Source organism: Equus asinus, chromosome 2 (assembly GCF_041296235.1).
Source record: "Equus asinus isolate D_3611 breed Donkey chromosome 2, EquAss-T2T_v2, whole genome shotgun sequence".
Classification (NCBI taxonomy): Eukaryota; Metazoa; Chordata; class Mammalia; order Perissodactyla; family Equidae; genus Equus; species Equus asinus.
This window is the reverse complement of record NC_091791.1, coordinates 95,605,592-95,749,770: the sequence shown is the minus strand read 5'-3', so window position 1 is coordinate 95,749,770 and position 144,179 is coordinate 95,605,592. Positions and strand designations below refer to the sequence as shown.

Genomic DNA, 144,179 nt, shown 5'->3' with positions numbered 1-144,179 from the left:
AGAATCATAAAGAAATAGATCTTAGACCAATAATGAGTAAGGAGATAGAAGTTGTGCTCTGTTCAGTAACAGAAGTACCTAGTGAGCGGCTACATGCCCTAGAAAACCCAGGTAACAAAGTGCTTCTGAAATACCCTCGTAGTCCCCAGGAGTGCAGGGGAAAGAGGTTGGGACTGAGAGCTGCATACCTCACCAGGGGACACCACCAAACCAAACGTGGTGTGGGGTCATGGCATTTGGTTTATTCTAAAATGAGAAAAAAGAGTATAGAACTTAAATGAAATCCTGAGCTTTTTAATTTTTTTTAAATTTCTGTATCCAGTTTAGTTGAATTATTCTTAAAAGCATACAACTCTTAAATGAATAATAACATTTATTTATTTTGAAAAGGAAACCCCATTCTATGTCTCCAAAATGTAAGATTCTGGTGATAAATATTTTCATAATTTTAGGGGGAAATATCCATGAAAAATTAAAAGAAAAACATTTTCATATAAATGTAGTAGGATATGGATTTTTTCAGCCTTGATATGTTGTGAGATATCTTTTGTTAATAAATCAAGAGTCAACATGGGAAAGATTTTATTTTTCCAAAAAAAATCATCCAAATTGTATGTAATTACACTCAAAATCCAAAATTTTTTTGGTGAAAATTTTGCAAGCAAATTCTAATAATATATGAAAATGTAATGGGCTAAGAATAAGCAAGACATGCTTTGAGGTGCAAATATTTGGAAGGTAGAACAAACACTCAGTAAGGAAGATCTGGGCATGTGAAGAAAATAGCAAGCCATTGATGGTGAACAGTTAATGACCCATGCATTTATCAAATCACCATGTGTACATCTTAAATATATCCAATTTTTATCTGTCAATTAAACCTCAATAAAGCTGGGGGAAAAGATAAATCTAAGTATGACCAACGACCTAGAACTTACGCTCCTGGGTCACTTTCAACTGAAATTCTTCCATATAGTCTTCAAAAGACACGTTCAAAAACATTCACAGCAACAGCATTTGTAACGATTAAACCCTCCAATATTCACATATGCCCATTAACAAAAATGCATAAGTAATTAGAGGATAGTTACCAAATGGAATACTCAGTAGCAAAGTGAATTAATGAACCTCAAAAGCACACATAACTGGAATGAATTTAACAGACATAAGGTGAAGGAAAAGAAGCCAGACACAAAAATTTAAATGACAAAATGAATGTTATCAGAAGTTGTAAAAGGGGTACTTTGGGGGTGATAGATAATGAAAGGGAACACATGGGTAGCTTGTGAGGTACTAGGCATGTCTACTTCCCAATTCAGTTGCCAGCTGCAGCAGTTTCAATCTGTGAAAATCTATCAAGTGTTTGTATATCATATTTCAATAATAGATTTTTTAAGAAGAGAAAAAAAACCAGTTAATGGTCTGTGAAGTGATAGTAAAAATGATGATGACAATCTCATGGTTACTTGTTTCATTAGTAGGAATATTGACATCTATGAAAGCAGAGAGGAAAGATACAACTGTCTTATGTAAATGATCCCTGATCTCAAACTTTAAGAACAGTGAGAAATATTAATTATCCCATCAAAGAACTTTCCATGAAGAAGGTGGATTATATACTGAAGGTACCGCCAAGTGTATGCCTGCTACAGATGTGACTTTTCAAGAACTGCAGCCAATTTATCATGAGGAGCAAATAAGGTTTTAGGTAGGGAGTTGTGCTCTATGATCCTGCAGATGTAGGAATGAGCCAGCTGAAGGAGATAATTTCTTACAATACTAGAAAAAAGTAACATCACCAATATGTATTTTAGTTAGGTAACTCCAAGAGCAGTTTCAAGCCAGTCTGGATTTAAAGAGAGAGAGAAGAAAAACCAAGATTTGTGTTGGAAGAGTATAGGCAGAGTAACACAGTCGTCTCCAGATTCTCCTAGCTTCATAAAATGAATGAGAATAGCTGGAATGAGGAAGACGCCATTCCAGAACATGTGAAAGACGCAGGACCTTGAGATGCCAAAGAGAGTGAGAAACATTTCTGCATTGTTGCCACTACTTTAAGTCCATTAATGAATTGTAGAGATGACTTTTCTACACAGCTCAGGGTCACATTAAATCACGAAGCCGTGGAGGCACCAGTGCTTGTGCAATACTTTCACAAACCTCATGGTAGGCTCTCTCTCTCTGCTTCCTCTCACTTGTGTCTGTCCAAATAGGGTCATAGGAAGTCTTTGTGGCCTAATTGGGGAATGAAAGCCAAATGGTTTCTACTTTTTCCATCTCTTATGTCTATTTCCCCAGATACTGTACCTAAAACAAACTTTTCAGATATTCTTATATATATCTCACTCACAATGACCCATGTAAATAGATAAATGAGGTGCTGTAGAATTCCTGGTTAGGTGTAAAGTATAGAATTCATTTATTATTATTTTTTTATCTGAACTCTCTTTTGACATGGATAATGGACGAACACTTCAATATCTGTGATAGAACCAAAATGTTCAATTCCCTGCCTGACTTACAGCTGTGGCCAAGACATACTGCCCACAATTTGCATTAGGTCCTCTATTTGCAGGCTTTAATTTGGGAGTGAGTCACTCAAAGAAGCAGGGCAAGTGCACAACCTCTAAGGGAACATGGCTGCAGGAGGAACAAATTCACGAGGATTCTGGAGGAGCCCAGCACGTGGTTCTGAGGCTGGAAATGGCATCCAGAAGGGGAAACAGTGGTATCATCACAGGGTCCATTCTCAGGCTGATATAGAACATTCCTTATGTTTGCACAGTCTTCAGACATGACTCACCTCCATTTCTGCAGATTCTATAGTTCTTTCGATCATTTTTAGTATGTTATCAGCTTAAACTGGATAGAATTTATTATTTATTTCCAGTTAAGAACCTTAGCTGATAGTAATATATTCCAAATCTCATTTAATTCAATTGGAAAATCTTGCTGGAAAATACTCTAGTAAAGAGAAGATAAGGACCTGAAGTAAGAAAGTGATTACAGGGATTGAAGAAGAGAGATCCTAAAAATGTTCAATTAGAAAACACTGTGAAAATGTTGATTGATTGATTGATTGCAACGAAAGAATAAAACATTCATGTCAGCTTGCAACTGTCATATTGGCTCACCATTTTGTGTGAAACGTGTCTTTGTGTCCCCTACAATGTATGAAATGCTTAGTAAGTATTTGGTCACTGATCTTAAGCAGTAATTGTCTTTTATGTCATATTTTTGTCCTTAATAATAATTTTCAAATTTCTCCAAACTTTAGTGTCATATAGTTAAGCGAGATGAAGTAAATCTTTCATCAGCAAGCAACTATTATCTTTTCCCACATTATTACAATTTTATAATTCAGTTCCCTGTGATGAGAAAAATCCACTTAATTTAAATTTGGAGAGTAGCAACTTATAAGCAATTGCCATTCTATAAGTCAAGCTGTTGATAAGTTAGTACTCTAGTAAACACTAAATGCTTAATTAACATGAGTATAAAAATATCCAAATTCATATAACCTCTTCAAATCTCTCCCACTGTTGATGGAACATAAATTGTTGTAATCATTATGTAAAACAGCATGGAGTTTCCTCTAAAAATTAAAAATAGAACTACCATACGATACAGCAATCTCACTTCTGGGTATATGTGCAAAGAAAATAAAATCACTATTTCACAGAGGTATCTGCACTCCCACATTCATTGCAGCATTTTATATAGCAGCCAAGTAGTCAAGGCATGAAAACAACCTAAGTTTCCATCGATGGATGACTGTAGAAGAAAACGTGGTAAATATACACACAATGGAATGTTATCCAGCCTTAGAAAAGAAGGAAATCGTGTCACTGACAACATGGATAAACCTGGAGGACGTTATGCTAAGTGATATTAGCCAGACACAGAAAGACAATTACTGCATGATCTCATTTATATGTGGAATACAAAAAAGTCAGACTCTTAGAAGCAGAGTGTAGAACGGCGTTTTCCAGGAGCTGGGGGAGGGGGAAAATGGGAAAATTTTAGTAAAAAGTTACAAAATTTTGCATATGCAGGAGGTCTAATGTAGAATAGAGAGGCTATAGTTAAGAGAATTGTATTATATACTTGAACTTTGCTAAGAAAGTTGGTCTTACCTGTTCTTACCAAAAAAAAGTAACCATGTGAGATGATGGATATGTTAATTAGCTTAATTGTGGTGATGATTTCAAAATGCATTATTATATCAAATCATCACACCATGCATCTTAAAAATATACAAATTTATTTGTCAATTATGCCTCAATAAAGCTTGAAAAGAGTGTAAATTATTATACAAATGAAAAGTTATTATTTTGTTTCCAATTAGATTAGGTCCATCCTAACCACTTATTGGGAGATAAAAAAGTATTATAGAACTGGTATGTTGAATGGTATAATCAGTTTATGCATTTTTCATTTTCATTTATATGTGTTAATAAAAACTTTTTGCCCCTGAGTTAGTGGAAACTACATTCCCTTTATACTGATGGAAAAAAGGATCACGAAGAAAAAAAACATATTGCCATACGATATACAATTATTATGTGAACCCTCCACTTTTTAAATCTACTAGATTAATTTTAGTTCCTTCACTCTAATCATGGAATATTTTTTTTTCATGAAGGGACATAGATGAATTGATGTGTAACTGAGGCTTGGGGACTGAGTTAGATAGTTGGTTACATTTTCACAGAAAGGATTCTATGATTCATTCTTCTCAGAGCCCCCATCACCTCCTTGTTTCTCAGGCTGTAGATAATAGGGTTGAGCATCGGGGTCAGGATGGTGTAGAAGACAGCCAGAAATTTGTCCTCTGTTGGAGATCGGAGTGACCTCGGGCATAGATAAGTGTAAGCAAAAGGTGCAGAGTAGAAAGTCACCACAGTGAGGTGGGTGCTACAGGTCGAATAAGCCTTCTTCCTCCCTTCTGCTGAGTGCATGCGGTGGACAGCAAGGAGAACCCGGCCATAGGAGTATGCAATGCCAATGAAAGGCAACATGAGGAAGAGGGTGGTGCTCACAAACACTGTGTACTCATAGACCCGGGTGTCTATGCAGGCCAGAATCAGCATGGCTGGGACATCACAGAAGTGATCGATGGCCCTGGAATGGCAGTAAGGGATATGGAGGGCATACGCAGTGTGGGCACAGGAGTTGATAGAACCCATTACCCAAGATCCTGCTATCATGAGCACGCACGCTCTTTTGCTCATATGGATGGGATAGTGGAGAGGAAAGCAGATAGCTACGTAACGGTCATAGGCCATAGAGGCCAATAGTAAGTCTTCTGCCCCTGCTAACGTCAAGAAGAAGAAGCCCACACCCAATGAAGGAGATTTGTTTCCGAGCAAAAAGTTGGAAGCCATTTTGGGGGCAATGGTGGAGATGTAGTTCAGGTCCATGAGGGAGAGCTGACTGAGTAGGAAATACATGGGAGTGTGGAGATGGGTGTCCAGGAGGATGAGGAGGATCATGGACAGGTTGCCAAAGAGAGCCATTAGGAAAATGAGAACAATGAGAATGAAGAGGAGCAGGCCAACTCTTGATGATGGAAACAACCCCAATAAGATGAAATCAGTGGACGTCTGATTGGAATTTTCCATGGGGCACTCATTTAGTTTTTCCTAAAGACAGACACAACATCGTTAGTATAGCACAATAAGCGATTTTTAATCCATTATTTTAGTCACACTGTGATTATTCATTAGACATTACAACTCTTAAATGAAGAATAAAGTTACCTGTTCTGAAAAAAATCCCAGTTTTTGCCTCATAGATAAAATTTTGATGAGGCAACGTCTATGGCCAAAATATGTTCTAGAAATCTGTGAATTTGTAAGAATAATATACATCTCTAATGACTTTGTTAGGATATAAATATTTTATTTCCGTACATAATTTCAGGTATCATCAAAGTCAGTCCTTACACCTGAAATGTATGCACAGAAAGTCAACATAAATGCATAAATTATAGACTCACGTTTGAACACATTTTCATGACTCTTTTGGGATGATTTGTTCTTCTATATTTAAGCCCTAATACCTCTGAAACTGCAGAAGCCCATCAGCTCATATTATAGATCTATATCCCCTTTCTGAGGTGTCCTCAAAAAACTTGCCAAATCAAGCTTTTTAGATGTCAAGTATAATTACGTCCTTCCTCTTTTAAACAATCTGCGATGAATTCTTATTGCCAAGTCCCATTTATGCAAAGTCACTCTCCAGTGCCTCCTCATCCAACTTCCCAATGCTTTAGTTAAAGGTAATCCTTTTCCTGAGAATGTATACAGTGATTTCATTGTGGTTTCCATGACTGCCCAGAGAAGCTCTCCCGAAAGAAGACATTTATTCTGTGCATCTGCTTGTCAGTTTCAAGAAACAACATTATCCGTTGCTTCATGGCACACTTTCTTACTCATTCTTTTTTTTCTTTTTGTTTTCATTTGTTTAAAACTCTTTCCATTTCTAGCTAATTGTGGGTGTATAAGCACGTAAATTTATCACCTCTCTGTTGTAAACCACAACTAACATGGTAACAAAAAATTAATGTTATAATTTAAAGAAAGTGGGGAAGAGATCAAAGAGGGGAATCAGGGATAAAAGAGGAATTTTGAGAAGCAGTGAGTCACTTAAATGGAGAAGGGAAACGACATCCTGAGAACCTCCTTAGTGGGGCTGAGTAGGGGAATCTCCCGAAGAGGGAGCACTGTCAGCGAGCAAGCTTAGCGTGTTATGCCCAAAGAGGCTTGAAGTATTTCAGTCTTGTAATATTGCTCTAAGACGAATGGTCATCAGACTTTTGGAGAAGTCTCAAATGAAAGAGGGACGTACATACACACACATACATACACCACACACACTGAGTTAAAAATGATTGGGAAAAGTACAAGAAAACTTTATTAAAAAATTATATCCAAGGGCCGGCCCAGTGGCACAGCAGTTAAGTTTGCATTTTCCACTTCTCCGTGGCCCGGGGTTTGCCGGTTCAGATCCTGGGTCCGGACATAGCACCATTTGGCATGCCATGCTGTGATAGGCGTCCCACGTATAAAGTAGAGAAAGATGGGCATGGATGTTAGCTCAGGGCCAGTCTTCCCCAGCAAAAAGAGGAGGATTGACAGCAGTTAGCTCAGGGCTAATCTTTGTCACAAAAAAAAAAATATTCAGAGAAATATGAGAAGTTGTTAAAACCTCAGTACAAATACCATGTGTAATATAAAAGAAACCACCACATTCCGCTTTGGTGGCCTGGGGTTCACCAGTTTGGATCCCTATTGTGGACCTGCTCATTGCTTGTCAGGCCATGCTGTGGCAGGCATCCCACATATAAAGTAGAGATGGGCACTGATGTTAGCTCAGGGCCAGTCTTCCTCAGCAAAAAGAAGGCAGATGTTAGTTCAAGGCTAATCTTCCTCAAAAAAATAAGTAAATAAAAAGAAAGTGCCAGATAAGAATAAAGGACTTCTGGAAATTAGGAATATAGTAATTAATATAATAGATTAAATGAAAGCTTAAAAAGATAAATTGGAGAAAATGGACCAGAAAGAAAACAACAATCAAACAAAAGTTTGAGATTCAGAAAAGATAGAATTAGATAACTGATGCAAGTTGACCCAACATATAGGCATTTCTAAAAGTGCATATGAGACAATTACAGAGTAAATATCGTGAAAAAACGTTTTCTTAGAACTATTCTATATAAGCTACAATATTCAAATAGCTGACAAAGAACACAGAAATGTAGATGAGAAATAACGTATTAAAGGATCTTTTGGTAAATTCTAAATATTTTCTTGAAAACAATTTCCTGACAGTTCTCAATATCACCTATAAAGATAAAATCCTAAACTGTTCTTGAGAGACATAATAGTAATGTAATCAGAAGAAACATGCAGTAACAGCCAAGAACATAGTATCAGGATTTGTAATAATGGTAGATTTTTTTTTTAAGATTTTATTTTTTACTTTTTCTCCCCAAAGCCCCCCAGTACATAGTTGTATATTCTTTGTTGTGGGTCCTTCTAGTTGTGGCATGTGGGACGCTGCCTCAACGTGGTTTAATGAGCAGTGCCATGTCCGTGCCCAGGATTCGAACCAACGAAACACTGGGCCGCCTGCAGCGGAGCGTGCGAACTTAACCACTCGGCCACGGGGCCAGCCCCAATAATGGTAGATTTTTTTATGTTCAATCAATAAGTTCTAGAAAATGCCAGCAAGCCACGTCCCCAGACATAGAGTGGGAGGTAACTATGTTGAGAGCTTGGGAAGAGGGGAACAGGATGAAGACGGTGATGTAGGAGGGGGCAGCCCCTCTTCTATGGTGGCCTGAGTCACAAATCGTGGTCTAGTAATTGGGATTTGGGAATCAAGCTTTAGAAGGTAAGCGTATTGTTTAAAATATCAGGGAAACATAGGGAAAAATTGTAAAATAATTTGAAGTATTTGCCTGTGTCAGGAGGAGTGGATTATGAGACCAACATTTTACCCTGTGGGTTGTTAATGCCATTATTTAAATAAAATATTAAAGTGATGTAAAATTATTTCACAGTTAACAATTTGCATGCACTCAAATTATTGCATATATGAATCTCCAAATAAATTGTAAGAAACTTACAGCCGGGTCTTGGGGACACTTGTGGAACAATTGATTTTTAATTGTTGTCTGGCTGTTGACAACTTGCTGAGGAAAAATGAGGACAGCAATTTTTTTAAAATAAATTGGCATTTGGATTCAACATGAGACCAGCATACTAGACTAATACAGGATATAATTTACATTGTTTCAATTATTTGCAAGATTTAAAATGTAATTATTTGTAATTACCAGTGAAATTAACATTGAGAGTACTCCCATCACTTATATTTTATATAGGGCCGAGTCAGACGAAGATTCCATGAGGTAGTTAACATTATCCATTTAATCTTGAGGATAAAGCGCACAGAACAGAAATAATGAATGGCAAATCAGATGTGTTCTTCGATGCCATGCCACGTGACTGTCAACACAGCATCATTTTGACCTTCTATGTTCCTCTGTCCTTATGAGCTAATAACCTGTCCTATAACATCATTTAAAGAAGTATTCGGTCTGAAAGGGAAGCAGCCTCAGCTACTGAATATGTTTCAAGGTCTAAAGTAAAGAGATCATTTTTCCTTCTGTAAAAATAAATTAGATTATTTTCCCTTTTATTTTGCTTTTGTCTAATGAAATAGCAATAACTAATTCATTTACAGATCATTTATAAAGATTTTTCACCTGTCTTGATTTTTTTAAATTCCACTAAAACTTATGCATTCCTTGTGAATTGGAGAAACAAGCATTGAGCCCAGACGAGGTCCATATGTGGAAGAGAGACAGAAATATCAACTCTTATTGAACACCTCTACTGGGTGAAAGCTGACATGTCACAATTCTTGAGACTACTAGCTCTTGAGGTTCGTATAATCACTGACACTTTATAGACGATGATAAAAGATTCAGAGATTTTAAGTTACTTCCCCTGGTTCTCCTGCTAGTTTAAATGCTAGTTGGACAGATGTAGATATTTGCATATTAACATTTTATTTAAAGAGATATCCTGTCTACCCTTCAAAAATGTTGAGGCAATTCTAAAATGAGTGGTTATCTTTTTAACTGCTCAAAACTAAATAATTAAAATAAGAAAAATTAATGCTATTAAAATGGAAATTCACTGTAGATGAAGGAGGATTGAGAATGTGTATGAAAAATTCCTTTATGCCCAAATAAATTGGTTTAGTGTTTAAATTTTGCTCATTTCAAGAACTTCCTCTGTTCTCTCTTTTTGCTGTGGTCACCGTATTCTCCTTGTTACCTACAACAATCCAATTCTAGCGAGAAGGCACATGTCATTCTCAGAGCTTCTAAATGAACTCACACTCATGTCCAGCTTCCAATCCCAAAGGATCTCTCCCTGGAAGACTTTGATTACAAAGAAACGCCCATATCATCTCCTCTGTAAATCAGGTTGAAAATGTATATATTCAGGATACATTCGGTTCACTCCCGCATCATGAGGAAGACCCTCCAACTGCTGCCAGAGTTTCAAAGTGAATTGCAAATTCCGATCACGTAAATTCAATAGACATTATTTTCCTTGCATAGATGTCTTTTTCCTATGCGTCTATTCAGTTGAAAATAAAAACTGAAAAAAAATGCCTCACTTTAGTGATCACATATTTACAGAAGAAATAGATTGTTCAAATATAGTCTCATTATTATAAGGATGAAAAACTGATTCCTATAGATTTGGACTGAATTATTTAAGACTATACTATAAGTGATATGGAGTGATATAGCATACATAAGACCATATCATAAGATCACTACAAGAGAGCTGGTGGTGGATCTGATGGTGTGACCTCTAGAAACTAGACAATGCAGAGTTTTTCTCTGAAGTGGAGATCTTTTTCTATACCATCTTGCTTTTGATCAGAATTAATTTCAAAGAAAGATCTTTCTGGTCATTAAAAAGTCTGGTCACATTTGTTCTGATTATTTGGATAATGAGGCAAAAATGTGGATTTACCAAAGAAGGCTTAAGTTGGCTTTGCTGGGACTTTTATAAGGAATCACTGACTGGACTTTCAAAAGCATTTAATTGTGAGAAAAACCTCTCCATCAGGTTTTACACATATTTGAGTCACTTCCTCTCTTCTCAAGATCTCTGAAATAGTCTAAAGTGTGGAACTTTCCCCAAAGGGAACTTCCTTATTCACCTGTAAGTGAGGAATTCTATAAAATAGGTACCACATCAGTTTCTGAGGAGAACTTTGAACCCATTGGCTCCACAAAATCTACCTTCATTCTTTAAAAGTTTTGGTCATATTTGTATCTGCATATCCATAGATAATACTCATTTTGCATTGTCATCAGTTATCTAGAATTTACAGCATTGCAAAATGACTTTCGGAGATTCTGAATCAGATAACCCAGAAGAATGTCCTCTGGGGTCTAGACAAGCTTAGTTCTCCACAGTATCATTTTCTGGAATCCTATATGAGATTCCACAACCCTTCAAGGGTTTCCACAATAGATTCTACTAAGAAGGGACAGAAATTATATAATTTATATTACTTTAGTTACTTGGGAATTAATATTCTTATTGATTATTTAAGCAATGTGTATTTTAATTGTTTAGAAGGATATAGAGCTTGAGAACCATAATTATTTTAGTTATAAAGAGATCTGGAAAGCAGTATTTGTACACGCACATGTAGGGGAGGAAGACATTTCCTCTTCCCAAATGGGGGTTCGTCTGGCCGGAGAACGAATTAAATTCACATGAGACAGAATAGCAAGAGAAAATTAAACAAAGCTTTATGAGGAACCATGGCCCGGGGCCTTTCTTCCCGAAGGAAGAAAGGGCACCGAAGAAGTGGGGTGCACAGAGTGGTTATATACCCCCAAACAGGGTGTTTCACATGTGATTGAAATGTCCCTCCCACAATAGTCACGAGGCCGCTCTGTCAGCACAGAACTTGATGGAAACGACAGATAGGTCTGCTGTCCCAGTGAACGCTGCGGGGTGGCAGGTGTGTTGCCTCGGGCTGGGGGGGGGGGGGTCACAGATGAGCACCGCAATTGGTTCCCAGCCTAAAGAAAGATGCTTAATCTTTAAGGAGATGCCAACGTTGGGAGAGGGAGGGAAGTCAGTCACAGGAGGTTACCAGAGAAGCACAATAAAATGCAGATTTTATGTCCTTGCCTTTGGTATTGATTAAGAGTTTTTAGAGAGAGAAAGTCATCTCCTTTCTTCTTCCTGGTACAGAGAGGGAGGCACCTTTTACAGATAGAGATTTACCTTACAAATGTAAATGTGTCCTAAGGAAGGGCAAGTTCCATTCCTCAGAGCCTCCTTCCCTGTCCCAGTTTATCAAAAGCAATCAGCCTCAAATAATCCTGATGCCAAAGAGACATATCTTGGGGTGGCCAATTCCAGGTCCCCACAGTCCCGCCTTTGAAACTTTTTAAAGTTTCACAGTCCAGAAGCTGAGTGGTAGATTGTTTCATCTCACTGAACACATTTCTTAGTCCTGTTAATAGATCAGTCCAGTTAAAGTCATTTTAGAAGGCAGCGATGCAGGTGTGCTCCCAAAGTAAGGCCTATATTTTGGAAGCAAGCAATCAGGTATTTAATAAGTATTTCTATGGAAATAAAAGAAAAACAAGGTTAATGGTTGGAGCAAATTATAAACTAGTTCCTGAGTCCGGGAGACAGCCAGTCAAGATGACTTCTAGGTGTCAGAGTGAAGCATCTTTAGCAGCTTGAAACGTCTCTGATGATGTCATCGGGCATTCAGGTATCTTTCTGAGTGGCTTACAGCTTACGAAGCAACAGACAGGAATGTCTCTAGTTTCTATCAAGTTGTCCAGCTTTAGTTTGCAAGGCTTCAGGAAAAAGAGCAGGTTCAATTTTCAATGATTCCAAATGAAAATGAGGTAAAAAAAAATTGAAAACATTAGTTTGGAGATTTGTAACCAGATATTTCAGCAGAAGAATTCAGGATCAAGTCCAGTTCACAGGTAGAAAAAGCCTCAAAGACAATTAACAGAACTAGGATCTAATATCCACAAATGCGTATTATAGTTTTTCACTGAAACATAGTTCTTCTCTCTAAAATCACCCTCATTTTTACCAAAGATAGACAAATTAAGACTAATTGGTTTGCAAAATAAGTTTAGTTTCAATAAAACTTGGTCCAATTATTTACATAAGTGCAGCAAGAATAGCAATTGATCATATAGGCTCTTAAATCTGCTTTGCTGGAATTTTTTTATGAGGAATCTCAGATTGAACCTTAAAGACTTCTTGAGGCCAGGAAAGCCAAGCCAAGGATTTGTCATCAGATTTTGCCTGCAGTACCTACAGATTTGGGTGGATTCCTCTCTTCTCGAGGTCCCCCAAAATATTATGAGGTTCCATGCACCTGCCAGATAAGCAAGCTTCCTTACTTACCAGGTAAGATTGCCAGAATCTCTATACACAAGGTACCAGGCCCATATTTCCAAGTGGCTTATTTCACAAAGTCAACCTTATTCCTCAAAGGCAGTATTGTCATATCCAAGTCTGTATGTTCCTCTCAAATATGACATTCCAGTCAAAGCTTTGGCAAGATAACCAATGTTTCCAATTGTGTCCTGCTATAAGGAGAACAGATTCCTATTGAACTTATGCAAATAACTGTATTGCCATGAAATAACCATACTCACAAAGAGTTTCCAAATTCTGGAGTGATCAGGTAGGGAGAAAAAGATAAATGTTTCAGTTTTGCTCACAAAGGTATAATTTCACCAAATTGCTAAGTCATATTTAGCACAAGAGAAAAGAGAAAAAGATTTTCTTGAATCTGAGAAAACAAAACAACACATCAAAAAGAATATTTCAAACAAAAGTCGTAAAAAAAAAAAATTTATCATCATCCCCAGTTCATTCAGTCCTGTATAACCGGTTCTTGATCTTAATCTTCTGTTAGCAGTTTTATGGGGTCATCAGTTTCTCCATTAGATTTCTGTAATTTCTTACCCAGAGTTCAGTTCTATGATCTGAAAGTTTGTCAGAAACCTGTGTTCCAGAGTAAGTGTCAGAGTCCTTTCCATGAATCCCTCTGAAGATGAGACATATTTGCAAAAGCAAAAAGCATCAGAGTAAAACACCTGACCGTAAACAACAAAAGACTTAAAAATGACAATTGACAGAGAAACTTGGTTATTTCTGCGATATACAACACCTTAAAATAATATTTAGAATTATGGCTGATAGCCAGGACAGATCAGAATTTTAGGAATGTTATATAATTTCAGAACATTTATATCAGTAACATTTACCCACATAATACCAACTAAGAAAGATTATCATCACTTATCTGACAATGCTTCCAATGTAATTTAACAGACCAATAAGCCTAATAAGTTTAGAATCTTCCATCTTATAGGAAGAGAGAGCAAATTTCTCTGTGAAGTCCCAGTGGCCCTCTGAAAATCCCCAGAGAAATCCTCTTCCTTCATCCAGGTCAAAAGAAAGCCTTTATTCAGGACTTGAATATTTTTGAGGGAGAAGTTTGTCAAATATATCAAAAGGTTTTTAAAATACTTGTTCAAATAGGAAACAAAACTCACTGTGAAACAATGCTTAGGTATCTATTCAAAATGACAACAAATAGTCAAGGGTAAATAGCTGAAATAGTCAAAATCTTAAGAGACCTCTTTCTGAAGATGTGAAATCAGTTTAACAAAACAGATTTTCTGTCTTTTAGGTAGACTTAGAGCAGGCCGAAAAGTTCAAGAAAATTATCCTTTTGAGAGAGAAAGCCAAATTCTAATTTCTGCACCAGTTTACTTTTTCATATTAAAACCCATTTACTTAGATTCGTTTCAATCTTAACCAACTTGACCAGGTACAAAACTCTTTTCAGAATTTCTATAACTTTCTTTTACATTCAGAATTCGTTCCATGCTTTCTTTCTTTTTCTAGTACTTTAGCACAAGTTTATCTTTCTTAACCAATCAAACAAAATATTTCCATTCTTTCTACCGTCTTTACTGAAAACATATATTTTACTTTCCTTGAATACAGAAACATTTTCCGTATTAATTTCCAGTAGCTTTAATTACATGTTAATTAGAACTTTTAACCCTTAACAGACCCTAGTGAAAAACTAAAAACTAAGCAATTATGAACTGTCTTTTATATCAACATTCTAAACACTTTTCATAATTTCTAGAAACATGCCACTTTACAATAAAACACAAGGCATACTTTCCAATAGACCCAAACACTTTTAGCCTCTTTGCAATAAGAAGCCAAAAGTAGATAAACTTACATTTAATAATTAATGTCTAATATCTTATTTGGAAATGATCTAGTTACTCACTGAATTTTATCATTCATTTAAATTAACCTAGCAAAACTTCAAAGTTTCAAGTTACCAAAAAGATTTTGAAAGTTATTTTAAATACACACACCATAAACTATAATTATTGCTAAAAAATGTTATCTATAAACTCTTATTTCATTTATATCTAAATCACTTGTTCCCAATAATGATGTTTAGATTACCCACAAAAACTTTGAGACATTAGACAATTTTAGCTAGCATTTAAAGTTATTATGGTGACAAATTTCTAACAGACAACATGAACTTATTTGACTAGTAAACCCAGACTGCATGTTTGCATCATATGCAGTGTTAACTCTGGAGGACAAGTCCAAACATTTTAATCAAACCAACAAACTTAAACTTTCATTAACCAAAGATTAATCTATGTCATGTTAACTTGAAAGACATTGGGTTAATTTCTATTGCATTTAGAATTTATGTAAGCTCTTACTTTAATCCAATTAAACAGAGCTCTTAGTTTTGGCCATATCACCCGGGGGTAAAAATATCACACACATATAGACACACAGACACAGAGCCTTCACACCTATTGTTTTAAAAATCATTCCATGAATCAGGTACAATACAAAGCTCCCTAGTTATGAATCCGAATTTTGTTCTGAGCCTTTTTACTAATATTTGTGGAGAAGACACTCAAGATGCTAGATTTTTTTCTCAGCAAGGGCACGCTATGACCTTTCCCCTCTTTTTTTTTTTTTTTCCTTCAGTCTTAGGAATTAGTGATGGGCTAGATGGTAGTTCCTGGAAGGGGGAGATGATAATCCTTTTTGAGATAAAGGAACTGGGTGGAATCTGAACTGCCTCTAGAGCTGTATTTCCAGTCTTGCAAGGATTTTCCAAGGACAGTTGGAAGTTACTGGGTTTAACTTAATGACATTCTAGATTGACCTACCTGTCCAACTACATCACAAAGGCACAGAGAAACTCCTCAAGTTTTCTCCAAGCTGGAATTTCTGGGGCATAACCCATCCAACTGAAAGCGTTTCCAACTAGTTAAAAAGCACACAGGGGGTGAGTCTCTAGGTTGAGGCATTCCTCATGGCCATAAAGCTGGTGTCTGACTGACAGCGGCCAGAGAAAGGGTGCCAAGGCACCTGAGTGCAGACATCAACATAGTTATAAGATCTAGTCAAATCCCACTTAGCCCAGGGCACTTAGTCCCTGAGCCAGCACAGGTGAGCCAGGCAGGGAAGCAGGAGGCAAAGGCCTGGAGAGCAAAGGAAAAGAGATCAGGCCTCACCCTCATGGCCTCTTTCCCAAAGGTTATCTAGATAAAGGTCACACAGCAGTTCCCATGCTGGGGCACACAACACCATCAGGACAGTTCACAGAATAAATCACAGGTCTCCTATCTTCATAACCAACTCAGTAGGCCACCTAAAATGCTTAATGAGTCAATCGCCAAGAGAGGGCTCCCCACGTGGTTGCCGGGGTGATCAGGCCTGGAAACCAGAGTGGGGGCTCCCAGAGGTGGAGCCTTTGACACTTTAAAGATTTCCTTGTTTCTCTATTGCAAAGCTCAAAAGGAGCCCAAAAATGGTCACTGTCACTTTAAGAGAGAGGAAAGAAAAGGTTCCATTACCTTCAAAATCTCCTAAACCTAGGGCAGCGTCCTACTTGTTCTGCCTGTGGGGTTCCTATAGCAAGGGGCAATGAGGGGGTCCCTCTGCCTTGCATACCTGTACACCTTCCCTATTATGCCTGGCAGTCCTAAGTGCCAGGTGAATTGTCCCAAAGATAAAAGAACAGAGAAAGAACAGTGAAGAATTTTTCCCCCGGTCTGGGGGACATTCTACCCAATTGCGTCCTGGAGCCATTCTCCCAAGAAGGGGTTCCCATACTCAACCAAAGGTTAGAGTTTGGTACTTGCCTTGAACTGGAGTCCCGATTGGGACTTTCCCGCAGTTCAGAGAGTGGTCAGGTGCCAGAGGAAGGGATCCCAATCCAGCCTTAGGAAAAGAAATCTTCCACGGGAGTCTTGGAGATTGGCGGCCGTCCTAATGACTTAAGTGGCCGACCCGTGCCCATGGAAAATTTGTCTATTAGAGATAGAGTCAGGAAGGAATGGATTAATTCATTTTCCATCACCCTCAGGCTTAAGGTACTGATTCTCTTCAGGCTGAATGCCACAATTTGCCCCATAGAGTAGCCATGGGCAGCAAACGTGGATTCATACAGCTGTCCGAGAAAGTTCCCAATGGAGCAGTGAATTTAGATCCATCCTTGAAAAAGAGAAAGGCACAAGGAAAACTACAACTTCAGCTGATAAGCTGGTGAAGCAAGCGGGCTCAGCAAGCCAAGGAGTCAAAAGAAAGACTTCCTGGACTCAAGGTCTGGAAGTAGCGCTCCTCTATTCAGAGAACAGTGTGGGGATAGGGCCCATGGGCAGTGAAGAGCTGCAGCATGGGGACAGGACCCATCGCCAGGATTTAACAAGTCTTAGTCTTATAATATTGCATAAGGAAGCATTCCCAGAAAGACGTTTTAAAACATAGTCAGGCAAAGTTGATATAACCTCCTCATAAAAAGAAAATCACCTGAAGCATTCCAACCTTTACAATCTTATCAACACTTAGACCTTTATATTCACCAATTCAATTATAACCTGAGTCAGGGTTTAAACCTAGTTACCATTTTCTTGTGTTTCCTTTTTCAATTTGTGTTTTTTTCATAAATACCAATAAAAATTATGATGAGAGCGCTCACAATTTTTTTCCCAAACTTAGAAGTTTTCCGAATTTAAATGATCCATCGTCTGGCCGATCTGACGAGTAGGATCTTAACAGCGACTCAACCAAAGCTTAACCAAGGACAAAGAGGCGTCCCCAAAAGAGATCCAGAAAATTCACTCCCAAAAATAGCCTAAGAAAGTAAAGGCAAGCAACAAAGGTTGAGATGACAAAGGCCCCTTATGAAAGCAATTGGGACCTCTTATGACAAACTCCCCCAAGAGCTGAAACAGCCTGACAAAGAGTGTGTCCCGGAACCCCAGTCTATGTGACTGGCCGCCAAGATGCATGCCGGTACATGCATCCTCCGATGGTGGAAACCAGAAAGGTCACAAAACCAAGCTCTCAAGACACAGAACAAGACAAAAAGCCCAGACAACAGGCTTATAGAGATGCCTGTGTCATACGACAAACAAAAAGACAGAGACAAGGAAAAGTCTATCTCTGGGAGGAAAAGGATCTACAACCAGTGAGTACTCAAATCCTAGAGTCACTGAATCCGAGAAGCTAGCCTCACCAACATTTTCTCCTGCTAATCTAAATTTAGAAGAGCAAAAAACTCACCACTCTTGCTTCCATTGGACTCTGCAGGCAGAGATCTGGGAGACTGACGTGGTAAGAACTCTTAGCTCTTGCCGGCTCTTGTCAGGGGTCCGGGATCTCTTGGCTGCAGCAGTCCAGGAGCAAGCAGTGTCCAGCCAGGAAAATTTATCCTGCCGACTATGCCAAAACTGTAGGGGAGGAAGACATTTCCTCTTCCCAAATGGGGGTTCGTCTGGCCGGAGAACGAATTAAATTCACATGAGACAGAATAGCAAGAGAAAATTAAACAAAGCTTTATGAGGAACCATGGCCCGGGGCCTTTCTTCCCGAAGGAAGAAAGGGCACCGAAGAAGTGGGGTGCACAGAGTGGTTATATACCCCCAAACAGGGTGTTTCACATGTGATTGAAATGTCCCTCCCACAATAGTCACGAGGCCGCTCTGTCAGCACAGAACTTGATGGAAATGACAGATAGGTCTGCTGTCTCAGTGAACGCTGCGGGGTGGCAGGTGTGTTGCCTCGGGCTGGGGGGGGGGGGTCACAGATGAGCACCGCAATTGGTTCCCAGCCTAAAGAAAGATGCTTAATCTTTAAGGAGATGCCAACGTTGGGAGAGGGAGGGAAGTCAGTCACAGGAGGTTACCAGAGAAGCACAATAAAATGCAGATTTTATGTCCTTGCCTTTGGTATTGATTAAGAGTTTTTAGAGAGAGAAAGTCATCTCCTTTCTTCTTCCTGGTACAGAGAGGGAGGCACCTTTTACAGATAGAGATTTACCTTACAAATGTAAATGTGTCCTAAGGAAGGGCAAGTTCCATTCCTCAGAGCCTCCTTCCCTGTCCCAGTTTATCAAAAGCAATCAGCCTCAAATAATCCTGATGCCAAAGAGACATATCTTGGGGTGGCCAATTCCAGGTCCCCACACACATATTTGTATTCCTCCAAATTATATACCTTCATGAAATTCCTCAATAGTGGATCAGCATTAATAGATAGATGAATAGGAAATTAAGTAAACAGATATTGTGAGAGACAAATAGAAAGTGATTTCTAGTGTGTATACTGTGAGCTGGGATTCAGACAGGTGTAATTCTGTTTTATTGCACAAGCGCACTGTGGATAGTTTGCTGTCAAAACTTGATCTAATTCTAGTTCTGTCACTTCCTAGAAGTGTAAACCTGGATTAGTGATTTCACTCTCTTAGCTTGTATCTTGTAAATCAGCAAATCAAAACCACAATGAAATATGATCTCACACCTCTTAGAAAGGCTATTATCAGAAAGACAAAAGACAAGTCTTGGCAGGATGTGGAGGAAAGGGAACCCTTGTGCACTTTTGGTGGGAATGTAAATTGGTAAAGCCACTACAGAAAACAGTAAGTACGTTTCTCAAAAACTTAAAAATAGGTCCAACATATGGCCCAGCAGCCCTATTTCTAGGTACACGGCCAAAGGAAATGGAATGTGTGTCCTGAAGAGATACCTGCACTCGTATGATCATTGCAGTCTTATCCACGACAGCTAAAATAGGGAAATAACCTAAGTGCCCGTCAGTGAATAAATGGATAAAGAACATGTGGAATATGTATATTCCACTGGAATGTTATGCAGTCTTAAAAAAGGGAAATTATGCCATTTGCAATAACATAGATGAACCTGGAAAACATTATGCCAAATAAAATAAGCTAGACAAAGACAAACACTGCTTGATCACACTTGTATATGTAATCTAAAATATTCAAACTCACAGAAGCAGAGAGCAGAATGGCGGTTGTCAGTAGCTGAAAGGAGGAAATAATGAAGAGATTTGGTCAAAGTCTACAAAGCTTCCATTATGCAAGATGAATAAATTTTAGAGATCTAATATACAGGAAGATGAATATAGTGAACAATACTGAATTGTATACTTGAAATTTGCTGGGAGAATAAATCTTAAGTGATCTCACCAGCAAAAAAACAAATGGTAACTGTGTAAGTTGATGGATATGTTAATTAGCTTGATTGTGGTGATTATTTCACAATGTGTAAGTATATCAAAACATCAAGTCGTACACCTTAAATATATACAACTTTTATTTGTCAGTTGTATCTCAATAAAGCTGGAAAAAACCAAGAGTTATTGCAAGATTGTCTGAGGTAATGTATACTGGATTCTTAGAATGTGCCTTTGCTGAAGTCATCACTGAACAGCAGCTGTGGCATTTACCATCTTCATCATCACAACTGACAACAACATCAAGAAATTTACCATCATGTCCTTCTCGCCCACACACTTGTCCTGCCTATATTTCTCAGCAATATAGTTCCCAATTGTGTCTACGTACCATTCCCACTTGATTTTCACAAATTACCCTAGATTACTAGTACAGATTTTGTTATTTCATTGACAGTTTAGTGATATAAGCAGGAATTTAAAAAATAAAATGTGGAAGTTAAACACAGTACGATAAGGCACAATCTGTGTTAAAAAAACAAAACAAAACTGGATAGCCGTAACACATCTACTCTTATGAACACCTGAATTATTTCCAGAAAATGCCCCTTAAACTTAGAAAATACATTATTTCCTCAGATACAGGTAAATTTAGTGATTACTGTTTTACTTTTATTATAAGTTCCATTTTATATTTTGTATAAAATCTAGACAAGAAATCATTTAATTAGACATAACAGATTTATAGAAGTTAAAACAATAATAAGTTTCATGTTTACCCTCGGAACCATATAACCACTGTGCTCATTGGCAGAAAAAACCCACAAACCTATAAGAAATAGGAAATTCTACCCTCTACAATCATTATTGGGGATTTGTACTCTTATAAGTTAGGTTTGTTTATAGAACTTCACGTGAGCCCACCAAAGTCTACTCCAACATGACTCCACTCTGCATCTTACAAAGACCCCGGCTCCCTTCCCTCCAGAGAGCACATTTATGAACTGGCTCCAAAACCACTTTCTGCCATAAGAAGTGCAGCCATTCCTATACAAATTCCATTAAAATCTTCTAATGGGAGGCTTGACAAACTCTTACATAGATTATGTCATTCATTTTCTAAACTGATCACCCTAAATCTGGAGTGATTTTAATCCAGACAGTAAGACACACTGCCGAAAGGATTAATGTGGCAGAATCAGCAGCTTGTGATCCCCTCACAGGCTTGGGTGAGAAGGGCTCTGCTCCTGGAGAACAGAAGTCCTGTTCTGTGCGCCAGGGTAAAGCACTCTCCACTTCGCTGCTCTCTTCCCCATCTTCAGACACAATGCACCTTCCCTTCCTCAATAAATGTGATTTATCTTCCAAATTAAATTGGTTTCTAAAAATGTCTTTGTCCAATTATGGACAAATAAATTCTCCTTACATTTGAAGTTCCATTTGCATTCATATAAAATTTTAGTCTATATTGTCACATAGAAACATTATTATTTTTAAAGTGAGCATGTTGTGTCTTTTAGTATAGACCTTAGTCTTATGCATCTTAAATCCAGGAAAGAAGTTCATAGATAATATCAGCCATTGACTATATTACCAATTTTACTATGTTTATTATTTCACAATAGATTATGAACAGTAAAACAGATTCTTTCCACAATTGTATAATGAGTTATCCTTTAAGATCAAGGAGAGCTTCATGTGTTTAAAAAGCGTACAAGTGTTTAAGTCCATTTACTTTTAATTGTGTGCATATATATATGAACACACACATGTATATAATGTTTTCAACTCACTCTAATCAAATTAACTTTTCTTTTTGAAATTTCCTAGTAAATGAGATGCCTGAATGTATCAATTGCTTATGCTAGTACTTTATAAAAAGCAGTTCTAATTTAATTCTAATAAAACTTCTCTTAAGTACTTGCTGCAGAGTCTTAGCTCTTATGTAATAAATAAAACTAAAAATATAATTAGAACTTGTACCTCTTATTATCTCCCCGTTTTACAACATCACCGGATTGGACAGCTGACGGCTGTGCTGCGGTCGTCACAGGAACAAAGGCATTCTTCGGAGCAGGCGTCCTTGAATATTTTCAAAGATTCATCTCTCATCCCTGCTCTTCACATTTTAAACAACTCCATGAGGGCTCAGCGGCAACCGTGACTCCAGGCCACCGTTGTGTGTTAGTAAGTGTAACGCTTGCTGTTTTGTATGTGGGTTCTCTGGGGAACCTCTGCAGAGACTTGAATAATGTAGATTAAGTCAGTAACTGCTCAGGACGGCCTTAGGCCAAGGTTGGGGAAGGAGTGCTAATTTCTTTAGATGTTTTCACAGATAGTTAAAGCTAATCCAACGGGTAAAGAAACAAATGTATTTATTCAGATTCTTCCAATTTTATTATGTCTCTAAAGTTGTGGAGTCTAATGTCTTACATACTTTTATTCAGTAAGTGAATAAGAATAATGTGTAAGTATAATTTATTTGGCAGTTTGGAATATGTTGGCTAAAAAATTCTTAAAATATCACACACTTGGGCTGGCCCCGTGGCCGAGTGGTTAAGTTCGCGCACTCCGCTGCAGGCGGCCCAGTGTTTCGTTGGTTCGAATCCTGGGCGCGGACATGGCACTGCTCGTCAGACCACGCTGAGGCAGCGTCCCACATGCCACAACTAGAAGGACCCACAATGAAGAATATACAACTATGTACTGGGGGGCTTTGGGGAAAAAAAGGAAAAAAATAAAATCTTAAAAAAAAATATCACAAACAAATATCTTTAATTTGTTTTAGATATCATTTATTTTCAAATTGCTCCCATTATGTTGGGAATTACCATTAAATTATAAAGCTTTTTAAAAATTTTAAAATAGATAAAAAGATAGTGTTGCTTTCTTTAATGGGACATTATTCAGACAACATTCAGTAATGCCTATTTTATTGCAGATAATGCCCTAACTGTCCTTAGATTTCCTATGTTGTCCAGTATTTGCATTAAGATATGTTTCTTTTGAGAAAGGGTACTACTAATCTAGTTTAAAGCTTTTTTCCCCTAACTTTGTGTGTGTAAAATATATATAGCAAAATTTACCATTTTAACAATTTTTGTTGGTAGGATTCAGTGACATCAAATGCACTCACAGTTTTGCGCAACTATAACCACCATCCATCTCCAGGATAATTTTATCATCCCAGACTGAAGCTTCTCAGACTATAAGCAACAAATCATTCTTCTCCCCTCCCCATAGTCCTGCTAAATACAACTTTTTCTGTCTCAATGAAGTACTTATTCTTTGTACCTCATAAAAGTGTAGTAATGCAATACTTGTCCTTTTGCGTCTGTCTTATTTCACTGAGAAAAATGTTTTCAAGGTTTATCCATGTTATGCCATGTATCAGAATTTTATTTATTTTTAAGGTCAAATAATATTCCATTGCATGTATATATCACATTTTGTTCACGCATTCATCCTCTTATTGGCATTTAGATTGTTCCATCTTCTGGTTATTGTGAATTATGCTATGAACGCTGGTGTACAGATATATATCAAGTTCCTGCTTTCAGTTATTTTTTGTATATATTTGGAAGCATAAGTGCTGGATCATATGGTAGTTCTAAGTTAGACTTCCAGAGGAATTATACTGTTTCTCACAGCAGCTCGTCATTTTACATCCTCATCAGGAATGCGCAAAGATTTCAATTTCTCCATACCCTTTCCAACACATTTCTTTTTCTTTTCATTTCCTTTCTTTTTTTTTTTTTTCTTAATAATAGCTTTCTTAATGGGGATGAAGGATTATTTCACTGTGGTTTTGATTTACATTTCCTTAATAACTAGTGATGCCAACCGTATCATCATGTGCTAATCGGCTATTTGTGTATCTTCCTTGCAGTAATGTGTATTCAAATCCTTTACCATTGTTTTAATTTAGTTTTTGTTATTGTTATTGAGTTTTAGGAGTTATTTATACATTTTAGATATTTATCCTTTATAACATATATTTTCTACATTGTGGGTTGTTTCTTCATTTTATTGAAAGCGTTCTTTGACGCACAAAAGTTTTTTTTTTTTTTTTTTTACTGAGGAAGGTTTGCCCTGAGCTAACATCTGTTGTCAAGCTTCCTCTAATTCTGCTTGAGGAAGAGTGGCCATGGGCTAGTATCTGTGCTAATCTTCCTTTATTTTATATGTGGGATGCTGCCACAGCACGGATGATGAATGGTATAGGTGTGCACCCATGACCCTAACCTACAAATCCAGGCTGCGGAAGTGGAGTGTGCAAACTTAACCACTACACTGTGGGGCCAGCCCCTGCTTTTCTTTTTGATGTTGATGAAGTCCATTTTTTAAATTTTTTTTGGTTGCTTATGCTTTTCATGTGATATCCAAGAATTAGTTGCTAAACTCAGCGTAAAGAAGAATTTCCTTTATGTTTCTTCCAGGAATTATATAGTTTTAACTTTTATTTTTAGGTTGTTAATCCATTTTGAGTTAGTTTTTGTAAATTGTATAGGTAATGGTTCAACTTTATTCTTTTGCATCTGTATATTCAGTTTTCTTAGCACCATTTGTTGACTATACTGTATTCGTTGAACGGTCTTGACACCCTTGTTGAAAATCATTTGATTATCCATGTGAGAGTTTGTTTCCGGCTTCTATACCTTTTTCAGTTGTTGTCTGTCTTTTTGTAAGCACCATGCTGTTTTGATTACTATAGGTTTATAGTTGTTTTTTTTTTTTTTGAGGAAGATCAGCCCTGAGCTAACATCTGCTGCAAATCCTCCTCTTTTTTTGCTGAGGAAGACTGGCCCTGAGCTAACATCCATGCCCATCTTCCTCTATTTCACACATGGGATGCCTGCCACAGCATGGCTTGATGAGCGCTGCCATGTCTGTACCTGGGATCCAAACCCCAGGCCACTGGAGCGGAACGTGGGAACTTAACCACTGCACCACCGGGCTGGCCCCTTATAGTTGGTTTTTGAATCAGGAAGTGTGAGCGTTCCACTTTGTTCTTTTTAAAGATTGTTTTGGTGCTTAAAGTTCCCTTAAGATTCAATATTAATTTTAAAACGTTTTTCTATTTCTGCAAAAAAAGTCTTTGGGATTTTGATAGGAATTGTTTTGACTGTAGATAACTTTGGATATTATTGTCACCTTAAAAATAGTATATTCCAATACACAAACTTGAAATGTAAAAGACATTTGTTTATGTCTTCTTTAATTCTTTTCAGCAATGTTTTGTAGATTTCAGTGTAAGCCTTTCACCTTCTTGGTTGAGATTTTTTTTGTGTGTGTGAGGAAGAGTGGCCCTGAGCTCACATCTGTTCCAATTTTCCTCTATTTCATGTGGGATGTTGCCACAGCAGGGCTTGATGAGTGTTGCTAGGTCCGCGGCCAAGAATCAAACCTGCAAACCCCAGGCCACTGAAGTGGAGCATGCGAACTTAACCACTACACCACCAGGCTGGCTCCTCTTGGTTGAGATTTTCATCAGTATTTTATTCTTTTTGATGTTGTTGTAGGTGGAATTGTTTTCTTAATTTTCTTTTCACAATATTCATGGTTGGGTAAAGTAACACAAGTGAGTTTTGATGTTTATTTCATATCCTGCAAATTTGCTTATCCTGTTTGTTAGCTCTAACAGTTTTGTTTGTGCATATGCGTATGTGTGTCTGTGTAATCTTTAGGAATTCCTATGTATAAGATAATGGCATCAATAAACAGAGATAATTTTACTTCTTCCTTTTCAACTTTGATACCTTTTAATTCTTTGGGCTATTCTACTTCTAAGTGTTTAGCTGAAGAAAATGAAAACAATAACATGAAAAGATACATGCACTCCTATGCTTATTACAGCATTATTCACAATAGCAAAGATATGGAAACAACCTAAGTGTCCATTGATTGATGAACAGATAAAGAAACTGTGGTATATATCTACAATGGAATATTATTCAGCCATAAAAAGACTGAATTCTTGCCATTTGTGACAACATATATAGAATTGAGGGCAGTATGCTAAGCAAAATAAGTCAGACAGAGAAAGACAAATACTGCATGATCTCTCTTATATATGGAATATATATGTATATATAAACAAGCTCATAGACACAGAGAAGAGATTAGCGGTTGACAGAAGCAGAGGTTGTGGGTTGGGAGAAACAGAAAAAAACTATATTGTAGTAATACAAAAAGATCAGTGAGAACAAAATCAAAGATTAAAAATCAATCTTGGTGCTGGCCCGGTGGCTTAGTGGTTAAGTTCGCACCTTCCGCTTCGGCGGCCCAGGGTTCACCGGTTCTGATCCTGGTGTGGACATGGCACCTCTTGGCAAGCCATGCTGTGGTAGGCATCCCACATATAAAGGAGAGGAAGATGGGCACGGATGTTAGCTCAGGGCCAGTCTTCCTCAGAAAAAAGAGGAGGACGGGCAGTAGTTAGCTCAGGGCTAATCTTCTTTAAAAAAAAAATCAATCTCAAGTGTATAGAAATTTAGAATATGAAAATGTGAGTAGCCAATTTAGAACAAAAAGGGTGAATTATTCAGTAACTTGTATTAAAGTGCTTATTACCTCATTTGGAAGAAAACAAATTAAATTCTTACTTACACAATAAGTTGCAGATATAGTAGAGATCAAAATAAATTTTTAAAAAGAGTAAAGAACGAAAACAATAGCAGTGAACTGTTTATGTATATTTTTTAAAAATTTCTGTCTAGTCTAAATTTTTCATTAAATCATACATCATTAAATGAATAATCACATTTACCCAATCCTAAAATCATACTTTTCACACAGTCCTTACAGATAATGAGCCGTGTAAGAAGAAAACTGAGGAGCCACAGGCCCCCTGTTTCAGCAGAAAGTCTGGAGAACATTGAGACTCTTTGTATCTGATCCCTCTCTTGTGCTATCTTAGCAAAAGTTCTGACAGCTACGCTAGGACCTAAATAGTCACTCGCCTGTCGACTCTCAGCTGTGGCCAGTGTGTACATCTGTAATCTGCACGAGGTTATCTGATCTCAAACTTGAACTTTGGATTGGGTCACTCAAAGGAGCAGTAAATGTGCAAATCCACTAAGGAAAAGGCATAAGAATAATAAATGAGAATTTATTGTGAGAACAATAAATTCACCAAGTTCCAGAGAAGTTCATCATAAGGGTCTGGGGCTGTGAACAGTGCCCAGGAGATGCAACAATGATGTCTTCACACGAGTCATTCTCAGGCAGGTCTTGGGAATTGCTTGTGGTTGTGCAGTCTCCAGACCTCACTGGCTAGCACTTCTGAAGATCCTGAAAGTCTCTCTCTTTTTTGAATAAAATACTTTCTGCTTAAATTGGGTTGAATTTATTTCTGTTAAAAAATAAATTTACTTTGGTTAAGAACTTTAGCTAATCATATTCCAAATCACATTTTAATTCAGCTGGAAAATCTTACTAGAAAAGATTAAACACTTAGTAAGCATTTTGTCATTGATGTTAAGCAGTAAATGTCTTCTTTTTGCTCCAAATTTGAGACATTTTTGTATTATGTGGTAAACTTTTCAAGAGCAAGCAACATATTTTAAAAATGTTATTATATTATACATTTATTTTTCATTTTGTTTTTAGTGTAACTGTGATTTTTTTCAGGAAATCCCCAGTTCTCTAAATAAGTAATGAAAGTTTCCTGTTTTGAAAAAGAAATCTCATTCCATTACCAAAAGTCGCAAGACAAGGTGGCAAGCATTTACATCCAAAATCTTTTGTAGAAGATCCATGGAATAATAAAAGGGAAATATCTATACCTACTTGAATGGAATATGGATGATTGTCTGCCCTTAATAAATTCACATATCAAAAACAGCAAATATTTTTATTAAATATACACATAATTCTTGTCTGTACTGAGCACAAACTGAATATCACTTCAAATGAATAAAGGTCTGGCTCATTACATGAATGAATTCACTGATAGACAGAAGATGATTTTTTTCTACAGTCAAGGGCTACTTAACGATGTTTCAGCCAATGATGGCCTGCGTGTGTGATGGTGGTCCCACAAGACTGCACCAGATAACTGAGGCGTGCAGTAGGCTGTACCGCTGGGTTTGTGGAAGTGCACTCTATGACGTTCACACAATGGAAAAATAGCCTAATCATGCATTTCTCAGAATCCTTGCCATTAAGTGATGCGTGACTTTATTTAAAATTATATTCTTTACTTATCGTTTAAGACATATATGAATAACTGTAACCTTTGTTCTAATGTTGAGAATGTAGATTTTCTTCCTGATGTCACTCTGTCCAATACAGCTAAATAAATCTTCCCTAAAGTCAGTTATCAGGGAGTGACATGGGGTCAGAAAAATATGTTTATTGCTTAATACTGTCAAGTGCAAATTAATAGTTTTGATTTCCAAATTGCTCCATTATTGTCATTTTCTACCTTCCAGCTCAATGGCTTGCTCTCTAGTAAAGGGCAGACCTTCTCCAGATCTCCTGTATGCTGTGTGCGCTGCAGCCCCAGTTACTCTGCTCAGGACCCGCAAGTGTGAGAGTGAAATTTCAAAATGTTTTGAGGCTCTTTCCCTTGCTCATCTTTCTCTATCACCAAATAATATGTTACACTTAAAGCTTGTGTTAGTAGAGGTAAAATATTTATCACCCCTTGCTCTGAAATACAACTAAAATAATAGCAACAGAATAAAGATGTTAGCTATCATAAGGTAAAAAAATACATAAAGGAAGAAATAGATGGAAGATTTCAGCACGTTTTAGATGACGAGATTGGAATGGAGAAACAGTTACTCACTTAATAGGGAAACGGTCTCAACCTCCTAAGAAACAGTTGGGGTGGGAAGCAATTTTATTCCAAATGAAAATCTATGAGTGTGCACACTTTGACATCACGTCACGCCTCATCAGTGGGCTGCCAGCCATTCTGGTTTGCCCAAAATGAAGAGGTTTTTGGGACAAGGGGCTTTCAGTTTTAACGTCAGGAAACTCCTGGACAAGCTTGGGTCAGCTATTACTCTATGACTCATCTAAAATTCTAAAGCCGTAGATTACTGGATTTTTGAGGAAGTCACCATGAAAAGGGAGGAAATTAAAATATACACATAGCAAAAATTGAGAAGAACAAGAGAAAATACACACAGAAAGAATCTTTAAATAAAAATTAACATCTTCAGAGATCTATCATATATTAAATCCACAAAAATAAGAAGTGTTCTTGAAACAAACAAAAAAATGATATAATGAGCTAATACAAATGACCCTTTCAAAAGTCAAGTGCTAAAAAGATACCTCACTTTACGAGAGGCAATAAATGAGAAATAAGGTTGACTCACATTTTAGCCGCACAAAACTTCCTTTAAAGCAGCGATTTAAACATGAGTTCTCTATTCATACTAGGCAGTAGATGATGGAAAATGTATTTGAGTTATTTTATACCCAAATAAAATTGTTTCAGAGCTTAAAGCTTAACATTTCACGTCTTCTCCTTAGAGACGTGCTTCCTCAGGTCTCCCGGTTTTACCGTATTCTCACTGGTTCCCTGCAGGAACCCAAGAGTTCACATCCAGTCCCTGATAGACAGTAGAAGTGAGGCCTCACAATAGCGTCTCCAGATAAACGATGTCTCAGGGACTCCACGGGAAGTGTAAATCGTATGCTGCTTTCAGTCAATAAGTGTCCCTGTCTAGAAGGGTGTTTAGCAAAGAACACCCACGTGATCTCCGTGGGTCAGGACACCCAAGTGATCTCCGTGGGTCAGGACACCCATGTGATCTCCGTGGGTCAGGACACCCACGTGATCTCCGTAAGTCGGGTTGTGGATGTCGGTAGTCCATCCTCCAGTTGCTTCACAAGTTGGAAAGTGACTCACATATTACATCTCTGTAACAACTTTCCTGGGTAAGTTCATTTTTCTGTCTTTATCTCCAGAAGTTTGGAAGTGATATATTGAAAAAATTTGACTCAATTTTAGAGTTCATTTATTTACTGTTGTTACAGATGTTTAAAATGTACTCTCATTGTTATACAGATAAAAAGCTAATACTCAAAGATTTACAGTCATTTATTCAAGACCAGACAGTGACCCATGCGTGGCTGGGTCTAGAATCTGTGTTTTCTGACTCACTGTTCGCAGTTCTATCTCCAAGTCAGACTATTTTGAAATTCTACTTCCCTTCTTTTCTGCAGTGACTTTTCAGACCAGCAATAATCATGACCAGAAATTAGCCTATTATGGCAAAGATAAATTTTCTTCAAAAATCATTTATGTTTTAAGAAATCCTTCAGGGAATCTAACCAGGCAAAGCTCACTTACACTAAATATCCCACTTCCCTTATAGTGTCTAGTTCTGCATCTGTGGATGCAATCCTGTGTGAGGTCCCTCTTTCCACTAAAGCTCCACTTAGCCAATCCCAAGATGGGAGAAGCACAGGGAGCTTAACACCATAATACTGTGTATTCCTTAAATGATTCAAGCATCTCATTTAATATTTAAACAAATTATATTTTCAATAACTAGAGGACAACATGATAATTTCTATTTGTGAATATGTTACCATAAAATTCCATAGATCAGAATAAATTAGAATCAAAGTTATACACGCGCATGTGCACACACACACATAGCATGTTATATACACACGTGCACACAGAGTGTGTTATACACATGTGCACACAGACCGTTATATACACAGAACAGAATGTGTTATACACACGCATGTGCACAGAGAGCAGAGCATGTTATACACACAGAGAAGAGCATGTTATACACACACATGTGCACACACACAGAGCGTGCACTAGAGTGAATGCTTCCCTTGTGTCGTATCGCAGGGTGGGTTGATGCTGCTACATTTCACAAGTGAATTTTACAGAATTTGATGTCAAACCTTAAATTTATCTCTATTACTGCCACTTATTAGGAATGTGACATTATTTTGGTGAATTTAATTCTGTGAGATTGTAGTTTGCAGATTGAAGAGGTGTAAAATATAAAGGAGCAATACATGGTGGGTGCTAACACATCCGACATAGAAGTTGTCAGGTAATGTGATGGTTCTGAATGGGGGTGAATCTGTCCTCTCCCCAGGGGACACTGGGCAGTGTCTGCAGATAGTTTTGATTGTCCTACTGAGTGGTGCTACTGGCTTCCAGCAAATTCTGCTAAATATTCTCCAGTGCACAGGACAGTCACTCACAGAACGGAGATCTGGCCAGAATGTCAATTTTGCCGATATTGAGGAAATCTAAATTAATGGTATCTTTGATCTTCTTCTTTCTATCTTTATCTTCTTCATTTGCATACTCATCATCTGCTAAGATTATACAATGATGAAGTTTTTTCCAATTTTTTTCTTTATATTCCTATTTGAATCTCACAAGAGCAATGCCAGGTTGTGAATTATCATTATGCTGATTTTACTAAAGGTTTAGTGAGCGCACAAGGCAAAAGGGCAAGTAAGAGTCAGACACTAAGAAAAAGCCCGAGGGACCATGTCACCCCTTCACCCTCACTAGTAAAACCACACACAGGAAAGAACACACCCCAGGATCTTAATTGAGGACTTGACTCCGGTTATCTTGATTCCCTGCATAGTCTGTGCATCCCACGTGACTTCAGTTCTCCCGCGAGTGGGCCCTGGACAAGCCCATTTCAGTAGATCTCGGCCTGACCCTCATCTATCTTCCAATTCAGGCATCAAGTCTATACATTAGCTTGGAAGATAAACACCAGATCATTGCCTGTGCTTGTCCCCCAGGCACTCAGCCTAACACTGATGTATGAAAGCAGTCAGCACGCCTCCTCTAGTCTAATTCTGAACTCTACTTGCCTTCTAACTGACCAGCTGAACTGCAGCTTCGTTACTTTCCAGATAGTCAACCACACTGGCAAGAGGATAACTTAAAATGGAACTAAAATGTGTATCATCATGTGAGTTGCCCAACGTGTGAACATCTCCACTGTGTAGAGTGTCAGTTCCATGGGAAAACGCCACATCACAAACGTGCTCGCCTCTGCCGTCGCCTTCCTCTGTGTCAGGGATTCTGCAGCAGCCTCCAGCCACTCTGTACCATAGTTAAAAAGTCTCCTTTTCCCCTAATCTTGCAGTTCTCTTTCCCTGTGTTGTGCAATGTGTTAAATCCCATTTATTTTTCATTCTCTCCTTAAATTACACCTTATTATATAAATTTCTTTGGTCAACTCAGGATGAATAAAGTCCTCTGCCATTTGTGGTTCTATTTTTGTTCACCTATACTGTTATTTCGGTATCCATCACCCATTATCCTCACATTTCAAGTGTCTGTATCTTGTGAAGGGGCAGCCTTGAGCACAGGACCGTGCCTGATTCCCCATAGTTCAGGTAAGAAACTCATGTATAACATTAACAGCTTTCCACTTTTCACCTTCCTTCTAGGGTAGATTATTTGTGATCACAAAAGTTCTTCCCAAAATTGAAGATGACATGTGTTTTAGTCATATATGGAAATCTGTCTTAAAAAAGTTCACAAGTAACCATCTAGTCCTTTGATTTTTATTTTATTTTTTTAAATATGCATGAAGTAATGGACATGGCACCACTTGGCAAGCCATGCTGTGGTAGGCGTCCCACGTATAAAGTAGAGGAAGATGGGCACGGATGTTAGCTCAGGGCCAGTCTTCCTTAGCAAAAAGAGGAGGATTGATGGCAGATGTTAGCTCAGGGCTAATCTTTCTTAAAAAAAAATGCATGTAGTAATTTTATGCACATTAGAGCCCAATATAATTTTGTTTTTGAAGTCCTCTAGTTAATGAGATGTGGACTTCTCAGTCACTTATTCCAGGGCTTAACAAAGAGCAATTCTTTGCTAATTGTCATCGAAGTGTCCCCAAGGCATTTGCATGCTCCTCAATAAAAACACAAGCTGGAATCAGCAGCTCCCTGTCTTTTCAGCTTCTGGGCAGTGCCGTGCGCATCACCTGAGCAAACTTCCAGGAGCGCTTTCTGTAGAAGAGAACGAACTCGCCCCTCGATGCTGTGCTTGACATTTCAGATGTGTCTATGCAGACGCATCTGCAACCGTGACTCTAAATTCCTCTACTTGGAGGTTAATTCTAACATTTGTTGTTTTGTTTGTGTTCATTCGGGAATGCCCCCTGAAACCAGGTCAATGGAGAGCGAGTGACTACATGCAGGGCAGCCTCAGCCCAGCCAGGAGGGAGGGTCACAAAAACTTCCCACATGGTTTCAGACGTTCCCTCTGCCAGTTCCTTGGGGAAAAAGCCAATGATTATTATTTATTTGGATTCTAAAAAATCATTTTATTGAAGTTTTATGTATTTCTATATTTTATATACTAATATCCAGTAAGTACATAGTTATAATGTGCCCACACATACTAATTAATTTGCTAGTTTTTATTAAATTGACCAACACATCTAATAAACTAAAATAAATTGATACGCATTTACAGACATAATTTTACACATACAGAAAATTATATACACATACATATTTATATACTTAATTTTATTAAATGTATTAAATCATTTTATATGTAAAATTTATTTGGCTGAAATTTTAATCTTTTAATTTTTTCATATTTCACACAATTTGGATAATATAGTTTTTAACATTTTAGTTTTTAGATTATACATTTGTAAGGGTTTTTTTCCCCCATTCTGTTGGAAATGCCACGTTATTTATAATAATAAAATAATGTGGATTTCCACAGGTGATGCATTATTCACTCTGGTTTGTGATATTTTGAAAATTTGCATTAACACAACTTTTACTCCAGACAATAGCTACTTCTTCTCAGAGTTTAAATGTCTCCAATAATATAATTAATGGTAAAAGTGGATCCAGTACAAAAATTAAAAAAAAAAAAAGTTTAAAATTTCTTGGCAAAGAAAATTATCCCAGTGTCAAAGTTCATTAAATTTGCAATCCCAAGTACTTGGAAAAAGCATTCTTTTGTGGCAATTAAGCACTTGGTTTTCCACATAAGAAGTCAATTTTGAAGATGCAGAGCACAATGTTTATTTTGTTTCTTTAGAGGACAAAAAAAGTCTATGATGAAAGAGCTGTCAAGAAACTTTATTTGACTGATGGAGGGAAGTTAGAAAAAAAATTCTAGAAGAAAAGTAAGACAGTTTTACTCTGCTTCACAGTGACTCCTGAGGGTCAAAAACAAAGCTATGGAGGAACTGCCGTAAGCACCATACCTTGCACACCAAGGATTTGAGTGTGCAAAACCCAGGAAGCCTGTGGTGTGGCTTCAGGGCAGAATCCTCCTCAGGGGACCACAGTGAGCAAGACATGAGGTGGCTTCAGGAGAGTGGGCAGGTCAGACGGCTGTGTGCCCCAGCTACCAGCACAGCCTGGAGCAGGCCCAGGGCACAGCAAGGCCTGGGCTGCAGCTCAAGCAGCCAGTGCGTGGAGGATGCGGCGGAGCTTGGAGGGCACTTGGTGCCACCAGAGAAGGGAAAGGGGGAGCCAAGTGAGCAAGTGGGAGGGGATGGCAAGACCCTCTGCACATCCCCCCCCGCCCCCCCCCCCACCCGAGTACTTGGCCTGTGCTGGGAGAGCTGACTACAAGTCACGTGAGGACAAGACAGGGATGCGTCACAGTCAGACTCACGTTCACGGTTAGGATAAATGCACCTCAGGAAGCAGGTGAGAACCAGGGGAAGGGCTCAGAGCGGAACTCAGTTCCCTAAGAGCAGTTACAATGACGAGACCCTCCGCACAGGCTCCTCTTGAATCTTTACTGAGTCCCAAGATAAAAGGGGGAGAAAGGAAAGCAGAGGACTCTTGATTTAGTGGAGTATGACCTTGGACTGACCAAATGTAAGTGTAGTCGTGCTTCAGCGCCTTAAAGCGACAATTTATTGTTTTAATTTTTTCTTCGGTGAATAAAAACAAGATTTCATAAGGTTAGGAGAATTCAATTATAGAAAACTAAACTGGTATTTCAGTATGTGAGTGTGGTGAAATACAGAGAGTAAAATATAAATGAAATCAGAATGAAATTAGGTTGATGGATGCTGTATATAAAGCTATCAAAAACCCTTGGTTGGATAATTTCAAAGATACTGATAAAAAGTCAGTAAAAGCAACTTGAAATATTAGCCAACTGTGATTTCCTTAGACCAGGAGGGTCTTCAATTAAAATGTAGTAAAAAAATTATTGAAGGAATATCTTTAAATATGTCATGTTCCTTTATATTATCATCAGTAAGGTCCAGTGCTAAGAATATATAAATATCCTAGACACCCCATAGATTTGTTCACTTAAAGGGAATAAGTATTTGATAAAGGCAAATATACAGATATATTTTAAATTGAGTGTAATATAAACAGCTAATTTGAAGAATGTCAGAAGCAATGTGCCTATTACTCACAGGTCACGTCTATTATATCACCTTGTATTGTAAGTCAATATTTTAGGTAGCATAAAATATTAATTATATTGAGTATAAACGTCTTGGAATGGGTGTACATCATTATCAGCAGAAGCAGCACCATATAATCTCATTATTATTGAATCAGTTAAAATTTCTTTCTTTGGTAAATAATTAAAAACTCAGTTCAAATTTGTGTAGTAATCACAGATTGATGTTTCTCTTCCAGATGTAGCATATGGTTTTATTCAGTGGACTGATAATATACATATCCCTTATTTTTTTCTCTACTTTTACCAGTTTTAGTTTTATTCTAAGCATGGAGACTATGGCAGGAAAAATACAAAAAAAGTCACCAGGCTTCACCTCTGTGATTCACACTGTCTCCAATACACTATTCAGGCAGCTGTCAGATGGTATAGTTATCAGAATCCTTCCCCAGATAATACCTGACCAAATTGGGTAACATTTTGTTGAATGCATGTTCCTGAAATAATCATGAAAAATAAAACTACTGTTATGCAGCAAATGGTTGGTTCCTACCCCTGGAACTGAGCTCTGGAGCAGTTGAATTACAATTTCCAAATCTCAGTGACTCACAATGTGGGGATATCTGTCGTTGACATCACCTATTAGGTATGAGTCAAGCGCTACTCAGCTCCATGTCTTCATTCCTGTTTCCTGCGTTGCAGACTCACTGGATTCTGCTGAGTCACTGCTGTCTCACCGTCACAGCAAAGGAGAAAGAACAGTAATGGGAGTAGGCAATGGCTCTGAAATCTTCTGTTTGCATGTGGAGTCTTTTACTTTAATTCACACTCCACTTGCCAGCGCAAGTCATACAGTAAGGCTTGCATTAAAAAAAAAGGTGGGAGAGGTGGTTCAAGATGGTGGCTCAGGAAGATCCTGCTCAACCCCTCACACAGAAAAACAAAACCTACAGCTACATATGAAACAACTCCCTCTAAAAAGACCTAAAAACTAGATTAAAAAACTCCTCCACAACAAAGGGTAAAAGGGCTACATCCAGATGGATAGGAGAGGCAGAGCCCATCCTCAGCACAGCAGCCCAAAATTGGGATGGATCTCAAAATCCAGAGCGTCTTCCTGAGGAGCAGGGGGTTTGTGCTCCACATCAGGCACCTGGAACATTGGGACCTGCGCTGGAGAGATGAACTCTCAAAACAGGAGGCTTTGAAAACCACTGGGGCTTATGTCTAGGAGACCCAAAGGGCTGTAGGAAACACATTCTACTACTTAAAGGCTCATCTTAGAGAGATGGAGACTTTGATTTTCTTCTCAGGAGAAACTAATAATGGATTTCTTCTCGCTATTGAATATAGGAAATACAACACACACTTCAAGAATTTTCTACTATTTGTATGTGGAAAGATTTTTTGGAACACATTTATAATTTCTGCCCAAACATCTTTACTCTGAAAGCTGTAGATAATAGGGTTGAGTGTGAGTGTGAGAATGGTATAAAGTCTAGCCAGGTACTTCCCCTGGCCTGGAGGGTGGTATGACTTAGGTGTCATGTAAGTGAAAATAAATGGTCCATAGTACATTTTGACCACAACCATAGGGAAAAAACAAGTGAAAAATGACTTTTTCTGTGCCTCAGATGTTTTCATTTGGAGAAGTAAGGAGAACTTGGACATAAGAAGCAAAGATTAGGGAGAAAGGGATGAGCAGGAAAACGATGCCGCTTACAAAAACTCTTTGTTGATAGTGTGTTGTGTCCATACAGGAAAATTTCAATATTGCAGGGACTTCACTGAGAAAGTGATCAATAGCTCTTGAGCCACAGAAAAGAGGGTGGAGTGTGTAAGCTGTATGAACTACGGAGCTGACAGTCTTAACAAGCCAGGACCCTCTAGCCATGAGAATGCTGACATAGTCACTCATAAGAACGGGATAGTGGAGTGGGTGACAGATGGTTACATAGCAATCATGGAACGTTGCTGCCAGGAGAAGGCACTCACCATCAAGAGGGTGAGGGATAGACACATCTGGAAGCCAAAACCTGCAAAACAAATAGTTCTGCTACCTGACAGAAAGTTAGAGATCCTTTGGGGAACAATATTGGAAATCTACAGGATATCCATACAAGAGAGATGGCTGAGCAGGCAATACATTGGAGTATGGAGTCATGAGTCCTTGTGGATAAGGAGAATCATGACTGTATTTTCTGTTACAATCATAATAAAAATAATGAATACAAAGGAGAAGTAAAGCAGACTTCGGGGAAAGAAGAGAAAAGTTCCAACAGAATGAAGTCACAGGTGAAAGTGTGATTCTCATGTCTTATCTTGTATTTTCCTGTGTTAACCTAAAAAATAAAAATGTAAGGAAATAAGAGCTAATTAGGAAAGGAAGAAAACACAGTGTAAATCTGAAACTCATTTGCACCTCTCCGCAAAATAAAAGAGAGCTAGTGATGCATAGTTTGCCATCAGTCAAGGAACTCTCAACCAGCTTTTGAAAAGGAGTGTTTTAAAAGACGAGTATTTATTTGTTTGAACTTGGTGATGACATTCATAATATTGAGTGGACACTTAGCTCTCTGTATAGTCACAAACTCTTAATTCCATACTCTTTACGCAAGTCCAGTCTTTTCCCAAATATCACCTTCTCCTCCACATCTACCCCTGAAGACCCTATTTATAATCACAATGTTCCCACCAGCAGCCCCACTTTCCTGATCCTCCTTACTGTGGTCATTTTACTTTTTTTCAAATCACTTTTCACCTTTCAGCTGATTAAATAATAAACATATGAGCTATATTTTTTCTTTATTGTCATCTCACCCTCCGGAAATTAACCTTCACAATGGTAAATCTTTGTTTTGTTCGCTGCAAAAAGTCAAATACTGAGAACAGTGCCCGGCACATAGCAGCTGCTCAAGGACATTGGTGAAATACGTGGATAAATGAGTGGGCCATGGAACTCAATTTTTCATGCAATTTTTATTTAGATAATGCTTAAAGAAAATGGAATGCATTGTTTCTAAGTCTTTCTAATGATAATAATAATGCAATGCTGTAACAAAAACTGGCTTAATCTATGTTGGTAATTGGAAAGATCACATATTTTAAGTCTGAAAAAATAAAAATTTTGTTCAGTCAAAATCAATAGTCATTATATATTCTTATATATTTTGAATTATATTTTGAGTTGAATTATATTTTATTAATTCCTTATTGAGAGATCATAAGTGTTAATGATATTGTTTTTACATGGATAGTGCTTATTTAACTGTTAGCTTTATAATTTTTTGTGCAAATTCAGTATGTATGACCTATTCCTCAATATAAATAGAAGCCAAGAGGTTTTTGGATATAAGATTTTTTCAAGGAAAATTTTCGTGTGTAAAATTGAGATTTTGCGTCTTTCTATATGTGCAAAATATTTATCACTAGAAAGAGGCAATCCATGAGTTCAGTCAGATCAGTGAAAAAGTAACTTTTGTTTATTACTATTTTCTACATAGACTGTTTTTAGCTTAGGATAGACTCTTTATTTTAAGGCAATATAGACTGTGGTCATGGAAAAAGAAACAGAATAACATTGGCATGAATCATGTGGGCCATTTCATATTGAGAAAATTTAACGCGAGAAAAGAATAGACAGTAATTGTTTTCTAGGCATATCCGAATGTATTCAAACAATAACTACTTCTGATTAAAATGCACGTGCCAGATTTACACCCATATCAACAAAGGCTTCGTTCATGAATAAGTTATGTGGGTCCCTAAATTAATTTCACCAGGAATCCAACTGGTTTGTGTAAGGAGCCAAATTGTTTGATTTTGTCTATGAAACTACTTCAGATGTAGTAGCCTTATTCCAATTAGTGAACCAAACTCTTTTTAGCTGGTTATTATTCAAATGGTCCATTGATTTCACCCCTGCTTTGAAATCATTTTCTAGCTATAAAGTCATATTCCAAATGTTTCTCTCCTGAAAAAAATAGTCTGATTGTATCATTTACTCAGCGATTGCACTACACTCAATTCATTTTTATCATGATGTATTTATCAAAAATTTCAAAATGTAATATATATCCATTAATTTTTGCAGAACTAGACTGAAAAATATTATTTCACATCAGTTCCAGATCTCTCATTGCACAAATAAATAATACAGAATATTTTTTTAAATTTAGGTTTAACTAGAGGCCTACTGTTTACTAATACTGGTAAGACTACACATTAATAGGTTAAACAATTATTGATATGCTCCTACATTATGTCTTTACATTAAGCTTTAACTGTAAGACAAATAAAAGAGAAAAAACATCAAATCAATTCTTCCTGAAAAATATTTAGTTTAAAAAAATGTTTGTATGAAAGTCCTGTGGAATATTATTTGATTCATGCAGTTATATTTTGCATTATATGATAAGACCATTTTTATTTTTTGAACATTTATAAAATACTTGGAATATCAATGACCCGCTTGATAAAATAATTATAAATTCTATTAGAAAATTTTTAAGTATCAGACTTACTGGGTTGGTTACCAACTGATACACAATAATTGAATTTTACTGATAATTCACTGAAATGCAATGGAATTTCACAGGGGAGGCAGAGGTCAAACACTGAATTGCCCTAAATATAGAAGAAATAATGTCATTACTTATTTAAAGGAATTGAAATGGAATGTGGATATAATTGATGTATGATAGACGTTAACTAGTCTAGAAATTCATATACTATTGACTCAAATAGTTATATTAAGAAAATAGCAATATGCATTAAAACTTCCCTAATGATTTGAAAAGACACAAACAAGAAAATTTAATGCAAATATGCTATCCCAAATATTTTATTTTTTGTCCCATCTGTATGCAAAACACTAATCAGACTTGAAATTATATCTGAAATAAATTTCTATCAAATCAGGATTATAACAGTACCTGCCTCATAAGGTTTTTTTGAAGATTAAATGACACACAAATAACACACATACACATAAACCCACATGCGTACATGCACGCACACACACACTCATATAACAGAGCCTGGCGCATAGTACTCAGAAACAATGATTATTATTGTTTTTAAACTTATTACTGTTTCTACTTTTGCTTTATCAATATATCTTTTATTACTGTGCTATTATTATTTCTTCATGATTTAAATATGCATTTAAGCTATTCTATACTAGAGAGAGAGAGAAAGAGATAATGGGAGAGAAAAAAAGAGAAAAAAAGATTCACAATGTGACAGAACACAACTGAGTAAAGTAAAGTGCATTTAATGAAGTGCATTGGAAGTATAATCGTACTCACTTCCTAGTGAAATAAAATTGGTCCATGAGGCTCTCTGGGGAGTAATCAACTCAGTGTGTGAATGAGAACGTGTGAGTGGGCTTGTCACCTATGTGCACACACACAGATGTGTGTGAGAGAGCAAAGCACTGCTCCTTATTCTGAAAGAAATCAGCTGAGCTGCTCACAGTTTCATTTTCTGCTAGCCTTTTGATGTTTTCATTAACCACTTTTCGCCCTTCTGACTTTTCAGGGCACTACCTCATATGCAGAAAATTATTGCAGGGTGATCTTACGTCTAGCCTTTGTTGCTTCCACTGTAATTTAAGGCAATCCTGTGATTAGTATCTAACAGTGACATCAAATTCTTTATGTCCAACACTGAACTGTCCAAATGAGTTCCCCCAAACAGGGAATGGCACCACCATGTGCAATTGCCCAAGGTAGAAATCGGAAAATCACCCAGACTCTCTTTATGCCTACTCTTTTCCATCCACAAATCGCCATCTCCTGTCTATTCTATCTGTGTCAGTGCCCCTCGTGGATTATTTCCTCTCTGGGGCTGCATACCTTGTGCAGCCACGGCAGCTGGAAAGCATCTATTCTATCCTTCACTTTCAGCTGAGCAGACCTGTATTGGCTCAGCACCACCCACATAAAATCACACACTTCTCAGCCCTCCTTGAAGCCGGTGGAGTGTGGACAATTACAACAAAAGCGTGGTGGACTGGAGGCACACACTTCTCATTCCTTCATCCTGCTGGCTAGCATCTCTGTGACGGTGGGTGGCCCTGCACTCTTCCTGGAGAAAGCAGACAGAGAGCCATCTCCCGGGATTGTGGAGCAGAAAGCTGTGAGCCACAGTGTAATGTCTTATTGATCATGACAATGTGGAATTATTAATGAGAAATAACTCACTGAAATCATTCAAAACTGATCTGGGATGGGAAAAAGCAGGAAGTTTCCCTGTGATAACTGTTTCCCATCCTTAACATTCTTATTGAATTGTAAATTTTTAGGGTCGTGGACCTAGTATAACTCCAGTATGTTTTATTCAAAATGGTTAGCACTTGATCTTATGAGATAGAAATTCAAAGTTTATAATATTGTAATGATAATTCAAGTAATTCTCTGCCTCCAATTTCTCCCCATATAAATGCACTTTTTGCTCTATTCTGGATCACCCTTCCTGGAACACAGTTTTGAGCATGCAAATACTCTGCTGGGTTACATTCCATGTATATTCCAGTACAATTACTTTTTTTTGAAAAAATCATAAATTTCTCTATCTTTACTTTCCATTTTCAGTGAAACTGAAGAATTTGTGTTTACAAGACCTTGTCTTCCTTGTGTGTTTGCTCCAACCTATGTTCTTTCTTCCACATAAACAGTCTTCTCCATTATTTACTAGGGCTTCGAGGTCTCCCAACATCTAAAATTTCAGTTAAAGTCCTCCCTCTATGGAGAATCTTTTTGTTTTGTACCTGTTTTCCTTCCTTCTCTTTCTTGCTCACAACTGGACAGCTCTGTCAGGACTGTGTTTGACCTACAGCTTCGCTGTCTGTGTTTAGAGTTGCTCTTTGCACTTTGAACATAACCTGTGTGTCTCTTCATGACCTGGACCTGATGTCCAGCCAAGGTCCTTTTCTCTCACCCCATTAAACTTTACCAGTATTACACACCCAGGAAAGGACAATCTTGCTTGGTCCTTTTACCTTTAGGACACTTGGCTCACTGGCACCTCAGATGCTACAAGCAGGCTCCTCTTCGATGGTGTCTGGCCATTGCTCACACCACTCAGGGGTCTACTTCAGTGTCACTTTCTCCACAGCGACTGTGAGGTGGGGGGTGATGCCTCAACCAGTCAAATCAAGGTATTTGCTTCAAATTAGCTGCAGGTTTTCAGGGAGAAGGGGAACAAACAGTTTGGGAGAAGCATGGAGAAATTAGGAGGACACCTACTGCCTTGAAGTCGTGCACAGTGTGGCTTCTCAGAGGGAAAACAGCCACCCTTGGATAAGATGACATGAGGAGCCGTGTCTCCAGGGGAACCCAGAGAAGGCAGTGAAGGGAACACATGGTGGTAGCTTGTGTAGAAGGAAATGGGGGCGCTGAGGCAGACCAGCGTTCTCCAGGTGCAGCGCAACGTCCTGCTGCGACAGAGAGGAGGGAGACGGTCCGATCAGCATTAGCTGAACAACGTGAGATTAAGCTTTTGTAGAAGGAAAAAAACCTGCCTTCGCTGACCCCTTCCCCATGATCCCCTTTGTATGTAGCATATTTTGTTTCCACTTTTCAGGACCTGAGAGTACAGCGTTGTTAAGGGTTCTGTGTATGGCGTGTCTCTTACACTGGATAGCAGCTCCAGGGCAGACCACTCGGTGGACCCGACCTGCCACCAGTGTTGAGAGTCTTCTGGGTGTTTTGCGGAGTCAACTGACAAACCTAATTATTCCACAGACTGTGTATTACAGAGAGGAAGATTTAAAAATACAGAATTGCTTTATCTTAATGATTCTGCTTATTTTCATTTTTGATAGATTCATGAGTCAATTAAATGATCACCAAAATTTTGAGTATATAAGGGAATATAGCAAAGACATTCAGCTAATTTGCTTGTTTTTTATGATAGTTAAGCCTTATTAAGCATTGTTAAAGATCAGGAGACACTGTAAGTGGTTTGCCTTTATTAGCATCCTAGAGCCACTATTTTCTGTGATCATCCAAGACCTGTACGGGGCTCACAGAGATTAGTCAGCATTCCCAAGGTTATCTGGATTCACCAAAGCTTCAAGTCTGAAGTTCTGATTATAGAACTCACATTCTAAGTAAACACCATTTTCCCCATAAGTTTTTACCTATTTCACCCAACATCAGGACTCCATTTGGCACCATGATGCTCTTTAGGAAGAAAAAGGATGGCTATTTCACATGGGTGTGTGTATTGTGGGGGAAAAGGGTGTCCAGTCCCACCTTTAAAACTGACCTGAATTCTACTTGAGGGTTTCACTTGCTGCTTTAAAGCTAAACATCATGGAAGTTCACTTCTTCTTTGTCAGATGCATTTTGGACTTGTCAAAACTTTGTCATCTGCACCGCCTCACATCTCTAACATGCCGTCTGTACCCCTAGGAACGGTATGAAACCTCCATTGTAGCCTGAGTATCACTTTCCTGAAGGACCACAAGACCTTCTAACTCATTTCTTTCACTTTACTGCTTCTTGCTGTCTATTACTTCCGTCTCTCCTATTGTGGAAGACTGACAGAACTTTAACCCTGTTTAAAAATAAATAGATAATTTAGTAACTGTAGGGTGTTGGGCAAGTTCTTACCTTAGTTTTTGCTATCATTTTATCCATTTTTAAGTATACTGTCAATACAGTGGCATTGAGTATTTCCACATTGCTGTGCAATCATCACCCATATTAATCCCCACACCTCTTTTTATCTTCTCAAACTGAAACTCTACACCCATTAAACAATAACTCCTCATTCTTCCTTCCCCTCAGCCCCTGACAACCACTATTCTATTTTCTGTCTCTATAATTTACTCTAGAAACCTCAGATAAGTGGAATCATACAGCATTTGGGTTTTTTTGTGATCAGCTTATTTCATTTAACATAATGTCCTCAACATTCATCCATGCTGTCACACGTGTCAGAATTTCCTTCCATCTTAAGGCTGAATAGTATTCCTTTGTATGCATATACTACTTTTAATTTATTAATTCATTCCATCTACCAACATTTGTGTTGCTTTCACTCCAGTTGCACATTTAAGTATCAATTTAATGGGGTTTTGGTAACAGATGCTTATTTTTTAATTTTGATAAGGTAAACAGATATAGCATAAAAACATAGCAATTTGAGGCTAATTTTTGCTTACATTATGCAGGAGAGGCTCACATGTTTTTAGAGAAAAATTATAACTTACATGAATTTCCAGTCTCTAAAATACTTTTTCTTATTTGAAGTTTCTACTTGTAGGTTAAGTATTTTATCAACTACAAAACCATTAGCTTTCATTTTTTAATAGAGATAAGAGATATATCTATTTTCTTTTTAGGTAAAATAAGTGTATAAAAACTATTAGTCATCATGAATAAAACTGACTAGTCAGCAGGCTAATAGTGCTTAGATTATTACATGGAAAGATCAATTAAATGTGTCAATTAAATAAAATATAAAAAATATTTCCCTAATATTTAACTATTTGTTTAATTATAATTCCTATCTATATTGTCATATTACACAAGTGAGATTATTTTCCACTAAGTTTAATGTTTGTAAACCTATGCAAAGATGATTCTAAAGGATAATTTCTAGCAAAATTGACCAAGGATACAAAAGGTGATGGAAATTTAAAATGAGGAATTACCTCGTCTTGCAGATAAAATATCTACAATGACATTAAATGGATGAAAGCTCAACAGTCTCTAGTGGAGGAAAAGGAAAATTTAATACTCTGAAGATTCTGTCAGTACAATGATGATGCTCCAGCAATGGAGTTAGGGACTGAGTGAGCATTTTGCACTGCTTTATCCACCTTGATAGGTGTTCAAGTATGGAGTGGATAGAAAATGTGGGGGCAAAGGGAATGACCACGGGAGAGGTCGGCTCCTCCTGCCAGGTAACCTCATTGAGTCATGTCACGTCCTTGGCAGTGGATTTGCGTCCCCTTCTCTGCAGCTGTGGTTGTATTTGTTCAACAAGCTAGGACACTGTCAGCTCTAGCAGATCCGAGAGGAAAATTCCTTAAAGATTTATATCCTCTTGGAAGTGAAGAATGAATTAATTTATCTCTGAAGTTGGGTGATGAATTGAGGATTTTTATTTTCTCTGTTTTACCCAGTAAAGATTGTGTTTCTATGACTTCGAGGGGAAACACTGTCATTGCACAAAGTGCCTTTTCACAGTTAATGAAAGTCTGTATTATATTTCGTATTATAGTGTTACCTTGGGGGAAATAGTCTAAGGAGGTCATTATTTTTTCAGTGTACAGCTCAGTAAAGTTAAACTAAATGCACTAATAATTCCAAATTAAGTTATGTTTCCATCTGCAGACTCAGTCCTTCCATTTCCTAGACCTGAGAATATAAGTCCTGTTGTTTGGAAAGTAAAAATAACCTTCCTGACTTAAGAAATGCCAAAAAAATCTAATTTTGGTTGGTTTCAATAAATTTTGATATGTTGTATATGTTTAACTCTCATTATCAAGGACATAGCTTTTATATAGTTAAACACAGTGATTTAATTCACCTTCTAAGGATATTGACTATGCATGATACAAAGCAAGTGCAAATATAAATGACAAATTACGTGAATAATTTCCTCCTGCCCACTGGCAATGACACTTACAGCAGGTTGCATTTCTGTGCCAAGCACTTTGCAGTTTCCTGTAGCACAGGGGCACACAGAAGACATCCAGCAAGAGTGACCCGATTAATAAAACTATGGTTTCCTTCAAGTATAAAGTTACAAGGTAGTTTGGAATTTTCCCACAAGGAGCATGCTGGCATGAGGAGTTCAAAACATCTGCTGGTGGGCCCACCTTTAGTTTTAAAGGAATTGTTGATGTGTCCGTGATAAAAGCATCAATCCTGAACTGGGAACTTGGAACTCTATCCAGAAGGGCTTAAGGCACATGTGATGGGAAGCACAAAATTCCCATGTCAGTGGGAGTAGTGAGGAGAGGGGCGGTGCTCCATTATAAAAGAGTGCCCTCTAGTGTCAGCTCAAGCTCTGTAGCCAAGAGCTCTCAAAAGATCTGAGGACTTTGAATTCCCTAGTGTGTCCTTATCTGTGCTGTGGACTGAATTGCATTCCCCAATATTCCTATATCGGGCACCCTAACCCAAAATGAGAAGGGTTTTGAGATAGAGCCTTTCTAGAACTTATGAAGGCTAAATTATGTCATATGGGTAGGGCCTTGATCTATAGGATGAATGCGCTTACAAGGAGAAGAGAGGCCAGAGCTCACAGTCTTGCTCTTCACAGGCGCTGAGGAAACACCACGTGAGGACACAGAGAGAAGCAGCCTTCTGCAAACCAGGAAGAGAGGCCTCACTGGGAACCAAGCTGGCTAGCTCCTTGATTTTAGACTTTCCAGCCTCTGGAACTGTGAGAAAATGAACATCTGTTGTTTAATCCACCTTGTCTATGGTATTTTTTAATAGAATCCCAAGGTGACAAATCCACTCTGGTCCACGACCCAAGTTTCTGTGGAGAAGGATTGGTATGCAGTGAGTATGCGTAATTACTGTGGCATTGAGGAACCTTTCTTCCAGGTGATCTGGCCTCTTTTTCACGGGATGAACTCTGGGAATTGAAATTGACTCAAAACACCAAATAAGGAGATGGATTGTGATTGTTTTTCCTGATGGTCCCTGGCATCAGTTTTCCTTTCCCCACGTTTTTGTCTTTGTTGGTTCTACAAATGAAGCAATACCCCTGGTGGTAGCACTTATACCTCACTCTAAGGGTGCCGAGGTCCATGCCCATTTTGTAAATTGCGTTCACCTTCCCTCTGAAGTGTTTGTGGCACCACACGGTCCATGTTATTCCTGGATCCTTTCCTTCCCTCTCACAAAAGTGGCTCTGGTTACACAACAGTATCCATCCATAGACCGTGGCCCAAATGGACCTATGAACCAGTCAACGATGCTTTTAGTCTTCTCCAGAGTGCATTCCATAACACTCTGGGCTCCCCTGGGGACCACAATCAGACTGGTCATCCATAACACACCGGTGCCAAGGTGTCCTCTGCTCTTTGCTTTTTGATCCCTTATTCAACTATCGGCCATGGTCGGCCCCACATTGTTATCTTGCCTATCGTATGTCCTTGTGATTGTTAGTTTTATACCTCATTTATAGTACCCAGTTATTTTTTTATTCACATGATGCTGGTTTTTTTTTCTACCAGTTTTATTGAGATATAATTGACATATAATACTGGGTAAGTTTAAGGTATAAAATGTGATAATTTGATAGATGTATATATTTCAAAATGTTTGCCACAATAAAGTTAGTTAACACCTCCTTCCTCTCACATAGTTACCATATCTGTTGTTGTTAGTGCAACTATCAAGTATGCAAGAGAGAAATTTTAACCATGGTCATCATGCTGTACCTTAGATAGATGAAACATATTTCAATCAGTTAATCTTCAGGGCTGCTAAGGTTGTTTGAGAATAATATCTATGAAAAGCTAAAGAGCAAATTTTTTAAAAACAGAAATTAACTCTGTTAACCAACCTGTTTGTTGCTGTGGTTTTTGTTTATGTATATTATGTATATTGTTAAATTTCCTTAAGGGTTTAGGAGCTTACTACAAAATAATTGGCTCACTTACTTTCTTTTTTTTCTTTTCAAGGAGTTCATTCACAAATGTTATTGTAGATTTTCTCCATTTATGAGGAATATAATATACCACTCTCACATGGAAAAGTGCAATGAAGAATTGCATCCATAACTACAAAGACCAAAGAGAAAACTAACACTAAGCATGTTTTCAAATATCCAGGTAATGGGGCCACAACTATTTGAGATTAAAACTTGAATGAATACATTGCCTCAATTTTCCTTGACACTTAATTTACATTAACATAGACCAAAAGTAGACAGCAAATTAATTACATTAGAATGTTAATCTTTGCATCACTTCATGAAATTAAATATTTTACATTAATTTTTCAGCAAAATGGAAAAGTTTAACTCAACAAAAAAGGTTTTTTCTTTTAAATAATCTTTATTTCATGGAACTGTTTGAAATTTACAGAAAAATTGAGAAAAGAGTATAAAGACTTCCCATGTACACTGCACCCACTTTCCTCTATTATTCCCATCTTATATTACTTGGTAGGTTTGTTACAATTGATTGACCAATGTCAATATTTTGTTATTAACTAAAGTCCATACTTTATTCATATTTCCTTAGTTTTTAATAGACGTCCTTTTTCTGCTCCAGGATCCCATCCAGGGTACCTCGTTATTTTGAGTTGTAATGTCTCCATAGTCTCCTCTTGGCTGTGACTATTTCTCAAATTTTCCCTGTTTTTGATGACCTTGACATTGGCAAGGAGTATTAATAAAGTATTTTGTAGTACGTTCTTTTATTATAATTTGCCTGATGCTTTTCTCATTATTGGGCTGTTTTTGGGGCTTTGGGGAGGAAGGTCACATGGAAAATGTCATTCTCATTACATGCTATCAAGGACATCAACATGACTTATCACTACGGATGCTGACCTTGACCATAGGACGGTGCAGTTTTTTGTTAGGTTTTCCCACTGTAAAGTTACTCTCTTTTCCCCTCTTTTTTCACACTGTATTCTTTGGAATAAAGTCACTATGTACAGGCCAAGTTTAAGGAGTGAGGAGTCGCACTCCTGCACGCTGAGGGTGAAGTACGCCTACAGTATTGGAATTCTTCAGCACGAGAAACGTTTTCCTTCTCCCCTCCCATTTATTTGTTTATTAAATCATATGTATATCTAGTATGAACTCTTATGGGAGCTCTTTTAACTGACTCCTGTGTCCCTTTGACCTACGCCAAACAAGGTGGGGTTTGGGGAGAACTGCCTTAATTCCTGGGACTATGAGGTGCCCCAAGTTTATCTGAATATTTCCAGCCACAATCATAGAATCAGCTATTTCTTCTAGGAACTCTGGTTCCCTTCACTAAAGAATGGTGTTCGAAACCAAGGTCTAGACACTGGGTGTGCTTGTTACCACTGTGGGGTGTCGTGGCTTCTAGGCCCTCTCAACTGACAGAGCAAGCAGATAAATGTGTGTATGTAAACTTTCCGACACATGTTTTCATATGTAGCAATGTGTCCACATTTTATGCTAAACATGAGTCTGTAATGATTAGATAACTATCCAGCTCTAACCCACCTGCATCTGTTACCCTGGCTTCTCTGCAAACCTCCAGTCTAGCATCTTGAAACGTGGCTCCCGACACCCACCATTCGTTCACCTTACTGTTCAATCCCATTACTCATTTACAGCAGCTTCAGAATGCTCAGCCTGTGACTCTGTGGGAAACAACTTTATCGCTAGAGCGCAGTACATAGAGGCAGCTCCTTTTCAATCCCATTACTCATTTACAGCAGTGTCAGAATGCCCAGCCTATGACACTGTGGGAAACAACTTTATCACTAGAGTGCAGTGCATACAGGCAGGTCCCGTTGCCTTTAGCCTTAGAGTCTAGGCTTAGAGACTCCAATCATTTCCAAAGTTACTCAGGTCAGCATCTTACCCTCCATCTCATTCAATGAAGTAACTTCATAAATTTGTAATTCAGTTAGATTATCTTGTCTCAGTCTGCATGTCTTCTTGCATATACCAACATCTTAAATGACTTTTCCAAAAGTTACACACATTAAGGTTCACTCTTTGATCTTTAAAGTTTTGTGGGTTTTTGATAAGTGCATAATGTCATGTTACCATTATCATAAGAGAAGTTCACCACCTTAAAAATTCTCTTATTCCTCACATAATCAACCCATTCCTCCTCCCGCTTCACCCCTGGCAATCCCTGATACTTCTAAGTTCTCTATAGATTTCTCCTTTCCCGAATGTCATAAAATTGGAATGATGCACGATCTAGACTTCTCACAGTGGCTTACTTCGCTTCACAATATGCACTTAAGCTTTGTTTATGTCTTTAGAGATAATCTATCTTTCCTGTGTGAGTTTTGGGTGGATCATCAAGGATTTTGTCTGTTCCATCTAAGGCATCGATTTCTGACCTTGCAGCGCTGCCTACTGTGCCTTCCTCACCCTTCTAATGTCACGGGACCGGAAGGAGTAACCCCTTTGAACTTTTTACGTTGATAATTTGTGACTTGTCTGTTTTTTCCTTCTTGTTTAGTAGGCTAATGGTTTATAATTTTTATAGATCTTTTCAAAAAACCAGTTTGGATTTTGTAGATCATTTTCAATTGCTTTTACACTTTCAATGCCATTGACTCTCCTCTATTTTTTTATTTTCTCCTCCTTGTTTTACACTTATTTTTAAGAATATAATACATGCTTATTAACTACAATCCCACGCTATACATTAGATACCCAGAGATTATTTATCTTATAAATGTAATTTTGTATCACTTGATCAATATCTCCTTATTTCCCCCACTTTCAGACGCTGGTAATCACCACTCTGCTCTCTGTTTGCATGTGTTTGGCATTTTTGGATTCCGCATATAAGAGATATCATACAGTATTTGTCTCACTTGTTTTACTTTTCCTAATACACTTAAAGCTCATCTGTGTGGTTGCAAATGACAAGATTTCCTTCTTATCATAGATGAGTAATGCTCCACCGTGTGTACATGTGTATATACAATGTAAATGCACATATGCAATCATATCTTTCTTATCAGTTATCTGTTGACAAACACACTTAGGCTGTATCCATATCTTCGCAATTGGGAATCCTGCTGCCTTGAAGACGGGGGTGCAGATGTCCCTGTGAGATCCTGTTTTCGCTTCTGTCAGATATTTACCCAGAAGTGGGACTTCTGGATCATATGGCAGTTCTTCAATTTTTTGAGGAAGCTCATACTGTTTTTCACAGTGGCTACGCCATTTTGCATTCCCATTGACAGTTCACAAAATTCTCTTTTCTCCCTATCTTCACCAACGTTACCGAGCAATGGGCTCATTTTGCTTATTGTGAAACTAGCCAAAAAGTCGGGAGGCAAGTCAATGGAACAGAAAGTGGGCAAGTCAACGGAACAGGAAGGGGGAAAGTCAATGGAACAGAAAGGGGGCAAGTCAACGGAACAGAAAGGGGGCAAGTCAATGGAACAGAAAGGGGGAAAGTCAATGGAACAGAAAGGGGGAAAGTCAATGGAACAGAAAGGGTTTACTCAATTTTGCCAGCACGGATGGAAGATGGTGGACTAGCGTCCTCAAAGCCCATCTTCCTAGGATGAAGACTACAGACAGTTGTATGTGGGGAGGATGTGTAGGCGCACATAAACCCATTTTAGAACATGGTTTCTTCAGACATCTGGTCTCTGGGTGGACCTTCAAGATCAGGTCTCAGTTCCTGATCATCATCTGTTTTTCCTGCCTTGCGATTGGTGTTCCTGTTTTCCCAGAGACTGGACATGCCTCAGAGACTGGTCAAGGCCCTATACTCTGATCTAACTTAAGGATAATAAGAACAAAGGTTAATTCTTATGTGTAACATTCAGATTATTGTTTAACTCATTCTGCTTATGTGAGTGGCACCAACAATCCCCCACTGTCAGTTGTGGTCTAGCCTAATCATATGCTGGCATCGGGAACAGGGTTGTCATTTTCTATCTGGTTACTTCCTGCTGGTTGAAGATGACATAAGAGGACCATGGAATGGGAAAGAGTCAGCTGTATCTTAAAATGGGCTGGAGGGCCACCAGGACTCTAAAGAGGGAGTTGTCGAGTCACTGACACAGACATTTTGGAGGTTAATTTAGAAATACACTTAATTCTTAATTTAATTATGAGGAATAATGGTAAACTGATTAGTAGGAAAGTTAGTCCTCTTTTAACTAAGCCTTAGTATAGATTTAACTCCATTAGGTACCCAAGAAAGTAGGTCAGTAAGCTAGTCTCCTAATCCTGGCAAGAATCAGGTTTGATGGTTTAGCATCCGCTGGAGCGAAGTCACCTGTTCTCTGATTTTATTAATACTGGTTTCCACCTGTGAGGAGGTTTTGACGTATGAACAGCAGGAAGTATTGGCAATTACATAGATGCCCTCTTGTTCAGCTAAGACATACTCTAAGGCAATTCTATTGTCTAACAGCACCTTTGCCAGAGAGTCAAGAAATGTCTGTAAGTTATCGAGACACCTAGCAGTTTCATTAGCTATGATCATAAGGGTGCGAGACAGATTCCTAAGAACATGTCAGTGGGCAGCAATCCCCACCAAAGGAGCAAGCTATGACCAAAGAAATATGCATCCCCATCCGGTAGCCCTCTGAGGAGGTCTCACATTATTCGATATCATAACTTTAAAGAACTGGTCCAATATTTTATTTCATTTGCCACATGAAGAGTAAAAAGAGTTATTAAGGTACCCAGTGCTCACTGGTCTGAATCTGTGACATTCCACAGGCAATTGTATGCTCATGACACCCCTCAGTGCTACATATATAGCCCCAGGGACTGCAGTACATATAACAGTTTGTTTCGCTAATGCAAATGGTCATTATTTCTCCCCAAGCATTGCCCACGAAATCTATTGAATCATATGTTATAGGTGTAATGACAGGTTGTTGACTGCAAAAGGGCAAGGTTTTTCCTGGTATTGGGGTCACAATGTGTTTTGTTTTGCCTTCATCTAGTCTCAAAGGGAGAGAAAAGCATGGAGGAGTATGTGTCATCTCAGAGGAGAAGCGAGCGATTCTAACACTGTACACAATCCTTGGTTTCTCGGTAGAATCGTGTCTCCAGAAGCCAGGAAAGATGGGGGCCAAAGATCATACACAGGGCATACTAATGGGTACCTGTGGTCATTTACCGAGTGAGGTCTGGAGTGACGAACCCAGCAACTAGTCACCTTGGTATCGGAGGCTAAGGTTTGAGTTATTCTAATGAGCATATTATCTTGCCATGCCAAACTCATCATTTAGAAAAAGGAGTAGATGCATAGGATAAACATTCTTTTTAAAGACATATTTTAAATTTTCTAAGGGTTCTATTTTCCAGTCAGTGTCAGTGATGGAAGGGTTGCTTTCCTGTGATGTGGGTGCTGGCTTAACCCAGAAATGATGTGCCCACAGTTTGACTCTGGCCAACTTAACAGCAGTGCACATAGTCAGCAGCACCCCATAAGGTCCGGTCCACTTGGCAGATGCTTGGTCCTCAAGTCCTTGTTTCCTCCACATCTTCAGAAGCACCTGGTCGCTGGGTTTGAAGGAGGGGATGGTTATATCTGGAGTGTGCTTCAACTTGGAAGAAGCATTCTTATGTACTCTGGTTAGAACAGAATTAAGTGACTTTAAATATGATTTCATTGGCACTTCTTGAAAACAGTGGGGAGAACAGAGGGCATGGTGGATGCTAGGAATGGTCGACCATATAAAATTTCACAGAGGCTTAACCTAAGCGCATTTCTGGGAGCCACTTGGACCTAGAACAAGGCAAGAGGTAGTACTTTGTCCCATGTCAAGTGCGTTTCCTGGCACATTTTGGCTATGGTCCTCTTTAGGGTGTGGTTCATTTTCTGTTTCTCCAAGCAGCACGTCAGTTCTATTGTGTCTTGAGAACCTGGGATGCCTGTTGTGTAACCTTAGATGTGAAAGCCAGCTCACTGTCACTCTGCAGGGTATTCAGTAGTCCAAACCAGGGAATAATGTCTTCTAATAGAGACCAGACTGCAGCTGAGGCTTCTTCCATCTGGGATGGGAAGGCTTCAACCAATTCTGAAAAGGCCTCTACAAAGACAAGGAGGTATTTAAAATTCCCAGATACACATAGCATCCGAGTAAAATCCAGTTGCCAGTCTCCATGCGGCCATGGGCCCCGGTTTTGGACTCCCACAGGGGCTGGTGCTGGTCCTGGTTTCAGGTTATTCTGAGCACAGAGATGGCAGCCCTTTACTACTTGTTCAACGGTCTTTTGCAAATGTGCCCCCATCGGACATTTTTTTAGTCCATTGTACAGTGGCATTTCACCCACAATGAGTGCTTTCATGCACACACTTAAGAATGGGGTATAGTAATTTTTCAAGGATTAAAATCCATGACTGTTGGTTATATTTCCATCTCAAAGGATGTGCCTGTGAAAATCTCCATTCTTCTGCTCGCTCCACGTCTTTGGGGGAATAAATAGGTCTGATATGTCAATTTGGGGGAGTAGAGAATGGAGAAAAGTCACAATATTTTCTCTGGCTGCCTGGTCTGTAGCTTGGTCTGCCGATCTGTTTCTTCCTGCCCGAGGGGCTTCCCTCTTTTGATGGCCAGGATAGTGCGTAACAGCTGCTTCAGAAGGGCGGTGGACTGCTTCAAGTAACTGTAAAATTTCTGAAGTGAACTTAACATCCTTATTATCTGCAGTGAGGACTCTCCTCTGCTTCCAGATGGCACTGTGGGCATGAACGGTGGTGAAGGCAGAATGGGAATCTGTATAGAAATTCATCCATTTTCCCTTTGATAACAAGGGCAATTGTTAAGGCAATTAGCTGGTTGCCTGATTAAGGCAATTAGTTCTGCTTTTTGAGCGGAAGTGTCAGGTGGCAAGGTCTGAGCCTCCACGGTTTTTTGTAATGTCACAATGGCATAGCCTGCCTTCTGTTTATCTTGATCCATAAATCTGCTTCCATCGATGAAGTGTTCTGTGTCAAGGTCTGCTAGGGGTTTGTCACTAAAATCAGGGCAGCTGGCATAAACCCTGTCAACCACCTGTAGACAGTCACATTCCAGTTGTCATGCTGTTTCATTAGGTGTCAGGGATGCTGAATTTAAAGCAGTGGTCACCTGTAACCTCACATGTGGATTGTCTAGGAGGATGGCTTGATATTTTCCCACCCTACCAGCTGTCAACCAGTGCCTGTCCTTTTGCTCTAGCAAAGTGAGCACCTGGTGTGGCACATACACAGTAGTGGGTTGGACAAGGGTGAGCATTGCCGTGGCTGTCGCTGCCCAGAGGCAGGATGGCTACCTCCTAATGCTCTGTCCCATCAGTCTGGGGTGTTTTTCAAGCGTTGTGTTGGTACTCCTCGGCCGATGCCTTGCCTCTCATGCACATAGAGGCTAAATGGCTTTGCAAGGTCAGGGAGGCCTAAAGCAGGGGCTGATATTAGTTGGGTCTTTATAGTTTCAAAGGCCAAATGTCGTTCCTTAGTCCAATGTCTCTGAATCCAACCCTTTTATAGCCACATACAGATGTTTGACAATTAGGCCATTATTTGGAATCCAAATACAGCAGAAACCTGCCATGCACAGAAATCGCGGAAATTGCCACCTGGCCTTTGGGTGGGGTAAGACAAGCTACAGCCTTCTTCCGATCTGGCAATAACTATCTTTGTCCCTTAGAAATGGCAAAACCCAAATATGTCACCTTCTGTGTACATATTTGGGCCTTTTTTTTTAGAAAATTTGTATCCAGAGTCAGCCAAATAATTAAGAGTTTTTGGTGCTCCTCTTGGCATCTTCCTGCTTGGTCTTCTGTTCCTGGCTGCTGTACACCTTAAAGGCCATATCAGCCAACCTGGAAGCATTCATTCACAGGGCTCCATCTGATGCTGCAATTTCCTCTTGACACCGGGGCGCTCTGCCCTGTGAAAGTCGTGTTCACCACTCGGAGGGTTTCAGGAGCCTCCAGACCTCTGTGTCCCACTGGCATGCTTGATAAATTCTCTCTAGGAACTCAGAGATCCTCATCAGCTTCTGTTGTATTCCTTGTTCCTTGTTTTGACTTTTTTACTTTGGGATCCCATTTTTAAGGCCTGCCAAAATACACCTTTTGTGAAGACTGAGCCTAACTGCCTGCTATGCCATTTGGGTCCCAGGCAAGCTCAGCAGTGGGTACAGTGGTGTTAGCGTCTGGTGCACCATTTGGATCCACTAGATGGGGCCTTTGAGTTTCCCCTTGAGCCTGTCAATAACCATTCATTTTTCTACCCGTGTCAAGAGCATGTCCAAGAGAACGTGTACGTCTAACCAGGATTGGATGATCAGTCATAAAAACTGAAGAAAACAACTCAGTCATCTGGGAGGGGTCCTCTAGATAAGCTGGATTATCGTTTTTCCAGTGAAACTGTTCAGAATTGGAAAAGGGAGTATACATCCAAATAAAACCAACTAGGTAGTCCTGTCCATTCACACCAACAGGGAACTGCCACAGGGAAATTGTCCAGCTCCAGAGGTGCCTGCCTGGCCAAACTGTGTACCTTACATCATACAGGAAGGCAAAGTCAACAGGTGACCATTTCCCACATCCACCATTTCCAAAGCAGGGGGAGGTAGGGGAGGGAAGGTGGGAGGTGCTGCCCGCAGCCCCTGCCCTCCGATGGGTTGGTGAAGTGTCTGTAATATTGCAATGTCATCCTGCTTATTGTCACCCCCAGCCCTCTGCACAGAAGAGCCTTTTCCTTGTGACCCACTCCTCATTACCATCACTAGCTCTTTTCCTTCTCTCTTGTCATCCTGATGAAGTAACATAAAGGCCTGAACATACGGCATTTCATCATCTTTTCTCTCCTTCTTACAGAATAATTCCAACTGTAAAATGGTATAGTAATTCAAAGACCTATTTGGGGGTCACTTCTCCCCAGATCCCAGAGAATATTGCAGCCATGCAGTGTTAAAATTAAAAAATATGTATTTCTCTTCGACATGTGCTCGTAGTTGTAATTGGCCAACTTAGACAAAAATGGCCCAAAGGACTTTTCTTGGGAATAGATGTAGCCCCTCCATCTCAGAGTTTCCCCGACACATGGACACTTAGACACTCAGACAGGATCCCAAAATCAGAGATAGGATCCCAAACAGAACAGACAGGTGGACCCAACAGATTCTGGGTAGTCCTACAACTACGCCTCTTGTTAATAACTGCCCAACGTAGATGGGGATATCCCTCTGGGATTTCTCCTGCAAGAGACAAGGAGTCTGCAGCAGGCCTGGCTGAGGCAAATTACCCTACATCAGGTGCAGATCCGCTGTTCCCACTTCCCGTTTCCATTCCATCAAAGAAGCGAAGAAGACAGCTAGAGCTTGAAACGGGTGTGGAGGGGCCATGCCCCGGAAGAGAAGTTCCCAGGAAGCTGCTGGGATTTCCCTGGGGTGCTCTCCAAGATCTGCTGGCCACAAGCAGAAAGTGAGTCCTGGCAGAGTCGCCAGAAATTGTTACTGAGCAATGGGCTTGTTCTGCTTGCCGAGAACCTAGCCAAAAAGTCAGGAGGCAAGTCGGTGGAATAGAAGGGCTTATTCACTTTTTCCAGCAAAGAGTGAAGATGGCAGACCATCGTCCTCAAAGCCCACCTTCCCAGAACAAAGACTTTTTTTTATACATATTTTAAGATTGTTTTTCTATTTCAGTAAAATTGCTCTCAGAATTTTGATATGGATTTCATTGAAACTATAGGAGCCTTAGGTAGCAATATTCATTTTAGAAATATTCATTCTTCTGACCCATGTAAGTGCATTACCTTTCCATTTGATTTTGCTTTCTCAATTTCTTTCCTCAAGGTATTGTTTTCAGTATACGAATCTTCTGTCTCCTTGATTAAATTTATTCCTAGACATTTTATTTTCCATGGGATTGTGAATGGGGTTTTCTTTATATTTCAGATGTTTCATCAGATATATAACTGATTTTTGTGAGCTGATTTTGTGTTCTGTCACCTGACTGAATTTGTGGATTATTTCCAACAATTTTTTGCTGAGTCTTTATGGCTTCTTCATAAAATCATACCATCTGCAAAGAACAACAATTTTACTTCTTCCTTTCCAAACTGAATGCCTTTTATTTCTTTGTCTGGGTTAAATGCTTTAGCTAGGACTTCAGCACTATGTTGAACAAGAGCAGAGAGAGTGGGCAACCTTGTCTTGTCCCTGATCTTAGAGGAAAAGCTTTAAAATTTTTACCATTGAGTATAATGTTAGCTGTAGGTTTGTTGTATATGGCTTGATGAGGTGCTTTTCTTCTATATCCAAATTATTGAGGGTTTTTTTAATCATGAAAGGATGTGATATATTATTAAATGCCTTATTTCCATCTATCAAAATGATTATACAATTTTTATCCTTCATTAAATTAATATGAACTAAGACATTTGTTGATTTGAATAGGTTGGCCTATCCTTCATTCCCAGTTAGAAATCACACTTGATCATAACATATGATCCTTTTAATGTGCTGTTGAATTTGGTTTGCCAATATTTTGTTGAAAATTTTTACATCTATATGCACTGGGATAGTGGTCTGTAGTTTTTTTTTCCTGTAGTGTCCTTATCTGAATTAACTATCAGGGTAATATTGGCTTGGCAACATGAATTTGAGTGTTGATTTCAGTTTGAATCCATTATAGTCGGAGAACATGGTCTGTATGGTTTCAATTCTTTGAGATTTGTTGAATATTTTTTATAGCCCAAGATATTGTCCTTCTTGGTATATGTTCCCTGGGCACTTGGAGAGAATGTGTATTCTGCTGTCATGGGTGGAGGGGTCTATAAATGTTGATTAAATACTGTTGGTTGAGTTTTTCTTTTTTCTTGCTGATATTTATCTAGTTGGTCTATGGATTATTGAGAGAGGGGAATTAAAGTCTGCAACTGTAATTGTGGATGCGTCTTTCTCTTTAAAGTTCAAATAGTTTTAGCTTCACATATTTTGCAACATTGTTGTTTGGTACCTTTAGAGCAGCTCTGCATTCTTGGTGGGTGACTCATTATTAAACAATATTGTGGTGCTCTGTCTGTATTTAATTTTCTGAGGCAGAGGAAATGCTCTAGTGAATTAGGGCTAGAGAGATGTTACCTCCTCCCAATGTGTTTGTGAAGAAAATGAATAGAAATCTGAAGAGCTTGGACATAAATAGGAAATTGTAAAGATGGTAGAAACATGACTTTAGCTTGGTGTGTGCTTAAAAAGCAGGGGGCTACATTTCTTGAGCAAGTGAGTCCAGGAAGGTGCGTTTGCATCCTCACTTCGAGTTTTGAAAGCAGCCTTTGGATCTGGCTTCAGTCTCCAGCTATTCATGATCGATTCAAAGATCAAGTCCACAATACCCTGGAGGCTTTGCCTATGAGTTTCCCTGGGAGCACTGCAGACATACAGAAAGTGGCAGGAAGGGACAATAGGAACCACAAGCAATCACTCAGGAAAGTGGATGAAGCTCTCTCAGTCCTTTTCACGTTTGAATATGTATGCGCATTCATAGCTACCAGTCATCTTTCCTCCTGTTTTACAGAGAAAGTGCAAATTATCTCTGAGCTCCTTAGCCGTCTTCCTTTATCCAGGTCTCCTCACAGCCCTTCAGGAGGTCCCTTTGAAGAGTACATCCCAGGGGTACAGGATGTGTGTAACTTACGATTGTTACAATAAAAATATCATTGAAAACGTAATGTGCCTTCAAGGAAGTGATTGGGTCACTTCACCTTCTGTCTCATCTTTCCTGCAGACCTTCAGAGATGGGCTGTACCTCCTTTTCCTGTGACAAGGAGGAAAGGAGGTCAGGGTGCCAAGAATGAGTACCTAGCCTCGATCTGCAAAGATACCAGATTGGAATCACTAAAATGGACGAGCAATGGAGTTGACCTTTCACTCGGGGTGCCTGATGTGCAAGACTTACTCAAGGCTGTAGACATTGAGCACACGTGCCAGCATCCTCCCAGCACACTCTTTATGACCAGGCCATACTCAGCAGAGCTCATATCAACTCCTAGTGCAGATAATATTACAAGGGCCATAAAATCCACCCCCAGACTCTCATCTCTATCTTTATCTCTAAATCTATCAGCCTCTCTCTCTCTCTCTCTCTCAAACACACACACACACACACACACACACACACACGCAGACCGACTCACACAGTCCTACTAATATGGGCACGGATCCACCTCAAGAGAACGCGAAAACAGACCCAAAGCACTTGGAAGCATAGGGTGAATGCCAGGAGCTCATTTCCTTGATTTTTTCATTCTGTTCCCAGAGGGCTCCCTAGTCTGCTCTGAGGTGAGAGATTCTGGACACAGGAGTTTCATGCCCGTATTTCCAACTCCTAAGTGATTAGACTCTGCCTGTATTGAAACAATTCTGACCTTGGCCGACTGAATGTCCATACACAAATCTCTCTCTCTCTCTCTGGCTACATCTGCGTCCACCTCCAGAGGTCTACAGAGTGTCCCTCTCTGTAGGTAGATCTCGTCTTGAAAAGCCCTCCCCAGCTCTCCTCCGCCAGCTTCCCCTCTCTCCATAGCTCTCCACAGACCGATCGACCCTTCCTGTCTGCAGACCCAGGGAAAGACTGTGTTTCCCTGGCTGCACGCCGTGGAATGCAGCTTCTGAAACACGAGCCGGGCCACGGTGGTGCCAGGACAAACGGGACTTGAGCTATGGCAAGACAGCCCCGTGCAGGATGGCCCTATTAATAAGGAAGGGGGAGGAAGGCTGTCTCAGGACTCCCGGAAGCCGTCCCTGGCCTCGTGGGCGGGACTTCCGCTGACTCTTTCGCTAGAGCCGAGAGGCCGGTTTCAGCCCTCTTAGCGTGCAAGGCTGCCCACCCCGAGGAGCCTCAGAGCCCGGGGCTGGGCATCGGAGCCCGCAGTGTCAACCCATGGCCTGTGCGAAGACGGCCCTGGGCGCTGTCAAGAGGCCCTGGCTGCCGTGCCCGCAGACGGCGGCTGCCGCTCAGGGAAACCACCTGCAGACGAGGCGTCCTGGTGGCAGCGGTGGAGGCGTGGCAGCTGGTGCGGCGGCGGGAGGAGACATCTAGGCGCAGGCTCCAGGGCCCTTTCTCTGCAGAGACATCCGCGCCCAAGCGGAAGAGCCGCCAGGAACCCACAACATGGAGGCATCGCCCTCTAAGCTGCCGTGCCTCATAACTTGAATCTGGGACCCAAATAGCTTTTCGACATCCGCCTGCAACTTGCAGGCTGCCTCTAGCGCTCTTGGCGTCCAAGCATGGGCGCCTCCTAGTGAGCACCTTCATTCCGGGCCAAGAGTTTAAGAAACAAAAATAAATGCATAAATGCATCAATGAATAAATCAATCAGTAAATAAATAATCTGGAGACACCCTAGCAGGGAGATTGACCCTTTGGCCTCTGGAAGCAGGGCTTAGCTTTTCGACCGCGTAGGGGATTCTAATCTTTTGAGGAAGGCTACTCAGTTACAGCGTCATCCGCCAAAACGTCCTTGCGCCCTTGTGGACTCTCCCTGCCCACATGACACCTTCTGCCTATGGCAGCTGTCGAACAGCATCCGGCTGAAAACCTCGGGGCGACCCCACCTACAGACTGGGAAGGATCCCGTGGTTGCAGAGAGCACTCCTTTGATGGAAACGAAGGATGTTTCTTCTCTGTCAAGCGGGTGGTCTTTCTGCTACCCACACGTACACACGCATGCACGAAAACACAAAAGCACACCCCTACCCAGCACGATTTTCAAGTAACTGAAGGCATTTAGTGTCTGTTCGAGGTAGTCCCGTCTTCGCTTGATTCTCTATCAGCTTCTCGTCTTCATCTTAGCACACAGGGTTGAGTTTCACAGGCTCGGGTGACAAAAGCAGACACCAGAGTTGGTTGGTGGTTGGGGAGTTGGTTGGTTGGTTGGGTCCACATTGGGCTTTCTTACAAATTCTCTGGATCTATAGAACACTCCATCCGGAAACAGCAGAATACACATTCTTCTGAAGTGCACACCGAACATTCTCAAGGATAGAACATAAGTTGGGAAACAAGGCAAGCCTCGAGAAATTGAAGAAGATTGAAATAATAACAAGCATCTTTTCTGGTCCCAAGGCTAGGAAGATGGAAGTTAATTACAGGAAAACAGCTGAGAAGGGGACAAAGTTGTGGAGACGAAACGGCATGCTATCAAACAACCAATGGATCATTCCAGAAATTGAAGGAGAAACCAAAAAAATCTGTAGACAAATGAAAAGGAAAACATATCATACCAACTCATCTGGGATGCAGCAAAAGCAGTACTAAGAGGGGAACTCATCACAATACTGGCTCACCTTAGCAAAAATGAAAAATCCCAAATAAGCTATCTCAAACTACACCTTAAGTGAATTCAACGAAGAAGAACAAACAAAGCCAAAGTCAGCAGGAGGAGAGAAATAATAAAAATTAGAGCGAAAATACATGCAAGTGAAACACAAAAGGCGATCGAAAACATCAACGAAACAAAGAACGAGTTCTTTGAGAAGATAAACACAATGGACAGACCCCTAGCCAGACTTACAAAGAAAGAGCAAGAAACCTCAGAAAAATAAAATTAGAAGTGAAAGAGCAGAAAGAAGAAGGGAGACCACAGAGATACAAAGCACTGGAAGCGAACGCTACGAAAAGCTATATGCCAAAAAAAGGGACGGTCTACAAGAAATGGACACATTCTTAGACTCTTGCAACCTCCCGGAGCTGGATCCAGAAGAAACAGATGATCAGAATAGGCCAATCACAAGGAACCAGATTCAGACAGTAAGCCAAAGCATACCCCCCCCACCCCCCGCCCCCGCAAAGGTAGGAGCCCAGGACCAGACGGCTTCCCTGGAGAATTCTACCCAACTTTCAGGGAGGATTTAATGCCTAGCCCTCTCAAGCTATTCCAAAGAATTAGGGAAGGGGGAATGCTTCCTGACACATTTGATGAGGGCAACCTCACTCTGACACCAAAGCCTGACGAGGACAACACGAAAAAGGAAAAGTGCAGGCCAACATGGCTGATGAGCAGAGATGTAAAAATTCTCAACAAAATATTGGCAACCCGAATACAGCAATACATCCGAAAGGTCATACATCCTGGATCAGTGGGATTTATGCCAGGGATGCAGGGATGGCTCACCATCTGCAAACCAATCAGTGTGGTACACAACCTTAAAGAAATGAGGGATAAAAGCCACATGATCACCTCAGTAGACGCAGGGAAAGCATTTCACAAGACCCAACAGCCATTTAGGATAAAAAGCTAAAAAAAACACAAGCTCTTAACAGAATGGGGATAGAGGAAAATCATACTCCGTAGGGAAAAACTGAAAAGCCATCCCCCTGAGAACAGGAAGACAACAAGGATGCCCACTCTCACCACTCTTATCCAACATGGAACTGGAGGTTTTGGCCAGGGCAATTAGGCAAGGGAAAGGAATCAAAGGAATGCAAATAGGGAGTGAAGAAGTGAAATTCTCGCTCTTTGCACATCACATGATGTTATATTTCGAAAACCCTAAGGAATCCATCGGGAAACTGTTAGAGACCCTTTACAACTACAGTAACGTTATGGGGTACAAAATCGACTTACAAAAATCAGTTGCATTTCTAGACTCTAATGATGAACTTACAGGAAGAGAAGTCAAGGATACCATTCCATTCACGGTAGCAACCAAAAGAACAAAATGTCTAGGAATAAATTTAACCAAGGAGGTGAAGGACTTAGACAATGAAAACTATGAGACATTATTGAAAGAAATTGGTGATGACATAAAGGAATGCAAAGAGATTCCATGCACATGGGTTGGAAGAATAAGCCTAGTGAAAATGTCCACAACATGCAAAACAATCTACAGATCCGATGCGGTCCCAGTCAGAATCCCAAAGACATTCTGCATCAAAGTGGAACAAAGAATCCTAAAATTCATATGGGGCCACCAAAGACCCCAAATTGCTAAAGCAACCCTGAGCAAAACAGAACAAAGCTGGAGGCATCCCAATCCCTGACTTCCAAGTGGACTGCAAAGCCCTAGTGATCAAAACGGCACGGTACTGGTACCAAAAGAGGCACACAGATCAAGGGAAGAGAACTGAAAGCCCAGAAATAAAACCACACAGCTACAGGCAGCTAATCTTTGACAGAGATGCCGAGAACGTACAGTGGAGAAAAAATCATCTCCTCAGTAAATGGTCTTGGGAGATCTGGACAAGCACTTGCCCAAGAAGGAAAGTAGGCCGTTATCTCCCGCCACACCCCCAAATAAAGGCAAAGTGGATCAAAGACTTGAAGAGAAGTCCAGAAAACATCGAACTCCTGGAAGAGACTATCGGCAGCACACTCTTTGACGTGGAACTGCAAAGGATCTTCCCAAGTAGCGTATCTTTTCAGACAAGGGAAACAAAAGAAAAACTAAACAAGTGGGACTTCATCAGACTAAAGAACTTCTGCAAGGCAAAGGAAACTGGGATCAAATCCCAAAGACAACCCACCAACCGGGAGAAAATATTGGCAAATCCCATGTCCGACAAGGGGTCCGCGACAACATGGCTGTGCCGGGAGGGCATTCGGCTAATCGAAATAAGCCAGACTGAGAAAGACAAACACGATACGATTCCACTGGTGTGTGGAGTGTAAACAAAGAATGGAGAAAGAGAATAGTTTGGTTACCAGGGGAAGAGGGGTGGGCAAGGGGGAGAAGGGGAGCACCCCTATGGTGATGGACAAGAAATCATGGACAACTGAAATTTCACAATGATGCGAACTAGTATGAACTCAATAAAAAAACATTGTGTGGAACTTAGACTCAATTGAAACGCCTGACTGCTAACGTTTTCCCCAATCCCTCATTTCCACCACAACTGTGACATGCGCCTTCAAGGCTCTTGGTTTTTCTCTCCCCTCTTATGTACTGCAAATTGGCACTTTTGGTTTCTAGTTTGTTCAAGTCTTCTAGGGAAGAAACGTCTGTCTTCCACGATGCGAGGTGAGATTCCCATTGGAATTCCCATGTTCTTCGAATTGTCACCCCGCCCTTCCCCCCAAGGGGCTCAGCAGTGCTGTCCTTTCCAGACCACTTGAGTCCCTTGACGAAACCTGACAATAGCCATCAACAGAAGGAGGGACCATCTAGTGAGACTCGGTTTCCCTTCCTTCAAACCAGGAAGGTGTGCTGTCTCATCCCCACCTTTGAGGTTTTGTCAGCGGACCTTGCGGGAGCACACATTCTATCTGCATGAGGCGGATGGGCTTCCGCCCGGCCTTCAATGCAGTTGGGCATGATGCGTGGGTAGATCCCAGATAACGATTCACTTCTCGAATTTTGAGTGGCATTTCTTCACCCGAAAGGAAAAGGAAACACTTTGAGGGTGGCACGAAACGTGTTCCAGGAGACGCTAGGGCAAAGGTGCCAAGTAGGCGAGCAGAGCAAGGCTCTCCACATCGAAATTCCCGGTCATCCCGGAGCACGGGAAACCCAGAGTAACGGAACGCAACCGAGAGCAACGGATTTGTCCATGGGAAAAGTCGGGAGCCTGAAGTCCAAGTCATGCCGGGAAAACCATTAGGACACTTGGGAAAGTCCCTGGGAGCCTCGGAGCTGGCCCTTAACGGTCAACTTCCACTTGTTGGGTGAGCTTCCTTGCGGGTCATCAATATTTAATGAAGGGCTAGCGGAGGAAGCTATTTAAAGCAATCGGGGCGGGCCATCCTGGGCCTTGAGAAGTCCTGTGTTTCCGGTCCCGCTCAGTTGGCCAGACGTCTCTGTGGAAGCCAAGTGACTCTCCCCAGATGGATTCGCCCCGCACATCGAGCGGTAAGTTCGCATCTGCATCTCGGCTCTGGGGTCCGATCCCCCAAGTGCCTCGATGCTTTTCCAGGGTGAAGGAAGCTAGGCACGACCAGCCTGGACGCAGGGACCGATGGTGCAGGGCTGAGTTCCAGGGACCACTTGCAGGGCTGGGGGCGGGGGGGAGGGGTGGGAGAGAAGCTGGGACCTTGCTTCCTTGCAGTGAAAATGCCAATCGGTGGCCGTGATTCCCATCCATGCCTCCGCCACCGAAAGTCTTCAGGGTGGCTCTCAGGCGGCAGAGAACGGCACATGAATTACCAAGTATTCCAGGCTTCGTTTGAGCAAAACAGCTTCCATTCCCATGGACCCCAAGTTGGGTGCTTTGGGAAGGGGGGATTGCTGTTTGCTGAAAGTCTAAAGGAGGTCCCTTTTACGTCCAAGAATATCTGTTGTTTCCGTGGCCTCCCGATTTTCTCTGCGTGTAATTCGATGGAGTATTTGTGAGCTGTTGGTTGATCCTTTAGATCGTTGACCATCATCCTTTCCAAAAGGCCTGTGGAGACCTCCCTGGTTTCCAACCCACATGGCCCTACGTGTGTCCTTTCGTTCCAAACGGACAGGAATCCCCCCGACTAGGCCGTTTTTCACACAGCAGAAAGAGAAGAGCTAGGCTTGCACCGCCGGTCTGCATCGGTACGGAAGCCTTCCTAGTCCATTTTCCCTCTTGTCTCCCACAGGCCCGCATCAGAGAGGATCCCGACGCAGGAGGATTGTTTTGAAGGCGAGTCAGAGGGACGCTCTGCGAGCAGCGTTTCAACAGAACCCTTACCCTGGGATCGCCACCAGAGAACGCCTGGCCCAAGAGATTGACATTCCGGAATGCAGAGTCCAGGTGGGCTTGAGTCTCTCTGTCATTCTCTCCCAGGGTCAAGGGACACACACGATCGGGGCTAAGCCCTCTGCAGGTCAGTCTCTTCGGGCAGCTAGCCTGCTTAGAAGCTTATGGCCTGTAGGTCGTCCCATGGGAAGAATGCCAGAAAACAGGAAACGGGTCTGTGCCTTTGAGCAGCGGTGGAAATCTTGGTTGGTTTGGGGGATTCACTGACGGGGAAGGGACTATCCTGGGTCATTCACCAGAGAGCCAAAAGTTCAGTCCTATGTGGCCCCTCGAGGGGTTTGAAGCCGGGGAGTCAAGACGGTCACGAGAGGTTCCGCTTGCTCGCTGCTGTCTTTAGCACAGAATGGGCAGGAGTATGTAGCGTGGAGGACTCTGCTTAAGAGTCGATGGGCGTCTCTAGTTTCGAAAGCCGGTTTTGACGGTGGATTTGGTGCTCCTAAGCGTCTCCAATGGGGGAGGCACAACAGACGCTTTAAAGCCCCATGCCGTACTGAAGGGTGTTTCAGTGCGACGGTCGACAGAAAAAGAAAGGTAAGCCGCAGCTCTCCCGTGACCCCAGAGGCAGCTGGAAAGAATACAGTTCCTCTGGGAGAAGGCAGATTCACATCCCCGCCCAACAGGTTAAGGCGGTTGACTGGAGGGAGGCTCTGACATCAGGGTCTTTGCCTTTGCCGCGGCCTCGTAGAAGCCACGGGCTACGCGGACTTGCATTTGAGGGCAGTGCTGGGGAGAAGGCGCATTTCTTTCACTTGACGTCCCCCTCTGGGGTCCGAGACAGCGCTGACTGAAATCCTCGTCCTGAAGGTGTTAGGAGAGAGCCTTGCCTGTGGGGACAAGAGAGACATGAAAATGTGGGAATCAGGCAGGGACCACAGCAAAGATGAGGTGCAAAGGACAGGAGAGAGCAAGCGGGAGAAGAGAGGGAGGGGGGAGAGCAGGAGACAGAGGCAGAGAGACAGAGGAGGGAAGGGGAGATGGACGGGTGGAGAGAATCAGAGACAGAGACAGAAAGACCGAGAGAGAAAGGGGCCTGGTTCCAGGAAAGAAGGAGGTGGGGAGAGAGCGCCTGTGAGTGAGCCGCCCTGCCTTGGGCAGGGCAAGCCTTGTCCCCTCGATCTGGGGCGTTTCCTTTGGAGAGCAGGTCGGGGAGCCGGGAAGCAAGGATTCTTTCCCCGGGTGGCAGATGGGGCGTTTTCCCACCTTTCGTGCTCTCCTTTGGAGACACAAGCATTGTCCTTTGGGTCCTAGAGTGCCTGCGAATTGTCAACCTGTCCAGCGTGGGCGGACAGAGATTGCTGGGCTTGCATTTCTTTGCTTGTTTGCTTGCTTGTTTGTTTGTCGTCTTCTGAATCGCTGCCATAGCTCTTTGAAATTGTGTTGACAAGAGTTGGGTAACAAGGGCTCCTTCTCCTGGCACTCAGGTTTGGTTTCAAAACCAACGCAGAAGACATCTAAGGCAGAGCCGGTCGGGCTCGGCGAGCTCCGTGGGAGAAGGGCAATCGCCTGGAGAGGAGCAGCCCCAAGCTCGGGCCGCAGGTGAGTCCTCAGCATCCCAGGGGCACTTCCTGCGAGGATGTCCTGGTCAAGGCAACCTCCCTGCCTAGGAGTGCTAGACGTTTGGCAGAGAGCGCTTGGGAGAAGAACCCATGATCTCTTGTTCTGGCCCCCTCCGTGTTGCCCATAGCGACCCCGGGCCCCTGTTGGGCCGGCGGGCTGTTTCTTGGCCAGCAATGGTTTTGACCTGCCGGTCCTGAAACAGCTAGGAGGTGCAGAATCCTCTTCTTCCATCCGCTCTGGGGGGGCGGGGTTTGACCCAGGGCCAACCCAGCATTGGTCCGGGAGTATCTCAGAGGACTCGCTGGGCGGAGAGGGGCTGAGGGAAGAGCACAGAGGTAGAGACGCCTCCACACAGACACAGACACACACACACTCACACACACACACAGACACACACCCGTTTCTGTTTCCCTTCGAATGTGCCATCAGCCTCCAATCTCTCTCTTCTTCCTTTGTCCTCCTCCACAATGCCTCCCAAAAGAAGGCGGAAGAAAGCGGACACACATCACTCCGTGGCAAACCGGGATCCTCCTTGAGAGCTTCCAGAAGGACCGATTTCCTGGCATCGCTACCAGGGAAGAACTGGCCAGACAAACGGGCATCCCAGAGGCGAGAATTCAGGTGAGGTCTCCGGGGGTCGCACCCGGCTGGTCCCACGTGGAAAGGGTCTTGATCCCTGCCATGGTGCCGGACCAACGTGGGCTGTGTGGGATTCTCCCCATGACCCAGGGCCCAGACACGGTGTGGAAAGCCCTGGGCCTTGCAAGCGAGGCCCTGCCCAGAGAAAGACCTTCCAAGTCAACCAGGCGGCAGGGCCCAGGCTTGGATTTCGAGGAAAGGAGAGGGCAAAAGAGGTCATGGGCAGCCCGTGACGGGCCCGCCACTCTAGCCAATGTGGGAGCCCCTGCTAGCCAGGTGTCGACAGTTGCCCTGAATTGGCAGCTAGTTTGCAAGGACCAGGTGAAAGGGATAGATGGAATGCCCCTCAGATTAGGCCTCAGGGACATGCCCCTGTCGCTGGCAGATCAGCGACAGGGAGAGCCGGAGGCCCTCACGTCTTCTGTGTCTGTGTGTCTCTCTCTCTGGCCCAGGTGTGGTTTCAGAACCGAAGAGCTCGGCACCCAGACCAGAGTGGAAGCGGCCCGGTGAATGCCTTGGCGGAAGGCCCCAGTCCCAGGGCTCCCCTGACTGCCCTCCAGGACCAAGGCAACCTGTCCTCTGTCCCCAGCAGCTCTCCTCATCTGCCTCCCTGGCACCCTCCTGGGCTCTTGCCATCGCCCGCGACAGCCGCTCCTCCACTCTGCCCGGTGTTCTTCGTTCCTTGGGTTCCCTCTGGGGCCTGTGTGGGCCGGCCACCGGAGCCCCTGGTGGTCATGACAGCCCAGCCTGTGCTGGGAAAGGAGAACGTTCACCCTCCTTGGACACTTGTGTGTCCCTGCTCAACCGGGCCGACTCAGGCAGGGGGTCTCTCGGCGATGCAGCCTCCTCTCCGGCCCACACCCGGAGGAAAATGCCAGCAGCACGACGGGCACGCTGGCGGGAGGGGGCTGCCCTTCGCACACTCCCCTCAGCCTCACCCTGACCATCCTCAGCAACGGTGGCAGCACCTGGGTGGGCCAGGAGCCTTCCCCGCTATGCAGCCTTGGGGCGAGTGGCCTCAGGTCCTCCCGGCCCCAGAGGAGCCTCAGGGAAGGGCGGTTCAGCAGCCCGCGCACCCTGACACACACGTGTGGCCATGGGAGGAGCCATCAGCCGGAGAGCCCTCTGCTCAGCCGGGCCCACAGCAGCAGCACTCTGCGCAAACCCCCAGCCTCCTAGATGAGCTGCTCGCAGTCACAGAGCTGCAGGAAAAGGCACAGCCGTTCCTGAACGGGCATCCGCCGGCAGAGGAGCCTCCGGGAACACTGGAAGGTCCCCTCAGCGAGGAGGAATTTCAGGCTCTGCTCGACATGCTGCAAAGCTCACCAGGGCCTCAGATTTAGGGGCAGGAAGGCCTCCTTTTCCAGACCCGCATCCAAGCCTCCTCTGCTGGGGGGCCGAGCCAGCGTGTCGGGGAGGAGGAGGGACGAGGAACACGCATCGTGTTCTGGGGTGAGGCCAAGGCAGAAAGAAGTGTCCTTCCCTCGGGAACCCAAAGGGAGTGCTCCCCTCTGTGCCGTGGTGGCACTCGACTGCCTCAGGGACCGTTGCCGAGATCCACAGGGCCACTGGAGGCTCCATGGGCACCAGACAGGGCACAGCCTCCCTGAAGTCTGAAGGAGCAAAAGCTCTGTCGGGAAAAACGGCACCTCCTCCCTGCCATCATCCTCTCCTCGGCCATCAGGGACATCCCAGGATGGGAACCCAATCGAGGCAAGGAGAAGAGTCTAACAAGGACTCGTGCACACGTGTTGGCCTTCCAGCAAGACCGCAAGCCCAATATGACCTCGGCATGGCACGTGCTCAGAAAAGGAGAGGGGCTACATTTCTTGAACAAGTGAGTCCAGGAAAATGCGTTTCCATCCTCGCCCTGAGTCTGGAAAGCGGCCCTTGGATCCGACTTCGCTCGCCAGCTATTGACGATGGATTCAAGCATCAAGCCCAGAAGACCCTGGAGGCTTTGCCTAGGAGTTTCCTTGGGAGCACCGTAGACGGACAGAAAGTGGCAGGAAAGGGACAGTAGGAACCCCAAGCCATCACTCAGGAAAGTGCATGAGTCTCCCTCTTTCCTTCCTTGTGACATTTGTGTATGTGTGGGCGTTCAGAGCTACCGATCATCTTCCCTAGTGTTGGACACAGAAAGGCCACCTTCTCCCTGAGGCCCCTGGCGGTCTTCCTTCAGCGGGGTCTCGTCCCGTGCCATCAGGTGCCCCCTTTCAAGAACACATCCTGGGTTTATAGGCTGTACGGAGCGTCCGTTGGGTACAATAAAGATATCTTTGAAAACTCAATGCGCCTTCTTGGTGGTGTTTGGGTCCCTTCGCCTTCTGTCGCATCTTCCCTGCACTTCTTCAGAGATGCGGCATGGCTCCTTTGCCTGTGACAAGGAGGGAAGGTGGTCGGGGTGCCCAGCTAGAGTTCACAGCCTCGATCTACAAAGATACCAGATTCCAATGCGTAAGTTGATCCCGCCACGAACCACTCTCCCTTTGACTCGGGGTGCCTGATGTGCAAGGCTTCCTCGAGGCTGTAGACATTGAGCACACGTGCCAGCATCCTCCCAGCACACTCTTTACGACCAGGCCATACTCAGCAGAGCTCATATCAACTCCTAGTGCGGATAATATTACGAGGGCCATAAAATCCACCCCCAGACTCTCATCTCTATCTTTATCTCTAAATCTACCCGTCTCTCTCTCTCTCTCCTTCTCAAACATACACACACACACACACACACACACACACACACACGCAGACCGACTCACACAGTCCTACTAATATGGGCACGGATCCACCTCAAGAGAACGCGAAAACAGACCCAAAGCACTTGGAAGCATAGGGTGAATGCCAGGAGCTCATTTCCTTGATTTTTTCATTCTGTTCCCAGAGGGCTCCCTAGTCTGCTCTGAGGTGAGAGATTCTGGACACAGGAGTTTCATGCCCGTATTTCCAACTCCTAAGTGATTAGACTCTGCCTGTATTGAAACAATTCTGACCTTGGCCGACTGAATGTCCATACACAAATCTCTCTCTCTCTCTCTGGCTACATCTGCGTCCACCTCCAGAGGTCTACAGAGTGTCCCTCTCTGTAGGTAGATCTCGTCTTGAAAAGCCCTCCCCAGCTCTCCTCCGCCAGCTTCCCCTCTCTCCATAGCTCTCCACAGACCGATCGACCCTTCCTGTCTGCAGACCCAGGGAAAGACTGTGTTTCCCTGGCTGCACGCCGTGGAATGCAGCTTCTGAAACACGAGCCGGGCCACGGTGGTGCCAGGACAAACGGGACTTGAGCTATGGCAAGACAGCCCCGTGCAGGATGGCCCTATTAATAAGGAAGGGGGAGGAAGGCTGTCTCAGGACTCCCGGAAGCCGTCCCTGGCCTCGTGGGCGGGACTTCCGCTGACTCTTTCGCTAGAGCCGAGAGGCCGGTTTCAGCCCTCTTAGCGTGCAAGGCTGCCCACCCCGAGGAGCCTCAGAGCCCGGGGCTGGGCATCGGAGCCCGCAGTGTCAACCCATGGCCTGTGCGAAGACGGCCCTGGGCGCTGTCAAGAGGCCCTGGCTGCCGTGCCCGCAGACGGCGGCTGCCGCTCAGGGAAACCACCTGCAGACGAGGCGTCCTGGTGGCAGCGGTGGAGGCGTGGCAGCTGGTGCGGCGGCGGGAGGAGACATCTAGGCGCAGGCTCCAGGGCCCTTTCTCTGCAGAGACATCCGCGCCCAAGCGGAAGAGCCGCCAGGAACCCACAACATGGAGGCATCGCCCTCTAAGCTGCCGTGCCTCATAACTTGAATCTGGGACCCAAATAGCTTTTCGACATCCGCCTGCAACTTGCAGGCTGCCTCTAGCGCTCTTGGCGTCCAAGCATGGGCGCCTCCTAGTGAGCACCTTCATTCCGGGCCAAGAGTTTAAGAAACAAAAATAAATGCATAAATGCATCAATGAATAAATCAATCAGTAAATAAATAATCTGGAGACACCCTAGCAGGGAGATTGACCCTTTGGCCTCTGGAAGCAGGGCTTAGCTTTTCGACCGCGTAGGGGATTCTAATCTTTTGAGGAAGGCTACTCAGTTACAGCGTCATCCGCCAAAACGTCCTTGCGCCCTTGTGGACTCTCCCTGCCCACATGACACCTTCTGCCTATGGCAGCTGTCGAACAGCATCCGGCTGAAAACCTCGGGGCGACCCCACCTACAGACTGGGAAGGATCCCGTGGTTGCAGAGAGCACTCCTTTGATGGAAACGAAGGATGTTTCTTCTCTGTCAAGCGGGTGGTCTTTCTGCTACCCACACGTACACACGCATGCACGAAAACACAAAAGCACACCCCTACCCAGCACGATTTTCAAGTAACTGAAGGCATTTAGTGTCTGTTCGAGGTAGTCCCGTCTTCGCTTGATTCTCTATCAGCTTCTCGTCTTCATCTTAGCACACAGGGTTGAGTTTCACAGGCTCGGGTGACAAAAGCAGACACCAGAGTTGGTTGGTGGTTGGGGAGTTGGTTGGTTGGTTGGGTCCACATTGGGCTTTCTTACAAATTCTCTGGATCTATAGAACACTCCATCCGGAAACAGCAGAATACACATTCTTCTGAAGTGCACACCGAACATTCTCAAGGATAGAACATAAGTTGGGAAACAAGGCAAGCCTCGAGAAATTGAAGAAGATTGAAATAATAACAAGCATCTTTTCTGGTCCCAAGGCTAGGAAGATGGAAGTTAATTACAGGAAAACAGCTGAGAAGGGGACAAAGTTGTGGAGACGAAACGGCATGCTATCAAACAACCAATGGATCATTCCAGAAATTGAAGGAGAAACCAAAAAAATCTGTAGACAAATGAAAAGGAAAACATATCATACCAACTCATCTGGGATGCAGCAAAAGCAGTACTAAGAGGGGAACTCATCACAATACTGGCTCACCTTAGCAAAAATGAAAAATCCCAAATAAGCTATCTCAAACTACACCTTAAGTGAATTCAACGAAGAAGAACAAACAAAGCCAAAGTCAGCAGGAGGAGAGAAATAATAAAAATTAGAGCGAAAATACATGCAAGTGAAACACAAAAGGCGATCGAAAACATCAACGAAACAAAGAACGAGTTCTTTGAGAAGATAAACACAATGGACAGACCCCTAGCCAGACTTACAAAGAAAGAGCAAGAAACCTCAGAAAAATAAAATTAGAAGTGAAAGAGCAGAAAGAAGAAGGGAGACCACAGAGATACAAAGCACTGGAAGCGAACGCTACGAAAAGCTATATGCCAAAAAAAGGGACGGTCTACAAGAAATGGACACATTCTTAGACTCTTGCAACCTCCCGGAGCTGGATCCAGAAGAAACAGATGATCAGAATAGGCCAATCACAAGGAACCAGATTCAGACAGTAAGCCAAAGCATACCCCCCCCACCCCCCGCCCCCGCAAAGGTAGGAGCCCAGGACCAGACGGCTTCCCTGGAGAATTCTACCCAACTTTCAGGGAGGATTTAATGCCTAGCCCTCTCAAGCTATTCCAAAGAATTAGGGAAGGGGGAATGCTTCCTGACACATTTGATGAGGGCAACCTCACTCTGACACCAAAGCCTGACGAGGACAACACGAAAAAGGAAAAGTGCAGGCCAACATGGCTGATGAGCAGAGATGTAAAAATTCTCAACAAAATATTGGCAACCCGAATACAGCAATACATCCGAAAGGTCATACATCCTGGATCAGTGGGATTTATGCCAGGGATGCAGGGATGGCTCACCATCTGCAAACCAATCAGTGTGGTACACAACCTTAAAGAAATGAGGGATAAAAGCCACATGATCACCTCAGTAGACGCAGGGAAAGCATTTCACAAGACCCAACAGCCATTTAGGATAAAAAGCTAAAAAAAACACAAGCTCTTAACAGAATGGGGATAGAGGAAAATCATACTCCGTAGGGAAAAACTGAAAAGCCATCCCCCTGAGAACAGGAAGACAACAAGGATGCCCACTCTCACCACTCTTATCCAACATGGAACTGGAGGTTTTGGCCAGGGCAATTAGGCAAGGGAAAGGAATCAAAGGAATGCAAATAGGGAGTGAAGAAGTGAAATTCTCGCTCTTTGCACATCACATGATGTTATATTTCGAAAACCCTAAGGAATCCATCGGGAAACTGTTAGAGACCCTTTACAACTACAGTAACGTTATGGGGTACAAAATCGACTTACAAAAATCAGTTGCATTTCTAGACTCTAATGATGAACTTACAGGAAGAGAAGTCAAGGATACCATTCCATTCACGGTAGCAACCAAAAGAACAAAATGTCTAGGAATAAATTTAACCAAGGAGGTGAAGGACTTAGACAATGAAAACTATGAGACATTATTGAAAGAAATTGGTGATGACATAAAGGAATGCAAAGAGATTCCATGCACATGGGTTGGAAGAATAAGCCTAGTGAAAATGTCCACAACATGCAAAACAATCTACAGATCCGATGCGGTCCCAGTCAGAATCCCAAAGACATTCTGCATCAAAGTGGAACAAAGAATCCTAAAATTCATATGGGGCCACCAAAGACCCCAAATTGCTAAAGCAACCCTGAGCAAAACAGAACAAAGCTGGAGGCATCCCAATCCCTGACTTCCAAGTGGACTGCAAAGCCCTAGTGATCAAAACGGCACGGTACTGGTACCAAAAGAGGCACACAGATCAAGGGAAGAGAACTGAAAGCCCAGAAATAAAACCACACAGCTACAGGCAGCTAATCTTTGACAGAGATGCCGAGAACGTACAGTGGAGAAAAAATCATCTCCTCAGTAAATGGTCTTGGGAGATCTGGACAAGCACTTGCCCAAGAAGGAAAGTAGGCCGTTATCTCCCGCCACACCCCCAAATAAAGGCAAAGTGGATCAAAGACTTGAAGAGAAGTCCAGAAAACATCGAACTCCTGGAAGAGACTATCGGCAGCACACTCTTTGACGTGGAACTGCAAAGGATCTTCCCAAGTAGCGTATCTTTTCAGACAAGGGAAACAAAAGAAAAACTAAACAAGTGGGACTTCATCAGACTAAAGAACTTCTGCAAGGCAAAGGAAACTGGGATCAAATCCCAAAGACAACCCACCAACCGGGAGAAAATATTGGCAAATCCCATGTCCGACAAGGGGTCCGCGACAACATGGCTGTGCCGGGAGGGCATTCGGCTAATCGAAATAAGCCAGACTGAGAAAGACAAACACGATACGATTCCACTGGTGTGTGGAGTGTAAACAAAGAATGGAGAAAGAGAATAGTTTGGTTACCAGGGGAAGAGGGGTGGGCAAGGGGGAGAAGGGGAGCACCCCTATGGTGATGGACAAGAAATCATGGACAACTGAAATTTCACAATGATGCGAACTAGTATGAACTCAATAAAAAAACATTGTGTGGAACTTAGACTCAATTGAAACGCCTGACTGCTAACGTTTTCCCCAATCCCTCATTTCCACCACAACTGTGACATGCGCCTTCAAGGCTCTTGGTTTTTCTCTCCCCTCTTATGTACTGCAAATTGGCACTTTTGGTTTCTAGTTTGTTCAAGTCTTCTAGGGAAGAAACGTCTGTCTTCCACGATGCGAGGTGAGATTCCCATTGGAATTCCCATGTTCTTCGAATTGTCACCCCGCCCTTCCCCCCAAGGGGCTCAGCAGTGCTGTCCTTTCCAGACCACTTGAGTCCCTTGACGAAACCTGACAATAGCCATCAACAGAAGGAGGGACCATCTAGTGAGACTCGGTTTCCCTTCCTTCAAACCAGGAAGGTGTGCTGTCTCATCCCCACCTTTGAGGTTTTGTCAGCGGACCTTGCGGGAGCACACATTCTATCTGCATGAGGCGGATGGGCTTCCGCCCGGCCTTCAATGCAGTTGGGCATGATGCGTGGGTAGATCCCAGATAACGATTCACTTCTCGAATTTTGAGTGGCATTTCTTCACCCGAAAGGAAAAGGAAACACTTTGAGGGTGGCACGAAACGTGTTCCAGGAGACGCTAGGGCAAAGGTGCCAAGTAGGCGAGCAGAGCAAGGCTCTCCACATCGAAATTCCCGGTCATCCCGGAGCACGGGAAACCCAGAGTAACGGAACGCAACCGAGAGCAACGGATTTGTCCATGGGAAAAGTCGGGAGCCTGAAGTCCAAGTCATGCCGGGAAAACCATTAGGACACTTGGGAAAGTCCCTGGGAGCCTCGGAGCTGGCCCTTAACGGTCAACTTCCACTTGTTGGGTGAGCTTCCTTGCGGGTCATCAATATTTAATGAAGGGCTAGCGGAGGAAGCTATTTAAAGCAATCGGGGCGGGCCATCCTGGGCCTTGAGAAGTCCTGTGTTTCCGGTCCCGCTCAGTTGGCCAGACGTCTCTGTGGAAGCCAAGTGACTCTCCCCAGATGGATTCGCCCCGCACATCGAGCGGTAAGTTCGCATCTGCATCTCGGCTCTGGGGTCCGATCCCCCAAGTGCCTCGATGCTTTTCCAGGGTGAAGGAAGCTAGGCACGACCAGCCTGGACGCAGGGACCGATGGTGCAGGGCTGAGTTCCAGGGACCACTTGCAGGGCTGGGGGCGGGGGGGAGGGGTGGGAGAGAAGCTGGGACCTTGCTTCCTTGCAGTGAAAATGCCAATCGGTGGCCGTGATTCCCATCCATGCCTCCGCCACCGAAAGTCTTCAGGGTGGCTCTCAGGCGGCAGAGAACGGCACATGAATTACCAAGTATTCCAGGCTTCGTTTGAGCAAAACAGCTTCCATTCCCATGGACCCCAAGTTGGGTGCTTTGGGAAGGGGGGATTGCTGTTTGCTGAAAGTCTAAAGGAGGTCCCTTTTACGTCCAAGAATATCTGTTGTTTCCGTGGCCTCCCGATTTTCTCTGCGTGTAATTCGATGGAGTATTTGTGAGCTGTTGGTTGATCCTTTAGATCGTTGACCATCATCCTTTCCAAAAGGCCTGTGGAGACCTCCCTGGTTTCCAACCCACATGGCCCTACGTGTGTCCTTTCGTTCCAAACGGACAGGAATCCCCCCGACTAGGCCGTTTTTCACACAGCAGAAAGAGAAGAGCTAGGCTTGCACCGCCGGTCTGCATCGGTACGGAAGCCTTCCTAGTCCATTTTCCCTCTTGTCTCCCACAGGCCCGCATCAGAGAGGATCCCGACGCAGGAGGATTGTTTTGAAGGCGAGTCAGAGGGACGCTCTGCGAGCAGCGTTTCAACAGAACCCTTACCCTGGGATCGCCACCAGAGAACGCCTGGCCCAAGAGATTGACATTCCGGAATGCAGAGTCCAGGTGGGCTTGAGTCTCTCTGTCATTCTCTCCCAGGGTCAAGGGACACACACGATCGGGGCTAAGCCCTCTGCAGGTCAGTCTCTTCGGGCAGCTAGCCTGCTTAGAAGCTTATGGCCTGTAGGTCGTCCCATGGGAAGAATGCCAGAAAACAGGAAACGGGTCTGTGCCTTTGAGCAGCGGTGGAAATCTTGGTTGGTTTGGGGGATTCACTGACGGGGAAGGGACTATCCTGGGTCATTCACCAGAGAGCCAAAAGTTCAGTCCTATGTGGCCCCTCGAGGGGTTTGAAGCCGGGGAGTCAAGACGGTCACGAGAGGTTCCGCTTGCTCGCTGCTGTCTTTAGCACAGAATGGGCAGGAGTATGTAGCGTGGAGGACTCTGCTTAAGAGTCGATGGGCGTCTCTAGTTTTGAAAGCCGGTTTTGACGGTGGATTTGGTGCTCCTAAGCGTCTCCAATGGGGGAGGCACAACAGACGCTTTAAAGCCCCATGCCGTACTGAAGGGTGTTTCAGTGCGACGGTCGACAGAAAAAGAAAGGTAAGCCGCAGCTCTCCCGTGACCCCAGAGGCAGCTGGAAAGAATACAGTTCCTCTGGGAGAAGGCAGATTCACATCCCCGCCCAACAGGTTAAGGCGGTTGACTGGAGGGAGGCTCTGACATCAGGGTCTTTGCCTTTGCCGCGGCCTCGTAGAAGCCACGGGCTACGCGGACTTGCATTTGAGGGCAGTGCTGGGGAGAAGGCGCATTTCTTTCACTTGACGTCCCCCTCTGGGGTCCGAGACAGCGCTGACTGAAATCCTCGTCCTGAAGGTGTTAGGAGAGAGCCTTGCCTGTGGGGACAAGAGAGACATGAAAATGTGGGAATCAGGCAGGGACCACAGCAAAGATGAGGTGCAAAGGACAGGAGAGAGCAAGCGGGAGAAGAGAGGGAGGGGGGAGAGCAGGAGACAGAGGCAGAGAGACAGAGGAGGGAAGGGGAGATGGACGGGTGGAGAGAATCAGAGACAGAGACAGAAAGACCGAGAGAGAAAGGGGCCTGGTTCCAGGAAAGAAGGAGGTGGGGAGAGAGCGCCTGTGAGTGAGCCGCCCTGCCTTGGGCAGGGCAAGCCTTGTCCCCTCGATCTGGGGCGTTTCCTTTGGAGAGCAGGTCGGGGAGCCGGGAAGCAAGGATTCTTTCCCCGGGTGGCAGATGGGGCGTTTTCCCACCTTTCGTGCTCTCCTTTGGAGACACAAGCATTGTCCTTTGGGTCCTAGAGTGCCTGCGAATTGTCAACCTGTCCAGCGTGGGCGGACAGAGATTGCTGGGCTTGCATTTCTTTGCTTGTTTGCTTGCTTGTTTGTTTGTCGTCTTCTGAATCGCTGCCATAGCTCTTTGAAATTGTGTTGACAAGAGTTGGGTAACAAGGGCTCCTTCTCCTGGCACTCAGGTTTGGTTTCAAAACCAACGCAGAAGACATCTAAGGCAGAGCCGGTCGGGCTCGGCGAGCTCCGTGGGAGAAGGGCAATCGCCTGGAGAGGAGCAGCCCCAAGCTCGGGCCGCAGGTGAGTCCTCAGCATCCCAGGGGCACTTCCTGCGAGGATGTCCTGGTCAAGGCAACCTCCCTGCCTAGGAGTGCTAGACGTTTGGCAGAGAGCGCTTGGGAGAAGAACCCATGATCTCTTGTTCTGGCCCCCTCCGTGTTGCCCATAGCGACCCCGGGCCCCTGTTGGGCCGGCGGGCTGTTTCTTGGCCAGCAATGGTTTTGACCTGCCGGTCCTGAAACAGCTAGGAGGTGCAGAATCCTCTTCTTCCATCCGCTCTGGGGGGGCGGGGTTTGACCCAGGGCCAACCCAGCATTGGTCCGGGAGTATCTCAGAGGACTCGCTGGGCGGAGAGGGGCTGAGGGAAGAGCACAGAGGTAGAGACGCCTCCACACAGACACAGACACACACACACTCACACACACACACAGACACACACCCGTTTCTGTTTCCCTTCGAATGTGCCATCAGCCTCCAATCTCTCTCTTCTTCCTTTGTCCTCCTCCACAATGCCTCCCAAAAGAAGGCGGAAGAAAGCGGACACACATCACTCCGTGGCAAACCGGGATCCTCCTTGAGAGCTTCCAGAAGGACCGATTTCCTGGCATCGCTACCAGGGAAGAACTGGCCAGACAAACGGGCATCCCAGAGGCGAGAATTCAGGTGAGGTCTCCGGGGGTCGCACCCGGCTGGTCCCACGTGGAAAGGGTCTTGATCCCTGCCATGGTGCCGGACCAACGTGGGCTGTGTGGGATTCTCCCCATGACCCAGGGCCCAGACACGGTGTGGAAAGCCCTGGGACTTGCAAGCGAGGCCCTGCCCAGAGAAAGACCTTCCAAGTCAACCAGGCGGCAGGGCCCAGGCTTGGATTTCGAGGAAAGGAGAGGGCAAAAGAGGTCATGGGCAGCCCGTGACGGGCCCGCCACTCTAGCCAATGTGGGAGCCCCTGCTAGCCAGGTGTCGACAGTTGCCCTGAATTGGCAGCTAGTTTGCAAGGACCAGGTGAAAGGGATAGATGGAATGCCCCTCAGATTAGGCCTCAGGGACATGCCCCTGTCGCTGGCAGATCAGCGACAGGGAGAGCCGGAGGCCCTCACGTCTTCTGTGTCTGTGTGTCTCTCTCTCTGGCCCAGGTGTGGTTTCAGAACCGAAGAGCTCGGCACCCAGACCAGAGTGGAAGCGGCCCGGTGAATGCCTTGGCGGAAGGCCCCAGTCCCAGGGCTCCCCTGACTGCCCTCCAGGACCAAGGCAACCTGTCCTCTGTCCCCAGCAGCTCTCCTCATCTGCCTCCCTGGCACCCTCCTGGGCTCTTGCCATCGCCCGCGACAGCCGCTCCTCCACTCTGCCCGGTGTTCTTCGTTCCTTGGGTTCCCTCTGGGGCCTGTGTGGGCCGGCCACCGGAGCCCCTGGTGGTCATGACAGCCCAGCCTGTGCTGGGAAAGGAGAACGTTCACCCTCCTTGGACACTTGTGTGTCCCTGCTCAACCGGGCCGACTCAGGCAGGGGGTCTCTCGGCGATGCAGCCTCCTCTCCGGCCCACACCCGGAGGAAAATGCCAGCAGCACGACGGGCACGCTGGCGGGAGGGGGCTGCCCTTCGCACACTCCCCTCAGCCTCACCCTGACCATCCTCAGCAACGGTGGCAGCACCTGGGTGGGCCAGGAGCCTTCCCCGCTATGCAGCCTTGGGGCGAGTGGCCTCAGGTCCTCCCGGCCCCAGAGGAGCCTCAGGGAAGGGCGGTTCAGCAGCCCGCGCACCCTGACACACACGTGTGGCCATGGGAGGAGCCATCAGCCGGAGAGCCCTCTGCTCAGCCGGGCCCACAGCAGCAGCACTCTGCGCAAACCCCCAGCCTCCTAGATGAGCTGCTCGCAGTCACAGAGCTGCAGGAAAAGGCACAGCCGTTCCTGAACGGGCATCCGCCGGCAGAGGAGCCTCCGGGAACACTGGAAGGTCCCCTCAGCGAGGAGGAATTTCAGGCTCTGCTCGACATGCTGCAAAGCTCACCAGGGCCTCAGATTTAGGGGCAGGAAGGCCTCCTTTTCCAGACCCGCATCCAAGCCTCCTCTGCTGGGGGGCCGAGCCAGCGTGTCGGGGAGGAGGAGGGACGAGGAACACGCATCGTGTTCTGGGGTGAGGCCAAGGCAGAAAGAAGTGTCCTTCCCTCGGGAACCCAAAGGGAGTGCTCCCCTCTGTGCCGTGGTGGCACTCGACTGCCTCAGGGACCGTTGCCGAGATCCACAGGGCCACTGGAGGCTCCATGGGCACCAGACAGGGCACAGCCTCCCTGAAGTCTGAAGGAGCAAAAGCTCTGTCGGGAAAAACGGCACCTCCTCCCTGCCATCATCCTCTCCTCGGCCATCAGGGACATCCCAGGATGGGAACCCAATCGAGGCAAGGAGAAGAGTCTAACAAGGACTCGTGCACACGTGTTGGCCTTCCAGCAAGACCGCAAGCCCAATATGACCTCGGCATGGCACGTGCTCAGAAAAGGAGAGGGGCTACATTTCTTGAACAAGTGAGTCCAGGAAAATGCGTTTCCATCCTCGCCCTGAGTCTGGAAAGCGGCCCTTGGATCCGACTTCGCTCGCCAGCTATTGACGATGGATTCAAGCATCAAGCCCAGAAGACCCTGGAGGCTTTGCCTAGGAGTTTCCTTGGGAGCACCGTAGACGGACAGAAAGTGGCAGGAAAGGGACAGTAGGAACCCCAAGCCATCACTCAGGAAAGTGCATGAGTCTCCCTCTTTCCTTCCTTGTGACATTTGTGTATGTGTGGGCGTTCAGAGCTACCGATCATCTTCCCTAGTGTTGGACACAGAAAGGCCACCTTCTCCCTGAGGCCCCTGGCGGTCTTCCTTCAGCGGGGTCTCGTCCCGTGCCATCAGGTGCCCCCTTTCAAGAACACATCCTGGGTTTATAGGCTGTACGGAGCGTCCGTTGGGTACAATAAAGATATCTTTGAAAACTCAATGCGCCTTCTTGGTGGTGTTTGGGTCCCTTCGCCTTCTGTCGCATCTTCCCTGCACTTCTTCAGAGATGCGGCATGGCTCCTTTGCCTGTGACAAGGAGGGAAGGTGGTCGGGGTGCCCAGCTAGAGTTCACAGCCTCGATCTACAAAGATACCAGATTCCAATGCGTAAGTTGATCCCGCCACGAACCACTCTCCCTTTGACTCGGGGTGCCTGATGTGCAAGGCTTCCTCGAGGCTGTAGACATTGAGCACACGTGCCAGCATCCTCCCAGCACACTCTTTACGACCAGGCCATACTCAGCAGAGCTCATATCAACTCCTAGTGCGGATAATATTACGAGGGCCATAAAATCCACCCCCAGACTCTCATCTCTATCTTTATCTCTAAATCTACCCGTCTCTCTCTCTCTCTCCTTCTCAAACATACACACACACACACACACACACACACACACACACACACGCAGACCGACTCACACAGTCCTACTAATATGGGCACGGATCCACCTCAAGAGAACGCGAAAACAGACCCAAAGCACTTGGAAGCATAGGGTGAATGCCAGGAGCTCATTTCCTTGATTTTTTCATTCTGTTCCCAGAGGGCTCCCTAGTCTGCTCTGAGGTGAGAGATTCTGGACACAGGAGTTTCATGCCCGTATTTCCAACTCCTAAGTGATTAGACTCTGCCTGTATTGAAACAATTCTGACCTTGGCCGACTGAATGTCCATACACAAATCTCTCTCTCTCTCTCTGGCTACATCTGCGTCCACCTCCAGAGGTCTACAGAGTGTCCCTCTCTGTAGGTAGATCTCGTCTTGAAAAGCCCTCCCCAGCTCTCCTCCGCCAGCTTCCCCTCTCTCCATAGCTCTCCACAGACCGATCGACCCTTCCTGTCTGCAGACCCAGGGAAAGACTGTGTTTCCCTGGCTGCACGCCGTGGAATGCAGCTTCTGAAACACGAGCCGGGCCACGGTGGTGCCAGGACAAACGGGACTTGAGCTATGGCAAGACAGCCCCGTGCAGGATGGCCCTATTAATAAGGAAGGGGGAGGAAGGCTGTCTCAGGACTCCCGGAAGCCGTCCCTGGCCTCGTGGGCGGGACTTCCGCTGACTCTTTCGCTAGAGCCGAGAGGCCGGTTTCAGCCCTCTTAGCGTGCAAGGCTGCCCACCCCGAGGAGCCTCAGAGCCCGGGGCTGGGCATCGGAGCCCGCAGTGTCAACCCATGGCCTGTGCGAAGACGGCCCTGGGCGCTGTCAAGAGGCCCTGGCTGCCGTGCCCGCAGACGGCGGCTGCCGCTCAGGGAAACCACCTGCAGACGAGGCGTCCTGGTGGCAGCGGTGGAGGCGTGGCAGCTGGTGCGGCGGCGGGAGGAGACATCTAGGCGCAGGCTCCAGGGCCCTTTCTCTGCAGAGACATCCGCGCCCAAGCGGAAGAGCCGCCAGGAACCCACAACATGGAGGCATCGCCCTCTAAGCTGCCGTGCCTCATAACTTGAATCTGGGACCCAAATAGCTTTTCGACATCCGCCTGCAACTTGCAGGCTGCCTCTAGCGCTCTTGGCGTCCAAGCATGGGCGCCTCCTAGTGAGCACCTTCATTCCGGGCCAAGAGTTTAAGAAACAAAAATAAATGCATAAATGCATCAATGAATAAATCAATCAGTAAATAAATAATCTGGAGACACCCTAGCAGGGAGATTGACCCTTTGGCCTCTGGAAGCAGGGCTTAGCTTTTCGACCGCGTAGGGGATTCTAATCTTTTGAGGAAGGCTACTCAGTTACAGCGTCATCCGCCAAAACGTCCTTGCGCCCTTGTGGACTCTCCCTGCCCACATGACACCTTCTGCCTATGGCAGCTGTCGAACAGCATCCGGCTGAAAACCTCGGGGCGACCCCACCTACAGACTGGGAAGGATCCCGTGGTTGCAGAGAGCACTCCTTTGATGGAAACGAAGGATGTTTCTTCTCTGTCAAGCGGGTGGTCTTTCTGCTACCCACACGTACACACGCATGCACGAAAACACAAAAGCACACCCCTACCCAGCACGATTTTCAAGTAACTGAAGGCATTTAGTGTCTGTTCGAGGTAGTCCCGTCTTCGCTTGATTCTCTATCAGCTTCTCGTCTTCATCTTAGCACACAGGGTTGAGTTTCACAGGCTCGGGTGACAAAAGCAGACACCAGAGTTGGTTGGTGGTTGGGGAGTTGGTTGGTTGGTTGGGTCCACATTGGGCTTTCTTACAAATTCTCTGGATCTATAGAACACTCCATCCGGAAACAGCAGAATACACATTCTTCTGAAGTGCACACCGAACATTCTCAAGGATAGAACATAAGTTGGGAAACAAGGCAAGCCTCGAGAAATTGAAGAAGATTGAAATAATAACAAGCATCTTTTCTGGTCCCAAGGCTAGGAAGATGGAAGTTAATTACAGGAAAACAGCTGAGAAGGGGACAAAGTTGTGGAGACGAAACGGCATGCTATCAAACAACCAATGGATCATTCCAGAAATTGAAGGAGAAACCAAAAAAATCTGTAGACAAATGAAAAGGAAAACATATCATACCAACTCATCTGGGATGCAGCAAAAGCAGTACTAAGAGGGGAACTCATCACAATACTGGCTCACCTTAGCAAAAATGAAAAATCCCAAATAAGCTATCTCAAACTACACCTTAAGTGAATTCAACGAAGAAGAACAAACAAAGCCAAAGTCAGCAGGAGGAGAGAAATAATAAAAATTAGAGCGAAAATACATGCAAGTGAAACACAAAAGGCGATCGAAAACATCAACGAAACAAAGAACGAGTTCTTTGAGAAGATAAACACAATGGACAGACCCCTAGCCAGACTTACAAAGAAAGAGCAAGAAACCTCAGAAAAATAAAATTAGAAGTGAAAGAGCAGAAAGAAGAAGGGAGACCACAGAGATACAAAGCACTGGAAGCGAACGCTACGAAAAGCTATATGCCAAAAAAAGGGACGGTCTACAAGAAATGGACACATTCTTAGACTCTTGCAACCTCCCGGAGCTGGATCCAGAAGAAACAGATGATCAGAATAGGCCAATCACAAGGAACCAGATTCAGACAGTAAGCCAAAGCATACCCCCCCCACCCCCCGCCCCCGCAAAGGTAGGAGCCCAGGACCAGACGGCTTCCCTGGAGAATTCTACCCAACTTTCAGGGAGGATTTAATGCCTAGCCCTCTCAAGCTATTCCAAAGAATTAGGGAAGGGGGAATGCTTCCTGACACATTTGATGAGGGCAACCTCACTCTGACACCAAAGCCTGACGAGGACAACACGAAAAAGGAAAAGTGCAGGCCAACATGGCTGATGAGCAGAGATGTAAAAATTCTCAACAAAATATTGGCAACCCGAATACAGCAATACATCCGAAAGGTCATACATCCTGGATCAGTGGGATTTATGCCAGGGATGCAGGGATGGCTCACCATCTGCAAACCAATCAGTGTGGTACACAACCTTAAAGAAATGAGGGATAAAAGCCACATGATCACCTCAGTAGACGCAGGGAAAGCATTTCACAAGACCCAACAGCCATTTAGGATAAAAAGCTAAAAAAAACACAAGCTCTTAACAGAATGGGGATAGAGGAAAATCATACTCCGTAGGGAAAAACTGAAAAGCCATCCCCCTGAGAACAGGAAGACAACAAGGATGCCCACTCTCACCACTCTTATCCAACATGGAACTGGAGGTTTTGGCCAGGGCAATTAGGCAAGGGAAAGGAATCAAAGGAATGCAAATAGGGAGTGAAGAAGTGAAATTCTCGCTCTTTGCACATCACATGATGTTATATTTCGAAAACCCTAAGGAATCCATCGGGAAACTGTTAGAGACCCTTTACAACTACAGTAACGTTATGGGGTACAAAATCGACTTACAAAAATCAGTTGCATTTCTAGACTCTAATGATGAACTTACAGGAAGAGAAGTCAAGGATACCATTCCATTCACGGTAGCAACCAAAAGAACAAAATGTCTAGGAATAAATTTAACCAAGGAGGTGAAGGACTTAGACAATGAAAACTATGAGACATTATTGAAAGAAATTGGTGATGACATAAAGGAATGCAAAGAGATTCCATGCACATGGGTTGGAAGAATAAGCCTAGTGAAAATGTCCACAACATGCAAAACAATCTACAGATCCGATGCGGTCCCAGTCAGAATCCCAAAGACATTCTGCATCAAAGTGGAACAAAGAATCCTAAAATTCATATGGGGCCACCAAAGACCCCAAATTGCTAAAGCAACCCTGAGCAAAACAGAACAAAGCTGGAGGCATCCCAATCCCTGACTTCCAAGTGGACTGCAAAGCCCTAGTGATCAAAACGGCACGGTACTGGTACCAAAAGAGGCACACAGATCAAGGGAAGAGAACTGAAAGCCCAGAAATAAAACCACACAGCTACAGGCAGCTAATCTTTGACAGAGATGCCGAGAACGTACAGTGGAGAAAAAATCATCTCCTCAGTAAATGGTCTTGGGAGATCTGGACAAGCACTTGCCCAAGAAGGAAAGTAGGCCGTTATCTCCCGCCACACCCCCAAATAAAGGCAAAGTGGATCAAAGACTTGAAGAGAAGTCCAGAAAACATCGAACTCCTGGAAGAGACTATCGGCAGCACACTCTTTGACGTGGAACTGCAAAGGATCTTCCCAAGTAGCGTATCTTTTCAGACAAGGGAAACAAAAGAAAAACTAAACAAGTGGGACTTCATCAGACTAAAGAACTTCTGCAAGGCAAAGGAAACTGGGATCAAATCCCAAAGACAACCCACCAACCGGGAGAAAATATTGGCAAATCCCATGTCCGACAAGGGGTCCGCGACAACATGGCTGTGCCGGGAGGGCATTCGGCTAATCGAAATAAGCCAGACTGAGAAAGACAAACACGATACGATTCCACTGGTGTGTGGAGTGTAAACAAAGAATGGAGAAAGAGAATAGTTTGGTTACCAGGGGAAGAGGGGTGGGCAAGGGGGAGAAGGGGAGCACCCCTATGGTGATGGACAAGAAATCATGGACAACTGAAATTTCACAATGATGCGAACTAGTATGAACTCAATAAAAAAACATTGTGTGGAACTTAGACTCAATTGAAACGCCTGACTGCTAACGTTTTCCCCAATCCCTCATTTCCACCACAACTGTGACATGCGCCTTCAAGGCTCTTGGTTTTTCTCTCCCCTCTTATGTACTGCAAATTGGCACTTTTGGTTTCTAGTTTGTTCAAGTCTTCTAGGGAAGAAACGTCTGTCTTCCACGATGCGAGGTGAGATTCCCATTGGAATTCCCATGTTCTTCGAATTGTCACCCCGCCCTTCCCCCCAAGGGGCTCAGCAGTGCTGTCCTTTCCAGACCACTTGAGTCCCTTGACGAAACCTGACAATAGCCATCAACAGAAGGAGGGACCATCTAGTGAGACTCGGTTTCCCTTCCTTCAAACCAGGAAGGTGTGCTGTCTCATCCCCACCTTTGAGGTTTTGTCAGCGGACCTTGCGGGAGCACACATTCTATCTGCATGAGGCGGATGGGCTTCCGCCCGGCCTTCAATGCAGTTGGGCATGATGCGTGGGTAGATCCCAGATAACGATTCACTTCTCGAATTTTGAGTGGCATTTCTTCACCCGAAAGGAAAAGGAAACACTTTGAGGGTGGCACGAAACGTGTTCCAGGAGACGCTAGGGCAAAGGTGCCAAGTAGGCGAGCAGAGCAAGGCTCTCCACATCGAAATTCCCGGTCATCCCGGAGCACGGGAAACCCAGAGTAACGGAACGCAACCGAGAGCAACGGATTTGTCCATGGGAAAAGTCGGGAGCCTGAAGTCCAAGTCATGCCGGGAAAACCATTAGGACACTTGGGAAAGTCCCTGGGAGCCTCGGAGCTGGCCCTTAACGGTCAACTTCCACTTGTTGGGTGAGCTTCCTTGCGGGTCATCAATATTTAATGAAGGGCTAGCGGAGGAAGCTATTTAAAGCAATCGGGGCGGGCCATCCTGGGCCTTGAGAAGTCCTGTGTTTCCGGTCCCGCTCAGTTGGCCAGACGTCTCTGTGGAAGCCAAGTGACTCTCCCCAGATGGATTCGCCCCGCACATCGAGCGGTAAGTTCGCATCTGCATCTCGGCTCTGGGGTCCGATCCCCCAAGTGCCTCGATGCTTTTCCAGGGTGAAGGAAGCTAGGCACGACCAGCCTGGACGCAGGGACCGATGGTGCAGGGCTGAGTTCCAGGGACCACTTGCAGGGCTGGGGGCGGGGGGGAGGGGTGGGAGAGAAGCTGGGACCTTGCTTCCTTGCAGTGAAAATGCCAATCGGTGGCCGTGATTCCCATCCATGCCTCCGCCACCGAAAGTCTTCAGGGTGGCTCTCTGGCGGCAGAGAACGGCACATGAATTACCAAGTATTCCAGGCTTCGTTTGAGCAAAACAGCTTCCATTCCCATGGACCCCAAGTTGGGTGCTTTGGGAAGGGGGGATTGCTGTTTGCTGAAAGTCTAAAGGAGGTCCCTTTTACGTCCAAGAATATCTGTTGTTTCCGTGGCCTCCCGATTTTCTCTGCGTGTAATTCGATGGAGTATTTGTGAGCTGTTGGTTGATCCTTTAGATCGTTGACCATCATCCTTTCCAAAAGGCCTGTGGAGACCTCCCTGGTTTCCAACCCACATGGCCCTACGTGTGTCCTTTCGTTCCAAACGGACAGGAATCCCCCCGACTAGGCCGTTTTTCACACAGCAGAAAGAGAAGAGCTAGGCTTGCACCGCCGGTCTGCATCGGTACGGAAGCCTTCCTAGTCCATTTTCCCTCTTGTCTCCCACAGGCCCGCATCAGAGAGGATCCCGACGCAGGAGGATTGTTTTGAAGGCGAGTCAGAGGGACGCTCTGCGAGCAGCGTTTCAACAGAACCCTTACCCTGGGATCGCCACCAGAGAACGCCTGGCCCAAGAGATTGACATTCCGGAATGCAGAGTCCAGGTGGGCTTGAGTCTCTCTGTCATTCTCTCCCAGGGTCAAGGGACACACACGATCGGGGCTAAGCCCTCTGCAGGTCAGTCTCTTCGGGCAGCTAGCCTGCTTAGAAGCTTATGGCCTGTAGGTCGTCCCATGGGAAGAATGCCAGAAAACAGGAAACGGGTCTGTGCCTTTGAGCAGCGGTGGAAATCTTGGTTGGTTTGGGGGATTCACTGACGGGGAAGGGACTATCCTGGGTCATTCACCAGAGAGCCAAAAGTTCAGTCCTATGTGGCCCCTCGAGGGGTTTGAAGCCGGGGAGTCAAGACGGTCACGAGAGGTTCCGCTTGCTCGCTGCTGTCTTTAGCACAGAATGGGCAGGAGTATGTAGCGTGGAGGACTCTGCTTAAGAGTCGATGGGCGTCTCTAGTTTCGAAAGCCGGTTTTGACGGTGGATTTGGTGCTCCTAAGCGTCTCCAATGGGGGAGGCACAACAGACGCTTTAAAGCCCCATGCCGTACTGAAGGGTGTTTCAGTGCGACGGTCGACAGAAAAAGAAAGGTAAGCCGCAGCTCTCCCGTGACCCCAGAGGCAGCTGGAAAGAATACAGTTCCTCTGGGAGAAGGCAGATTCACATCCCCGCCCAACAGGTTAAGGCGGTTGACTGGAGGGAGGCTCTGACATCAGGGTCTTTGCCTTTGCCGCGGCCTCGTAGAAGCCACGGGCTACGCGGACTTGCATTTGAGGGCAGTGCTGGGGAGAAGGCGCATTTCTTTCACTTGACGTCCCCCTCTGGGGTCCGAGACAGCGCTGACTGAAATCCTCGTCCTGAAGGTGTTAGGAGAGAGCCTTGCCTGTGGGGACAAGAGAGACATGAAAATGTGGGAATCAGGCAGGGACCACAGCAAAGATGAGGTGCAAAGGACAGGAGAGAGCAAGCGGGAGAAGAGAGGGAGGGGGGAGAGCAGGAGACAGAGGCAGAGAGACAGAGGAGGGAAGGGGAGATGGACGGGTGGAGAGAATCAGAGACAGAGACAGAAAGACCGAGAGAGAAAGGGGCCTGGTTCCAGGAAAGAAGGAGGTGGGGAGAGAGCGCCTGTGAGTGAGCCGCCCTGCCTTGGGCAGGGCAAGCCTTGTCCCCTCGATCTGGGGCGTTTCCTTTGGAGAGCAGGTCGGGGAGCCGGGAAGCAAGGATTCTTTCCCCGGGTGGCAGATGGGGCGTTTTCCCACCTTTCGTGCTCTCCTTTGGAGACACAAGCATTGTCCTTTGGGTCCTAGAGTGCCTGCGAATTGTCAACCTGTCCAGCGTGGGCGGACAGAGATTGCTGGGCTTGCATTTCTTTGCTTGTTTGCTTGCTTGTTTGTTTGTCGTCTTCTGAATCGCTGCCATAGCTCTTTGAAATTGTGTTGACAAGAGTTGGGTAACAAGGGCTCCTTCTCCTGGCACTCAGGTTTGGTTTCAAAACCAACGCAGAAGACATCTAAGGCAGAGCCGGTCGGGCTCGGCGAGCTCCGTGGGAGAAGGGCAATCGCCTGGAGAGGAGCAGCCCCAAGCTCGGGCCGCAGGTGAGTCCTCAGCATCCCAGGGGCACTTCCTGCGAGGATGTCCTGGTCAAGGCAACCTCCCTGCCTAGGAGTGCTAGACGTTTGGCAGAGAGCGCTTGGGAGAAGAACCCATGATCTCTTGTTCTGGCCCCCTCCGTGTTGCCCATAGCGACCCCGGGCCCCTGTTGGGCCGGCGGGCTGTTTCTTGGCCAGCAATGGTTTTGACCTGCCGGTCCTGAAACAGCTAGGAGGTGCAGAATCCTCTTCTTCCATCCGCTCTGGGGGGGCGGGGTTTGACCCAGGGCCAACCCAGCATTGGTCCGGGAGTATCTCAGAGGACTCGCTGGGCGGAGAGGGGCTGAGGGAAGAGCACAGAGGTAGAGACGCCTCCACACAGACACAGACACACACACACTCACACACACACACAGACACACACCCGTTTCTGTTTCCCTTCGAATGTGCCATCAGCCTCCAATCTCTCTCTTCTTCCTTTGTCCTCCTCCACAATGCCTCCCAAAAGAAGGCGGAAGAAAGCGGACACACATCACTCCGTGGCAAACCGGGATCCTCCTTGAGAGCTTCCAGAAGGACCGATTTCCTGGCATCGCTACCAGGGAAGAACTGGCCAGACAAACGGGCATCCCAGAGGCGAGAATTCAGGTGAGGTCTCCGGGGGTCGCACCCGGCTGGTCCCACGTGGAAAGGGTCTTGATCCCTGCCATGGTGCCGGACCAACGTGGGCTGTGTGGGATTCTCCCCATGACCCAGGGCCCAGACACGGTGTGGAAAGCCCTGGGCCTTGCAAGCGAGGCCCTGCCCAGAGAAAGACCTTCCAAGTCAACCAGGCGGCAGGGCCCAGGCTTGGATTTCGAGGAAAGGAGAGGGCAAAAGAGGTCATGGGCAGCCCGTGACGGGCCCGCCACTCTAGCCAATGTGGGAGCCCCTGCTAGCCAGGTGTCGACAGTTGCCCTGAATTGGCAGCTAGTTTGCAAGGACCAGGTGAAAGGGATAGATGGAATGCCCCTCAGATTAGGCCTCAGGGACATGCCCCTGTCGCTGGCAGATCAGCGACAGGGAGAGCCGGAGGCCCTCACGTCTTCTGTGTCTGTGTGTCTCTCTCTCTGGCCCAGGTGTGGTTTCAGAACCGAAGAGCTCGGCACCCAGACCAGAGTGGAAGCGGCCCGGTGAATGCCTTGGCGGAAGGCCCCAGTCCCAGGGCTCCCCTGACTGCCCTCCAGGACCAAGGCAACCTGTCCTCTGTCCCCAGCAGCTCTCCTCATCTGCCTCCCTGGCACCCTCCTGGGCTCTTGCCATCGCCCGCGACAGCCGCTCCTCCACTCTGCCCGGTGTTCTTCGTTCCTTGGGTTCCCTCTGGGGCCTGTGTGGGCCGGCCACCGGAGCCCCTGGTGGTCATGACAGCCCAGCCTGTGCTGGGAAAGGAGAACGTTCACCCTCCTTGGACACTTGTGTGTCCCTGCTCAACCGGGCCGACTCAGGCAGGGGGTCTCTCGGCGATGCAGCCTCCTCTCCGGCCCACACCCGGAGGAAAATGCCAGCAGCACGACGGGCACGCTGGCGGGAGGGGGCTGCCCTTCGCACACTCCCCTCAGCCTCACCCTGACCATCCTCAGCAACGGTGGCAGCACCTGGGTGGGCCAGGAGCCTTCCCCGCTATGCAGCCTTGGGGCGAGTGGCCTCAGGTCCTCCCGGCCCCAGAGGAGCCTCAGGGAAGGGCGGTTCAGCAGCCCGCGCACCCTGACACACACGTGTGGCCATGGGAGGAGCCATCAGCCGGAGAGCCCTCTGCTCAGCCGGGCCCACAGCAGCAGCACTCTGCGCAAACCCCCAGCCTCCTAGATGAGCTGCTCGCAGTCACAGAGCTGCAGGAAAAGGCACAGCCGTTCCTGAACGGGCATCCGCCGGCAGAGGAGCCTCCGGGAACACTGGAAGGTCCCCTCAGCGAGGAGGAATTTCAGGCTCTGCTCGACATGCTGCAAAGCTCACCAGGGCCTCAGATTTAGGGGCAGGAAGGCCTCCTTTTCCAGACCCGCATCCAAGCCTCCTCTGCTGGGGGGCCGAGCCAGCGTGTCGGGGAGGAGGAGGGACGAGGAACACGCATCGTGTTCTGGGGTGAGGCCAAGGCAGAAAGAAGTGTCCTTCCCTCGGGAACCCAAAGGGAGTGCTCCCCTCTGTGCCGTGGTGGCACTCGACTGCCTCAGGGACCGTTGCCGAGATCCACAGGGCCACTGGAGGCTCCATGGGCACCAGACAGGGCACAGCCTCCCTGAAGTCTGAAGGAGCAAAAGCTCTGTCGGGAAAAACGGCACCTCCTCCCTGCCATCATCCTCTCCTCGGCCATCAGGGACATCCCAGGATGGGAACCCAATCGAGGCAAGGAGAAGAGTCTAACAAGGACTCGTGCACACGTGTTGGCCTTCCAGCAAGACCGCAAGCCCAATATGACCTCGGCATGGCACGTGCTCAGAAAAGGAGAGGGGCTACATTTCTTGAACAAGTGAGTCCAGGAAAATGCGTTTCCATCCTCGCCCTGAGTCTGGAAAGCGGCCCTTGGATCCGACTTCGCTCGCCAGCTATTGACGATGGATTCAAGCATCAAGCCCAGAAGACCCTGGAGGCTTTGCCTAGGAGTTTCCTTGGGAGCACCGTAGACGGACAGAAAGTGGCAGGAAAGGGACAGTAGGAACCCCAAGCCATCACTCAGGAAAGTGCATGAGTCTCCCTCTTTCCTTCCTTGTGACATTTGTGTATGTGTGGGCGTTCAGAGCTACCGATCATCTTCCCTAGTGTTGGACACAGAAAGGCCACCTTCTCCCTGAGGCCCCTGGCGGTCTTCCTTCAGCGGGGTCTCGTCCCGTGCCATCAGGTGCCCCCTTTCAAGAACACATCCTGGGTTTATAGGCTGTACGGAGCGTCCGTTGGGTACAATAAAGATATCTTTGAAAACTCAATGCGCCTTCTTGGTGGTGTTTGGGTCCCTTCGCCTTCTGTCGCATCTTCCCTGCACTTCTTCAGAGATGCGGCATGGCTCCTTTGCCTGTGACAAGGAGGGAAGGTGGTCGGGGTGCCCAGCTAGAGTTCACAGCCTCGATCTACAAAGATACCAGATTCCAATGCGTAAGTTGATCCCGCCACGAACCACTCTCCCTTTGACTCGGGGTGCCTGATGTGCAAGGCTTCCTCGAGGCTGTAGACATTGAGCACACGTGCCAGCATCCTCCCAGCACACTCTTTACGACCAGGCCATACTCAGCAGAGCTCATATCAACTCCTAGTGCGGATAATATTACGAGGGCCATAAAATCCACCCCCAGACTCTCATCTCTATCTTTATCTCTAAATCTACCCGTCTCTCTCTCTCTCTCCTTCTCAAACATACACACACACACACACACACACACACACACACACGCAGACCGACTCACACAGTCCTACTAATATGGGCACGGATCCACCTCAAGAGAACGCGAAAACAGACCCAAAGCACTTGGAAGCATAGGGTGAATGCCAGGAGCTCATTTCCTTGATTTTTTCATTCTGTTCCCAGAGGGCTCCCTAGTCTGCTCTGAGGTGAGAGATTCTGGACACAGGAGTTTCATGCCCGTATTTCCAACTCCTAAGTGATTAGACTCTGCCTGTATTGAAACAATTCTGACCTTGGCCGACTGAATGTCCATACACAAATCTCTCTCTCTCTCTCTGGCTACATCTGCGTCCACCTCCAGAGGTCTACAGAGTGTCCCTCTCTGTAGGTAGATCTCGTCTTGAAAAGCCCTCCCCAGCTCTCCTCCGCCAGCTTCCCCTCTCTCCATAGCTCTCCACAGACCGATCGACCCTTCCTGTCTGCAGACCCAGGGAAAGACTGTGTTTCCCTGGCTGCACGCCGTGGAATGCAGCTTCTGAAACACGAGCCGGGCCACGGTGGTGCCAGGACAAACGGGACTTGAGCTATGGCAAGACAGCCCCGTGCAGGATGGCCCTATTAATAAGGAAGGGGGAGGAAGGCTGTCTCAGGACTCCCGGAAGCCGTCCCTGGCCTCGTGGGCGGGACTTCCGCTGACTCTTTCGCTAGAGCCGAGAGGCCGGTTTCAGCCCTCTTAGCGTGCAAGGCTGCCCACCCCGAGGAGCCTCAGAGCCCGGGGCTGGGCATCGGAGCCCGCAGTGTCAACCCATGGCCTGTGCGAAGACGGCCCTGGGCGCTGTCAAGAGGCCCTGGCTGCCGTGCCCGCAGACGGCGGCTGCCGCTCAGGGAAACCACCTGCAGACGAGGCGTCCTGGTGGCAGCGGTGGAGGCGTGGCAGCTGGTGCGGCGGCGGGAGGAGACATCTAGGCGCAGGCTCCAGGGCCCTTTCTCTGCAGAGACATCCGCGCCCAAGCGGAAGAGCCGCCAGGAACCCACAACATGGAGGCATCGCCCTCTAAGCTGCCGTGCCTCATAACTTGAATCTGGGACCCAAATAGCTTTTCGACATCCGCCTGCAACTTGCAGGCTGCCTCTAGCGCTCTTGGCGTCCAAGCATGGGCGCCTCCTAGTGAGCACCTTCATTCCGGGCCAAGAGTTTAAGAAACAAAAATAAATGCATAAATGCATCAATGAATAAATCAATCAGTAAATAAATAATCTGGAGACACCCTAGCAGGGAGATTGACCCTTTGGCCTCTGGAAGCAGGGCTTAGCTTTTCGACCGCGTAGGGGATTCTAATCTTTTGAGGAAGGCTACTCAGTTACAGCGTCATCCGCCAAAACGTCCTTGCGCCCTTGTGGACTCTCCCTGCCCACATGACACCTTCTGCCTATGGCAGCTGTCGAACAGCATCCGGCTGAAAACCTCGGGGCGACCCCACCTACAGACTGGGAAGGATCCCGTGGTTGCAGAGAGCACTCCTTTGATGGAAACGAAGGATGTTTCTTCTCTGTCAAGCGGGTGGTCTTTCTGCTACCCACACGTACACACGCATGCACGAAAACACAAAAGCACACCCCTACCCAGCACGATTTTCAAGTAACTGAAGGCATTTAGTGTCTGTTCGAGGTAGTCCCGTCTTCGCTTGATTCTCTATCAGCTTCTCGTCTTCATCTTAGCACACAGGGTTGAGTTTCACAGGCTCGGGTGACAAAAGCAGACACCAGAGTTGGTTGGTGGTTGGGGAGTTGGTTGGTTGGTTGGGTCCACATTGGGCTTTCTTACAAATTCTCTGGATCTATAGAACACTCCATCCGGAAACAGCAGAATACACATTCTTCTGAAGTGCACACCGAACATTCTCAAGGATAGAACATAAGTTGGGAAACAAGGCAAGCCTCGAGAAATTGAAGAAGATTGAAATAATAACAAGCATCTTTTCTGGTCCCAAGGCTAGGAAGATGGAAGTTAATTACAGGAAAACAGCTGAGAAGGGGACAAAGTTGTGGAGACGAAACGGCATGCTATCAAACAACCAATGGATCATTCCAGAAATTGAAGGAGAAACCAAAAAAATCTGTAGACAAATGAAAAGGAAAACATATCATACCAACTCATCTGGGATGCAGCAAAAGCAGTACTAAGAGGGGAACTCATCACAATACTGGCTCACCTTAGCAAAAATGAAAAATCCCAAATAAGCTATCTCAAACTACACCTTAAGTGAATTCAACGAAGAAGAACAAACAAAGCCAAAGTCAGCAGGAGGAGAGAAATAATAAAAATTAGAGCGAAAATACATGCAAGTGAAACACAAAAGGCGATCGAAAACATCAACGAAACAAAGAACGAGTTCTTTGAGAAGATAAACACAATGGACAGACCCCTAGCCAGACTTACAAAGAAAGAGCAAGAAACCTCAGAAAAATAAAATTAGAAGTGAAAGAGCAGAAAGAAGAAGGGAGACCACAGAGATACAAAGCACTGGAAGCGAACGCTACGAAAAGCTATATGCCAAAAAAAGGGACGGTCTACAAGAAATGGACACATTCTTAGACTCTTGCAACCTCCCGGAGCTGGATCCAGAAGAAACAGATGATCAGAATAGGCCAATCACAAGGAACCAGATTCAGACAGTAAGCCAAAGCATACCCCCCCCACCCCCCGCCCCCGCAAAGGTAGGAGCCCAGGACCAGACGGCTTCCCTGGAGAATTCTACCCAACTTTCAGGGAGGATTTAATGCCTAGCCCTCTCAAGCTATTCCAAAGAATTAGGGAAGGGGGAATGCTTCCTGACACATTTGATGAGGGCAACCTCACTCTGACACCAAAGCCTGACGAGGACAACACGAAAAAGGAAAAGTGCAGGCCAACATGGCTGATGAGCAGAGATGTAAAAATTCTCAACAAAATATTGGCAACCCGAATACAGCAATACATCCGAAAGGTCATACATCCTGGATCAGTGGGATTTATGCCAGGGATGCAGGGATGGCTCACCATCTGCAAACCAATCAGTGTGGTACACAACCTTAAAGAAATGAGGGATAAAAGCCACATGATCACCTCAGTAGACGCAGGGAAAGCATTTCACAAGACCCAACAGCCATTTAGGATAAAAAGCTAAAAAAAACACAAGCTCTTAACAGAATGGGGATAGAGGAAAATCATACTCCGTAGGGAAAAACTGAAAAGCCATCCCCCTGAGAACAGGAAGACAACAAGGATGCCCACTCTCACCACTCTTATCCAACATGGAACTGGAGGTTTTGGCCAGGGCAATTAGGCAAGGGAAAGGAATCAAAGGAATGCAAATAGGGAGTGAAGAAGTGAAATTCTCGCTCTTTGCACATCACATGATGTTATATTTCGAAAACCCTAAGGAATCCATCGGGAAACTGTTAGAGACCCTTTACAACTACAGTAACGTTATGGGGTACAAAATCGACTTACAAAAATCAGTTGCATTTCTAGACTCTAATGATGAACTTACAGGAAGAGAAGTCAAGGATACCATTCCATTCACGGTAGCAACCAAAAGAACAAAATGTCTAGGAATAAATTTAACCAAGGAGGTGAAGGACTTAGACAATGAAAACTATGAGACATTATTGAAAGAAATTGGTGATGACATAAAGGAATGCAAAGAGATTCCATGCACATGGGTTGGAAGAATAAGCCTAGTGAAAATGTCCACAACATGCAAAACAATCTACAGATCCGATGCGGTCCCAGTCAGAATCCCAAAGACATTCTGCATCAAAGTGGAACAAAGAATCCTAAAATTCATATGGGGCCACCAAAGACCCCAAATTGCTAAAGCAACCCTGAGCAAAACAGAACAAAGCTGGAGGCATCCCAATCCCTGACTTCCAAGTGGACTGCAAAGCCCTAGTGATCAAAACGGCACGGTACTGGTACCAAAAGAGGCACACAGATCAAGGGAAGAGAACTGAAAGCCCAGAAATAAAACCACACAGCTACAGGCAGCTAATCTTTGACAGAGATGCCGAGAACGTACAGTGGAGAAAAAATCATCTCCTCAGTAAATGGTCTTGGGAGATCTGGACAAGCACTTGCCCAAGAAGGAAAGTAGGCCGTTATCTCCCGCCACACCCCCAAATAAAGGCAAAGTGGATCAAAGACTTGAAGAGAAGTCCAGAAAACATCGAACTCCTGGAAGAGACTATCGGCAGCACACTCTTTGACGTGGAACTGCAAAGGATCTTCCCAAGTAGCGTATCTTTTCAGACAAGGGAAACAAAAGAAAAACTAAACAAGTGGGACTTCATCAGACTAAAGAACTTCTGCAAGGCAAAGGAAACTGGGATCAAATCCCAAAGACAACCCACCAACCGGGAGAAAATATTGGCAAATCCCATGTCCGACAAGGGGTCCGCGACAACATGGCTGTGCCGGGAGGGCATTCGGCTAATCGAAATAAGCCAGACTGAGAAAGACAAACACGATACGATTCCACTGGTGTGTGGAGTGTAAACAAAGAATGGAGAAAGAGAATAGTTTGGTTACCAGGGGAAGAGGGGTGGGCAAGGGGGAGAAGGGGAGCACCCCTATGGTGATGGACAAGAAATCATGGACAACTGAAATTTCACAATGATGCGAACTAGTATGAACTCAATAAAAAAACATTGTGTGGAACTTAGACTCAATTGAAACGCCTGACTGCTAACGTTTTCCCCAATCCCTCATTTCCACCACAACTGTGACATGCGCCTTCAAGGCTCTTGGTTTTTCTCTCCCCTCTTATGTACTGCAAATTGGCACTTTTGGTTTCTAGTTTGTTCAAGTCTTCTAGGGAAGAAACGTCTGTCTTCCACGATGCGAGGTGAGATTCCCATTGGAATTCCCATGTTCTTCGAATTGTCACCCCGCCCTTCCCCCCAAGGGGCTCAGCAGTGCTGTCCTTTCCAGACCACTTGAGTCCCTTGACGAAACCTGACAATAGCCATCAACAGAAGGAGGGACCATCTAGTGAGACTCGGTTTCCCTTCCTTCAAACCAGGAAGGTGTGCTGTCTCATCCCCACCTTTGAGGTTTTGTCAGCGGACCTTGCGGGAGCACACATTCTATCTGCATGAGGCGGATGGGCTTCCGCCCGGCCTTCAATGCAGTTGGGCATGATGCGTGGGTAGATCCCAGATAACGATTCACTTCTCGAATTTTGAGTGGCATTTCTTCACCCGAAAGGAAAAGGAAACACTTTGAGGGTGGCACGAAACGTGTTCCAGGAGACGCTAGGGCAAAGGTGCCAAGTAGGCGAGCAGAGCAAGGCTCTCCACATCGAAATTCCCGGTCATCCCGGAGCACGGGAAACCCAGAGTAACGGAACGCAACCGAGAGCAACGGATTTGTCCATGGGAAAAGTCGGGAGCCTGAAGTCCAAGTCATGCCGGGAAAACCATTAGGACACTTGGGAAAGTCCCTGGGAGCCTCGGAGCTGGCCCTTAACGGTCAACTTCCACTTGTTGGGTGAGCTTCCTTGCGGGTCATCAATATTTAATGAAGGGCTAGCGGAGGAAGCTATTTAAAGCAATCGGGGCGGGCCATCCTGGGCCTTGAGAAGTCCTGTGTTTCCGGTCCCGCTCAGTTGGCCAGACGTCTCTGTGGAAGCCAAGTGACTCTCCCCAGATGGATTCGCCCCGCACATCGAGCGGTAAGTTCGCATCTGCATCTCGGCTCTGGGGTCCGATCCCCCAAGTGCCTCGATGCTTTTCCAGGGTGAAGGAAGCTAGGCACGACCAGCCTGGACGCAGGGACCGATGGTGCAGGGCTGAGTTCCAGGGACCACTTGCAGGGCTGGGGGCGGGGGGGAGGGGTGGGAGAGAAGCTGGGACCTTGCTTCCTTGCAGTGAAAATGCCAATCGGTGGCCGTGATTCCCATCCATGCCTCCGCCACCGAAAGTCTTCAGGGTGGCTCTCAGGCGGCAGAGAACGGCACATGAATTACCAAGTATTCCAGGCTTCGTTTGAGCAAAACAGCTTCCATTCCCATGGACCCCAAGTTGGGTGCTTTGGGAAGGGGGGATTGCTGTTTGCTGAAAGTCTAAAGGAGGTCCCTTTTACGTCCAAGAATATCTGTTGTTTCCGTGGCCTCCCGATTTTCTCTGCGTGTAATTCGATGGAGTATTTGTGAGCTGTTGGTTGATCCTTTAGATCGTTGACCATCATCCTTTCCAAAAGGCCTGTGGAGACCTCCCTGGTTTCCAACCCACATGGCCCTACGTGTGTCCTTTCGTTCCAAACGGACAGGAATCCCCCCGACTAGGCCGTTTTTCACACAGCAGAAAGAGAAGAGCTAGGCTTGCACCGCCGGTCTGCATCGGTACGGAAGCCTTCCTAGTCCATTTTCCCTCTTGTCTCCCACAGGCCCGCATCAGAGAGGATCCCGACGCAGGAGGATTGTTTTGAAGGCGAGTCAGAGGGACGCTCTGCGAGCAGCGTTTCAACAGAACCCTTACCCTGGGATCGCCACCAGAGAACGCCTGGCCCAAGAGATTGACATTCCGGAATGCAGAGTCCAGGTGGGCTTGAGTCTCTCTGTCATTCTCTCCCAGGGTCAAGGGACACACACGATCGGGGCTAAGCCCTCTGCAGGTCAGTCTCTTCGGGCAGCTAGCCTGCTTAGAAGCTTATGGCCTGTAGGTCGTCCCATGGGAAGAATGCCAGAAAACAGGAAACGGGTCTGTGCCTTTGAGCAGCGGTGGAAATCTTGGTTGGTTTGGGGGATTCACTGACGGGGAAGGGACTATCCTGGGTCATTCACCAGAGAGCCAAAAGTTCAGTCCTATGTGGCCCCTCGAGGGGTTTGAAGCCGGGGAGTCAAGACGGTCACGAGAGGTTCCGCTTGCTCGCTGCTGTCTTTAGCACAGAATGGGCAGGAGTATGTAGCGTGGAGGACTCTGCTTAAGAGTCGATGGGCGTCTCTAGTTTCGAAAGCCGGTTTTGACGGTGGATTTGGTGCTCCTAAGCGTCTCCAATGGGGGAGGCACAACAGACGCTTTAAAGCCCCATGCCGTACTGAAGGGTGTTTCAGTGCGACGGTCGACAGAAAAAGAAAGGTAAGCCGCAGCTCTCCCGTGACCCCAGAGGCAGCTGGAAAGAATACAGTTCCTCTGGGAGAAGGCAGATTCACATCCCCGCCCAACAGGTTAAGGCGGTTGACTGGAGGGAGGCTCTGACATCAGGGTCTTTGCCTTTGCCGCGGCCTCGTAGAAGCCACGGGCTACGCGGACTTGCATTTGAGGGCAGTGCTGGGGAGAAGGCGCATTTCTTTCACTTGACGTCCCCCTCTGGGGTCCGAGACAGCGCTGACTGAAATCCTCGTCCTGAAGGTGTTAGGAGAGAGCCTTGCCTGTGGGGACAAGAGAGACATGAAAATGTGGGAATCAGGCAGGGACCACAGCAAAGATGAGGTGCAAAGGACAGGAGAGAGCAAGCGGGAGAAGAGAGGGAGGGGGGAGAGCAGGAGACAGAGGCAGAGAGACAGAGGAGGGAAGGGGAGATGGACGGGTGGAGAGAATCAGAGACAGAGACAGAAAGACCGAGAGAGAAAGGGGCCTGGTTCCAGGAAAGAAGGAGGTGGGGAGAGAGCGCCTGTGAGTGAGCCGCCCTGCCTTGGGCAGGGCAAGCCTTGTCCCCTCGATCTGGGGCGTTTCCTTTGGAGAGCAGGTCGGGGAGCCGGGAAGCAAGGATTCTTTCCCCGGGTGGCAGATGGGGCGTTTTCCCACCTTTCGTGCTCTCCTTTGGAGACACAAGCATTGTCCTTTGGGTCCTAGAGTGCCTGCGAATTGTCAACCTGTCCAGCGTGGGCGGACAGAGATTGCTGGGCTTGCATTTCTTTGCTTGTTTGCTTGCTTGTTTGTTTGTCGTCTTCTGAATCGCTGCCATAGCTCTTTGAAATTGTGTTGACAAGAGTTGGGTAACAAGGGCTCCTTCTCCTGGCACTCAGGTTTGGTTTCAAAACCAACGCAGAAGACATCTAAGGCAGAGCCGGTCGGGCTCGGCGAGCTCCGTGGGAGAAGGGCAATCGCCTGGAGAGGAGCAGCCCCAAGCTCGGGCCGCAGGTGAGTCCTCAGCATCCCAGGGGCACTTCCTGCGAGGATGTCCTGGTCAAGGCAACCTCCCTGCCTAGGAGTGCTAGACGTTTGGCAGAGAGCGCTTGGGAGAAGAACCCATGATCTCTTGTTCTGGCCCCCTCCGTGTTGCCCATAGCGACCCCGGGCCCCTGTTGGGCCGGCGGGCTGTTTCTTGGCCAGCAATGGTTTTGACCTGCCGGTCCTGAAACAGCTAGGAGGTGCAGAATCCTCTTCTTCCATCCGCTCTGGGGGGGCGGGGTTTGACCCAGGGCCAACCCAGCATTGGTCCGGGAGTATCTCAGAGGACTCGCTGGGCGGAGAGGGGCTGAGGGAAGAGCACAGAGGTAGAGACGCCTCCACACAGACACAGACACACACACACTCACACACACACACAGACACACACCCGTTTCTGTTTCCCTTCGAATGTGCCATCAGCCTCCAATCTCTCTCTTCTTCCTTTGTCCTCCTCCACAATGCCTCCCAAAAGAAGGCGGAAGAAAGCGGACACACATCACTCCGTGGCAAACCGGGATCCTCCTTGAGAGCTTCCAGAAGGACCGATTTCCTGGCATCGCTACCAGGGAAGAACTGGCCAGACAAACGGGCATCCCAGAGGCGAGAATTCAGGTGAGGTCTCCGGGGGTCGCACCCGGCTGGTCCCACGTGGAAAGGGTCTTGATCCCTGCCATGGTGCCGGACCAACGTGGGCTGTGTGGGATTCTCCCCATGACCCAGGGCCCAGACACGGTGTGGAAAGCCCTGGGCCTTGCAAGCGAGGCCCTGCCCAGAGAAAGACCTTCCAAGTCAACCAGGCGGCAGGGCCCAGGCTTGGATTTCGAGGAAAGGAGAGGGCAAAAGAGGTCATGGGCAGCCCGTGACGGGCCCGCCACTCTAGCCAATGTGGGAGCCCCTGCTAGCCAGGTGTCGACAGTTGCCCTGAATTGGCAGCTAGTTTGCAAGGACCAGGTGAAAGGGATAGATGGAATGCCCCTCAGATTAGGCCTCAGGGACATGCCCCTGTCGCTGGCAGATCAGCGACAGGGAGAGCCGGAGGCCCTCACGTCTTCTGTGTCTGTGTGTCTCTCTCTCTGGCCCAGGTGTGGTTTCAGAACCGAAGAGCTCGGCACCCAGACCAGAGTGGAAGCGGCCCGGTGAATGCCTTGGCGGAAGGCCCCAGTCCCAGGGCTCCCCTGACTGCCCTCCAGGACCAAGGCAACCTGTCCTCTGTCCCCAGCAGCTCTCCTCATCTGCCTCCCTGGCACCCTCCTGGGCTCTTGCCATCGCCCGCGACAGCCGCTCCTCCACTCTGCCCGGTGTTCTTCGTTCCTTGGGTTCCCTCTGGGGCCTGTGTGGGCCGGCCACCGGAGCCCCTGGTGGTCATGACAGCCCAGCCTGTGCTGGGAAAGGAGAACGTTCACCCTCCTTGGACACTTGTGTGTCCCTGCTCAACCGGGCCGACTCAGGCAGGGGGTCTCTCGGCGATGCAGCCTCCTCTCCGGCCCACACCCGGAGGAAAATGCCAGCAGCACGACGGGCACGCTGGCGGGAGGGGGCTGCCCTTCGCACACTCCCCTCAGCCTCACCCTGACCATCCTCAGCAACGGTGGCAGCACCTGGGTGGGCCAGGAGCCTTCCCCGCTATGCAGCCTTGGGGCGAGTGGCCTCAGGTCCTCCCGGCCCCAGAGGAGCCTCAGGGAAGGGCGGTTCAGCAGCCCGCGCACCCTGACACACACGTGTGGCCATGGGAGGAGCCATCAGCCGGAGAGCCCTCTGCTCAGCCGGGCCCACAGCAGCAGCACTCTGCGCAAACCCCCAGCCTCCTAGATGAGCTGCTCGCAGTCACAGAGCTGCAGGAAAAGGCACAGCCGTTCCTGAACGGGCATCCGCCGGCAGAGGAGCCTCCGGGAACACTGGAAGGTCCCCTCAGCGAGGAGGAATTTCAGGCTCTGCTCGACATGCTGCAAAGCTCACCAGGGCCTCAGATTTAGGGGCAGGAAGGCCTCCTTTTCCAGACCCGCATCCAAGCCTCCTCTGCTGGGGGGCCGAGCCAGCGTGTCGGGGAGGAGGAGGGACGAGGAACACGCATCGTGTTCTGGGGTGAGGCCAAGGCAGAAAGAAGTGTCCTTCCCTCGGGAACCCAAAGGGAGTGCTCCCCTCTGTGCCGTGGTGGCACTCGACTGCCTCAGGGACCGTTGCCGAGATCCACAGGGCCACTGGAGGCTCCATGGGCACCAGACAGGGCACAGCCTCCCTGAAGTCTGAAGGAGCAAAAGCTCTGTCGGGAAAAACGGCACCTCCTCCCTGCCATCATCCTCTCCTCGGCCATCAGGGACATCCCAGGATGGGAACCCAATCGAGGCAAGGAGAAGAGTCTAACAAGGACTCGTGCACACGTGTTGGCCTTCCAGCAAGACCGCAAGCCCAATATGACCTCGGCATGGCACGTGCTCAGAAAAGGAGAGGGGCTACATTTCTTGAACAAGTGAGTCCAGGAAAATGCGTTTCCATCCTCGCCCTGAGTCTGGAAAGCGGCCCTTGGATCCGACTTCGCTCGCCAGCTATTGACGATGGATTCAAGCATCAAGCCCAGAAGACCCTGGAGGCTTTGCCTAGGAGTTTCCTTGGGAGCACCGTAGACGGACAGAAAGTGGCAGGAAAGGGACAGTAGGAACCCCAAGCCATCACTCAGGAAAGTGCATGAGTCTCCCTCTTTCCTTCCTTGTGACATTTGTGTATGTGTGGGCGTTCAGAGCTACCGATCATCTTCCCTAGTGTTGGACACAGAAAGGCCACCTTCTCCCTGAGGCCCCTGGCGGTCTTCCTTCAGCGGGGTCTCGTCCCGTGCCATCAGGTGCCCCCTTTCAAGAACACATCCTGGGTTTATAGGCTGTACGGAGCGTCCGTTGGGTACAATAAAGATATCTTTGAAAACTCAATGCGCCTTCTTGGTGGTGTTTGGGTCCCTTCGCCTTCTGTCGCATCTTCCCTGCACTTCTTCAGAGATGCGGCATGGCTCCTTTGCCTGTGACAAGGAGGGAAGGTGGTCGGGGTGCCCAGCTAGAGTTCACAGCCTCGATCTACAAAGATACCAGATTCCAATGCGTAAGTTGATCCCGCCACGAACCACTCTCCCTTTGACTCGGGGTGCCTGATGTGCAAGGCTTCCTCGAGGCTGTAGACATTGAGCACACGTGCCAGCATCCTCCCAGCACACTCTTTACGACCAGGCCATACTCAGCAGAGCTCATATCAACTCCTAGTGCGGATAATATTACGAGGGCCATAAAATCCACCCCCAGACTCTCATCTCTATCTTTATCTCTAAATCTACCCGTCTCTCTCTCTCTCTCCTTCTCAAACATACACACACACACACACACACACACACGCAGACCGACTCACACAGTCCTACTAATATGGGCACGGATCCACCTCAAGAGAACGCGAAAACAGACCCAAAGCACTTGGAAGCATAGGGTGAATGCCAGGAGCTCATTTCCTTGATTTTTTCATTCTGTTCCCAGAGGGCTCCCTAGTCTGCTCTGAGGTGAGAGATTCTGGACACAGGAGTTTCATGCCCGTATTTCCAACTCCTAAGTGATTAGACTCTGCCTGTATTGAAACAATTCTGACCTTGGCCGACTGAATGTCCATACACAAATCTCTCTCTCTCTCTCTGGCTACATCTGCGTCCACCTCCAGAGGTCTACAGAGTGTCCCTCTCTGTAGGTAGATCTCGTCTTGAAAAGCCCTCCCCAGCTCTCCTCCGCCAGCTTCCCCTCTCTCCATAGCTCTCCACAGACCGATCGACCCTTCCTGTCTGCAGACCCAGGGAAAGACTGTGTTTCCCTGGCTGCACGCCGTGGAATGCAGCTTCTGAAACACGAGCCGGGCCACGGTGGTGCCAGGACAAACGGGACTTGAGCTATGGCAAGACAGCCCCGTGCAGGATGGCCCTATTAATAAGGAAGGGGGAGGAAGGCTGTCTCAGGACTCCCGGAAGCCGTCCCTGGCCTCGTGGGCGGGACTTCCGCTGACTCTTTCGCTAGAGCCGAGAGGCCGGTTTCAGCCCTCTTAGCGTGCAAGGCTGCCCACCCCGAGGAGCCTCAGAGCCCGGGGCTGGGCATCGGAGCCCGCAGTGTCAACCCATGGCCTGTGCGAAGACGGCCCTGGGCGCTGTCAAGAGGCCCTGGCTGCCGTGCCCGCAGACGGCGGCTGCCGCTCAGGGAAACCACCTGCAGACGAGGCGTCCTGGTGGCAGCGGTGGAGGCGTGGCAGCTGGTGCGGCGGCGGGAGGAGACATCTAGGCGCAGGCTCCAGGGCCCTTTCTCTGCAGAGACATCCGCGCCCAAGCGGAAGAGCCGCCAGGAACCCACAACATGGAGGCATCGCCCTCTAAGCTGCCGTGCCTCATAACTTGAATCTGGGACCCAAATAGCTTTTCGACATCCGCCTGCAACTTGCAGGCTGCCTCTAGCGCTCTTGGCGTCCAAGCATGGGCGCCTCCTAGTGAGCACCTTCATTCCGGGCCAAGAGTTTAAGAAACAAAAATAAATGCATAAATGCATCAATGAATAAATCAATCAGTAAATAAATAATCTGGAGACACCCTAGCAGGGAGATTGACCCTTTGGCCTCTGGAAGCAGGGCTTAGCTTTTCGACCGCGTAGGGGATTCTAATCTTTTGAGGAAGGCTACTCAGTTACAGCGTCATCCGCCAAAACGTCCTTGCGCCCTTGTGGACTCTCCCTGCCCACATGACACCTTCTGCCTATGGCAGCTGTCGAACAGCATCCGGCTGAAAACCTCGGGGCGACCCCACCTACAGACTGGGAAGGATCCCGTGGTTGCAGAGAGCACTCCTTTGATGGAAACGAAGGATGTTTCTTCTCTGTCAAGCGGGTGGTCTTTCTGCTACCCACACGTACACACGCATGCACGAAAACACAAAAGCACACCCCTACCCAGCACGATTTTCAAGTAACTGAAGGCATTTAGTGTCTGTTCGAGGTAGTCCCGTCTTCGCTTGATTCTCTATCAGCTTCTCGTCTTCATCTTAGCACACAGGGTTGAGTTTCACAGGCTCGGGTGACAAAAGCAGACACCAGAGTTGGTTGGTGGTTGGGGAGTTGGTTGGTTGGTTGGGTCCACATTGGGCTTTCTTACAAATTCTCTGGATCTATAGAACACTCCATCCGGAAACAGCAGAATACACATTCTTCTGAAGTGCACACCGAACATTCTCAAGGATAGAACATAAGTTGGGAAACAAGGCAAGCCTCGAGAAATTGAAGAAGATTGAAATAATAACAAGCATCTTTTCTGGTCCCAAGGCTAGGAAGATGGAAGTTAATTACAGGAAAACAGCTGAGAAGGGGACAAAGTTGTGGAGACGAAACGGCATGCTATCAAACAACCAATGGATCATTCCAGAAATTGAAGGAGAAACCAAAAAAATCTGTAGACAAATGAAAAGGAAAACATATCATACCAACTCATCTGGGATGCAGCAAAAGCAGTACTAAGAGGGGAACTCATCACAATACTGGCTCACCTTAGCAAAAATGAAAAATCCCAAATAAGCTATCTCAAACTACACCTTAAGTGAATTCAACGAAGAAGAACAAACAAAGCCAAAGTCAGCAGGAGGAGAGAAATAATAAAAATTAGAGCGAAAATACATGCAAGTGAAACACAAAAGGCGATCGAAAACATCAACGAAACAAAGAACGAGTTCTTTGAGAAGATAAACACAATGGACAGACCCCTAGCCAGACTTACAAAGAAAGAGCAAGAAACCTCAGAAAAATAAAATTAGAAGTGAAAGAGCAGAAAGAAGAAGGGAGACCACAGAGATACAAAGCACTGGAAGCGAACGCTACGAAAAGCTATATGCCAAAAAAAGGGACGGTCTACAAGAAATGGACACATTCTTAGACTCTTGCAACCTCCCGGAGCTGGATCCAGAAGAAACAGATGATCAGAATAGGCCAATCACAAGGAACCAGATTCAGACAGTAAGCCAAAGCATACCCCCCCCACCCCCCGCCCCCGCAAAGGTAGGAGCCCAGGACCAGACGGCTTCCCTGGAGAATTCTACCCAACTTTCAGGGAGGATTTAATGCCTAGCCCTCTCAAGCTATTCCAAAGAATTAGGGAAGGGGGAATGCTTCCTGACACATTTGATGAGGGCAACCTCACTCTGACACCAAAGCCTGACGAGGACAACACGAAAAAGGAAAAGTGCAGGCCAACATGGCTGATGAGCAGAGATGTAAAAATTCTCAACAAAATATTGGCAACCCGAATACAGCAATACATCCGAAAGGTCATACATCCTGGATCAGTGGGATTTATGCCAGGGATGCAGGGATGGCTCACCATCTGCAAACCAATCAGTGTGGTACACAACCTTAAAGAAATGAGGGATAAAAGCCACATGATCACCTCAGTAGACGCAGGGAAAGCATTTCACAAGACCCAACAGCCATTTAGGATAAAAAGCTAAAAAAAACACAAGCTCTTAACAGAATGGGGATAGAGGAAAATCATACTCCGTAGGGAAAAACTGAAAAGCCATCCCCCTGAGAACAGGAAGACAACAAGGATGCCCACTCTCACCACTCTTATCCAACATGGAACTGGAGGTTTTGGCCAGGGCAATTAGGCAAGGGAAAGGAATCAAAGGAATGCAAATAGGGAGTGAAGAAGTGAAATTCTCGCTCTTTGCACATCACATGATGTTATATTTCGAAAACCCTAAGGAATCCATCGGGAAACTGTTAGAGACCCTTTACAACTACAGTAACGTTATGGGGTACAAAATCGACTTACAAAAATCAGTTGCATTTCTAGACTCTAATGATGAACTTACAGGAAGAGAAGTCAAGGATACCATTCCATTCACGGTAGCAACCAAAAGAACAAAATGTCTAGGAATAAATTTAACCAAGGAGGTGAAGGACTTAGACAATGAAAACTATGAGACATTATTGAAAGAAATTGGTGATGACATAAAGGAATGCAAAGAGATTCCATGCACATGGGTTGGAAGAATAAGCCTAGTGAAAATGTCCACAACATGCAAAACAATCTACAGATCCGATGCGGTCCCAGTCAGAATCCCAAAGACATTCTGCATCAAAGTGGAACAAAGAATCCTAAAATTCATATGGGGCCACCAAAGACCCCAAATTGCTAAAGCAACCCTGAGCAAAACAGAACAAAGCTGGAGGCATCCCAATCCCTGACTTCCAAGTGGACTGCAAAGCCCTAGTGATCAAAACGGCACGGTACTGGTACCAAAAGAGGCACACAGATCAAGGGAAGAGAACTGAAAGCCCAGAAATAAAACCACACAGCTACAGGCAGCTAATCTTTGACAGAGATGCCGAGAACGTACAGTGGAGAAAAAATCATCTCCTCAGTAAATGGTCTTGGGAGATCTGGACAAGCACTTGCCCAAGAAGGAAAGTAGGCCGTTATCTCCCGCCACACCCCCAAATAAAGGCAAAGTGGATCAAAGACTTGAAGAGAAGTCCAGAAAACATCGAACTCCTGGAAGAGACTATCGGCAGCACACTCTTTGACGTGGAACTGCAAAGGATCTTCCCAAGTAGCGTATCTTTTCAGACAAGGGAAACAAAAGAAAAACTAAACAAGTGGGACTTCATCAGACTAAAGAACTTCTGCAAGGCAAAGGAAACTGGGATCAAATCCCAAAGACAACCCACCAACCGGGAGAAAATATTGGCAAATCCCATGTCCGACAAGGGGTCCGCGACAACATGGCTGTGCCGGGAGGGCATTCGGCTAATCGAAATAAGCCAGACTGAGAAAGACAAACACGATACGATTCCACTGGTGTGTGGAGTGTAAACAAAGAATGGAGAAAGAGAATAGTTTGGTTACCAGGGGAAGAGGGGTGGGCAAGGGGGAGAAGGGGAGCACCCCTATGGTGATGGACAAGAAATCATGGACAACTGAAATTTCACAATGATGCGAACTAGTATGAACTCAATAAAAAAACATTGTGTGGAACTTAGACTCAATTGAAACGCCTGACTGCTAACGTTTTCCCCAATCCCTCATTTCCACCACAACTGTGACATGCGCCTTCAAGGCTCTTGGTTTTTCTCTCCCCTCTTATGTACTGCAAATTGGCACTTTTGGTTTCTAGTTTGTTCAAGTCTTCTAGGGAAGAAACGTCTGTCTTCCACGATGCGAGGTGAGATTCCCATTGGAATTCCCATGTTCTTCGAATTGTCACCCCGCCCTTCCCCCCAAGGGGCTCAGCAGTGCTGTCCTTTCCAGACCACTTGAGTCCCTTGACGAAACCTGACAATAGCCATCAACAGAAGGAGGGACCATCTAGTGAGACTCGGTTTCCCTTCCTTCAAACCAGGAAGGTGTGCTGTCTCATCCCCACCTTTGAGGTTTTGTCAGCGGACCTTGCGGGAGCACACATTCTATCTGCATGAGGCGGATGGGCTTCCGCCCGGCCTTCAATGCAGTTGGGCATGATGCGTGGGTAGATCCCAGATAACGATTCACTTCTCGAATTTTGAGTGGCATTTCTTCACCCGAAAGGAAAAGGAAACACTTTGAGGGTGGCACGAAACGTGTTCCAGGAGACGCTAGGGCAAAGGTGCCAAGTAGGCGAGCAGAGCAAGGCTCTCCACATCGAAATTCCCGGTCATCCCGGAGCACGGGAAACCCAGAGTAACGGAACGCAACCGAGAGCAACGGATTTGTCCATGGGAAAAGTCGGGAGCCTGAAGTCCAAGTCATGCCGGGAAAACCATTAGGACACTTGGGAAAGTCCCTGGGAGCCTCGGAGCTGGCCCTTAACGGTCAACTTCCACTTGTTGGGTGAGCTTCCTTGCGGGTCATCAATATTTAATGAAGGGCTAGCGGAGGAAGCTATTTAAAGCAATCGGGGCGGGCCATCCTGGGCCTTGAGAAGTCCTGTGTTTCCGGTCCCGCTCAGTTGGCCAGACGTCTCTGTGGAAGCCAAGTGACTCTCCCCAGATGGATTCGCCCCGCACATCGAGCGGTAAGTTCGCATCTGCATCTCGGCTCTGGGGTCCGATCCCCCAAGTGCCTCGATGCTTTTCCAGGGTGAAGGAAGCTAGGCACGACCAGCCTGGACGCAGGGACCGATGGTGCAGGGCTGAGTTCCAGGGACCACTTGCAGGGCTGGGGGCGGGGGGGAGGGGTGGGAGAGAAGCTGGGACCTTGCTTCCTTGCAGTGAAAATGCCAATCGGTGGCCGTGATTCCCATCCATGCCTCCGCCACCGAAAGTCTTCAGGGTGGCTCTCAGGCGGCAGAGAACGGCACATGAATTACCAAGTATTCCAGGCTTCGTTTGAGCAAAACAGCTTCCATTCCCATGGACCCCAAGTTGGGTGCTTTGGGAAGGGGGGATTGCTGTTTGCTGAAAGTCTAAAGGAGGTCCCTTTTACGTCCAAGAATATCTGTTGTTTCCGTGGCCTCCCGATTTTCTCTGCGTGTAATTCGATGGAGTATTTGTGAGCTGTTGGTTGATCCTTTAGATCGTTGACCATCATCCTTTCCAAAAGGCCTGTGGAGACCTCCCTGGTTTCCAACCCACATGGCCCTACGTGTGTCCTTTCGTTCCAAACGGACAGGAATCCCCCCGACTAGGCCGTTTTTCACACAGCAGAAAGAGAAGAGCTAGGCTTGCACCGCCGGTCTGCATCGGTACGGAAGCCTTCCTAGTCCATTTTCCCTCTTGTCTCCCACAGGCCCGCATCAGAGAGGATCCCGACGCAGGAGGATTGTTTTGAAGGCGAGTCAGAGGGACGCTCTGCGAGCAGCGTTTCAACAGAACCCTTACCCTGGGATCGCCACCAGAGAACGCCTGGCCCAAGAGATTGACATTCCGGAATGCAGAGTCCAGGTGGGCTTGAGTCTCTCTGTCATTCTCTCCCAGGGTCAAGGGACACACACGATCGGGGCTAAGCCCTCTGCAGGTCAGTCTCTTCGGGCAGCTAGCCTGCTTAGAAGCTTATGGCCTGTAGGTCGTCCCATGGGAAGAATGCCAGAAAACAGGAAACGGGTCTGTGCCTTTGAGCAGCGGTGGAAATCTTGGTTGGTTTGGGGGATTCACTGACGGGGAAGGGACTATCCTGGGTCATTCACCAGAGAGCCAAAAGTTCAGTCCTATGTGGCCCCTCGAGGGGTTTGAAGCCGGGGAGTCAAGACGGTCACGAGAGGTTCCGCTTGCTCGCTGCTGTCTTTAGCACAGAATGGGCAGGAGTATGTAGCGTGGAGGACTCTGCTTAAGAGTCGATGGGCGTCTCTAGTTTCGAAAGCCGGTTTTGACGGTGGATTTGGTGCTCCTAAGCGTCTCCAATGGGGGAGGCACAACAGACGCTTTAAAGCCCCATGCCGTACTGAAGGGTGTTTCAGTGCGACGGTCGACAGAAAAAGAAAGGTAAGCCGCAGCTCTCCCGTGACCCCAGAGGCAGCTGGAAAGAATACAGTTCCTCTGGGAGAAGGCAGATTCACATCCCCGCCCAACAGGTTAAGGCGGTTGACTGGAGGGAGGCTCTGACATCAGGGTCTTTGCCTTTGCCGCGGCCTCGTAGAAGCCACGGGCTACGCGGACTTGCATTTGAGGGCAGTGCTGGGGAGAAGGCGCATTTCTTTCACTTGACGTCCCCCTCTGGGGTCCGAGACAGCGCTGACTGAAATCCTCGTCCTGAAGGTGTTAGGAGAGAGCCTTGCCTGTGGGGACAAGAGAGACATGAAAATGTGGGAATCAGGCAGGGACCACAGCAAAGATGAGGTGCAAAGGACAGGAGAGAGCAAGCGGGAGAAGAGAGGGAGGGGGGAGAGCAGGAGACAGAGGCAGAGAGACAGAGGAGGGAAGGGGAGATGGACGGGTGGAGAGAATCAGAGACAGAGACAGAAAGACCGAGAGAGAAAGGGGCCTGGTTCCAGGAAAGAAGGAGGTGGGGAGAGAGCGCCTGTGAGTGAGCCGCCCTGCCTTGGGCAGGGCAAGCCTTGTCCCCTCGATCTGGGGCGTTTCCTTTGGAGAGCAGGTCGGGGAGCCGGGAAGCAAGGATTCTTTCCCCGGGTGGCAGATGGGGCGTTTTCCCACCTTTCGTGCTCTCCTTTGGAGACACAAGCATTGTCCTTTGGGTCCTAGAGTGCCTGCGAATTGTCAACCTGTCCAGCGTGGGCGGACAGAGATTGCTGGGCTTGCATTTCTTTGCTTGTTTGCTTGCTTGTTTGTTTGTCGTCTTCTGAATCGCTGCCATAGCTCTTTGAAATTGTGTTGACAAGAGTTGGGTAACAAGGGCTCCTTCTCCTGGCACTCAGGTTTGGTTTCAAAACCAACGCAGAAGACATCTAAGGCAGAGCCGGTCGGGCTCGGCGAGCTCCGTGGGAGAAGGGCAATCGCCTGGAGAGGAGCAGCCCCAAGCTCGGGCCGCAGGTGAGTCCTCAGCATCCCAGGGGCACTTCCTGCGAGGATGTCCTGGTCAAGGCAACCTCCCTGCCTAGGAGTGCTAGACGTTTGGCAGAGAGCGCTTGGGAGAAGAACCCATGATCTCTTGTTCTGGCCCCCTCCGTGTTGCCCATAGCGACCCCGGGCCCCTGTTGGGCCGGCGGGCTGTTTCTTGGCCAGCAATGGTTTTGACCTGCCGGTCCTGAAACAGCTAGGAGGTGCAGAATCCTCTTCTTCCATCCGCTCTGGGGGGGCGGGGTTTGACCCAGGGCCAACCCAGCATTGGTCCGGGAGTATCTCAGAGGACTCGCTGGGCGGAGAGGGGCTGAGGGAAGAGCACAGAGGTAGAGACGCCTCCACACAGACACAGACACACACACACTCACACACACACACAGACACACACCCGTTTCTGTTTCCCTTCGAATGTGCCATCAGCCTCCAATCTCTCTCTTCTTCCTTTGTCCTCCTCCACAATGCCTCCCAAAAGAAGGCGGAAGAAAGCGGACACACATCACTCCGTGGCAAACCGGGATCCTCCTTGAGAGCTTCCAGAAGGACCGATTTCCTGGCATCGCTACCAGGGAAGAACTGGCCAGACAAACGGGCATCCCAGAGGCGAGAATTCAGGTGAGGTCTCCGGGGGTCGCACCCGGCTGGTCCCACGTGGAAAGGGTCTTGATCCCTGCCATGGTGCCGGACCAACGTGGGCTGTGTGGGATTCTCCCCATGACCCAGGGCCCAGACACGGTGTGGAAAGCCCTGGGCCTTGCAAGCGAGGCCCTGCCCAGAGAAAGACCTTCCAAGTCAACCAGGCGGCAGGGCCCAGGCTTGGATTTCGAGGAAAGGAGAGGGCAAAAGAGGTCATGGGCAGCCCGTGACGGGCCCGCCACTCTAGCCAATGTGGGAGCCCCTGCTAGCCAGGTGTCGACAGTTGCCCTGAATTGGCAGCTAGTTTGCAAGGACCAGGTGAAAGGGATAGATGGAATGCCCCTCAGATTAGGCCTCAGGGACATGCCCCTGTCGCTGGCAGATCAGCGACAGGGAGAGCCGGAGGCCCTCACGTCTTCTGTGTCTGTGTGTCTCTCTCTCTGGCCCAGGTGTGGTTTCAGAACCGAAGAGCTCGGCACCCAGACCAGAGTGGAAGCGGCCCGGTGAATGCCTTGGCGGAAGGCCCCAGTCCCAGGGCTCCCCTGACTGCCCTCCAGGACCAAGGCAACCTGTCCTCTGTCCCCAGCAGCTCTCCTCATCTGCCTCCCTGGCACCCTCCTGGGCTCTTGCCATCGCCCGCGACAGCCGCTCCTCCACTCTGCCCGGTGTTCTTCGTTCCTTGGGTTCCCTCTGGGGCCTGTGTGGGCCGGCCACCGGAGCCCCTGGTGGTCATGACAGCCCAGCCTGTGCTGGGAAAGGAGAACGTTCACCCTCCTTGGACACTTGTGTGTCCCTGCTCAACCGGGCCGACTCAGGCAGGGGGTCTCTCGGCGATGCAGCCTCCTCTCCGGCCCACACCCGGAGGAAAATGCCAGCAGCACGACGGGCACGCTGGCGGGAGGGGGCTGCCCTTCGCACACTCCCCTCAGCCTCACCCTGACCATCCTCAGCAACGGTGGCAGCACCTGGGTGGGCCAGGAGCCTTCCCCGCTATGCAGCCTTGGGGCGAGTGGCCTCAGGTCCTCCCGGCCCCAGAGGAGCCTCAGGGAAGGGCGGTTCAGCAGCCCGCGCACCCTGACACACACGTGTGGCCATGGGAGGAGCCATCAGCCGGAGAGCCCTCTGCTCAGCCGGGCCCACAGCAGCAGCACTCTGCGCAAACCCCCAGCCTCCTAGATGAGCTGCTCACAGTCACAGAGCTGCAGGAAAAGGCACAGCCGTTCCTGAACGGGCATCCGCCGGCAGAGGAGCCTCCGGGAACACTGGAAGGTCCCCTCAGCGAGGAGGAATTTCAGGCTCTGCTCGACATGCTGCAAAGCTCACCAGGGCCTCAGATTTAGGGGCAGGAAGGCCTCCTTTTCCAGACCCGCATCCAAGCCTCCTCTGCTGGGGGGCCGAGCCAGCGTGTCGGGGAGGAGGAGGGACGAGGAACACGCATCGTGTTCTGGGGTGAGGCCAAGGCAGAAAGAAGTGTCCTTCCCTCGGGAACCCAAAGGGAGTGCTCCCCTCTGTGCCGTGGTGGCACTCGACTGCCTCAGGGACCGTTGCCGAGATCCACAGGGCCACTGGAGGCTCCATGGGCACCAGACAGGGCACAGCCTCCCTGAAGTCTGAAGGAGCAAAAGCTCTGTCGGGAAAAACGGCACCTCCTCCCTGCCATCATCCTCTCCTCGGCCATCAGGGACATCCCAGGATGGGAACCCAATCGAGGCAAGGAGAAGAGTCTAACAAGGACTCGTGCACACGTGTTGGCCTTCCAGCAAGACCGCAAGCCCAATATGACCTCGGCATGGCACGTGCTCAGAAAAGGAGAGGGGCTACATTTCTTGAACAAGTGAGTCCAGGAAAATGCGTTTCCATCCTCGCCCTGAGTCTGGAAAGCGGCCCTTGGATCCGACTTCGCTCGCCAGCTATTGACGATGGATTCAAGCATCAAGCCCAGAAGACCCTGGAGGCTTTGCCTAGGAGTTTCCTTGGGAGCACCGTAGACGGACAGAAAGTGGCAGGAAAGGGACAGTAGGAACCCCAAGCCATCACTCAGGAAAGTGCATGAGTCTCCCTCTTTCCTTCCTTGTGACATTTGTGTATGTGTGGGCGTTCAGAGCTACCGATCATCTTCCCTAGTGTTGGACACAGAAAGGCCACCTTCTCCCTGAGGCCCCTGGCGGTCTTCCTTCAGCGGGGTCTCGTCCCGTGCCATCAGGTGCCCCCTTTCAAGAACACATCCTGGGTTTATAGGCTGTACGGAGCGTCCGTTGGGTACAATAAAGATATCTTTGAAAACTCAATGCGCCTTCTTGGTGGTGTTTGGGTCCCTTCGCCTTCTGTCGCATCTTCCCTGCACTTCTTCAGAGATGCGGCATGGCTCCTTTGCCTGTGACAAGGAGGGAAGGTGGTCGGGGTGCCCAGCTAGAGTTCACAGCCTCGATCTACAAAGATACCAGATTCCAATGCGTAAGTTGATCCCGCCACGAACCACTCTCCCTTTGACTCGGGGTGCCTGATGTGCAAGGCTTCCTCGAGGCTGTAGACATTGAGCACACGTGCCAGCATCCTCCCAGCACACTCTTTACGACCAGGCCATACTCAGCAGAGCTCATATCAACTCCTAGTGCGGATAATATTACGAGGGCCATAAAATCCACCCCCAGACTCTCATCTCTATCTTTATCTCTAAATCTACCCGTCTCTCTCTCTCTCTCCTTCTCAAACATACACACACACACACACACACACACACACACACACACGCAGACCGACTCACACAGTCCTACTAATATGGGCACGGATCCACCTCAAGAGAACGCGAAAACAGACCCAAAGCACTTGGAAGCATAGGGTGAATGCCAGGAGCTCATTTCCTTGATTTTTTCATTCTGTTCCCAGAGGGCTCCCTAGTCTGCTCTGAGGTGAGAGATTCTGGACACAGGAGTTTCATGCCCGTATTTCCAACTCCTAAGTGATTAGACTCTGCCTGTATTGAAACAATTCTGACCTTGGCCGACTGAATGTCCATACACAAATCTCTCTCTCTCTCTCTGGCTACATCTGCGTCCACCTCCAGAGGTCTACAGAGTGTCCCTCTCTGTAGGTAGATCTCGTCTTGAAAAGCCCTCCCCAGCTCTCCTCCGCCAGCTTCCCCTCTCTCCATAGCTCTCCACAGACCGATCGACCCTTCCTGTCTGCAGACCCAGGGAAAGACTGTGTTTCCCTGGCTGCACGCCGTGGAATGCAGCTTCTGAAACACGAGCCGGGCCACGGTGGTGCCAGGACAAACGGGACTTGAGCTATGGCAAGACAGCCCCGTGCAGGATGGCCCTATTAATAAGGAAGGGGGAGGAAGGCTGTCTCAGGACTCCCGGAAGCCGTCCCTGGCCTCGTGGGCGGGACTTCCGCTGACTCTTTCGCTAGAGCCGAGAGGCCGGTTTCAGCCCTCTTAGCGTGCAAGGCTGCCCACCCCGAGGAGCCTCAGAGCCCGGGGCTGGGCATCGGAGCCCGCAGTGTCAACCCATGGCCTGTGCGAAGACGGCCCTGGGCGCTGTCAAGAGGCCCTGGCTGCCGTGCCCGCAGACGGCGGCTGCCGCTCAGGGAAACCACCTGCAGACGAGGCGTCCTGGTGGCAGCGGTGGAGGCGTGGCAGCTGGTGCGGCGGCGGGAGGAGACATCTAGGCGCAGGCTCCAGGGCCCTTTCTCTGCAGAGACATCCGCGCCCAAGCGGAAGAGCCGCCAGGAACCCACAACATGGAGGCATCGCCCTCTAAGCTGCCGTGCCTCATAACTTGAATCTGGGACCCAAATAGCTTTTCGACATCCGCCTGCAACTTGCAGGCTGCCTCTAGCGCTCTTGGCGTCCAAGCATGGGCGCCTCCTAGTGAGCACCTTCATTCCGGGCCAAGAGTTTAAGAAACAAAAATAAATGCATAAATGCATCAATGAATAAATCAATCAGTAAATAAATAATCTGGAGACACCCTAGCAGGGAGATTGACCCTTTGGCCTCTGGAAGCAGGGCTTAGCTTTTCGACCGCGTAGGGGATTCTAATCTTTTGAGGAAGGCTACTCAGTTACAGCGTCATCCGCCAAAACGTCCTTGCGCCCTTGTGGACTCTCCCTGCCCACATGACACCTTCTGCCTATGGCAGCTGTCGAACAGCATCCGGCTGAAAACCTCGGGGCGACCCCACCTACAGACTGGGAAGGATCCCGTGGTTGCAGAGAGCACTCCTTTGATGGAAACGAAGGATGTTTCTTCTCTGTCAAGCGGGTGGTCTTTCTGCTACCCACACGTACACACGCATGCACGAAAACACAAAAGCACACCCCTACCCAGCACGATTTTCAAGTAACTGAAGGCATTTAGTGTCTGTTCGAGGTAGTCCCGTCTTCGCTTGATTCTCTATCAGCTTCTCGTCTTCATCTTAGCACACAGGGTTGAGTTTCACAGGCTCGGGTGACAAAAGCAGACACCAGAGTTGGTTGGTGGTTGGGGAGTTGGTTGGTTGGTTGGGTCCACATTGGGCTTTCTTACAAATTCTCTGGATCTATAGAACACTCCATCCGGAAACAGCAGAATACACATTCTTCTGAAGTGCACACCGAACATTCTCAAGGATAGAACATAAGTTGGGAAACAAGGCAAGCCTCGAGAAATTGAAGAAGATTGAAATAATAACAAGCATCTTTTCTGGTCCCAAGGCTAGGAAGATGGAAGTTAATTACAGGAAAACAGCTGAGAAGGGGACAAAGTTGTGGAGACGAAACGGCATGCTATCAAACAACCAATGGATCATTCCAGAAATTGAAGGAGAAACCAAAAAAATCTGTAGACAAATGAAAAGGAAAACATATCATACCAACTCATCTGGGATGCAGCAAAAGCAGTACTAAGAGGGGAACTCATCACAATACTGGCTCACCTTAGCAAAAATGAAAAATCCCAAATAAGCTATCTCAAACTACACCTTAAGTGAATTCAACGAAGAAGAACAAACAAAGCCAAAGTCAGCAGGAGGAGAGAAATAATAAAAATTAGAGCGAAAATACATGCAAGTGAAACACAAAAGGCGATCGAAAACATCAACGAAACAAAGAACGAGTTCTTTGAGAAGATAAACACAATGGACAGACCCCTAGCCAGACTTACAAAGAAAGAGCAAGAAACCTCAGAAAAATAAAATTAGAAGTGAAAGAGCAGAAAGAAGAAGGGAGACCACAGAGATACAAAGCACTGGAAGCGAACGCTACGAAAAGCTATATGCCAAAAAAAGGGACGGTCTACAAGAAATGGACACATTCTTAGACTCTTGCAACCTCCCGGAGCTGGATCCAGAAGAAACAGATGATCAGAATAGGCCAATCACAAGGAACCAGATTCAGACAGTAAGCCAAAGCATACCCCCCCCACCCCCCGCCCCCGCAAAGGTAGGAGCCCAGGACCAGACGGCTTCCCTGGAGAATTCTACCCAACTTTCAGGGAGGATTTAATGCCTAGCCCTCTCAAGCTATTCCAAAGAATTAGGGAAGGGGGAATGCTTCCTGACACATTTGATGAGGGCAACCTCACTCTGACACCAAAGCCTGACGAGGACAACACGAAAAAGGAAAAGTGCAGGCCAACATGGCTGATGAGCAGAGATGTAAAAATTCTCAACAAAATATTGGCAACCCGAATACAGCAATACATCCGAAAGGTCATACATCCTGGATCAGTGGGATTTATGCCAGGGATGCAGGGATGGCTCACCATCTGCAAACCAATCAGTGTGGTACACAACCTTAAAGAAATGAGGGATAAAAGCCACATGATCACCTCAGTAGACGCAGGGAAAGCATTTCACAAGACCCAACAGCCATTTAGGATAAAAAGCTAAAAAAAACACAAGCTCTTAACAGAATGGGGATAGAGGAAAATCATACTCCGTAGGGAAAAACTGAAAAGCCATCCCCCTGAGAACAGGAAGACAACAAGGATGCCCACTCTCACCACTCTTATCCAACATGGAACTGGAGGTTTTGGCCAGGGCAATTAGGCAAGGGAAAGGAATCAAAGGAATGCAAATAGGGAGTGAAGAAGTGAAATTCTCGCTCTTTGCACATCACATGATGTTATATTTCGAAAACCCTAAGGAATCCATCGGGAAACTGTTAGAGACCCTTTACAACTACAGTAACGTTATGGGGTACAAAATCGACTTACAAAAATCAGTTGCATTTCTAGACTCTAATGATGAACTTACAGGAAGAGAAGTCAAGGATACCATTCCATTCACGGTAGCAACCAAAAGAACAAAATGTCTAGGAATAAATTTAACCAAGGAGGTGAAGGACTTAGACAATGAAAACTATGAGACATTATTGAAAGAAATTGGTGATGACATAAAGGAATGCAAAGAGATTCCATGCACATGGGTTGGAAGAATAAGCCTAGTGAAAATGTCCACAACATGCAAAACAATCTACAGATCCGATGCGGTCCCAGTCAGAATCCCAAAGACATTCTGCATCAAAGTGGAACAAAGAATCCTAAAATTCATATGGGGCCACCAAAGACCCCAAATTGCTAAAGCAACCCTGAGCAAAACAGAACAAAGCTGGAGGCATCCCAATCCCTGACTTCCAAGTGGACTGCAAAGCCCTAGTGATCAAAACGGCACGGTACTGGTACCAAAAGAGGCACACAGATCAAGGGAAGAGAACTGAAAGCCCAGAAATAAAACCACACAGCTACAGGCAGCTAATCTTTGACAGAGATGCCGAGAACGTACAGTGGAGAAAAAATCATCTCCTCAGTAAATGGTCTTGGGAGATCTGGACAAGCACTTGCCCAAGAAGGAAAGTAGGCCGTTATCTCCCGCCACACCCCCAAATAAAGGCAAAGTGGATCAAAGACTTGAAGAGAAGTCCAGAAAACATCGAACTCCTGGAAGAGACTATCGGCAGCACACTCTTTGACGTGGAACTGCAAAGGATCTTCCCAAGTAGCGTATCTTTTCAGACAAGGGAAACAAAAGAAAAACTAAACAAGTGGGACTTCATCAGACTAAAGAACTTCTGCAAGGCAAAGGAAACTGGGATCAAATCCCAAAGACAACCCACCAACCGGGAGAAAATATTGGCAAATCCCATGTCCGACAAGGGGTCCGCGACAACATGGCTGTGCCGGGAGGGCATTCGGCTAATCGAAATAAGCCAGACTGAGAAAGACAAACACGATACGATTCCACTGGTGTGTGGAGTGTAAACAAAGAATGGAGAAAGAGAATAGTTTGGTTACCAGGGGAAGAGGGGTGGGCAAGGGGGAGAAGGGGAGCACCCCTATGGTGATGGACAAGAAATCATGGACAACTGAAATTTCACAATGATGCGAACTAGTATGAACTCAATAAAAAAACATTGTGTGGAACTTAGACTCAATTGAAACGCCTGACTGCTAACGTTTTCCCCAATCCCTCATTTCCACCACAACTGTGACATGCGCCTTCAAGGCTCTTGGTTTTTCTCTCCCCTCTTATGTACTGCAAATTGGCACTTTTGGTTTCTAGTTTGTTCAAGTCTTCTAGGGAAGAAACGTCTGTCTTCCACGATGCGAGGTGAGATTCCCATTGGAATTCCCATGTTCTTCGAATTGTCACCCCGCCCTTCCCCCCAAGGGGCTCAGCAGTGCTGTCCTTTCCAGACCACTTGAGTCCCTTGACGAAACCTGACAATAGCCATCAACAGAAGGAGGGACCATCTAGTGAGACTCGGTTTCCCTTCCTTCAAACCAGGAAGGTGTGCTGTCTCATCCCCACCTTTGAGGTTTTGTCAGCGGACCTTGCGGGAGCACACATTCTATCTGCATGAGGCGGATGGGCTTCCGCCCGGCCTTCAATGCAGTTGGGCATGATGCGTGGGTAGATCCCAGATAACGATTCACTTCTCGAATTTTGAGTGGCATTTCTTCACCCGAAAGGAAAAGGAAACACTTTGAGGGTGGCACGAAACGTGTTCCAGGAGACGCTAGGGCAAAGGTGCCAAGTAGGCGAGCAGAGCAAGGCTCTCCACATCGAAATTCCCGGTCATCCCGGAGCACGGGAAACCCAGAGTAACGGAACGCAACCGAGAGCAACGGATTTGTCCATGGGAAAAGTCGGGAGCCTGAAGTCCAAGTCATGCCGGGAAAACCATTAGGACACTTGGGAAAGTCCCTGGGAGCCTCGGAGCTGGCCCTTAACGGTCAACTTCCACTTGTTGGGTGAGCTTCCTTGCGGGTCATCAATATTTAATGAAGGGCTAGCGGAGGAAGCTATTTAAAGCAATCGGGGCGGGCCATCCTGGGCCTTGAGAAGTCCTGTGTTTCCGGTCCCGCTCAGTTGGCCAGACGTCTCTGTGGAAGCCAAGTGACTCTCCCCAGATGGATTCGCCCCGCACATCGAGCGGTAAGTTCGCATCTGCATCTCGGCTCTGGGGTCCGATCCCCCAAGTGCCTCGATGCTTTTCCAGGGTGAAGGAAGCTAGGCACGACCAGCCTGGACGCAGGGACCGATGGTGCAGGGCTGAGTTCCAGGGACCACTTGCAGGGCTGGGGGCGGGGGGGAGGGGTGGGAGAGAAGCTGGGACCTTGCTTCCTTGCAGTGAAAATGCCAATCGGTGGCCGTGATTCCCATCCATGCCTCCGCCACCGAAAGTCTTCAGGGTGGCTCTCTGGCGGCAGAGAACGGCACATGAATTACCAAGTATTCCAGGCTTCGTTTGAGCAAAACAGCTTCCATTCCCATGGACCCCAAGTTGGGTGCTTTGGGAAGGGGGGATTGCTGTTTGCTGAAAGTCTAAAGGAGGTCCCTTTTACGTCCAAGAATATCTGTTGTTTCCGTGGCCTCCCGATTTTCTCTGCGTGTAATTCGATGGAGTATTTGTGAGCTGTTGGTTGATCCTTTAGATCGTTGACCATCATCCTTTCCAAAAGGCCTGTGGAGACCTCCCTGGTTTCCAACCCACATGGCCCTACGTGTGTCCTTTCGTTCCAAACGGACAGGAATCCCCCCGACTAGGCCGTTTTTCACACAGCAGAAAGAGAAGAGCTAGGCTTGCACCGCCGGTCTGCATCGGTACGGAAGCCTTCCTAGTCCATTTTCCCTCTTGTCTCCCACAGGCCCGCATCAGAGAGGATCCCGACGCAGGAGGATTGTTTTGAAGGCGAGTCAGAGGGACGCTCTGCGAGCAGCGTTTCAACAGAACCCTTACCCTGGGATCGCCACCAGAGAACGCCTGGCCCAAGAGATTGACATTCCGGAATGCAGAGTCCAGGTGGGCTTGAGTCTCTCTGTCATTCTCTCCCAGGGTCAAGGGACACACACGATCGGGGCTAAGCCCTCTGCAGGTCAGTCTCTTCGGGCAGCTAGCCTGCTTAGAAGCTTATGGCCTGTAGGTCGTCCCATGGGAAGAATGCCAGAAAACAGGAAACGGGTCTGTGCCTTTGAGCAGCGGTGGAAATCTTGGTTGGTTTGGGGGATTCACTGACGGGGAAGGGACTATCCTGGGTCATTCACCAGAGAGCCAAAAGTTCAGTCCTATGTGGCCCCTCGAGGGGTTTGAAGCCGGGGAGTCAAGACGGTCACGAGAGGTTCCGCTTGCTCGCTGCTGTCTTTAGCACAGAATGGGCAGGAGTATGTAGCGTGGAGGACTCTGCTTAAGAGTCGATGGGCGTCTCTAGTTTCGAAAGCCGGTTTTGACGGTGGATTTGGTGCTCCTAAGCGTCTCCAATGGGGGAGGCACAACAGACGCTTTAAAGCCCCATGCCGTACTGAAGGGTGTTTCAGTGCGACGGTCGACAGAAAAAGAAAGGTAAGCCGCAGCTCTCCCGTGACCCCAGAGGCAGCTGGAAAGAATACAGTTCCTCTGGGAGAAGGCAGATTCACATCCCCGCCCAACAGGTTAAGGCGGTTGACTGGAGGGAGGCTCTGACATCAGGGTCTTTGCCTTTGCCGCGGCCTCGTAGAAGCCACGGGCTACGCGGACTTGCATTTGAGGGCAGTGCTGGGGAGAAGGCGCATTTCTTTCACTTGACGTCCCCCTCTGGGGTCCGAGACAGCGCTGACTGAAATCCTCGTCCTGAAGGTGTTAGGAGAGAGCCTTGCCTGTGGGGACAAGAGAGACATGAAAATGTGGGAATCAGGCAGGGACCACAGCAAAGATGAGGTGCAAAGGACAGGAGAGAGCAAGCGGGAGAAGAGAGGGAGGGGGGAGAGCAGGAGACAGAGGCAGAGAGACAGAGGAGGGAAGGGGAGATGGACGGGTGGAGAGAATCAGAGACAGAGACAGAAAGACCGAGAGAGAAAGGGGCCTGGTTCCAGGAAAGAAGGAGGTGGGGAGAGAGCGCCTGTGAGTGAGCCGCCCTGCCTTGGGCAGGGCAAGCCTTGTCCCCTCGATCTGGGGCGTTTCCTTTGGAGAGCAGGTCGGGGAGCCGGGAAGCAAGGATTCTTTCCCCGGGTGGCAGATGGGGCGTTTTCCCACCTTTCGTGCTCTCCTTTGGAGACACAAGCATTGTCCTTTGGGTCCTAGAGTGCCTGCGAATTGTCAACCTGTCCAGCGTGGGCGGACAGAGATTGCTGGGCTTGCATTTCTTTGCTTGTTTGCTTGCTTGTTTGTTTGTCGTCTTCTGAATCGCTGCCATAGCTCTTTGAAATTGTGTTGACAAGAGTTGGGTAACAAGGGCTCCTTCTCCTGGCACTCAGGTTTGGTTTCAAAACCAACGCAGAAGACATCTAAGGCAGAGCCGGTCGGGCTCGGCGAGCTCCGTGGGAGAAGGGCAATCGCCTGGAGAGGAGCAGCCCCAAGCTCGGGCCGCAGGTGAGTCCTCAGCATCCCAGGGGCACTTCCTGCGAGGATGTCCTGGTCAAGGCAACCTCCCTGCCTAGGAGTGCTAGACGTTTGGCAGAGAGCGCTTGGGAGAAGAACCCATGATCTCTTGTTCTGGCCCCCTCCGTGTTGCCCATAGCGACCCCGGGCCCCTGTTGGGCCGGCGGGCTGTTTCTTGGCCAGCAATGGTTTTGACCTGCCGGTCCTGAAACAGCTAGGAGGTGCAGAATCCTCTTCTTCCATCCGCTCTGGGGGGGCGGGGTTTGACCCAGGGCCAACCCAGCATTGGTCCGGGAGTATCTCAGAGGACTCGCTGGGCGGAGAGGGGCTGAGGGAAGAGCACAGAGGTAGAGACGCCTCCACACAGACACAGACACACACACACTCACACACACACACAGACACACACCCGTTTCTGTTTCCCTTCGAATGTGCCATCAGCCTCCAATCTCTCTCTTCTTCCTTTGTCCTCCTCCACAATGCCTCCCAAAAGAAGGCGGAAGAAAGCGGACACACATCACTCCGTGGCAAACCGGGATCCTCCTTGAGAGCTTCCAGAAGGACCGATTTCCTGGCATCGCTACCAGGGAAGAACTGGCCAGACAAACGGGCATCCCAGAGGCGAGAATTCAGGTGAGGTCTCCGGGGGTTGCACCCGGCTGGTCCCACGTGGAAAGGGTCTTGATCCCTGCCATGGTGCCGGACCAACGTGGGCTGTGTGGGATTCTCCCCATGACCCAGGGCCCAGACACGGTGTGGAAAGCCCTGGGCCTTGCAAGCGAGGCCCTGCCCAGAGAAAGACCTTCCAAGTCAACCAGGCGGCAGGGCCCAGGCTTGGATTTCGAGGAAAGGAGAGGGCAAAAGAGGTCATGGGCAGCCCGTGACGGGCCCGCCACTCTAGCCAATGTGGGAGCCCCTGCTAGCCAGGTGTCGACAGTTGCCCTGAATTGGCAGCTAGTTTGCAAGGACCAGGTGAAAGGGATAGATGGAATGCCCCTCAGATTAGGCCTCAGGGACATGCCCCTGTCGCTGGCAGATCAGCGACAGGGAGAGCCGGAGGCCCTCACGTCTTCTGTGTCTGTGTGTCTCTCTCTCTGGCCCAGGTGTGGTTTCAGAACCGAAGAGCTCGGCACCCAGACCAGAGTGGAAGCGGCCCGGTGAATGCCTTGGCGGAAGGCCCCAGTCCCAGGGCTCCCCTGACTGCCCTCCAGGACCAAGGCAACCTGTCCTCTGTCCCCAGCAGCTCTCCTCATCTGCCTCCCTGGCACCCTCCTGGGCTCTTGCCATCGCCCGCGACAGCCGCTCCTCCACTCTGCCCGGTGTTCTTCGTTCCTTGGGTTCCCTCTGGGGCCTGTGTGGGCCGGCCACCGGAGCCCCTGGTGGTCATGACAGCCCAGCCTGTGCTGGGAAAGGAGAACGTTCACCCTCCTTGGACACTTGTGTGTCCCTGCTCAACCGGGCCGACTCAGGCAGGGGGTCTCTCGGCGATGCAGCCTCCTCTCCGGCCCACACCCGGAGGAAAATGCCAGCAGCACGACGGGCACGCTGGCGGGAGGGGGCTGCCCTTCGCACACTCCCCTCAGCCTCACCCTGACCATCCTCAGCAACGGTGGCAGCACCTGGGTGGGCCAGGAGCCTTCCCCGCTATGCAGCCTTGGGGCGAGTGGCCTCAGGTCCTCCCGGCCCCAGAGGAGCCTCAGGGAAGGGCGGTTCAGCAGCCCGCGCACCCTGACACACACGTGTGGCCATGGGAGGAGCCATCAGCCGGAGAGCCCTCTGCTCAGCCGGGCCCACAGCAGCAGCACTCTGCGCAAACCCCCAGCCTCCTAGATGAGCTGCTCGCAGTCACAGAGCTGCAGGAAAAGGCACAGCCGTTCCTGAACGGGCATCCGCCGGCAGAGGAGCCTCCGGGAACACTGGAAGGTCCCCTCAGCGAGGAGGAATTTCAGGCTCTGCTCGACATGCTGCAAAGCTCACCAGGGCCTCAGATTTAGGGGCAGGAAGGCCTCCTTTTCCAGACCCGCATCCAAGCCTCCTCTGCTGGGGGGCCGAGCCAGCGTGTCGGGGAGGAGGAGGGACGAGGAACACGCATCGTGTTCTGGGGTGAGGCCAAGGCAGAAAGAAGTGTCCTTCCCTCGGGAACCCAAAGGGAGTGCTCCCCTCTGTGCCGTGGTGGCACTCGACTGCCTCAGGGACCGTTGCCGAGATCCACAGGGCCACTGGAGGCTCCATGGGCACCAGACAGGGCACAGCCTCCCTGAAGTCTGAAGGAGCAAAAGCTCTGTCGGGAAAAACGGCACCTCCTCCCTGCCATCATCCTCTCCTCGGCCATCAGGGACATCCCAGGATGGGAACCCAATCGAGGCAAGGAGAAGAGTCTAACAAGGACTCGTGCACACGTGTTGGCCTTCCAGCAAGACCGCAAGCCCAATATGACCTCGGCATGGCACGTGCTCAGAAAAGGAGAGGGGCTACATTTCTTGAACAAGTGAGTCCAGGAAAATGCGTTTCCATCCTCGCCCTGAGTCTGGAAAGCGGCCCTTGGATCCGACTTCGCTCGCCAGCTATTGACGATGGATTCAAGCATCAAGCCCAGAAGACCCTGGAGGCTTTGCCTAGGAGTTTCCTTGGGAGCACCGTAGACGGACAGAAAGTGGCAGGAAAGGGACAGTAGGAACCCCAAGCCATCACTCAGGAAAGTGCATGAGTCTCCCTCTTTCCTTCCTTGTGACATTTGTGTATGTGTGGGCGTTCAGAGCTACCGATCATCTTCCCTAGTGTTGGACACAGAAAGGCCACCTTCTCCCTGAGGCCCCTGGCGGTCTTCCTTCAGCGGGGTCTCGTCCCGTGCCATCAGGTGCCCCCTTTCAAGAACACATCCTGGGTTTATAGGCTGTACGGAGCGTCCGTTGGGTACAATAAAGATATCTTTGAAAACTCAATGCGCCTTCTTGGTGGTGTTTGGGTCCCTTCGCCTTCTGTCGCATCTTCCCTGCACTTCTTCAGAGATGCGGCATGGCTCCTTTGCCTGTGACAAGGAGGGAAGGTGGTCGGGGTGCCCAGCTAGAGTTCACAGCCTCGATCTACAAAGATACCAGATTCCAATGCGTAAGTTGATCCCGCCACGAACCACTCTCCCTTTGACTCGGGGTGCCTGATGTGCAAGGCTTCCTCGAGGCTGTAGACATTGAGCACACGTGCCAGCATCCTCCCAGCACACTCTTTACGACCAGGCCATACTCAGCAGAGCTCATATCAACTCCTAGTGCGGATAATATTACGAGGGCCATAAAATCCACCCCCAGACTCTCATCTCTATCTTTATCTCTAAATCTACCCGTCTCTCTCTCTCTCTCCTTCTCAAACATACACACACACACACACACACACACACACACACACACGCAGACCGACTCACACAGTCCTACTAATATGGGCACGGATCCACCTCAAGAGAACGCGAAAACAGACCCAAAGCACTTGGAAGCATAGGGTGAATGCCAGGAGCTCATTTCCTTGATTTTTTCATTCTGTTCCCAGAGGGCTCCCTAGTCTGCTCTGAGGTGAGAGATTCTGGACACAGGAGTTTCATGCCCGTATTTCCAACTCCTAAGTGATTAGACTCTGCCTGTATTGAAACAATTCTGACCTTGGCCGACTGAATGTCCATACACAAATCTCTCTCTCTCTCTCTGGCTACATCTGCGTCCACCTCCAGAGGTCTACAGAGTGTCCCTCTCTGTAGGTAGATCTCGTCTTGAAAAGCCCTCCCCAGCTCTCCTCCGCCAGCTTCCCCTCTCTCCATAGCTCTCCACAGACCGATCGACCCTTCCTGTCTGCAGACCCAGGGAAAGACTGTGTTTCCCTGGCTGCACGCCGTGGAATGCAGCTTCTGAAACACGAGCCGGGCCACGGTGGTGCCAGGACAAACGGGACTTGAGCTATGGCAAGACAGCCCCGTGCAGGATGGCCCTATTAATAAGGAAGGGGGAGGAAGGCTGTCTCAGGACTCCCGGAAGCCGTCCCTGGCCTCGTGGGCGGGACTTCCGCTGACTCTTTCGCTAGAGCCGAGAGGCCGGTTTCAGCCCTCTTAGCGTGCAAGGCTGCCCACCCCGAGGAGCCTCAGAGCCCGGGGCTGGGCATCGGAGCCCGCAGTGTCAACCCATGGCCTGTGCGAAGACGGCCCTGGGCGCTGTCAAGAGGCCCTGGCTGCCGTGCCCGCAGACGGCGGCTGCCGCTCAGGGAAACCACCTGCAGACGAGGCGTCCTGGTGGCAGCGGTGGAGGCGTGGCAGCTGGTGCGGCGGCGGGAGGAGACATCTAGGCGCAGGCTCCAGGGCCCTTTCTCTGCAGAGACATCCGCGCCCAAGCGGAAGAGCCGCCAGGAACCCACAACATGGAGGCATCGCCCTCTAAGCTGCCGTGCCTCATAACTTGAATCTGGGACCCAAATAGCTTTTCGACATCCGCCTGCAACTTGCAGGCTGCCTCTAGCGCTCTTGGCGTCCAAGCATGGGCGCCTCCTAGTGAGCACCTTCATTCCGGGCCAAGAGTTTAAGAAACAAAAATAAATGCATAAATGCATCAATGAATAAATCAATCAGTAAATAAATAATCTGGAGACACCCTAGCAGGGAGATTGACCCTTTGGCCTCTGGAAGCAGGGCTTAGCTTTTCGACCGCGTAGGGGATTCTAATCTTTTGAGGAAGGCTACTCAGTTACAGCGTCATCCGCCAAAACGTCCTTGCGCCCTTGTGGACTCTCCCTGCCCACATGACACCTTCTGCCTATGGCAGCTGTCGAACAGCATCCGGCTGAAAACCTCGGGGCGACCCCACCTACAGACTGGGAAGGATCCCGTGGTTGCAGAGAGCACTCCTTTGATGGAAACGAAGGATGTTTCTTCTCTGTCAAGCGGGTGGTCTTTCTGCTACCCACACGTACACACGCATGCACGAAAACACAAAAGCACACCCCTACCCAGCACGATTTTCAAGTAACTGAAGGCATTTAGTGTCTGTTCGAGGTAGTCCCGTCTTCGCTTGATTCTCTATCAGCTTCTCGTCTTCATCTTAGCACACAGGGTTGAGTTTCACAGGCTCGGGTGACAAAAGCAGACACCAGAGTTGGTTGGTGGTTGGGGAGTTGGTTGGTTGGTTGGGTCCACATTGGGCTTTCTTACAAATTCTCTGGATCTATAGAACACTCCATCCGGAAACAGCAGAATACACATTCTTCTGAAGTGCACACCGAACATTCTCAAGGATAGAACATAAGTTGGGAAACAAGGCAAGCCTCGAGAAATTGAAGAAGATTGAAATAATAACAAGCATCTTTTCTGGTCCCAAGGCTAGGAAGATGGAAGTTAATTACAGGAAAACAGCTGAGAAGGGGACAAAGTTGTGGAGACGAAACGGCATGCTATCAAACAACCAATGGATCATTCCAGAAATTGAAGGAGAAACCAAAAAAATCTGTAGACAAATGAAAAGGAAAACATATCATACCAACTCATCTGGGATGCAGCAAAAGCAGTACTAAGAGGGGAACTCATCACAATACTGGCTCACCTTAGCAAAAATGAAAAATCCCAAATAAGCTATCTCAAACTACACCTTAAGTGAATTCAACGAAGAAGAACAAACAAAGCCAAAGTCAGCAGGAGGAGAGAAATAATAAAAATTAGAGCGAAAATACATGCAAGTGAAACACAAAAGGCGATCGAAAACATCAACGAAACAAAGAACGAGTTCTTTGAGAAGATAAACACAATGGACAGACCCCTAGCCAGACTTACAAAGAAAGAGCAAGAAACCTCAGAAAAATAAAATTAGAAGTGAAAGAGCAGAAAGAAGAAGGGAGACCACAGAGATACAAAGCACTGGAAGCGAACGCTACGAAAAGCTATATGCCAAAAAAAGGGACGGTCTACAAGAAATGGACACATTCTTAGACTCTTGCAACCTCCCGGAGCTGGATCCAGAAGAAACAGATGATCAGAATAGGCCAATCACAAGGAACCAGATTCAGACAGTAAGCCAAAGCATACCCCCCCCACCCCCCGCCCCCGCAAAGGTAGGAGCCCAGGACCAGACGGCTTCCCTGGAGAATTCTACCCAACTTTCAGGGAGGATTTAATGCCTAGCCCTCTCAAGCTATTCCAAAGAATTAGGGAAGGGGGAATGCTTCCTGACACATTTGATGAGGGCAACCTCACTCTGACACCAAAGCCTGACGAGGACAACACGAAAAAGGAAAAGTGCAGGCCAACATGGCTGATGAGCAGAGATGTAAAAATTCTCAACAAAATATTGGCAACCCGAATACAGCAATACATCCGAAAGGTCATACATCCTGGATCAGTGGGATTTATGCCAGGGATGCAGGGATGGCTCACCATCTGCAAACCAATCAGTGTGGTACACAACCTTAAAGAAATGAGGGATAAAAGCCACATGATCACCTCAGTAGACGCAGGGAAAGCATTTCACAAGACCCAACAGCCATTTAGGATAAAAAGCTAAAAAAAACACAAGCTCTTAACAGAATGGGGATAGAGGAAAATCATACTCCGTAGGGAAAAACTGAAAAGCCATCCCCCTGAGAACAGGAAGACAACAAGGATGCCCACTCTCACCACTCTTATCCAACATGGAACTGGAGGTTTTGGCCAGGGCAATTAGGCAAGGGAAAGGAATCAAAGGAATGCAAATAGGGAGTGAAGAAGTGAAATTCTCGCTCTTTGCACATCACATGATGTTATATTTCGAAAACCCTAAGGAATCCATCGGGAAACTGTTAGAGACCCTTTACAACTACAGTAACGTTATGGGGTACAAAATCGACTTACAAAAATCAGTTGCATTTCTAGACTCTAATGATGAACTTACAGGAAGAGAAGTCAAGGATACCATTCCATTCACGGTAGCAACCAAAAGAACAAAATGTCTAGGAATAAATTTAACCAAGGAGGTGAAGGACTTAGACAATGAAAACTATGAGACATTATTGAAAGAAATTGGTGATGACATAAAGGAATGCAAAGAGATTCCATGCACATGGGTTGGAAGAATAAGCCTAGTGAAAATGTCCACAACATGCAAAACAATCTACAGATCCGATGCGGTCCCAGTCAGAATCCCAAAGACATTCTGCATCAAAGTGGAACAAAGAATCCTAAAATTCATATGGGGCCACCAAAGACCCCAAATTGCTAAAGCAACCCTGAGCAAAACAGAACAAAGCTGGAGGCATCCCAATCCCTGACTTCCAAGTGGACTGCAAAGCCCTAGTGATCAAAACGGCACGGTACTGGTACCAAAAGAGGCACACAGATCAAGGGAAGAGAACTGAAAGCCCAGAAATAAAACCACACAGCTACAGGCAGCTAATCTTTGACAGAGATGCCGAGAACGTACAGTGGAGAAAAAATCATCTCCTCAGTAAATGGTCTTGGGAGATCTGGACAAGCACTTGCCCAAGAAGGAAAGTAGGCCGTTATCTCCCGCCACACCCCCAAATAAAGGCAAAGTGGATCAAAGACTTGAAGAGAAGTCCAGAAAACATCGAACTCCTGGAAGAGACTATCGGCAGCACACTCTTTGACGTGGAACTGCAAAGGATCTTCCCAAGTAGCGTATCTTTTCAGACAAGGGAAACAAAAGAAAAACTAAACAAGTGGGACTTCATCAGACTAAAGAACTTCTGCAAGGCAAAGGAAACTGGGATCAAATCCCAAAGACAACCCACCAACCGGGAGAAAATATTGGCAAATCCCATGTCCGACAAGGGGTCCGCGACAACATGGCTGTGCCGGGAGGGCATTCGGCTAATCGAAATAAGCCAGACTGAGAAAGACAAACACGATACGATTCCACTGGTGTGTGGAGTGTAAACAAAGAATGGAGAAAGAGAATAGTTTGGTTACCAGGGGAAGAGGGGTGGGCAAGGGGGAGAAGGGGAGCACCCCTATGGTGATGGACAAGAAATCATGGACAACTGAAATTTCACAATGATGCGAACTAGTATGAACTCAATAAAAAAACATTGTGTGGAACTTAGACTCAATTGAAACGCCTGACTGCTAACGTTTTCCCCAATCCCTCATTTCCACCACAACTGTGACATGCGCCTTCAAGGCTCTTGGTTTTTCTCTCCCCTCTTATGTACTGCAAATTGGCACTTTTGGTTTCTAGTTTGTTCAAGTCTTCTAGGGAAGAAACGTCTGTCTTCCACGATGCGAGGTGAGATTCCCATTGGAATTCCCATGTTCTTCGAATTGTCACCCCGCCCTTCCCCCCAAGGGGCTCAGCAGTGCTGTCCTTTCCAGACCACTTGAGTCCCTTGACGAAACCTGACAATAGCCATCAACAGAAGGAGGGACCATCTAGTGAGACTCGGTTTCCCTTCCTTCAAACCAGGAAGGTGTGCTGTCTCATCCCCACCTTTGAGGTTTTGTCAGCGGACCTTGCGGGAGCACACATTCTATCTGCATGAGGCGGATGGGCTTCCGCCCGGCCTTCAATGCAGTTGGGCATGATGCGTGGGTAGATCCCAGATAACGATTCACTTCTCGAATTTTGAGTGGCATTTCTTCACCCGAAAGGAAAAGGAAACACTTTGAGGGTGGCACGAAACGTGTTCCAGGAGACGCTAGGGCAAAGGTGCCAAGTAGGCGAGCAGAGCAAGGCTCTCCACATCGAAATTCCCGGTCATCCCGGAGCACGGGAAACCCAGAGTAACGGAACGCAACCGAGAGCAACGGATTTGTCCATGGGAAAAGTCGGGAGCCTGAAGTCCAAGTCATGCCGGGAAAACCATTAGGACACTTGGGAAAGTCCCTGGGAGCCTCGGAGCTGGCCCTTAACGGTCAACTTCCACTTGTTGGGTGAGCTTCCTTGCGGGTCATCAATATTTAATGAAGGGCTAGCGGAGGAAGCTATTTAAAGCAATCGGGGCGGGCCATCCTGGGCCTTGAGAAGTCCTGTGTTTCCGGTCCCGCTCAGTTGGCCAGACGTCTCTGTGGAAGCCAAGTGACTCTCCCCAGATGGATTCGCCCCGCACATCGAGCGGTAAGTTCGCATCTGCATCTCGGCTCTGGGGTCCGATCCCCCAAGTGCCTCGATGCTTTTCCAGGGTGAAGGAAGCTAGGCACGACCAGCCTGGACGCAGGGACCGATGGTGCAGGGCTGAGTTCCAGGGACCACTTGCAGGGCTGGGGGCGGGGGGGAGGGGTGGGAGAGAAGCTGGGACCTTGCTTCCTTGCAGTGAAAATGCCAATCGGTGGCCGTGATTCCCATCCATGCCTCCGCCACCGAAAGTCTTCAGGGTGGCTCTCTGGCGGCAGAGAACGGCACATGAATTACCAAGTATTCCAGGCTTCGTTTGAGCAAAACAGCTTCCATTCCCATGGACCCCAAGTTGGGTGCTTTGGGAAGGGGGGATTGCTGTTTGCTGAAAGTCTAAAGGAGGTCCCTTTTACGTCCAAGAATATCTGTTGTTTCCGTGGCCTCCCGATTTTCTCTGCGTGTAATTCGATGGAGTATTTGTGAGCTGTTGGTTGATCCTTTAGATCGTTGACCATCATCCTTTCCAAAAGGCCTGTGGAGACCTCCCTGGTTTCCAACCCACATGGCCCTACGTGTGTCCTTTCGTTCCAAACGGACAGGAATCCCCCCGACTAGGCCGTTTTTCACACAGCAGAAAGAGAAGAGCTAGGCTTGCACCGCCGGTCTGCATCGGTACGGAAGCCTTCCTAGTCCATTTTCCCTCTTGTCTCCCACAGGCCCGCATCAGAGAGGATCCCGACGCAGGAGGATTGTTTTGAAGGCGAGTCAGAGGGACGCTCTGCGAGCAGCGTTTCAACAGAACCCTTACCCTGGGATCGCCACCAGAGAACGCCTGGCCCAAGAGATTGACATTCCGGAATGCAGAGTCCAGGTGGGCTTGAGTCTCTCTGTCATTCTCTCCCAGGGTCAAGGGACACACACGATCGGGGCTAAGCCCTCTGCAGGTCAGTCTCTTCGGGCAGCTAGCCTGCTTAGAAGCTTATGGCCTGTAGGTCGTCCCATGGGAAGAATGCCAGAAAACAGGAAACGGGTCTGTGCCTTTGAGCAGCGGTGGAAATCTTGGTTGGTTTGGGGGATTCACTGACGGGGAAGGGACTATCCTGGGTCATTCACCAGAGAGCCAAAAGTTCAGTCCTATGTGGCCCCTCGAGGGGTTTGAAGCCGGGGAGTCAAGACGGTCACGAGAGGTTCCGCTTGCTCGCTGCTGTCTTTAGCACAGAATGGGCAGGAGTATGTAGCGTGGAGGACTCTGCTTAAGAGTCGATGGGCGTCTCTAGTTTCGAAAGCCGGTTTTGACGGTGGATTTGGTGCTCCTAAGCGTCTCCAATGGGGGAGGCACAACAGACGCTTTAAAGCCCCATGCCGTACTGAAGGGTGTTTCAGTGCGACGGTCGACAGAAAAAGAAAGGTAAGCCGCAGCTCTCCCGTGACCCCAGAGGCAGCTGGAAAGAATACAGTTCCTCTGGGAGAAGGCAGATTCACATCCCCGCCCAACAGGTTAAGGCGGTTGACTGGAGGGAGGCTCTGACATCAGGGTCTTTGCCTTTGCCGCGGCCTCGTAGAAGCCACGGGCTACGCGGACTTGCATTTGAGGGCAGTGCTGGGGAGAAGGCGCATTTCTTTCACTTGACGTCCCCCTCTGGGGTCCGAGACAGCGCTGACTGAAATCCTCGTCCTGAAGGTGTTAGGAGAGAGCCTTGCCTGTGGGGACAAGAGAGACATGAAAATGTGGGAATCAGGCAGGGACCACAGCAAAGATGAGGTGCAAAGGACAGGAGAGAGCAAGCGGGAGAAGAGAGGGAGGGGGGAGAGCAGGAGACAGAGGCAGAGAGACAGAGGAGGGAAGGGGAGATGGACGGGTGGAGAGAATCAGAGACAGAGACAGAAAGACCGAGAGAGAAAGGGGCCTGGTTCCAGGAAAGAAGGAGGTGGGGAGAGAGCGCCTGTGAGTGAGCCGCCCTGCCTTGGGCAGGGCAAGCCTTGTCCCCTCGATCTGGGGCGTTTCCTTTGGAGAGCAGGTCGGGGAGCCGGGAAGCAAGGATTCTTTCCCCGGGTGGCAGATGGGGCGTTTTCCCACCTTTCGTGCTCTCCTTTGGAGACACAAGCATTGTCCTTTGGGTCCTAGAGTGCCTGCGAATTGTCAACCTGTCCAGCGTGGGCGGACAGAGATTGCTGGGCTTGCATTTCTTTGCTTGTTTGCTTGCTTGTTTGTTTGTCGTCTTCTGAATCGCTGCCATAGCTCTTTGAAATTGTGTTGACAAGAGTTGGGTAACAAGGGCTCCTTCTCCTGGCACTCAGGTTTGGTTTCAAAACCAACGCAGAAGACATCTAAGGCAGAGCCGGTCGGGCTCGGCGAGCTCCGTGGGAGAAGGGCAATCGCCTGGAGAGGAGCAGCCCCAAGCTCGGGCCGCAGGTGAGTCCTCAGCATCCCAGGGGCACTTCCTGCGAGGATGTCCTGGTCAAGGCAACCTCCCTGCCTAGGAGTGCTAGACGTTTGGCAGAGAGCGCTTGGGAGAAGAACCCATGATCTCTTGTTCTGGCCCCCTCCGTGTTGCCCATAGCGACCCCGGGCCCCTGTTGGGCCGGCGGGCTGTTTCTTGGCCAGCAATGGTTTTGACCTGCCGGTCCTGAAACAGCTAGGAGGTGCAGAATCCTCTTCTTCCATCCGCTCTGGGGGGGCGGGGTTTGACCCAGGGCCAACCCAGCATTGGTCCGGGAGTATCTCAGAGGACTCGCTGGGCGGAGAGGGGCTGAGGGAAGAGCACAGAGGTAGAGACGCCTCCACACAGACACAGACACACACACACTCACACACACACACAGACACACACCCGTTTCTGTTTCCCTTCGAATGTGCCATCAGCCTCCAATCTCTCTCTTCTTCCTTTGTCCTCCTCCACAATGCCTCCCAAAAGAAGGCGGAAGAAAGCGGACACACATCACTCCGTGGCAAACCGGGATCCTCCTTGAGAGCTTCCAGAAGGACCGATTTCCTGGCATCGCTACCAGGGAAGAACTGGCCAGACAAACGGGCATCCCAGAGGCGAGAATTCAGGTGAGGTCTCCGGGGGTCGCACCCGGCTGGTCCCACGTGGAAAGGGTCTTGATCCCTGCCATGGTGCCGGACCAACGTGGGCTGTGTGGGATTCTCCCCATGACCCAGGGCCCAGACACGGTGTGGAAAGCCCTGGGCCTTGCAAGCGAGGCCCTGCCCAGAGAAAGACCTTCCAAGTCAACCAGGCGGCAGGGCCCAGGCTTGGATTTCGAGGAAAGGAGAGGGCAAAAGAGGTCATGGGCAGCCCGTGACGGGCCCGCCACTCTAGCCAATGTGGGAGCCCCTGCTAGCCAGGTGTCGACAGTTGCCCTGAATTGGCAGCTAGTTTGCAAGGACCAGGTGAAAGGGATAGATGGAATGCCCCTCAGATTAGGCCTCAGGGACATGCCCCTGTCGCTGGCAGATCAGCGACAGGGAGAGCCGGAGGCCCTCACGTCTTCTGTGTCTGTGTGTCTCTCTCTCTGGCCCAGGTGTGGTTTCAGAACCGAAGAGCTCGGCACCCAGACCAGAGTGGAAGCGGCCCGGTGAATGCCTTGGCGGAAGGCCCCAGTCCCAGGGCTCCCCTGACTGCCCTCCAGGACCAAGGCAACCTGTCCTCTGTCCCCAGCAGCTCTCCTCATCTGCCTCCCTGGCACCCTCCTGGGCTCTTGCCATCGCCCGCGACAGCCGCTCCTCCACTCTGCCCGGTGTTCTTCGTTCCTTGGGTTCCCTCTGGGGCCTGTGTGGGCCGGCCACCGGAGCCCCTGGTGGTCATGACAGCCCAGCCTGTGCTGGGAAAGGAGAACGTTCACCCTCCTTGGACACTTGTGTGTCCCTGCTCAACCGGGCCGACTCAGGCAGGGGGTCTCTCGGCGATGCAGCCTCCTCTCCGGCCCACACCCGGAGGAAAATGCCAGCAGCACGACGGGCACGCTGGCGGGAGGGGGCTGCCCTTCGCACACTCCCCTCAGCCTCACCCTGACCATCCTCAGCAACGGTGGCAGCACCTGGGTGGGCCAGGAGCCTTCCCCGCTATGCAGCCTTGGGGCGAGTGGCCTCAGGTCCTCCCGGCCCCAGAGGAGCCTCAGGGAAGGGCGGTTCAGCAGCCCGCGCACCCTGACACACACGTGTGGCCATGGGAGGAGCCATCAGCCGGAGAGCCCTCTGCTCAGCCGGGCCCACAGCAGCAGCACTCTGCGCAAACCCCCAGCCTCCTAGATGAGCTGCTCGCAGTCACAGAGCTGCAGGAAAAGGCACAGCCGTTCCTGAACGGGCATCCGCCGGCAGAGGAGCCTCCGGGAACACTGGAAGGTCCCCTCAGCGAGGAGGAATTTCAGGCTCTGCTCGACATGCTGCAAAGCTCACCAGGGCCTCAGATTTAGGGGCAGGAAGGCCTCCTTTTCCAGACCCGCATCCAAGCCTCCTCTGCTGGGGGGCCGAGCCAGCGTGTCGGGGAGGAGGAGGGACGAGGAACACGCATCGTGTTCTGGGGTGAGGCCAAGGCAGAAAGAAGTGTCCTTCCCTCGGGAACCCAAAGGGAGTGCTCCCCTCTGTGCCGTGGTGGCACTCGACTGCCTCAGGGACCGTTGCCGAGATCCACAGGGCCACTGGAGGCTCCATGGGCACCAGACAGGGCACAGCCTCCCTGAAGTCTGAAGGAGCAAAAGCTCTGTCGGGAAAAACGGCACCTCCTCCCTGCCATCATCCTCTCCTCGGCCATCAGGGACATCCCAGGATGGGAACCCAATCGAGGCAAGGAGAAGAGTCTAACAAGGACTCGTGCACACGTGTTGGCCTTCCAGCAAGACCGCAAGCCCAATATGACCTCGGCATGGCACGTGCTCAGAAAAGGAGAGGGGCTACATTTCTTGAACAAGTGAGTCCAGGAAAATGCGTTTCCATCCTCGCCCTGAGTCTGGAAAGCGGCCCTTGGATCCGACTTCGCTCGCCAGCTATTGACGATGGATTCAAGCATCAAGCCCAGAAGACCCTGGAGGCTTTGCCTAGGAGTTTCCTTGGGAGCACCGTAGACGGACAGAAAGTGGCAGGAAAGGGACAGTAGGAACCCCAAGCCATCACTCAGGAAAGTGCATGAGTCTCCCTCTTTCCTTCCTTGTGACATTTGTGTATGTGTGGGCGTTCAGAGCTACCGATCATCTTCCCTAGTGTTGGACACAGAAAGGCCACCTTCTCCCTGAGGCCCCTGGCGGTCTTCCTTCAGCGGGGTCTCGTCCCGTGCCATCAGGTGCCCCCTTTCAAGAACACATCCTGGGTTTATAGGCTGTACGGAGCGTCCGTTGGGTACAATAAAGATATCTTTGAAAACTCAATGCGCCTTCTTGGTGGTGTTTGGGTCCCTTCGCCTTCTGTCGCATCTTCCCTGCACTTCTTCAGAGATGCGGCATGGCTCCTTTGCCTGTGACAAGGAGGGAAGGTGGTCGGGGTGCCCAGCTAGAGTTCACAGCCTCGATCTACAAAGATACCAGATTCCAATGCGTAAGTTGATCCCGCCACGAACCACTCTCCCTTTGACTCGGGGTGCCTGATGTGCAAGGCTTCCTCGAGGCTGTAGACATTGAGCACACGTGCCAGCATCCTCCCAGCACACTCTTTACGACCAGGCCATACTCAGCAGAGCTCATATCAACTCCTAGTGCGGATAATATTACGAGGGCCATAAAATCCACCCCCAGACTCTCATCTCTATCTTTATCTCTAAATCTACCCGTCTCTCTCTCTCTCTCCTTCTCAAACATACACACACACACACACACACACACACACACACACACGCAGACCGACTCACACAGTCCTACTAATATGGGCACGGATCCACCTCAAGAGAACGCGAAAACAGACCCAAAGCACTTGGAAGCATAGGGTGAATGCCAGGAGCTCATTTCCTTGATTTTTTCATTCTGTTCCCAGAGGGCTCCCTAGTCTGCTCTGAGGTGAGAGATTCTGGACACAGGAGTTTCATGCCCGTATTTCCAACTCCTAAGTGATTAGACTCTGCCTGTATTGAAACAATTCTGACCTTGGCCGACTGAATGTCCATACACAAATCTCTCTCTCTCTCTCTGGCTACATCTGCGTCCACCTCCAGAGGTCTACAGAGTGTCCCTCTCTGTAGGTAGATCTCGTCTTGAAAAGCCCTCCCCAGCTCTCCTCCGCCAGCTTCCCCTCTCTCCATAGCTCTCCACAGACCGATCGACCCTTCCTGTCTGCAGACCCAGGGAAAGACTGTGTTTCCCTGGCTGCACGCCGTGGAATGCAGCTTCTGAAACACGAGCCGGGCCACGGTGGTGCCAGGACAAACGGGACTTGAGCTATGGCAAGACAGCCCCGTGCAGGATGGCCCTATTAATAAGGAAGGGGGAGGAAGGCTGTCTCAGGACTCCCGGAAGCCGTCCCTGGCCTCGTGGGCGGGACTTCCGCTGACTCTTTCGCTAGAGCCGAGAGGCCGGTTTCAGCCCTCTTAGCGTGCAAGGCTGCCCACCCCGAGGAGCCTCAGAGCCCGGGGCTGGGCATCGGAGCCCGCAGTGTCAACCCATGGCCTGTGCGAAGACGGCCCTGGGCGCTGTCAAGAGGCCCTGGCTGCCGTGCCCGCAGACGGCGGCTGCCGCTCAGGGAAACCACCTGCAGACGAGGCGTCCTGGTGGCAGCGGTGGAGGCGTGGCAGCTGGTGCGGCGGCGGGAGGAGACATCTAGGCGCAGGCTCCAGGGCCCTTTCTCTGCAGAGACATCCGCGCCCAAGCGGAAGAGCCGCCAGGAACCCACAACATGGAGGCATCGCCCTCTAAGCTGCCGTGCCTCATAACTTGAATCTGGGACCCAAATAGCTTTTCGACATCCGCCTGCAACTTGCAGGCTGCCTCTAGCGCTCTTGGCGTCCAAGCATGGGCGCCTCCTAGTGAGCACCTTCATTCCGGGCCAAGAGTTTAAGAAACAAAAATAAATGCATAAATGCATCAATGAATAAATCAATCAGTAAATAAATAATCTGGAGACACCCTAGCAGGGAGATTGACCCTTTGGCCTCTGGAAGCAGGGCTTAGCTTTTCGACCGCGTAGGGGATTCTAATCTTTTGAGGAAGGCTACTCAGTTACAGCGTCATCCGCCAAAACGTCCTTGCGCCCTTGTGGACTCTCCCTGCCCACATGACACCTTCTGCCTATGGCAGCTGTCGAACAGCATCCGGCTGAAAACCTCGGGGCGACCCCACCTACAGACTGGGAAGGATCCCGTGGTTGCAGAGAGCACTCCTTTGATGGAAACGAAGGATGTTTCTTCTCTGTCAAGCGGGTGGTCTTTCTGCTACCCACACGTACACACGCATGCACGAAAACACAAAAGCACACCCCTACCCAGCACGATTTTCAAGTAACTGAAGGCATTTAGTGTCTGTTCGAGGTAGTCCCGTCTTCGCTTGATTCTCTATCAGCTTCTCGTCTTCATCTTAGCACACAGGGTTGAGTTTCACAGGCTCGGGTGACAAAAGCAGACACCAGAGTTGGTTGGTGGTTGGGGAGTTGGTTGGTTGGTTGGGTCCACATTGGGCTTTCTTACAAATTCTCTGGATCTATAGAACACTCCATCCGGAAACAGCAGAATACACATTCTTCTGAAGTGCACACCGAACATTCTCAAGGATAGAACATAAGTTGGGAAACAAGGCAAGCCTCGAGAAATTGAAGAAGATTGAAATAATAACAAGCATCTTTTCTGGTCCCAAGGCTAGGAAGATGGAAGTTAATTACAGGAAAACAGCTGAGAAGGGGACAAAGTTGTGGAGACGAAACGGCATGCTATCAAACAACCAATGGATCATTCCAGAAATTGAAGGAGAAACCAAAAAAATCTGTAGACAAATGAAAAGGAAAACATATCATACCAACTCATCTGGGATGCAGCAAAAGCAGTACTAAGAGGGGAACTCATCACAATACTGGCTCACCTTAGCAAAAATGAAAAATCCCAAATAAGCTATCTCAAACTACACCTTAAGTGAATTCAACGAAGAAGAACAAACAAAGCCAAAGTCAGCAGGAGGAGAGAAATAATAAAAATTAGAGCGAAAATACATGCAAGTGAAACACAAAAGGCGATCGAAAACATCAACGAAACAAAGAACGAGTTCTTTGAGAAGATAAACACAATGGACAGACCCCTAGCCAGACTTACAAAGAAAGAGCAAGAAACCTCAGAAAAATAAAATTAGAAGTGAAAGAGCAGAAAGAAGAAGGGAGACCACAGAGATACAAAGCACTGGAAGCGAACGCTACGAAAAGCTATATGCCAAAAAAAGGGACGGTCTACAAGAAATGGACACATTCTTAGACTCTTGCAACCTCCCGGAGCTGGATCCAGAAGAAACAGATGATCAGAATAGGCCAATCACAAGGAACCAGATTCAGACAGTAAGCCAAAGCATACCCCCCCACCCCCCGCCCCCGCAAAGGTAGGAGCCCAGGACCAGACGGCTTCCCTGGAGAATTCTACCCAACTTTCAGGGAGGATTTAATGCCTAGCCCTCTCAAGCTATTCCAAAGAATTAGGGAAGGCGGAATGCTTCCTGACACATTTGATGAGGGCAACCTCACTCTGACACCAAAGCCTGACGAGGACAACACGAAAAAGGAAAAGTGCAGGCCAATATGGCTGATGAGCAGAGATGTAAAAATTCTCAACAAAATATTGGCAACCCGAATACAGCAATACATCCGAAAGGTCATACATCCTGGATCAGTGGGATTTATGCCAGGGATGCAGGGATGGCTCACCATCTGCAAACCAATCAGTGTGGTACACAACCTTAAAGAAATGAGGGATAAAAGCCACATGATCACCTCAGTAGACGCAGGGAAAGCATTTCACAAGACCCAACAGCCATTTAGGATAAAAAGCTAAAAAAAACACAAGCTCTTAACAGAATGGGGATAGAGGAAAATCATACTCCGTAGGGAAAAACTGAAAAGCCATCCCCCTGAGAACAGGAAGACAACAAGGATGCCCACTCTCACCACTCTTATCCAACATGGAACTGGAGGTTTTGGCCAGGGCAATTAGGCAAGGGAAAGGAATCAAAGGAATGCAAATAGGGAGTGAAGAAGTGAAATTCTCGCTCTTTGCACATCACATGATGTTATATTTCGAAAACCCTAAGGAATCCATCGGGAAACTGTTAGAGACCCTTTACAACTACAGTAACGTTATGGGGTACAAAATCGACTTA

The 144,179-nt window shown here is 47.2% G+C and overlaps 1 protein-coding gene and 1 pseudogene across 1 annotated transcript; both read right to left on the bottom strand.

The window, feature by feature from the left end:
• Positions 1 to 4,700: 4,700 nt before the first annotated feature.
• On the bottom strand, positions 4,701 to 5,519 carry LOC106839413 (olfactory receptor 2L5-like). The gene has a single exon (XM_014854127.2). The coding sequence runs from the start codon at positions 5,517 to 5,519 to the stop codon at positions 4,701 to 4,703; it is 819 nt and encodes a 272-aa protein (XP_014709613.2).
• Positions 5,520 to 36,583: 31,064 nt separating this feature from the next.
• LOC123275897 (olfactory receptor 2AJ1-like) lies at positions 36,584 to 133,665 on the bottom strand (annotated as a pseudogene).
• Positions 133,666 to 144,179: the final 10,514 nt, after the last annotated feature.

Bases quoted from the DNA above. Each gene is read 5' to 3' on its own strand.
- LOC106839413 (XM_014854127.2), bottom strand. From the start codon at position 5,519: ATGGCTCTCTTTGGCAACCTGTCCATGATCCTCCTCATCCTCCTGGAC.